The sequence below is a fragment of the Xenopus tropicalis genome, chromosome 2, assembly GCF_000004195.4.
Source record: "Xenopus tropicalis strain Nigerian chromosome 2, UCB_Xtro_10.0, whole genome shotgun sequence".
NCBI classification, from domain to species: domain Eukaryota; kingdom Metazoa; phylum Chordata; class Amphibia; order Anura; family Pipidae; genus Xenopus; species Xenopus tropicalis.
The window spans coordinates 9,403,912-9,548,090 of NC_030678.2; the positions used below are offsets into that span (position 1 = coordinate 9,403,912).

The 144,179-nt window shown below is 46.2% G+C and overlaps 4 protein-coding genes across 5 annotated transcripts in view; all 4 read right to left on the bottom strand.

The window, feature by feature from the left end:
• Positions 1 to 11,045: 11,045 nt before the first annotated feature.
• LOC116408576 (cell wall protein DAN4-like) lies at positions 11,046 to 28,792 on the bottom strand. Its single transcript, XM_031896173.1, has 10 exons — positions 28,471 to 28,792; positions 28,135 to 28,389; positions 27,792 to 27,904; positions 26,643 to 26,862; positions 26,090 to 26,224; positions 18,100 to 18,237; positions 16,389 to 16,469; positions 13,696 to 13,808; positions 13,133 to 13,322; positions 11,046 to 11,854 (listed from the first exon to the last, which is right to left on the bottom strand). Exons 1-10 carry the CDS (start codon positions 28,790 to 28,792, stop codon positions 11,649 to 11,651), a joined length of 1,773 nt encoding a protein of 590 aa, XP_031752033.1. The 3' UTR covers positions 11,046 to 11,648.
• A 6,031-nt stretch (positions 28,793 to 34,823) lies between these two features.
• On the bottom strand, positions 34,824 to 41,169 carry LOC116408577 (cell wall protein DAN4-like). The gene is made up of 6 exons (XM_031896174.1): positions 41,093 to 41,169; positions 36,984 to 37,307; positions 36,642 to 36,899; positions 36,372 to 36,484; positions 36,059 to 36,278; positions 34,824 to 34,972 (listed from the first exon to the last, which is right to left on the bottom strand). The coding sequence occupies exons 1-6, from the start codon at positions 41,139 to 41,141 to the stop codon at positions 34,824 to 34,826; spliced, it is 1,113 nt and encodes a 370-aa protein (XP_031752034.1). The 5' UTR covers positions 41,142 to 41,169.
• A 29,772-nt stretch (positions 41,170 to 70,941) lies between these two features.
• On the bottom strand, positions 70,942 to 83,265 carry LOC100490910 (serine-rich adhesin for platelets-like). Its single transcript, XM_031896528.1, has 11 exons — positions 83,159 to 83,265; positions 77,171 to 80,185; positions 76,833 to 77,087; positions 76,359 to 76,471; positions 75,896 to 76,115; positions 75,648 to 75,785; positions 74,746 to 74,883; positions 73,951 to 74,031; positions 73,724 to 73,836; positions 73,063 to 73,255; positions 70,942 to 72,200 (listed from the first exon to the last, which is right to left on the bottom strand). The coding sequence occupies exons 1-11, from the start codon at positions 83,199 to 83,201 to the stop codon at positions 71,941 to 71,943; spliced, it is 4,569 nt and encodes a 1,522-aa protein (XP_031752388.1). The 5' UTR covers positions 83,202 to 83,265; the 3' UTR covers positions 70,942 to 71,940.
• A 60,285-nt stretch (positions 83,266 to 143,550) lies between these two features.
• The window catches only part of umodl1 (uromodulin like 1), a 42,836-nt gene continuing 42,207 nt past the window's right edge, over positions 143,551 to 144,179 (bottom strand). For both annotated transcript variants that reach the window (XM_031896530.1, XM_031896529.1), the window contains one exon: positions 143,551 to 144,179. This exon is cut by the window's right edge and continues 1,576 nt beyond it. The gene's annotated coding sequence lies outside the window, so the exon portion shown is untranslated.

The following is a 144,179-nucleotide window of genomic DNA, read 5'->3' on the forward strand; positions in this document are numbered from 1 at the left end:
AAAGTCACGATAATATCGTAATGGCGTTCCGAAAGTCACGATACTATCGTTATAGCGTTCCCGAAAGTCACAATAATATCGGAATGACATTTCCGAAAGTCACGATAATATCGTAATAGCATTTCCGAAAGTCACAATAATATTATAATGGAATTCCAAAAGTCATGATAATATCGTAATAGTGTTCCTGAAAGTCACGATAATATCGTAATGGCGTTCCGAAAGTCACAATATTTTCGTACCACAAACTTCATAAACGCCACAAAAATATTGGGCTACTCTGCACGAAAAACACAATAAATTTGAGCTTTGGGGAATTTAAACGGCTATGCATTTCTATGAAGTCCTCCCGCGAATATTTTACAAGAATTTGGCGCCAATTTCTCATTTGGGTTAATAGGAAGTCCTCCAGTGGCCATTTTAAATGCATTGGCACCATTTTATTCTCTTCACTTGATTTTGGAAAGCAAAGGAAAAGGAGGTAATTTCCAAGTGCTGTTGCTGCTGGACTGCTACTGCCACTACCATGGCCAAACACAGTAGGGGTAGGGAGGAGGAGGAGGACCCCACAGGCCCACAGTGAAGGAGAGACGAGAGACCCAGCAGCAGACACCAGCAGAGAGCAGCCCCAGGATGTCAGTGGGGCCATTTGGGATTTTTACCTTTCTGGGCTCTCTGCCAAAAGCCACTTATTTAATTAAATGTGAGAAACACTGTATCTAAGTGCAGGTGATGCTCGTTAAGATTTCTGGGCTCTCTGCCAAAAGCCACTTATTTAATTAAATGTGAGAAACACTGTATCTAAGTGCAGGTGATGCTCGTTAAGATTTCTGGGCTCTCTGCCAAAAGCTACTTTTTAATGAAATGTGTATCTTTTTTAGCTTCAGTGCAAGAGATCAAAGGGAAATGAGGGACTTTCAGTAAGAATCCGGAACTGCGGCTTGACCTGTCAAAAGAGGGACTGTCCCGTGAAAATTGGGACAGTTGGGAGGTATGCCGTTTAGTTTCCATATAAATATTATTTGTCTAGTTTAACAAAGCTGAGTGCTTAGTGCCATTGCTAGCAGTGGCAGCTGTGAGGGCTGATTAAGTGAAGATTTGCATTAGCAGAGAGTAATTGGGTGTGTTATGGCTCTGACAAGCCCAGGGCCTTGGTTTGTGTTGCCCCCAGTTTGTGCTTCTTCATACCTCCCAACATTTGAAAAATGAAAAGAGGGACAAAAAGATTTGGCGCACGCAGTGAGGCAAATTTATTTGGCCAAGCCCCAATTACCACAACCCATTTTTTAAATTCATTTTTTATATAGTTGAAATAATGCCCCTAATGGCCCAATAAACAGTACCCTCCATACAAAGTACCCTCATAGACAGTGCCCCCCATATACAGTGCCCCCATTTGCCCTCATAGACAGTGCCCCCCATAGAAAGTACCCCTAATTGACCCCATAGACAGTGCCCTCAATTGCCCCACAGACAGTAGCCCCCATACACAGTGCCCACATAGAAAGTACCCCCATACACAATGCCCCCATAGAAAGTGCCCCCAATTGCCCCATAGACAGTACCCCCATACACAGTGCCCCCATACACAGTACCCCCCATACACAGTAGCCCCCAACTGCCCCCATACACAGTGCCCCCATACACAGTAGCCCCCAATTTCCCCCATAGACAGTACCTCCAATAGACAGTGCCCCCCCATAGATGCTGCTTCTTCTTCTGCTGCTCTGCTCCTTATGCGGCACCTTGTAAGGAGGCGACAGGCCCTTTTATAAGGTTGTGCCCCGTGCGTATTGACGTCACACGTACACATGGGCACAACCTTATTAAAGGGCCTGTCGCCGCCATACTAGGAGCCTCATAAGAAGCAGGAGCCACAGAACAAGCCGGAGCTGGAGCGCTCGGCTCCAGCCAGTGCATCCCGCTGTCCCGGATAGTTCAATGAATGCCCAGCATTTCCGTAATGCAGGACATTCATTGAACTATCCGGGACAGTGGGATGCGCTGTAAAAACTGCGACAGTCCTGCGAAAAGCAGGACAGTTGGGGCGTATGCTTCTTATATATTAAAGGCATGTATCCCCCCTATATTGTTTCCCCCACCAGAGGTGTGGGCTAGTGATGGGCGAAAAGTTTCGCCAGGCATGGATTCGTAGCGAATTTCCACGTTTCGCCATTGGCGGATTGTTTCGCGAAATGGATAAAAAATTTCGCCACGGAAAAAATTCGCCGCACGTCCAAAAATTGTCACTGGCATTAAAAAAGAATAGTCGCGGGCGACAAAATAATAGCCACACAACAAAATAATAGCCGCGGGCGACGAAACAATAGCAACGCGACAAAATAATAGCCGCGCGACAAAATAATAGCCACGGGCGACGAAACAATAGCCGTGCAACAAAATAATAGCCGCAGGCGACAAAATAATAGCCGCGGGCGACGGAACAATAGCCGTGCGACAAAATAATAGCCGCGGGCGACGAAATAATAGCCGTGCGACAAAACAATAGCCGCGGGCGACGGAACAATAGCCACGCGACAAAATAATAGCCGCGGGCGACAAAATAATAGCCGCGGGCGACGAAACAATAGCCGCACGACAAAATAATAGCTGCGGGCGACAATTTTTTTTGTCGCACGACATTTTCGCTGTTTCGCGAATTTTTCACCGTTTTGCGGATCTTTTGAAAGATTCGCAAATTATTTGGCGAAGCAAAATGGAACAGATTCGCTCATCACTAGTGTGGGCCAGTAGAGCTAATAGAGCCCGCACTCTGGTTGTGTAAAAAAAATATTTTGAACCAAAAAAAAAAAAGGGTGACAGGTGCCCCTTAAAGGGGAACTGTCATCAAAAATAACCTCTTATGTTTCTGTTTCTAGTGCGTAAAGAAAATGAGCACTGGGAAAATGATTGCCTTTTTAAAAAGAAAACATTTAAAAAAGACAACAAAAAAAATTGCGTGACAGATTAGCATTCGGAGGGGGGGGAATTTGCCGCGTGTGGCAATTTTTAACCCTTCCCAATCCTAATTAGCATATGCTTATTAGGATTCAGATTCAGTTCGGGATTTGGAAGAATCCATCAGGGTGGGTTCGGGGGTTCGGCCAAACCCAAAAAAGTGGGTTCTGTGCATCCCTACTAAACATGATCATTTTCTAGATCAATTTAGTTGTGAAAGGCAAGAAGGTGTAAAGGTAAAGTTATTGCTCCAGTCAGTAAGGGGCCATTGATTGGAGGGAACACAGGCAATGGGATTTCACACAAGCTGGGCAAGAGTCCCATCCTTCTGAGTCTCAGCAGCAAACAGCAGTCTCAGCAGCGTGCAGTCTCAGCAGCAAACAGCAGTCTCAGCAGCAAACAGCAGTCTCAGCAGCGAGCAGTCTTAAAAATATTTCTCACTAACATCAGTAATCTATAATCCATTGCCGCATTGTGCAACATGGCACAGACATCGATGATCTCTGAAACCTTAATGGGGGAATAAAGAAGAGCTCCCCCAGTGATTGAGAGGCATCGGAAGCGCAGCTTGAGCACCCCAAACAGGCGCTCAATCACATTGCGCATCTTCCGATGGGCCCTGTTGTACCTACGTTGGGCAGGTGTGCGGGGCAACCGGACAGGGGTCATCAGCCAAGGCACAACCCCATATCCTACGTCTCCTAGAACAAAGGAAAAAAACTGAGTGGAATCACATCCACCCCTTGATTCTAAAGCAACAAGGCTGCCTCCCATTCACCAAAATCCCATCTATTACACATGCTCAGGCGCGAGGAGTTAATTGGTCCATTAATAAGAAAGAGACAAGTTCAAACAAACGCTTTACAAAATGACCGTTCCCAAGATGCTTAGTCAAACAAGGGTAAGTAAAGTGGCACATACTTTGCATGGAAATGTTGTTACTATTAAGAACTGACATTATATAGTGAAATTCACATTCAAATAATAGTAGGCCAGGTGCATGCAAATATGAGTAACAGGTGGGTATCACCATGACCGATAAACTGTCACTAGCAGTCACATACATTGCCTTCAAGGCAGTCCCTTTAACCTCCCATTCTCCAACATCCCACCTATTACACATGCTCAGTAGAGATGTAGCGAACTGTTCGCCGGAGAACTAATTCGCACGAAAATCGGGTGTTCGCAAGCTCACGAACTTTTAGCGATGTTCGCAATTTTGGGTTCGCCTTAGCTGGAGCCAAATTTTGACCTCTCACCCCAGAGCCAGCAGATACATGGCAGCCAATCAGGCAGCTCTCCCTCCTGGACCACCCCCCCTGGACCATTCCCTTCCATATATAAACTGAAGCCCAGCAGCCATTTTACATTCTGCCTGTGTGTGCTTGATGAGTTAGTATAGGGAGAGAGCTGTGCAGGGGTTTGAGGGACAGTTTAGGTAGCTTTGCTGACTAGTAATCTACTTTCTACTGCTCTGTATGTAGCTGCTGGGGACAGCTGTCCTGCTGATCTCATCTGCTGTAACCCAATAGTCCTTGTAAAAGCAGTTTATTACACAAGTTTAGAAATGTAGTGTGATTTCTGCCCTTTACAGCACAAAACGCAACGCTGTGTCAACAACGTATTTTTCAGATACATTTTTGCCCTTGATCCCCCTCCTGCATGCCACTGTCCAGGTCGTGGCACCCTTTAAACAACTTTAAAATCAGTTTTCTGGACAGAAATGGCTTTTCTAGCTTTTAAAGTTCGCCTTCCCATTGAAGTCTATGGGGTTCGCAAAGTTTGCAAAAGTTCGCACTTTTTGGCAGAAGTTCGCAAACTTTTTTTCTGAGGTTCGCTACATCTCTAATGCTCAGGTGTGAGAAGTTAATTGGTCCATTAATTAGAAAGAGACACATTCAAACAAACGCTTTACAAAACGACCGTTCCCAAGATGCTTAGTCAAACAAGGGTAAGTAAAGTGGCACATAATTTGCATGGAAATGTTGTTACTATTAAGAACTGACATGATTATATTGTGAAATTCAAACTCAACTAATAGTAGGCCAGTTGCATCAGGTGGGTATCACCATGACCAATAAACTGTCACTTAGCAGTCACATACATTGCCTTCAAGACAGTCCCTTTAATGGGAGTTGTGGAAGTAAAAAAATGGTTAAAAAGTACTTACCCACCAGCCAGCCCCGTGGCATTTCTCCTTGAGTGAAGCGCTCGTAAAGGGCTGACTGATGCAGCATATGGGCATCGTGGACACTTCCAGGAACACCAGATCTTGTAAAGATTAGTGATGGGTGAAATAATTTGCCAACACTTGAAAGTAAATGTAGGGAGCACTCACCGGATAGATTCCGCGTCCCCAGTGTCCCGTGCTAGCACGTCCAGATACACCCCCGATCCAGGCAAGAAAACAGCAAAAGGAAAAATGTAGTAGGACGGAGCAAGCTAGGACTACTGAGTTTAAAAAAATATATCAATCTTTATTAGTAGCTTCCATTAAAAACATAGTGCAGAGTTAACAAAACTAGAACTCCCTAGCTTGACGCGTTTCGTGGCTCAAGGCCACTTCATCAGAAGATTTTTGAAATAATTTGCCAAGCATGGATTCACGGCAAATTTCCGCATTTTGCCATTGCAATTTTTTTGCGAAATGGGCAAAAAAATTTGGCGCGGGAAACAAATTGCCGCCTATGTCAAAAAATAGTCGCCTAGTAAAGAGTGATCATGTTGCCTCACAAGCACCCTTTTCCAGAGAATCCAACCTCAACCTTGATATTCTTTTCTATTCCTATTGCCAGTTTAGCTGTACATCCCTGCACTATTTCCAGCTCATTAATATCCTTCTGGACTGGATCCCAAAACTGCCCTGAATTCCCAAGGTAAGGGATCTATAAAAAGGCAAAATTAATTTTTTGCCCCTTGAGTTACTCTTCTTTTTTTATACAACATCACTTTATTTGCTTTAGTAGCCACTGAGAGACACTGCCTAGCGTGGCACAGTTTATTATCCTCAAAATCCCCAAATCCTTCTTTATAATAGATGCCCTCAACACACTACCATCTAGTTTATAATTCATAGAAAGGAGTTAAATATGAACTCAGGCCCTTTGGTGTCCAAATATATGTAAAAAATATGTTGTTTTTTTAACCCATTGATTGCTGCAATAGCTGTGCTCTACTTTTCACTCAACTAAATATGGCAGGGGGTGCCCAAACTTTTGCATTCAGCTGTACAACTGAGCATAAATGTTCCATTCTGGTTGTATTTTATATATTTTTTTTCAATAGTATTATTTTGAAAATATATTATTTTGTTGCGTGGCTATTGTTTCGTCGCCCGCGGCTATTGTTTTGTCGCCCGCGGCTATTATTTTGTCGCACGCGGCTATTATTTCGTCGCCTGCGGCTATTGTTTTGTCGCGCGGCTATTGTTTCGTCGCCCGCGGCTATTGTTTCGTCGCACGCGGCTATTATTTAGTCGCGCGGCTATTCTTTTGACGCCCGCGACAATTCTTTTTTTACGCCGGCGCCAATTTTTGGACATGCGGCAAATTTTTCTGCAGCAAATTTTTTCATCCGTTTCGCGAAACAATCCGCCAATGACGAAACGTGGAAATTCACCGCGAATCCATGCCTGGCGAAACATTTCGCCCATCACTACATACAATTCTAGAATTGCATAGAACTTACCCATTGCTATCATTACTATTAATGCTTTACAAGAGCAAGGCCCCTTATTGGGGGCAGAACAGCCCTATTGGGTTTATTTCATGGTTAAATGATTCCCTTTTCTCTGTAATAATAAAACAGTACCTGTACTTGATCCCAACTAAGATATAATTACCCCTTATTGGGGGCAGAACAGCCCTATTGGGTTTATTTCATGGTTAAATGATTCCCTTTTCTCTGTAATAATAAAACAGTACCTGTACTTGATCCCAACTAAGATATAATTACCCCTTATTGGGGGCAGAACAGCCCTATTGGGTTTATTTAATGGTTAAATGATTCCCTTTTCTCTGTAATAATAAAACAGTACCTGTACTTGATCCCAACTAAGATATAATTACCCCTTATTGGGGGCAGAACAGCCCTATTGGGTTTATTTAATGTTTAAATGATTCCCTTTTCTCTGTAATAATAAAACAGTACCTGTACTTGATCCCAACTAAGATATAATTACCCCTTATTGGGGGCAGAACAGCCCTATTGGGTTTATTTAATGGTTAAATGATTCCCTTTTCTCTGTAATAATAAAACAGTACCTGTACTTGATCCCAACTAAGATATAATTACCCCTTATTGGGGGCAGAACAGCCCTATTGGGTTTATTTAATGGTTAAATGATTCCCTTTTCTCTGTAATAATAAAACAGTACCTGTACTTGATCCCAACTAAGATATAATTACCCCTTATTGGGGCAGAACAGCCCTATTGGGTTTATTTAATGGTTAAATGATTCCCTTTTCTCTGTAATAATAAAACAGTACCTGTACTTGATCCCAACTAAGATATAATTACCCCTTATTGGGGCAGAACAGCCCTATTGGGTTTATTTCATGGTTAAATGATTCCCTTTTCTCTGTAATAATAAAACAGTACCTGTACTTGATCCCAACTAAGATATAATTACCCCTTATTGGGGCAGAACAGCCCTATTGGGTTTATTTAATGGTTAAATGATTCCCTTTTCTCTGTAATAATAAAACAGTACCTGTACTTGATCCCAACTAACATATAATGAATCCTTAATGGAGCCAAAACAATCTTATTGGGTTTAATCACTGTTTAAATAAACAGTAGAATTAAGGTAGGAGATCCGAATTACCCCTTATCCAGAAAACCCCGAGTCCCGAGCATTCTGGATAATTGGTCCCTGTACCTGTACTTGACCTTTCTGATATTGCTTTTCGAAAAATATGAATTTTTCAGAAATTGTACCTGAAAAATTCGAGTTTTTTCGAAAATAACTCCCATAATGGTTTTAGACAATTTTTTTTTTGTGATTTCAAAAACCTCTAAAACTATATAATTGAGAATGTTAATAAATGGGCCTGTCACAGTCATGGACAATACTTAACCCCCATAGGGTACTTGGTCTGTTTAGTAAATAAAGAGCAGTATGGAGACAGCACAGATCAGACACATATAGGTTGTTATGGTGGTTTCCTCGTGTTCTGATGGTTTCCTCGTCACCTCTGCTCCAACATTTTAATAGGATGTTAGCCACTTCTAGCAACCTATAGCAACTGCAGCCGGTGGGAATTATTTATTAGTCTGATCATAACCTGCTGGTTGCCATGGGTTACTAGAGCCAGAGCCATGTTATTAAATTGACCCTTTGGTGGTCCAACAAAATTTTTTATTACTGTATATACTCGTGTATAAGCCTAGTTTTTCAGCACCCAAAATGTGCTGAAAAAGTCACCCTCGGCTTATACTCGAGTCGGGTGCCATGGGTCCCTCCAGACTAGCACCCTCTGTCCTTTGTGTGCAAATTAGGCCCCCCCTAACCAGACCCTCCAGTGCCCTGGCTCCCAAATTCATCTTTATCTACCATCCTCCCCTGTCCCATTCTGCACTAGACATTGCACTTTATATTCTTTATAATCTATATATAGTTTTGAAGGATTTTAACTCTTTGGGGCACATTTACTAACCCACGAACGGGCCGAATGCGTCCGATTGCGTTTTTTTCGTAATGATCGGTATTTTGCGATTTTTTCGGAAAATTGTCGCGTCTTTTTCATTACCAATACGATTTGCGCGAAAAAACACGAGTTTTTCGTAGCCATTCCGAAAGTTGCGCAAAATCTGGCGATTTTTTCGTAGCGTTAAAACTTCCGCGAAAAGTTGCGATTTTTTCGTAGCGCTAAAACTTGCGCCTTTTAAGTTTTAACGCTACGAAAAAGGCGCGACTTTTCGCGCAAGAACGCTACGAAAAAATCGCAACTTTTCGCGCAAGTTTTAACGCTACGAAAAAATCGCCAGATTTTGCACAACTTTCGGAATGGCTACGAAAAACTCGCGTTTTTTCGCGCAAATCGTAAAGGCAACGAAAAATTTTGCAAAAAATACGAAAAAGTCGCAAAAAGTTCGTTTACCAGTCGGAATGTTTCCAATTCAGATTCGAATTCGTGTCTTAGTAAATCAGCCCCTTTGTGTTTTAGCTTGGTTGCTGATTGTGCTTAGGGGGTAGTACTCTTAAGGTATCATTGTTGATACAATATTGTTTTTGTTGACCTTCTTCTCCACTTACAGAGCTAATTTACTGTTTTTCTTTGAAATAAATATTTAGAAACATATACCCCACTGATGCCTCAATTAATGTAATTTCATTGGTATTTATTTTGATTATTGAAACTTAGCAGTAGCTGCTGCATTTCCCACCCTAGGCTTATACTCGAGTCAATAGGTTTTTCCAGTTTTCTTAGGTAAAATTAGGTACCTCGGCTTATATTCGGATCGGCTTATACTCGAGTATATACGGGTATTTATAAAATGCAGTGAAATAAACAAGGCAACTTAGCAAAATATCATTTATTACCGCTGCTCAAAAACATATTCAATACAATAAATTATTCAGAAATTCGTTTATAATATTTTAATATGTTAAAAATACAATGATATATTTTAGGATTATGTTTATTAAGCAGTCTGTGCAAGATTACAAAGTATCATTCTTTATAATTGGTAAATGGCAAGAGAAAAAACTGTGCTACGGAGCCACCAATGCCTTCTATAGGCTGCTCTGCTATGGCCCTCTCTCTGCAGAGGTTCCATTAGAGCGAGACATCCCTCACATCAGAAAACTACACCTTCCAGCAGGTTTTGTTGGCTGAGGACCACTGGGTGAGTAGTTTGACCACAGGTTTGACACCGCCATTTTGGAAAAGTAACATTTATGCTTGAAAAAAAGGCATAAGAACCCCAGAAATAAAATGCATTTGTATGGGAGATATTGGCAGGCAAAGTCTGAGCTTAAACCAACCCTGATAGTTACAGCCTAGTATTACTTTACAAACCAATGGCATCAACAAGTTGACTGTTGTACTGATATGCTTAAGGTGGCCATACACAGGCCAATTGTAGCTGCTGATATGGGTCCCTTAGACCAATTCACCAGCTTGTGTAGGGGCACTACCGATGGGCCTGTCTGACCAACATCTGGCCTGAAATCGACCAGATATCGATTGGGCAGGTTAAAAAATTTACTGTGCCCATTACCATCGTTTTACTACGACCGTTGGCCCCAGGGCCAAACGCCAAAATTAGCCTAAATTCACCCTGTAGGTGGGAATATCAGGAGAAGATCTGCTCGCTTGTCAAAGTCTTAACCTGTATGGCCACCTTTAGTGTTATACCAGCAAATCTGTAATGCAAATAATGGGGATAAAGGAAATATCTTAAACTATATGTTGGTCCCATAATCGGCCTACTTGATCCATCTAGGTCTCTAGGGATGCCAGCGAACCCCGAGTTATGAGGGTGATAATGATCCAAGCCTGGATTAAACCTGATTTCTCTTTAGGCCAAATGATAATTTGAAAGAGGCTCTTAGAACTGTCCATCGTGGATCATTGTCGCCCTTATGACGTAGGGTTAGTAGATATCTCATTGCTAATAACCTTCTTGAGACTAAAATGGTTAATACACACGGATATTCTAATGCTACCCAAGTGTTTATTGAGAACAAGAATACCTTATGTATGTGTACAGCCTGTGCGCGACATTCAGTATTGACTTTCCCTTAAGGGGGGACATGATAACTATGTATAAATATATAAGGGGATATATATAGGCATTATGGTTGAACGTGATGGACGTCTTTTTTCAACCTAACTTACTATGTTACTATGTGTGTATACACCTCCATAGGGATTAATAATTCCTATTTTTTTCTATGTTAAGCTTTAAGGTCCCCATACACGGGCCGACTATAGCTGCCGATATGGGTCCCTTGGACCGATTCGGCAGCTAATCGGCCCGTGTATGGGGAGAGCAGAGCGGCCTGGGAGCGGACCCAGGGCCCCAGGGCCAAACGATCGGATTTTTTTTTTTACCTAAATGCTCCCCGATATCGCCCACCCGTAGGAGGAGATATCGGGGGAAGATCTGCTCATGTATGGCCACCTTTAGTCTTTAAACCCCCTTTGCTTAATCAGCCTGACAATGGCTTTGCGTGTAAAACAATTATGGTGATTGTAACAGAAGTTAGTTTGCATAGAGGGTTAAGGTAGGGCATAAAGGGCATTGGATTGGGGCCCTCAGCAGGGGCCCTTGATTGGAATAATATGCCTATGTAATGCCAGCCTATGGAAAACTACTTTTTCTAATGTCCCCTGAAAGAAGAAAGATGTTCAGGATGGACTATGGAATTTGTCAGGCCACAAGTTCAATACCCCTGGTTTATTTTTTAGCCACAAGGGGCCTTAAGTCCTTTTTTAGCCACCCTGGGCCTTATCCTGATAGCTTTGAGCCTTGCCAAACAACCTCCAGCACTGTGAGCAAGGAACATTTTTCATTTGTCTGTAATACATTGACTGCTTATCGAGCGCAGAGCAGAAATGAGCAAATATATAAAGAAAAAAATTAAATTAAATATAGGTCATATTTATATCACATTGACTATAATTCAAACCAGTGATACAGAATAAATACATTTAGTAAGAACAAAGAGAATCCCTTATACATTATTTATAGGAGCCTCTTTGGATGATGTCGTCACTGTTAACACTGGGTTTGTAACTGCCAAATTTACGCCTGGAGCGATAACATACTGCGGCAATTACTGCGGCGAGGAGCGCGGCGACTCCCAAAAACACGCCGACGACAATAATGGCCGTTCTCCAGCCGTAGTATGGGTCCGGACTGCTTGATATGCTAGTGTTTACAATCACTGAAAGGGAAAGAAAATCAAATAAATATATATATATATGCTTAAAAAATGTAGAAGTGAAAGGTGTTGGGATCAGGGCCAACCTTAGGCCAGTTGGACCTATTAGGCCCAATAGGGCACTGCACCAATGGGAATAAGCACATGAAGCTGTCCAGTCCACCCCCGACAATGATTGTCTGATAATGCTGCTATGGGTTCTGGGACATTGAACACAAAGTGGGCACTGCATTCATACTGCTACCCCAGGGTACCCACTGTCTGTCACTGTGTATAGTGTGCCGGGGGGGCAATAGTCTCACACTGTATATAGTATGCTTAGTGTGTCAGTGCCCAGTGCTTGGGGGCCACATTGTGCCATGAAATGTTGGGGGCCAATAGAACAAGAGAAAGAGAGGGGAAAAGGCGGGGTTACACCATCAGTTACTTGGAGAGCAAGAGGCAGGGACTATTTGCCCCCCAGCCCTGGAACCCTGTGCCAGCTGCCAACACTTTGTGTAGGGGACAAAATGGTCCCAATTAGGCCCGTAGTTTATAAGACTGGCCCTGGTTGGGATTTATGAAGTATCATAAGCAAAACTGGGCCTCACAACAACCAACCTGCTGCTTCATTTAGGTACTTTTTTCATTACATTCTAAGGGGTAATTTTATAAAAGACACATCAGATCTAATACAAGTTTCTAGATCTGTTTTTCCAGGGACAGGCCCCATTTGAGGACCTGGGTCCATCGTAAATTGTCACCCCCCCCCCCTCTAAAAAAGCAGCCATGGGGCTTTCTTGTCTTTTCTGTCCAGCTATCAACAACGTTGTGTTACCATGGGATCTGAAGCTAGGTGGAATTTGGGCTTTCAGGAAAAGAAGTTGACAATGGGAGCTGGCCTCTCAATATTACATTCATTCTAAAATGGAAGGAGTAGTGCGGTGGTCCCCAACCAGTGGCTCGGGGGCAACATGTTGCTCCCCAACCCCTTGGATGTTGCTCTCAGTGCCCCCAAACCAGGCAGTTATTTTTGAATTCCTGACTTGGGGGCAAGTTTTGGTTGAATAAAAACAAGATTTCCTACCAAATAAAGCCCCTGTAAGCTGATAGGGTGCATAGAGGCTGCCTAATAGCCAATCACAGCCCTTATTTGGCTCCTCCATGAACTTTTATGGTGCTTGTGTTGCTCCCCAAGTCTTTTTACATTTGACTGTGGCTCACAAGTAAGAAAGGTGGAGTAGTGGATTGGGAATGGGACCAGAAGAATTAGGTTGAGTTAGAAAATTAGGTAGAACTTACCCAAGTTTGTAATGTTACTGGATACCAAGAGCGACACTACACTGGTAAGAGCGGCCTGGATTGTGTTGGCATCAAGGGTGGATGATTGCGTCGTGGACATAAAGTAGCCGATGACACTTCCCGGCCTGAAGCCAACCACGATCATGTTGAAGGTGCTGTCACTTAGCTTCACTCTCATGGCACTTACCACCTGCCCAATGAGAAACACTCATGTACCCAGGGATCATACATATTTAATTTTTACTCTGTTCAGCCTCTCTTCAACCTTCTAATGCTGCTCTCAGGGCAAGTCAGTAGCAGATTGAAGATTGTCTTCTATTATACCAAGGGCTGTGGCATCAAAATCCAATCCTGTGGGACATATTTATCCACCTCAGTTTGCTCGAGAGAAACTTTTACAGCTCTCCATTCAGGATTTTTAGGGGCTTATTTAACATGGTGGACTCTTTGGTAAAAACTGTATTGTAATCAATTAAAAAAGAGCTGGAGTGGGAACTCTATAAATCTACATTTCATATATAATATTTGAGTTCCAATAAGATAGGGATAAATGATTTTCTTACCCCCCCTGTGAACTGTGCTGATAGGTTGGCGTAGGCGGCGCTGGATCGGTTGTACAGGTCTGTAGTGAAGGTCCAACTGTTGAACTTGATGCCAGAAGGAACTGCTAATTTATCTGTAACATTTAATATGATATTTTCAGTTATTTAACTTTTTGTTTAGCAGCTCTCCGGTTTGGAATTTCAGTAGCTGTCTGGTTGCTAGGGTCTTGTTTACCTTAGCAACCAGGCAGCGGGTTGAATGAAAGACTGAAATTAGAATAAGAGAGGGGCTGAATAGTAAGATAAGTTATAAAGGAGTAACAACAGTAATACATTTGAATTAGTAAGATCCCAGAGCAATCGTTTTCGGCTGTCGGGGTCAGCGACCCTATTTGAAAGTTGGAAAAATGTAGAAGTGGAAATTTGAAAACTATAAAAGATAAATAATGAAGACCAGTTGCGAAGTTGCTAGGAATAGGGCATTCTGTAATATACTATATATATATGTATATTAATGGCATTATGAAGCAGAGAGATTATACATCATTCCCATCAGTCCCTGCCCCAGTGGAGCTTACAATCTAAGGTCCCTATCCCATTCCCATCAGTCCCTGCCCCAGTGAGCTTACAATCTAAGGTCCCTATCACATTTCCATTAGTCCCTGCCCCAGTGAGCTTACAATCTAAGGTCCCTATCACATTCCCATCAGTCCCTGACCCAGTGAGCTTACAATCTAAGGTCCCTATCACATTCCCATCAGTCCCTGCCCCAGTGGAGCTTACAATCTAAGGTCCCTATCACATTCCCATCAGTCCCTGCCCCAGTGAGCTTACAATCTAAGGTCCCTATCACATTCCCATCAGTCCCTGCCCCAGTGAGCTTACAATCTAAGGTCCCTATCCCATTCCCATCAGTCCCTGCCCCAGTGAGCTTACAATCTAAGGTCCCTATCACATTCCCATCAGTGCCTGTCCCAGTGAGCTTACAATCTAAGGTCCCTATCCCATTCCCATCAGCCCCTGCCCCAGTGAGCTTACAATCTAAGGTCCCTATCACATTCCCATCAGTCCCTGCCCCAGTGAGCTTACAATCTAAGGTCCCTATCACATTCCCATCAGTCCCTGCCCCAGTGATCTTACAATCTAAGGTCCCTATCACATTCCCATCAGCCCCTGCCCCAGTGAGCTTACAATCTAAGGTCCCTATCCCATTCCCATCAGCCCCTGCCCCAGTGGAGCTTACAATCTAAGGTCCCTATCACATTCCCATCAGTCCCTGCCCCAGTGAGCTTACAATCTAAGGTCCCTATCACATTCCCATCAGTCCCTGCCCCAGTGAGCTTACAATCTAAGGTCCCTATCACATTCCCATCAGTCCCTGCCCCAGTGAGCTTACAATCGAAGGTCCCTATCACATTCCCATCAGTGCCTGTCCCAGTGAGCTTACAATCTAAGGTCCCTATCCCATTTCCATCAGCCCCTGCCCCAGTGAGCTTACAATCTAAGGTCCCTATCACATTCCCATCAGTCCCTGCCCCAGTGAGCTTACAATCTAAGGTCCCTATCACATTCCCATCAGTCCCTGCCCCAGTGATCTTACAATCTAAGGTCCCTATCACATTCCCATCAGCCCCTGCCCCAGTGAGCTTACAATCTAAGGTCCCTATCACATTCCCATCAGCCCCTGCCCCAGTGGAGCTTACAATCTAAGGTCCCTATCACATTCCCATCAGTCCCTGCCCCAGTGAGCTTACAATCTAAGGTCCCTATCACATTCCCATCAGTCCCTGCCCCAGTGAGCTTACAATCTAAGGCCCCTATCACATTCCCATCAGTCCCTGCCCCAGTGAGCTTACAATCTAAGGCCCCTATCACATTCCCATCAGCCCCTGCCCCAGTGGAGCTTACAATCTAAGGCCCCTATCACATTCCCATCAGCCCCTGTCCCATTGGAGCTTACAATCTAAGGCCCCTATCACATTCCCATCAGTCCCTGCCCCAGTGAGCTTACAGTCTAAGGTCCCTATCACATTCCCATCAGTCCCTGCCCCAGTGAGCTTACAATCTAAGGCCCCTATCACATTCCCATCAGCCCCTGCCCCAGTGGAGCTTACAATCTAAGGCCCCTATCACATTCCCATCAGTCCCTGCCCCAGTGAGCTTACAGTCTAAGGTCCCTATCACATTCCCATCAGTCCCTGCCCCAGTGAGCTTACAATCTAAGGTCCCTATCCCATTCCCATCAGTCCCTGCCCCAGTGATCTTACAATCTAAGGTCCCTATCCCATTCCCATCAGTCCCTGCCCCAGTGAGCTTACAATCTAAGGTCCCTATCACATTCCCATCAGTCCCTGCCCCAGTGAGTTTGCAATCTAAGGTCCCTATCACATTCCCATCACTCCCTGCCCCAGTGAGCTTACAGTTCATTTGTTTATTTATCATTGAGAGAAGCAACCTTGCGCTGCTTCCCTGCCAATCAGAATGCAGAATTTCTGTAGGCGGCTTCAAAGACGAACAATGAAGTCAGCTGAACATAATCAGTTAATTTAAAGGAACGGTACAACATTTCTAATTGAAGTACCCTGCAAATATGCTTCTTTTTTGGGTTACAACCAGTACATGCAATATTGTTTTTTTGCTTTTGCATCCCCTTTAATGTTAATAATACATAGAATAGTTTGCCTTAGCATACACATATTTCTAAACATACTCACTTGCGCAAATGGTTGCTTTGGAGTCGAGGCAGGTGGTATTTTGGGAGCAGAGCGTGGTGCTGTTAAAGCATACGGCTGGGTCTGCAAGGCAAATGTTAAAGGTATACGGAGGAATAGATAATAACAACATTACATGGTTATTTAAAAGGATATTGTCATGATGTTTATGGGGCACTTTTTATTTCTTAATGACACTGTTACACAGCAAATAATTCCCTCTGCCATTTAACCTTTTATTCTTGTACCAACAAATGTATTTGTAGCTGTAATATTGGTGTGTAGGCGCCATCTCAGTGCCTTGTGCCTGAGTCTGAGCTTTCAGCCAGCGCTACACATTAGAACTGCTTTCAGCTAACCTATTGTTTCTCCTACTCCCATGTAACTGGAGGAGTCCCAAGCCGGACTTGGATTTCTTACTATTGAGTGCTATTCTAATACCTACTGGGAGCTGCTATCTTGCTCCCTTCCCATTGTTCTGCTGATCGGCTGCTGGGGGTGAGGGGGGGGGATATCACTCCAACTTGTAGCGCAGCAGTAAAGTGTGCCTGAGTCTGAGCTTTCAGAAGGAGCTGGCGCTACACATTAGAACTGCTTTCAGCTAACCTATTGTTTCTCCTACTCCCATGTAACTGGAGGAGTCCCAAGCCGGACTTGGATTTCTTATTATTGAGTGCTATTCTGATACCTACTGGGAGGTGCTATCTTGCTCCCTTCCCATTGTTCTGCTGATCGGCTGCTGGGGGTGAGGGGGGGGGATATCACTCCGACTTGCAGCGCAGCAGTAAAGTGAGTGAAGTTTATCAGAGCACAGGTCACATGGCTGTGGCACCCTGGGAAATGAATATGCCTAGCCCCATGGGAAAAACAGATTACAATGCAGGATTCTGCTGGAGAAGCTCTATTAACTGATGGGTTTTGACAAAATGGCCTGATATTGCATGACGATTCTTGCCACTGTTGACCAAAAAATAAGTCTCCCTGATTGATATCTGGCTGGGAAAAGGGCTGAAAAGTCCCATCAGGTGAGGGATGTATGAGGCCGTAGCTGCAACCCTCTTACCATTGGTCTACACAGGCCTACTGATGTGGTACAACCCCTGCCCTAACATTTAGATCCACCTGATTTGCCTCAGCAGCTTAATTCTTTTGTTGTTTTATTAAATATGAATGCACCAAAACCAGAATATGGCACTCCTTTGCAGGGTTCGGCTTTATCTTATTGTCTAGTCAAATCCAATGTGAACCCCTAATGCCTTGGGAGTTTTAAGCCCTGGACAACAGAAGACTTTGTTCACAGATTATGCTTTGTTCAACTTTGAGTTGACTTGAAAGGGCTGAACTTGATGGACTTGATGGTCTTGTTTTCAACCCTATGTAACTATGGAAGCTTTGAGTGCAAATTGCGGTATGGACTTGGTACACTATTTGGCCAGAGGACCTCTTGTGTTTGTCAATATGAGTTTTGTGGTCACAGCCTCCTTTTACCCTTCTCCCCCCCAATGGTTTAAAATTTTGTAGTTACAACTTTCCTTTCCTTCTACTTTTTTCTATCAGTATTTCATTGAATCATTTGTGGTGGATTCCGATTCAGCGAAGACTAAAAATAATCGACTTGTGGTTTACCACAATATTTACTGTGCATAATTCTTAACAATAGCTTGGAAGTCAGTCTCTATATGGTTTATCTTAATGTAATGGCATATTTACTCACCGATACATTGTTGGCCGGGGTTAGAAGGGTTTCCATCTTGTATCCCGGGGTAGCACTGGCACTGATAACTCCCTATGGTGTTGGTGCAGTTGGCTAGGGATGCGCAAGGGCTGGTACTGGCGGCACACTCATTTATATCTGCAAATGGAAAGAGCAAAAAGGTTGTGCTCTAATCTTTATGGGACCATAGGAACATGTATTAACCCTATAAGGTCCTTTCAACAACCAATCATTTCCTCTCACCTACGCAGGTTCTTCCTGGAACACTGGGATTGGTGTCAGTAAACCCAGACAGGCACTGGCAGCTGGCAGTTCCATTGATGGAAGTACAGGAGGCATATACAGAACATGGATTTACTGAAGGATCACAAGCATTTTGGACTGGAGGGAGAGCATTGGTAACAATATTAGAACTGGTAAGATAGTCAGAAATGGCAGTAATAACCTCTGTCTATAATAAAGATATCTAATTCTTAATTGCTCCTGTGTATTAAAGACACAACAGGGGGCAGAAATGGTCTTTGGAGAACGTGGTTGAGGTATTGAAAAGATCAAGAATGTGAACCAGTAAGAACTGGTGGGAAGAGAACAGAGTAGGGTTGTCACCTAATATATCACAATTATCCAATGGGATATGTTGGGAAAGCATTATTAAGATGGTAGAGTGGGGAGATTGGGGGCAGACGTCATTTTTTTTTTTAAAAAGCCCACTTGGTAACGTTAAGATAAGAATTTCTATTTAAGAGTAAGGGCACTAAGGCCCTTAAGATTAAGGGGAGACTTACATAGAGTCAAAAATGAAAGTTTATCTTATAATGTTGCATTCACTGTAATGGAAGAAGGACCAATGGGTGGGAGCAGCAGAAAAGTAGATCAGGTTGAGATATGGCATGAATGCTTATTTGCCCTAAGACCTGCCTGGCAGCAATTTAAAGTGGCATTTAGGGCAAATAATTATTTGTCATTCCAAAAACACTGGGGTCCCTGCCAATGGGGAAACAAAGATATATTTTCCCCTTAGGAATGTTTAAGCTTGCATCAGAGAAGAACCCAACACAGGCTGATGGGACTTGGGTCTTTGTCTACTCTCTCCCCTTAGCATATCCATATTTCTCTTAAAGCAGCCATGAGTAGTAAAGCTGATGGGTGGAACTTACACGGGTTTGTAATGTTACTGGATAGCAGGGCCTTTGTTACATTGGTGAGAGCGGCCTGGATCATGCTGGCATTAAGGGTGGATGATTGCGTTGTGGACATAAAGTAGGCGATGACGCTTCCCGGCCTGAAGCCAACCACGGTGATATTGAAGGTGCTGTCACTCAGCTGCACTCTCATTGCACTTACCACCTGTACAATGATAAACACACATGTACCCAGGGATCATACAGGGATAACACATGGCATTTCTTTCTACTCTATCATGGTCTCCCAGCATCCACTAATAATGATCTGATCTTCTATCCAGCCTCTCCTCAACTTGGCATTTAATCTCTGATAATGGGGGCAAACACAGCAGGCTGAGGTTACACATGTTGTTAGTGTTATTTTATATTACTTGTTTATTGTTCACTCCCATTCCTGTTCATCCTTCATTCTGTCATTCTAATCACTGCTTTGTTGCTATGGTCAGTGAATCTGATGGAGATCTGGAGAACATGTTACACTATTGCAAACTGCCTTACACTGGTATTGTTTGACATTACACTACAGATGACTTAGCACTGACTGAGATGGGAAGTGGTACAAGTCACAATTATTGACCAAAAATGTGTATCGCTTTTAATACCCATGTAGAGCGACGTGCAACCCTTCCCTTTTCCAATAGAAATCAATCCATTGGGGGTAGGCATCCCACTAAACAGTCAATCCAATATCTACACCCGCACATTACTGAAGTATAAATACAAATCTATTGCAGTGTATTTGATTCCAATGAACTAGGGATAAATGATTTTCTTACCCCCCCTGTGAACTGTGCTGATAGGTTGGCGTAGGCGGCGCTGGATCGGTTGTACAGGTCTGTAGTGAAGGTCCAACTGTTGAACTTGATGGCGGAAGGAACTGCTAATTTATCTGAAAAAGGGAATTTTATTTGAGTCATTATTTTTAATCGAAAGAGCTGTGGCTTTAGGCCATGTCTGTAAGGGGTTACTTATGTTTTTAATGGATTGAAAGAAAATTGTTATACTCTTTAGTGGCTATTTTGACACTTTTTTCTCAGTTGTTATATCCCTCAGTGGTCACTAGAGGGTGCTCTCTTTATGCCACACTTATAGAGATTACTTCTCAAAGTACTGTTTCCTCACCAAATTCCTTCTTTTGAAGTTTATAATGTACTGTTGCACTGCTCTGGTAAAAGTTGTGTGTTTACTTAAGAAATCCTACTATAGTTTATATAAATACCCCGCTGGGTAGCCCCGGGGGCAGCCATTCCTGCACTGGTACAGCTGGGGTGTTTGCTACAGAAACCCTACTATAGTTTATATAAATACCCCGCTGTGTAGCCCCGGGGGCAGCCATTCCTGCACTGGTACAGCTGGGGTGTTTGCTACAGAAACCCTACTATAGTTTATATAAATACCCCGCTGTGTAGCCCCGGGGGCAGCCATTCCTGCACCGGTACAGCTGGGGTGTTTGCTACAGAAACCCTACTATAGTTTATATAAATACCCCGCTGTGTAGCCCCGGGGGCAGCCATTCCTGCACTGGTACAGCTGGGGTGTTTGTTACAGAAACCCTACTATAGTTTATATAAATACCCCGCTGTGTAGCCCCGGGGGCAGCCATTCCTGCACTGGTACAGCTGGGGTGTTTGCTACAGAAACCCTACTATAGTTTATATAAATACCCCGCTGTGTAGCCCCGGGGGCAGCCATTCCTGCACCGGTACAGCTGGGGTGTTTGCTACAGAAACCCTACTATAGTTTATATAAATACCCCGCTGTGTAGCCCCGGGGGCAGCCATTCCTGCACTGGTACAGCTGGGGTGTTTGTTACAGAAACCCTACTATAGTTTATATAAATACCCCGCTGTGTAGCCCCGGGGGCAGCCATTCCTGCACTGGTACAGCTGGGGTGTTTGCTACAGAAACCCTACTATAGTTTATATAAATACCCCGCTGTGTAGCCCCGGGGGCAGCCATTCCTGCACTGGTACAGCTGGGGTGTTTGCTACAGAAACCCTACTATAGTTTATATAAATACCCCGCTGTATAGCCCCGGGGGCAGCCGTTCCTGCACTGGTACAGCCGGGGTGTTTGCTACAGAAACCCTACTATAGTTTATATAAATACCCCGCTGTGTAGCCCCGGGGGCAGCCATTCCTGCACCGGTACAGCTGGGGTGTTTGCTACAGAAACCCTACTATAGTTTATATAAATACCCCGCTGTGTAGCCCCGGGGGCAGCCATTCCTGCACTGGTACAGCTGGGGTGTTTGCTACAGAAACCCTACTATAGTTTATATAAATACCCCGCTGTGTAGCCCCGGGGGCAGCCGTTCCTGCACCGGTACAGCTGGGGTGTTTGCTACAGAAACCCTACTATAGTTTATATAAATACCCCGCTGTGTAGCCCCGGGGGCAGCCATTCCTGCACTGGTACAGCTGGGGTGTTTGCTACAGAAACCCTACTATAGTTTATATAAATACCCCGCTGTGTAGCCCCGGGGGCAGCCATTCCTGCACTGGTACAGCTGGGGTGTTTGCTACAGAAACCCTACTATAGTTTATATAAATACCCCGCTGTATGTAACCTGGACCGTTATCCTTTTTCATACTCTAATGGCTGCCCCCGGGGCTACACAGCGGGAACCCTGCTGAAAAAGGCCAAATCCTGGCCGAATACAGAACCGAATCCTGGATTCAGAAAAACCACTAAAGCCATGAAGCAAAGAAAGATAATCCAGTTGTAAAAAAAAACACCTCTCATTGAGTTCTTCACAACAAAGTCCTATTTTTTGGCAAAAAATATGAATCGTAGAAAAAACCCACAACCTTAAGTAAATGCCCCCCTAATAGTACAATGATATATAGGCTATTTTGCCTTACACATACACACGTTTATTAATACTCACTTGCACATATGGCGGCTTTGGAGTCGAGGCAGGTGGTATTCTGGGAGCAGAATGTGGCGCTGTTAAAGCATACGGCTGGGTCTGCAAATGAAACATTTCAGGTTTAGGAGGAACCGACACCCTGATTTCAGGATTTACAGAACCTTTAGGGACTGATTAAGCTCTACTTAACAGCAATAACTGCATTCTTACACTAAGCCCTCGCCTGGCTACAGATCCGGCCGTCACAATGCACCGTGATTGGGCCATTGTGTTTTAAAGATCAGTCACAGATTATGTATCATTGCAGTAGGTTCACTATTTCCTTTGGGGCTTTTAGTTCTGCACTGAGGGTAAGCTGCACCTCTGTTCATTCCTATACAGTATGTTGTTTTCTACAGTGTTATATCCAGCTAAAGTTGGCCATAAATGGTTCAGTTTTGCCTGTTGATTCTGCCACAGTTGACAAAAATACAGCCTCCCTGACCAATATCTGGTTGGTGTTTGGACCAAAAATCATCATTGGGTGAGGGCTGCAGTAAACCATAGAAGCGGCCCTCTCCAAATTGATCTACACAGGCCTGCTCATGTGATACAATCGCTAGCCCAGAGGCCAAATGATTAGACTCAGGCTTGCCACCTGAGTGCCCAAATAGGAATACTTAACAAGAGCTTGGATGGCAGTCTCCACATGTTGGGCTGCACAGATACATTTATGTTAAGGCATTAGTACTCACCGATACATTGTTGGCCGGGGTTAGAAGAGTTTCCATCTTGTATCCCGGGGTAGCACTGGCACTGATAACTCCCTATGGTGTTGGTGCAGTTGGCTAGGGATGAGCAAGGGCTGGTACTGGCGACACACTCATTTATATCTGCAAAGCAAGGGATCAGTGGCCATCAAGAGGTTGTGCTATATTTCCTTAGGGTCACCATTGTCTTTAACACTACAGACCCAAACCAATTGGTTTTAAATGAATTATAACTGTATATGCTAGGCAAGCACATTCTGTCTGTGGCTACATCTACCAGCATGCTTCTACAACAATTAACAGCTGGGGTTAGTAGCTCTGCGTCAACAGGTAGTGGGGTTTCACGAGTGCTCACCACTGTCTCCAATCACAAATCCAGGATAAAGCTGAATATTAGAACTTGTATATACAATGCAAGGCTTCTTATAACAGAAGATATTCCTGTGCCCCATGCTAAACTCATAAGGAGATGTTTATAGTGAGCAGAGTGCAATTTCGAGAGCAGCACCCATGTTTTTTCCCCATAATTCAAGCGCCATTGCACTCCCATGGGGATGCAATTACAGATACTGGTCCGGAGGTGGCAGTATCTCCCATAAAAACAATCAACGCACCAGAGGTCACCTCTTTAGATTAGAGCAGGGCTGTCCAACTGGCGGCCCGCAACCCCCCTCTGTGTGGCCCCCCACCTGTCTGGTTGCTTTGATGGTTTACCTTTGTGTATTACCTTTAAATGGTATCAGTACTGAGATTAACTGCCCCCCTGCATGGCTCACACCTCAGATTCAGGCTGTAATCCCCCTGTATTGTTTAATCATGTAATCCCCTGTACTGTTTAATCATGTAATCCCCTGTACTGTTCACACCTTTTAATCTCTGGATTGTTTTCCCCCTGCAGTGTTCACACCTCAGGCTCTGGCTGTAATCACCCCCATTGTTCACTTCTTCACACCTCAGACTTTCCCTCTGACACATCCAGCATTGTGTCACTGTATGCTGCCTGTGTGTGCAATAGGGCAGGCATAGTATGGTACACATAGGCAGGGGAGGGCAAGCATAGTATGGCACACATAGGCAGGGGAGGGCAAGCATAGTATGGCACACATAGGCAGGGTAGGGCAAGCATAGTATGGCACACATAGGCAGAGGAGGGCAGGAATAGTATGGCATACATAGGCAGGGGAGGGCAAGCATAGTATGGCACTCATAGGCAGGGGAGGGCAAGCATAGTATGGCACACATAGGCAGGGGTGGGCAGGAATAGTATGGCACACATAGGCAGGGGGGGCAGGAATAGTATGGCACACATAGGCAGGGGGGGCAGGCATATTATGGCACACATAGGCAGGGGAGGGCAAGCATAGTATGGCACACATAGGAAGGGGAGGGCAAGCATATTATGGCACACATAGGCAGGGGAGGGCAAGCATAGTATGGCACACATAGGAAGGGGAGGGCAAGCATAGTATGGCACACATAGGCAGGGGAGGGCAGGCAGAGTATGGCACACACAGGAGGGGTAGGGCAAGCAGTACTCTGCCTGCTCTATGCCTCCCCTATGCTGCCTGTGTGTGCCATACTCTGCCTTCCCTATGCTGCCTGTGTGTGCCATACTCTGCCTTTCCTATGCTGCCTGTGTGTGCCATACTCTGCCTTCCCTATGCTGCCTGTGTGTGCCATACTCTGCCTTTCCTATGCTGCCTGTGTGTGCCATACTCTGCCTGCCCTGTGCTGCCTGTGGAAGGTGAACCTGGCAGGGGTTTGTTCCTGGAGTTTGGCATTTGGAAATAGTCATTATATGGTCCCCAAGGGGTGTAATTATATGCTGGGGGGGTTGCTGTGCTATCCACAGAAGAGGAGGAGGCATATTGATTTAAGTGTATGACATAATATAATTCTTTCATATATAAATGAAGGGTGATATCCCTTCAGTGAGCACCAACCACTGGGTTTTTGCTGTGTTGCCACCATTAATGTGGGATGGTCTTAAAAGCTCTTGTGATAGCATGGGTGTAGTTTGAAGTGGGTGTGGTTTAAAAAAAGGGGAGTGGTCAAAACTGGCTTCCATTATCGGCCCTCCACCATGTAGGCAAGGAAAATTCCGGCCCTCGGTACCACAGAAGTTGGACAGCACTGGATTAGAGGAACGGAGCATCCATCTGAAGCAGCGTAGGTGGTTCCTCACGGTGAGGGCAGTGAGGGGGTTGGGGAATGCCCTGCCGGGGGATGTTGGGTAGGGGGTTCCTCACGGTGAGGGCAGTGAGGGGGTTGGGGAATGCTCTGCCGGGGGATGTTGGGTAGGGGGTTCCTCACGGTGAGGGCAGTGAGGGGGTTGGGGAATGCCCTGCCGGGGGATGTTGGGTAGGGGGTTCCTCACGGTGAGGGCAGTGAGGGGGTTGGGGAATGCCCTGCCGGGGGATGTTGGGTAGGGGGTTCCTCACGGTGAGGGCAGTGAGGGGGTTGGGGAATGCCCTGCCGGGGGATGTTGGGTAGGGGGTTCCTCACGGTGAGGGCAGTGAGGGGGTTGGGAATGCCCTGCCGGGGGATGTTGGGTAGGGGGTTCCTCACGGTGAGGGCAGTGAGGGGGTGGGGGAATGCCCTGCCGGGGGATGTTGGGTAGGGGGTTCCTCACGGTGAGGGCAGTGAGGTTGGGGAATGCCCTGCCGGGGGATGGGGTAATGGCGGACTCTGTTAATGCCTATAAGAGGGGCCTGGATGAGTTCTTGAACAAGCATAGTACCCAAGGCTATTGTGATACTAATATCTACAGTTAGTATTAGTGGTTGTATATATAGTTTATATATGTGAGTGTATAGATAGGTAAGTATAGGGTGTGGGTGCTGGGTTTACTTGGAAGGGTTGAACTTGATGGACTTTGGTCTTTTCTCAACCCAATGTAACTATGTAACTATGAGTTTTTCTGCGTCAGTAGCTCATTTGAAACAGAAGGCAGTAGGAAGGCGGCAGATGCAAGGACAAAAATATGGAGCACATTTTGACACAAGTACCTTTAATGATTGGGGTTTTACATGCAACTGTCTGTGGGGAAGTCTCAGGATTGTATTATCACTCATGACATATAAATAGTAACATCTCTATAAAGTGAGAGGAAGATGTAAGGTACCATACAAAATAATTAGCGCCTGAATACCCCTCCCTTTCAACAACCAATCATCTCCTCTTACCTACGCAGGTTCTTCCTGGAACACTCGGACTGGTGTCATTAAACCCAGACAGGCACTGGCAGGTGGCTTCTCCATTGATGGAAATACAGGAGGCATATACAGAACATGGGTTTGCTGGAGCACACGCGTTTAGGACTGTAGGGAGAGAGTAAGGAAAAGTCAGAAATATATTAAATAACTTCTGTTTTCTTCTGCAGATGCCTAGCTCTTTGTGTATTGCAGACACAATTGGGGAGCAATGATGGACTTGGCAGAGAGTGGTTGGGTTTTTGGGAAGATCAGGAATGTAAACCAGTATACATAGGCGGAATGGTGACAAAGTAAGGCTATAGCAAAAAAGGGAAAGTTGTACTCAGCACTCAACTAATTATTATCCATTAGGCGAGGATGCAATGAGGGTGTGAGCAAAAATCTAGAAAGACAAATACACTTTCTCTGGTCAAAATAGGGGGGGGGGTCCTATAATATAACAATTTTCTAATGGGAATAATATTTTTTCCCAGTCCTTAAGATCTGGGTTATACGGTGAGCCAAGTAGTAGAACCGCCAGTACCTGCATACTTGTAAGACGTCGGGTCCACGGTAAAAGTGGAGCTGCTATTGAGTGCGCTGCTGAATGCCTGTTGCACGTTGCTCACTGTCAGATTATCAGCCGTGTTTGTGGCTATGGAATAGTCGGTGATGATGCTTCCGCTCCTCAGACTGTTTACCTTAATAAGCATTCTCCCAGCATTAACCAAGGCCTTGGAGGCAGCCGGCAAGTTATTTGTCATCTGTCAATCACAGAAAAGAGGGAGGTACTTTACATCATTTCCTTAACTTCACAATAGAATGGGTCTATTATTTGTGTCAATACAAATATACAGAGAAGAAATGTTCTGGGCACATATTAAGCTGTACCCTCATACTTACATAGTAACATGGTAACATAGTAAGTTAGGTTGAAAAAAGACACATATCCATCACGTTCAACCATAATGCCTATATATAACCTGCCTAACTACTAGTTGATCCAGAGGAAGGCAAAAAACGCATCTGAAGCCTCTCTAATTTGCCCCAGAGGGGAAAAAATTCCTTCCTGACTCCAAGATGGCAATCGGACCGGTGCCTGGGGCAACTGGTACTAAGAGCTATCTCCCATAACCCTGTATTCCCTCACTTGTACTGAGAGCTATCTCCCATAACCCTGTATTCCCTCACTTGCTAAATACCCACCCAGCCCCTTCTTGTACCTATATAATGTATCAGCCAGTACCACTGATTCGGGGAGGGAATTCCACAACTTCACAGCTCTCACTGTAACAAATCTTTTCCAAATATTTAAACAGAACCTCCCTTCTTCTAAACGGAGTGGGTGCCCTCGTGTCCGTTGGAAGGACCTACTTTAATGTCTACCCATATGCCTACTCATATGCCTACCCATATGATTTATATTAAAAAGCTTGGCACAACACAACCCTGAACTCTAAACCCAGACAAAGGCTCACAAGTTGGTGCCAAAACGTTGGTTCTTGTGTTGTGCCAAACATATGTAGGCACCCAAGGGCAGTTTTTCTGGGATGGGGCAGCTTCAGGTAGTGGCCCTTAAGTGCCTATATAGAAATACAATCCGTACTGATTTACTGTTATGAATTATTGGCACAAACTATGACAATGTTACAATGGCAGCCCAGTGGGCTCGGTAGCAGTATCTTCTACTCACATCTGCTGTGAAGTTAGTTGCAAAATCTGTGAAGGCTTTGCTGGTTGTATTGCTCATCTCAGCAGTATATTGAGTGTTTGTTATTCGGACTTCGCCAGAAAATAGTCTTCCAACTGTAAGCAGACAAGGAGAGATGGGTGGGTGAGATTTAGCATTTGAAGGCAAAACAACACACAATGCACTGGGGTATTGTCCTAACATTAGTAAAGCTCCACTTTACTAACAACATGAACGGCCTTGTACCCTCATTGACATCACAATGTAAGTTTATGTACTCTTATGATTTGTTATTTGCCAAAGTTGTCATTTAGTACCATTAAATCTGATTCCAGAAGACCCATACCTGTGGTCACGTTGTTGGTGGTATCAGCATTGCTCGGACAAGACAGTTGCTTTACAATGATGTTATACTGAGTGGAGGGAGACAGCTTGGAAAATGAGACCGTGGAACCAGTCGTTGTTTGTGTAAATAAAACTGAGTTGCTCTGTGAGAGTATCACGTTGAACTGAGCTCCAGTTGGTCCATTTTGACCAATAGGCATGACCTGGATTTGGTCGCTAGACAGTTGGACCAGCTGAATAGATACAGTTGCTTGTGCTGCAAATAAAAAAACACATTAGAATTTGAGCAGTAGTAACAAATGACATTTTGGAATGATTAAATATGTTTGTGACTCACCACATGCAGCATTTATTGTGGTGGTTGCAGCAGTGGTAGTGGACGCAGTTGTTGACGTGCTGGTTGCAATTGTTGATGACGTTGTGGTCTGTGTTGAGGCTGCAGTGGTTGAGGATATTGCACTTGTAGATGTGAGGACAGAAGTAGTGGTGTTTGTAGGTTGAGTTGTTTTAGTCAATGCTGTAGTTGTAGCATTGCTTGCAGGTGACGTTGTAGCATTCAGTGCTGCAGTAGTTGCATTGGATGAGGTAGTGGTAGATGTTGCAGAAGATGTATTTTTGACTGTAGTAGTGTTGCTTGGAGGTAGAGTTGTAGTATTCATTGCTACTGTAGTTGCATTGGATGAGGGAGTGGTTGAGATATTTGCAACTGTAGTAGTGTTGCTTGGAGGTAGAGTTGTGGTATTCATTGCTACTGTAGTTGCATTGGATGAGGGAGTGGTTGAGATATTTGCAATTTTAGTAGTGTTGCTTGGAGGTAGAGTTGTAGTATTCATTACTACTGTAGTTGCGTTGGATGAGGGAGTGGTTGAGATATTTGCAACTGTAGTAGTGTTGCTTGGAGGTAGAGTTGTGGTATTCATTGCTACTGTAGTTGCGTTGGATGACGGAGTGGTTGAGATATTTGCAATTTTAGTAGTGTTGCTTGGAGGTAGAGTTGTGGTATTCATTCCTACTGTAGTTGCGTTGGATGAGGGAGTGGTCGAGATATTTGCAAGTGTAGTAGTGTTGCTTGGAGGTAGAGTTGTGGTATTCATTGCTACTGTAGTTGCGTTGGATGAGGGAGTGGTCGAGATATTTGCAACTGTAGTAGTGTTGCTTGGAGGTAGAGTTGTGGCATTCATTGCTACTGTAGTTGCATTAGATGGGGGAGTGGTCGAGATATTTGCAACTGTAGTAGTGTTGCTTGGAGGTAGAGTTGTGGTATTCATTGCTACTGTAGTTGCGTTGGATGAGGGAGTGGTCGAGATATTTGCAAGTGTAGTAGTGTTGCTTGGAGGTAGAGTTGTGGTATTCATTGCTATTGTAGTTGCGTTGGATGAAGGAGTGGTCGAGATATTTGCAACTGTAGTAGTGTTGCTTGGAGGTAGAGTTGTGGTATTCATTGCTACTGTAGTTGCATTGGATGGGGGAGTGGTCGAGATATTTGCAATTGTAGTAGTGTTGCTTGGAGGTAGAGTTGTGGTATTCATTGCTATTGTAGTTGCGTTGGATGAAGGAGTGGTCGAGATATTTGCAATTGTAGTAGTGTTGCTTGGAGGTAGAGTTGTGGTATTCATTGCTATTGTAGTTGCGTTGGATGAAGGAGTGGTCGAGATATTTGCAATTGTAGTAGTGTTGCTTGGAGGTAGAGTTGTGGTATTCATTGCTATTGTAGTTGCATTGGATGGGGGAGTGGTCGAGATATTTGCAATTGTAGTAGTGTTGCTTGGAGGTAGAGTTGTGGCATTCATTGCTACTGTAGTTGCGTTGGATGGGGGAGTGGTCGAGATATTTGCAATTGTAGTAGTGTTGCTTGGAGGTAGAGTTGTGGTATTCATTGCTACTGTAGTTGCATTGGATGGAGGAGTGGTTGAGATATTTGCAATTGTAGTAGTGTTGCTTGGAGGTAGAGTTGTGGTATTCATTGCTACTGTAGTTGCGTTGGATGGGGGAGTGGTCGAGATATTTGCAATTGTAGTAGTGTTGCTTGGAGGTAGAGTTGTGGTATTCATTCCTACTGTAGTTGCATTGGATGCGGGAGTGGCTGTAGTAAGATTACTTGGAGGTAGCGTTGTAGTATTCATTGATACAATAGATTCTGTGGATAATGGACCAGAGTCAGAGGAAGGTGTAATGTAGGTAGCACTGAACAAATGCAAAAAAATATAAGTTGATCCTAAATACCCCTCCCTTTCAACAACCAATCATTTCCTCTTACCTACGCAGGTTATCCCAGGAACACTGGGACTGGTGTCATTGAACCCAGACAGGCACTGGCAGCTGGCAATTCCATTTAGGGAGGTACAGGAGGCATTTACAGAACATGGATTGGCTGTAGCACACGCATTTTGAGCTGTAGGGAGAGAGTAAGGAAAGTCAAAAACATAATACAGATGCATAGTTAGCAATGGACCCTGAGCATTCAGCACCCAGTTAGGGACATGGATGGTCTGAACAGAAAGGGTTCTACGGAGTCTGGAATTGGGTGGTATTGGGGGTGAAGAAGACTATATTATCAGTTTCCAATGGGTCATGTTGGGAAATACAATATGGAGATACAAAATGGAGACTAAAATCTGGGAAGGAAGATAGGCTTTCGGTCCTTTCAAACTCAAAAAGATAGATGGCAACTGCTCTAAGGTCTTCTTCTCTGTTCTTCATACGATCAAAACACATAAGGACTTCATTATCCCATGAACCAAGTTGGCGAATTGTCTGTACCTGTAACACTGAGGGATGCTGGGTCGACAGTATAGTTGGTGCTGCTGTTGAGGGCGGCGGTGAATGACTGCGACACGTTGCTCACTGTCAGATTAGCCGACGGGCTAGTGACTATGGTGAAGCTGACGATGATGCTTCCGTTAGTGAGACTGTTTATGTTGATGCGCATTTGCCCCAAAGCAATAAGGGCCTGCAAGGCAGCCTGCAAGTTTTTTATCAGCTGAACAAAAAAGAGGGAGAGATTATAGACCTGACGCAAACTACACCCATGTGACTTACTTAGTCCAATAGAAGTCTCTTCTACTCACATCTGCAATGAAGCTAGTTGCAAAATTTATGTACGCCGGGCTGCTTGTATTGCTCATATCAGAAGTATATGGAGTATTCAGTATCCTGACTGCCGCAGCAAATACTTGTCCGGCTGTAGGTAGACAAACAGGAGCCTGATGGGTGACTTTTATCATTTGTAAGAGAAAAGTGTTCTATGCAGCCTCTATATGCCTGTTTCACCTGCTATGGTGAGTTTGGCACCAATGCCAAGTATAGTCCCTAATGGTCATAAAGGGCTTATTAGCCTTGAGCTGCTGTTACTAGTGCTGCTTTAAAACAGACCAGTTGTAGTCAGCCCCGAATTTGTGGGCAGGCCCCAAAGGTCTGGGCCGAGGGTGGCAAAGATGGGGGGGCGGCATGATGCACTGGGGACTGGACAGGAGATTTTGACTATTTAAATCTCTCGGTCTATGTAACTAAAGCCATAAGCACTGACAGAGTCCTCTATCAAAAGAAACACAGGATTCCTTTTTGTCTTTTTTGTACACATGTTTTTCAGTGTCAGACTTCCTTGTCTTCCTTTCTTCAGGGCATGGGCAGGAGTCTGCTCAGTTTGGTCCTCTCTCTCCTACTCTCTTCTGCTCCCCCTCCCATTAGAATTTGCTCCCCCTCCCTGCTACCAGCAGCTAGAGCTGCAGCACAGAAGCTACTGAGACCAAGCTAAAATGGCAGTTGCTATCTTAAACAAACAGAGGGAGTTTCTAGGGTTGTTTACTCAGGAATGGTAAAGCTTTCTTGCACTAATATGACTAATCTATTGGCTGTAAAATGCCATAATGCATTTCCTTCTCCTTTAAAATCTGGCCCTGGTTGTAGCACCACTCACCCTTCATTATATGTTACATTATTCTGGGATTTGTAGTCCAGCAACAGCTGTAACGTTTGATTGAGCCGTGCAGTGCAGCAGGCTTTACATCACCTTTAATTAAAGGGGATGTACCTAAATTGGTGAAATTAGGTGCACACATCATGATATTTAGCTGGCACACACACAGCACTGGAATTCTACTCAATAACATTTGTAACTTTAGAGGCAGGAAAGTGACAACTTAATATTGTGATACACCTTAAATTAAGGTACGTCAATGTAGTTTTTGAGTAGAACCCATTTCAATTGATTATTTGTTATTAAATACCATAAGAACCATACCTGTGGTAACACTGTAGGTGGTATCAGCTCTGTTCGGACAAGACAGTTGCTTCACAGTGATGGTATATTGAGTGGAAGGGAGCAGGCTGGGAAATGTGACCACGGAACCTGACGAAGCGCTAAAATTTACAACTGAGTTGCCCTGTAACAGTGTCACGTTGAACTGAGCTCCTGAGGGTCCATTTTTACCAATAGGCATGACCTGGATTTGACCGCTAGACACTTGGACCAACTGAATAGATACAGTTGCTTGTGCTGCAAATAAGAAAGTGACACATTAGAGCTCTATGGCAAGTAGTATTACAACAGACAACATATATTAGTTACTCACCACATGCAGCTATTGTTGTTGTAGCACTACTTATAGTTGTGGTAGTTGTTGTGGATGAGGCTGCAGTAGATGAGGTAGTTGTTGGAGGAGCAGAAGTGGTGCTTGTAGGCTGAGCTGTGGTAGTTGGTGTTGTAGTAGTTGTTGAGGCTGAGGAGGTAGTAGTTGTTGGAACAGCAGAAGTGGTGCTTGTAGGCTTAGCTGTGGTAGTTGGTGTTGTAGTAGTTGTTGAGGCTGAGGAGGCAGTAGTTGTTGGAACAGAAGTGGTGCTTGTAGGCTGAGCTGTAGTAGTTGTTGAGGCTGAGGAGGCAGTAGTTGTCGGAGCAGAAGTGGTGCTTGTAGGCTGAACTGTAGTAGTTGGTGTTGTAGTAGTTGTTGAGGCTGAGGAGGCAGTAGTTGTTGGAAGAGAAGTGGTGCTTGTAGGCTGAGCTGTAGTAGTTGTTGAGGCTGAGGAGGCAGTAGTTGTCGGAGCAGAAGTGGTGCTTGTAGGCTGAGCTGTAGTAGTTGGTGTTGTAGTAGTTGTTGAGGCTGAGGAGGCAGTAGTTGTCGGAGCAGAAGTGGTGCTTGTAGGCTGAGCTGTAGTAGTTGTTGAGGCTGAGGAGGCAGTAGTTGTCGGAGCAGAAGTGGTGCTTGTAGGCTGAGCTGTAGTAGTTGGTGTTGTAGTAGTTGTTGAGGCTGAGGAGGCAGTAGTTGTTGGAAGAGAAGTGGTGCTTGTAGGCTGAGCTGTAGTAGTTGTTGAGGCTGAGGAGGCAGTAGTTGTCGGAGCAGAAGTGGTGCTTGTAGGCTGAGCTGTAGTAGTTGGTGTTGTAGTAGTTGTTGAGGCTGAGGAGGCAGTAGTTGTCGGAGCAGAAGTGGTGCTTGTAGGCTGAACTGTGGTCGTTGGTGTTGTTGTAGTAGTTGTTGTGGCTAAGGAGACAGTAGTTGTTGGAGCAGAAGAAGTGGTGCTTGTAGGCTGAACTGTAGTAGTTGGTGTTGTAGTAGTTGTTGAGGCTGAAGAGGCAGTAGTTGTTGGAGCAGAAGAAGTGGTGCTTGTAGGCTGAGCTGTAGTAGTTGTCGAGGCTGAGGAGGCAGTAGTTGTTGGAGCAGAAGTGGTGCTTGTAGGCTGAACTGTAGTAGTTGGTGTTGTAGTAGTTGTTGAGGCTGAAGAGGCAGTAGTTGTTGGAGCAGAAGAAGTGGTGCTTGTAGGCTGAGCTGTAGTAGTTGGTGTTGTAGTAGTTGTCGAGGCTGAAGAGGCAGTAGTTGTTGGAGCAGAAGTGGTGCTTGTAGGCTGAGCTGTAGTAGTTGTTGAGGCTGAGGAGGCAGTAGTTGTTGGAGCTGAAGTGGTGCTTGTAGGCTGAGCTGTAGTAGTTGGTGTTGTAATAGTTGTTGAGGCTGAGGAGGCAGTAGTTGTTGGAGCAGAAGTGGTGCTTGTAGGCTGAGCTGTAGTAGTTGGTGTTGTAGTAGTTGTTGAGGCTGAGGAGGCAGTAGTTGTTGGAGCAGAAGTGGTGCTTGTAGGCTGAGCTGTAGTAGTTGGTGTTGTAGTAGTTGTCGAGGCTGAGAAGGCAGTAGTTGTTGGAACAGAAGAAGTGGTGCTTGTAGGCTGAGCTGTAGTAGTTGGTGTTGTAGTAGTTGTCGAGGCTGAGGAGGCAGTAGTTGTTGGAACAGAAGAAGTGGTGCTTGTAGGCTGAGCTGTAGTAGCCGGTGTAGTAGTAGTAGTAGTTATGGCTGCCAGTAAAAAAGTTGCAACAAGGTAGGGATGAATGATTGCAAGAGAGTTTGTATGTTAATCCTTTCTTATCATTCTCAATAAACATTACCTGCCAAGCTAAAATACAAATGCTGAGCTGCCCCACCCAGCCTGTGGCTACAACCGCCAACATTTACTCCAACTGGGTGGAGTATCTCAGCATCCATGGCTTACAGAGATGTCAACTACCTTCATTTCATCAGGTAAAGATCCAGTTCTGGCATTTGAAGGCTTTTTGCCATTCTACCATTCTAGTATCCCAAGACTGGAATATCATGACTGATCACATGGAGATAGTAACATCTCTGCATTATCCTTGTGAAACTGGAGGAAGGTGTAGTAGCACTGTACCAATATAAAAAATATAAGTTGGTCACTCTTACTGTCAACAACCCATCATTTCCTCTTACCTACGCAGGTGATCCCGGGAACACTGGGACTGGTGTCATTGAACCCAGACAGGCACTGGCAGCTGGCTACTCCATTGATGGAAGTGCAGTTGGCATTTACAGAACATGGGTTTGCTGTAGCACACAAGTTTTGGGCTGTAGGGAGAGAGTAAGGAACAGTCAGAATATAATAAAGACGTATAGTTATCTACTGACCCCGAGTATTCAGCACCCAGTTAGGCACAGGGATGGTCTGAACAGAAAGGGTTCTACAGAGATCTGGAAACTAGTAAAAATGGGTGGGATTGGGGGTGAAGAAGACTATATTATCATTTTCCAATGGGTAATTTTGGGAATAGGACTGTTCTGCCCCCAATAAGGGGTAATTATATCTTAGTTGGGATCAAGTACAGGTACTGTTTTATTATTACAGAGAAAATGGAATCATTTAACCATGAAATAAACCCAATAGGGCTGTTCTGCCCCCAATAAGGGGTAATTATATCTTAGTTGGGATCAAGTACAGGTACTGTTTTATTATTACAGAGAAAAGGGAATCATTTAACCATTAAATAAACCCAATAGGGCTGTTCTGCCCCCAATAAGGGGTAATTATATCTTAGTTGGGATCAAGTACAGGTACTGTTTTATTATTACAGAGAAAAGGGAATCATTTAACCATTAAATAATCCCAATAGGGCTGTTCTGCCCCCAATAAGGGGTAATTATATCTTAGTTGGGATCAAGTACAGGTACTGTTTTATTATTACAGAGAAAAGGGAATCATTTAACCATTAAATAAACCCAATAGGGCTGTTCTGCCCCAATAAGGGGTAATTATATCTTAGTTGGGATCAAGTACAGGTACTGTTTTATTATTACAGAGAAAAGGGAATCATTTAACCATGAAATAAACCCAATAGGGCTGTTCTGCCCCCAATAAGGGGTAATTATATCTTAGTTGGGATCAAGTACAGGTACTGTTTTATTATTACAGAGAAAAAGGAAATCATTTTTAAAAATGTGAATTATTTGAATAAAATGAAGTCTATGGGAGATAGCCTTTCTGTAATTTGGGACTTTCTGGATAATGGGTTTCTGGATAAGGGGTCCAATACCTGTATTATAATTTTCTAAAGGTCATTGTTAGGAAGTACAATATGGAGATGGGGAGTGACTTACTAAAATCTGGCATGGAAGATAGAATTTTGGTCTTTGGCCAAGTTGGCGAATTGTCTGTACCTGTAAAATTGAGGGATGCTGGGTCGACAGTATAGTTGGTGTTGTTGGTGAGGGCGGTGGTGAATGACTGCGACACGTTGCTCACTGTCAGATTCGCCGACGGGCTAGCGACTATGGTAAAGCTGACGATGATGCTTCCGTTAGTGAGACTGTTTATGTTGATAACCAATTGTCCCGAAGCAATCAAGGCTTGGATGTCAGCCGGCAAGCTCTGTATTAGCTGAAAGTCGCAGAAAAGAGGGAGGGATTATTGACCTGGTGCAAACTACACCCATGTGACTACCTTAGCCCAATAGCAGTCTCTTCTACTCACACTTGCAATGAAGCTAGTTGCAAAACTTGTGTACGCCGGGCTGCTTGTATTGCTCATATCAGCCGTAAATGGAATATTCTGTATCTTGACTGCCGCTGCAATTACTTGTCCGGCTGTAGGTAGACAAACAGGAGCCTGATGGGTGACTTTGATCATTTTTTTTTCAATTGCAATTTTTACATGCTATGTGGCATTTACAGTCTCTTATGGACTTAATAATGGATAAATTGATTTTTTTTTTTTTTTTTTTTTAAACCATAAGACCCATACCTGTGGTAACATTGTTGGAGGTATCAGCATTGTTGGGACAAGACAGTTGCTTCACCGTGATGGTATACTGAGTGGCAGGGAGCAGGCTGGGAAATGTGACCGTGGAGCCCGATGTTGTGGCGCTAGAATTTACAACTGAATTGCCCTGTGACAGTGTCACGTTGAACTGAGCTCCAGTTGGTCCATTTTGTGCAACAGGAATGACCTGGATTTGGTCGCTAGACACTTGGACCAGCTGAATAGACACAGTTGCTTGTGCTGCAAATAAACAAAGGACACATTAGAACTCTATGACCAGCAGTGGTACCAACTTGCCACATGTAACATATACTAGTAACTCACCACATGCAGATATTGTTGTTGCAATACTACTTGTAGCTGCGGTTGTTGTTGCAGCACTACTTGTAGTTGTTGTGGATGAGGCTGCAGTAGATGTTGGGGCAGTTGTAGTTGTTGGGACTGTACTGCTAGTGCTTGTAACTTGAGTTGTAGTAGTCGAAGTTGTAGGTAGTGTTGTGGGTGAGAGAGAAGTAGATGTGGGATTAGTTGTGGTCGTTGCCAGACTAGTCATGGTGCTTGTAGATGAAGTCGTAGTCGTGAAAGCTGTGGTGATTGAGGTTACCGGAGACGAACATATGCATTGAGTGCTTTGTGCCTTGCAAATATCTGGAATATAAAAAAACAAGTCAGAAACTCTGAGGTCTTGCATGTAGGGCCTGCTGCTTATACCTGGGCAACACTAAACTCAACGTTCTGACTTGCTACGTTATAGAACCAGTCCTGGGTGACAACCTACTCAAAGTCTATCACAAATAAAATGTGCTGAATTCTAGGTTAAGAAAATCAAGGTCATCATCAGTAATCATAGGGTGCCATATGTAACTTAGCACGGCCCTTTTCTAAAACAGTACCTGTACTTGATCCCAACTAAGATATAATTACCCCTTATTGGGGGCAGAACAGCCCTATTGGGTTTATTTAATGGTTAAATGATTCCCCTTTTCTCTGTAATAATAAAACAGTACCTGTACTTGATCCCAACTAAGATATAATTACCCCTTATTGGGGCAGAACAGCCCTATTGGGTTTATTTAATGGTTAAATGATTCCCTTTTCTCTGTAATAATAAAACAGTACCTGTACTTGATCCCAACTAAGATATAATTACCCCTTATTGGAGGCAGAACAGCCCTATTGGGTTTATTTAATGGTTAAATGATTCCCTTTTCTCTGTAATAATAAAACAGTACCTGTACTTGATCCCAACTAAGATATAATTACCCCTTATTGGGGGCAGAACAGCCCTATTGGGTTTATTTCATGGTCATTCCCTATCTTCCCTATCTTTCCCCATCTTTCCCTATCTTCCTTATCTTCCTTTTCTTCCTAATCTTCCTTATCTTCCCTATCATTCCCTATCTTCTCTATCTTCTCTTATCTTCCCTATCTTTCCCTATCTGTCCTTATCTTCCCTATCTTCCTTATCTTCCCTATCTTCCTTATCTTTCCCTATCTTTCCATATCTTCCCTTATCTTCCCAATCTTTCCCTATCTTTCCTATCTTTCCTTATCTTCCCTATCTTTCCCTATCTTCCCTATATTCCCCATGTTTCCTTATCTTTCCCTATCTTCCCTATCTTTCCTATCTTTCCTTATCTTCCCAATCTTTCCCTATCTTCCCTTATCTTCCCAATCTTTCCCTATCTTTCCTATCTTTCCCAATCTTTCCTTATCTTCCCAATCTTTCCCTATCTTTCCTATCTTCCCTTATCTTCCCAATCTTTCCCTATCTTTCCTTATCTTCCCAATCTTTCCCTATCTTTCCCTATCTTTCCTATCTTCCCTTATCTCCCCAATCTTTCCCTATCTTTCCTTATCTTCCCAATCTTTCCCTACCTTCCCAATCTTTCCCTATCTTTCCTTATCTTCCCAATCTTTCCCTATCTTTTCTGTCTTTCCCTATCTCCCCTTATCTTCCCAATCTTTCCCTATCTTTCCCTATCTTTCCTTATCTTCCCAATCTTTCCCTATCTTCCCTATCTTTCCTTATCTTCCCAATCTTCCCTATCTTTCCTTATCTTCCCAATCTTTCCCTATCTTTCCTATCTTTCCCTATCTTCCCTTATCTTCCCAATCTTTCCTTTCTTTCCTTATCTTGCCAATCTCCCCTTATCTTCCCTATCTTTCCTATCTTTCCTTATCTTCCCAATCTTTCCCTATCTTTCCCTATCTTCCCTTATCTTCCCAATCTTTCCCTATCTTTCCTTATCTTCCCAATTTTTCCCTATCTGTCCTATTTTTTCTTATCTTCCCAATCTTCCCTTATCTTCCCTATCTTTCCTATCTTTCCTATCTTTCCCTATCTTCCCTATCTTTCATTATCTTCCCTATCTTCCTTATCTTCCCTATCTTCCTTATCTTTCCGTATCTTTCCTTATCTTCCCTTATCTTCCCTTATCTTCCCAATCTTTCCCTATCTTTCCCTATCTTCCCTTATCTTCCCAATCTTTCCCTATCTTTCCTATCTTTCCCTATCTTTCCTTATCTTCCCAATCTTTCCCTATCTTTCCTTATCTTCCCAATCTTTCCCTATCTTCCCTTATCTTCCCAATCTTCCCCTATCTTTCCTTATCTTCCCAATCTTTCCCTACCTTCCCAATCTTTCCCTATCTTTCCTTATCTTCCCAATCTTTCCCTATCTTTCCCTATCTTTCCTATCTTCCCTTATCTTCCCAATCTTTCCCTACCTTCCCAATCTTTCCCTATCTTTCCTTATCTTCCCAATCTTTCCCTATCTTTCCTATCTTCCCTATCTTACCTATCTTTCCCTATCTTTCCTTATCTTCCCAATCTTTCCCTATCTTTCCTTATCTTCCCTAACTTTCCCTATCTTCCCTTATCTTCCCAATCTTTCCCTATCTTTCCTTATCTTCCCAATCTTTCTCTACCTTCCCAATCTTTCCATATCTTTCCTTATCTTCCCAATCTTTCCCTCTCTTTCCCTATCTTCCCTTATCTTCCCAACCTTTCCCTTTTTTTCCTTATCTTCCCAATCTTTCCCTATCTTCCCGATCTTCCCCTATCGTTCCTATCTTCCCTATCTTTCCTTATCTTCCCTATCTTTACTTATCTTCCCAATCTTTCCCTATCTTCCCAATTTTTCCCTATCTTTCCTTATCTTCCCAATCTTCCCTATCTTCCCTATCTTTCCTAACTTTCCCTATCTTTAAACAAACAGAACTCTCCTTTATCTAAGCAGCAGCCTTTTTGAGCAGCTCATTATTGGGGGCTTCACTGTGGACTGGTAATTTGTTTTAGCAGCACCTTTAAAGTTCTTTGGGACTAGACACGACAAGAAGTGCTAAAGTGAAACTGGCTGATATATCTATAGATACAGGTATTTCTTAGTTAAAACAATAAGCAAAATGTATGTTCAGCACAAGCCCTATTCATTGAGCTCATGTTGAAAAGGGGCGTATACTGTTCCTTTAACTGTACAAAACTGTAAATATTCAACAATTTACCTATAGCACAAGAATTCATTTTGACAAAGAATAATTGCTGGCGAACTGCCATTATAAAGAGAAGCCACTTTGCATCTCATGATCTACATCATCTGCTCCGTGCTAATATTCCATATCCATCATTTCTTTGTGACATAAAATCTTTAAAAAACCTTCCCCACTATAACCAGATTCATATATCAGCAACATCATTTTAACTGGGTGGCAGAATTATTCAAATTCAAATATTTTCAGGGTTTTTTTTCACAAACAAATGCATAGAAACTCAATATCATCAAAATCTCAATTCCGAGCTTTATTCTGAAACAACTTGAAGTACAAACCCAATCATGTGACATCAAGAAAAAGAACTCAAATGCACCAAAAATCACATTATTCCATTCATTTCAACAAATTGGTACTGTTTAAAAAAACTCAAAAAATGAAATGAAATTTTTTTTTGACCGACAAATTTCAACAACTCAAACTTGAATAAGCAATTTTAGCTTTGATTTTTATTCCACTGAAGTTTCCCCGTTATTATTTTAGATATTACTGAGAAGCAACGGCATCTCACAATATTCCACTATTCTTTCTCAGCATTTTTTTTGTAATGGTTATACTAATAACATGTCTAGTAGATATAACAAACCTACTGATCTATTACATATTTCCTGATAATAAATAATGTGCAAATTGAAAAAAAATAACACAACTTCAATTTGTATCTGATTTTTCAAAGAATAAAACTTGTAAACCAGCCCTTAACTGACTAAATGATGAAGTTCATTCTGAAGGAGCTCTACCCGTATTATGCTTCTTATATATACAGAGGTTCTGCTCCGGTTAAAGAAAAACAAATCATCCAAAAATGTAGAGATTTATCATGCCCTAAGATAGTACTTTTGCCTTTGGTTGGGTTATGAAATGAAATGAATATACACTTACCACAGATGGCAAGCAAAGTGAATAAATAGATCCATCTCCATCGTGCCATGGTTGGTTCTGCTCCTCACACCTTCAGCAGCACCTAACGTTCCTCTGGCATGCCGTTCTGCTATCCACGAGCTTAAAAAGCTGTGAAATAAAGGGGAGAGGCTCCTGGGCCAATCAGCATCCCTTGAATGGGAAACTTTGGCTGAACAGACAAACCTGTTTTGCACTTCGGTTAATTTTGTGAATCATTGACACGAACAAAAAGGCAGTAGAAAGCCCTATAACAACTATCCACCTGCACCTTATGCCCATGTGATCTGCAGTTGGGTTTATGTAAGTGTTTTCTTGTTTATTGTTTTTTTTTTCTAACAGTCAACGTCAATCCACCCAACCTAGAGAAGTCATGGTATTTCTCTCTTTATTGTTTCATTCTGAAGTCTTAAATGTAAAGGGATAATATTGGAACCAAATGATTCGTCACTCAGCTCGGAGGCAAGGACAATCCTACCTTAGTCTTATATTGACTATGGGCATTAATATTCATTTTGTGGGGGTGCCAAAGTGTCTGCATTTGTATCAATATATTCATTTAACTTAATGTGCCGCTGTATTTCATATTACACTTGTAAATCCCTGGTCCAAATCTAGGCAAGATGTTATGGGGCACAAGTAGGAGTCCTGCCAAAGGGGCCCTGTCAAAGAAATGGGCCTAGATAGTCATGAAATAGGCACAGCTTCCAGCAAAATGGGGTTTGGGTGGACTAGACTTGGGATGTAGTGAACCTCCAAAAAAAAGTTTGCGAACCCGTTCGCGAACTTACGCCAAAAAGTGCGAAAGTTCGCGAAATTTGCGAACCCCCATAGACTTCAATGGGAAGGCGAACTTTAAAACCTAGAAAAGCCATTTCTGGCCAGAAATTTTTTAAAGTTGTTGAAAGGGTGCCACGACCTGGACAGTGACATGCAGGAGGGGGATCAAGGGCAAAAATTTCTCTGAAAAATACTTTGTTGACACAGCGTTGCGTAAAAACACAAGCTATTCCTATGTATACGCAAAGGCAGCTGACAGACCTAGCGGAAATACGCAGCGTTTTTTGCTATTTCGCACTATTAGCACCATGGAAACGGGATTTGCTTACGTCACCAGTACTAGGCTGAAAAACGCCATGTGTGGCTTGTGCGGCATTTTTAGGCCGAGAAAAAATGCAGCGGAAAAACGCCTAAGGCGAACCCAAATCGCGAACATCGCGAAAAGTTCGCAAACTTGCGAACACCCGATGTTCGTGCGAATTAGTTCGCCGGCAAACAGTTCACTACATCTCTAGACTAGACACGTAGTGAGGTGGAAGCATGCAACAATTTTTTTTGATGAGCTTCACTTTACGTGTTTTGCAACTTTTTCTGCAAATCTTTGCCCGGTTTCGCAAACAAATCCGACAATGACAAAACGTGGAAATTCGCTGCGAATCCAAGCCTAGCAAAAGATTTTGCTCATCACTAGTGATGAAAAATGAACAGAAACAGATCCGACAGTGGCCTTTCCAATGCTTTCTCATTGTCGCTATACAGCTATACATTGGGCATTTATGTATTTCTAGCAATATCTATTTATATCATTGAAATTAGGGATGCACCGAATTCAGGATTCGGTGCGGTATTCGGCCAGGATTCGGCCTTTTTCGGCAGGGTTCGGATTCAGCTGAATCTGAAGAGTTAAATTTCCACATGGACGGAAGTGAAAACAATTTCGGCAACGTTTACGTCTTCTGGATCCTAATTAGTATATGCTTACTAAGATTCGGATCCAGTATGGTATTTGGCCAAATCCCTTGGGATGGATTTGGGGATTCGGCTGAACCCAAAAAACTGGGTTTGGTGCATCCCTAATTGCAATAAAAGCAGAGCAGGCAGTTTGGATGCACTGAATCAACTATTTCCGGATTCGGCCGAACCCCAAATCCTTCGTAAAAGATTCACCCGAATACTGAACCAAATCCTAATTTGCTTTTGTAAATTAGGATATGGAAGGTTCAAGAGTCCAACGCACGTAACGCCCAGCAAAAAATTTTCAACTTCTGTGTTTATGTGACAAAAAGTCGTGTGATTTTAGGGATTCGGATTCGATTCGGACAAGAGCGTGGATTCGGCCAAATCTGAATCTTGTTGATGAAGGCTGAATCCTGGATTTGGTGCATCCCTTCCAACACTGTCTCTGTCTTTTACCCTTATTTCTCCTTTTCACCTGTCGCCCTACTGTAAGTTCTTGTGAGCAGGGCCCTCCCACACGATTTTTACTCTGTAATCCTTGTTTGTTAAATTATTGTAACACCCCTGTTTGCCATAATATATGATAAAGCAATGTGTAACTTTCTGGGCTATGTAAATAAATGATAGTGACCATTTGGGTTGGGGTGGCAAACTCCCTTGTTGGTTGGTGTCATATAATAGCAAATGGCGCAAAAAGCAAGAAATATCTAATATAATATGAGTCCATAGGATGTATTAATCTTGTTTTTCAAAACAATCTCATCATAAACATTATTTTTGTTTGTTTCAGCCGGGTACTTGCATATTGTTTTGGCAAAACACAGATATGGTCCAGGTGATGCCATAGAGGTGTTATAATCAACAAGTAAAAATAAACACAAGGGGGCTGATTTACTAAGACACGAATTCCGACCGAATTGGAAGAATTCCGATTGGAAAACGAACATGTTGCGACTTTTTCGTATTTTTTGCGATTTTTTTCGGCGCCTTTACGACTTTTCGGAAATTATCGCGATTTTTTCGTTACCAATACGATTTGCGCGAAAAAACGCGAGTTTTTCGTAGCCATTCCGAAAGTTGCGATTTTTTCGTAGCGTTAAAACTTGCGCGAAAAGTTGCGCTTTTTTCGTAGCGTTAAAACTTAAAAGGCGCAACGTTTTGCGCAAGTTTTAACGCTACGAAAAATCGCAACTTTCGGAATGGCTACGAAAAACTCGCGTTTTTCCGCAAAAATCGTATTGGTAACGAAAAAGTCGCGATAATTTTCCGAAAAAATCGCAAAATACCGATCATTACGAAAAAAAACGCAATCGGCCGCATTCGGCCCGTTCGTGAGTAAGTAAATGGGCCCCAAGGTCTGTAAAAAAGCCAGCTGACTCTTATTCCATAGAAAAGCGCACGTGATGAGAAATCTTGGTTTCAGCAAGCAATGTTTTATTATACGGTAAGATTATGGGAAAAGATTTTTTTTTAGTGGTTTTGCTTAGTTTTCGGCGAATCTGCACAGATTCGCTCATTACTAATTGGATGCAGGGAGTGATCTAGACATTCTAAATACCTTCAGTTCCTGCTTATAGTCTCTAGAAACTTGTTATCCAGAAAGCTCCAAATTTTGGGAAGGCCATCTCCCATAGACTCCATTTAAATCGAAAAATTTTAATTTTTAAAAATGACTTCCTTTCTCTCTTTAATAATAACACAGTACCTTGTACTTGATCCCAACTAAGATATAATTACCCCTTATTGGGGCAGAACAGTCCTATTGGGTTTATTTCATGGTTAAATGATTCCCTTTTCTCTGTAATAATAAAACAGTACCTGTACTTGATCCCAACTAAGATATAATTACCCCTTATTGGGGGCAGAACAGCCCTATTGGGTTTATTTCATGGTTAAATGATTCCCTTTTCTTTGTAATAATAAAACAGTACCTGTACTTGATCCCAACTAAGATATAATTACCCCTTATTGGGGGCAGAACAGCCCTATTGGGTTTATTTCATGGTTAAATGATTCCCTTTTCTCTGTAATAATAAAACAGTACCTGTACTTGATCCCAACTAAGATATAATTACCCCTTATTGGGGGCAGAACAGTCCTATTGGGTTTATTTAATGGTTAAATGATTCCCTTTTCTCTGTAATAATAAAACAGTACCTGTACTTGATCCCAACTAAGATATAATTACCCCTTATTGGGGGCAGAACAGCCCTATTGGGTTTATTTAATGGTTAAATGATTCCCTTTTCTCTGTAATAATAAAACAGTACCTGTACTTGATCCCAACTAGGCTCCATGAATCCACATTGGTTGCAAAACAATTAATTAGTTGATGTTTATATAACTTTTAGCAGAGTCTGGTGATTCAAATTACGGAAAGACCCTTTATCCAGAAAAGCCCAGGTCCTGAGCATTGTGGATAATAAATTCTATAGCTGTACTATGTAGTTGTCAAATGTGTGGTAAGGAGCAATTATAGAAATATTGGTAGGTATAGTTGCTCGGCTTGTTTCTACTATTAGACTATAACAATACCTTTGTTAGAGAGGGGAGAGAAAACTTACCTACAGTAGGTAGGGCAGAAGGTTTCTAACTTTAAAAGCAGATGAAATTGTAACAGAGCCGCACACACTAGGTATATGCAGTTTGGGAACGTAACTCATTTATTGTGACCATCTTTGATCAATGATTCGTAGGGGCACACCCTTCGTCAGGAGGTTGTCCCGGCCAGTCTATCCCAGGCCAGTCTATCCCAGTCCAGTCTATCCCAGTCCAGTCTGTCCCAGTCCTGTCTATCCCAGTCCAGTCTGTCCCAGTCCTGTCTATCCCAGTCCTGTCTATCCCAGTCCTGTCTATCCCAGTCCTGTCTATCCCAGTCCTGTCTATCCCAGTCCTGTCTGTCCCAGTCCAGTCTGTCCCAGTCCAGTCTATCCCAGTCCAGTCTGTCCCAGTCCTGTCTATCCCAGTCCTGTCTGTCCCAGTCCTGTCTATCCCAGTCCTGTCTATCCCAGTCCAGTCTATCCCAGTCCAGTCTATCCCAGTCCAGTCTGTCCCAGTCCTGTCTATCCCAGTCCTGTCTATCCCAGTCCTGTCTGTCCCAGTCCAGTCTGTCCCAGTCCTGTCTATCCCAGTCCTGTCTGTCCCAGTCCTGTCTATCCCAGTCCTGTCTATCCCAGTCCAGTCTATCCCAGTCCTGTCTATCCCAGTCCTGTCTATCCCAGTCCTGTCTGTCCCAGTCCTCTCTGTCCCAGTCCTGTCTATCCCAGTCCTGTCTGTCCCAGTCCTGTCTGTCCCAGTCCTGTCTGTCCCAGTCCTCTCTGTCCCAGTCCTGTCTATCCCAGTCCTGTCTGTCCCAGTCCTGTCTGTCCCAGTCCAGTCTATCCCAGTCCTGTCTGTCCCAGTCCTGTCTGTCCCAGTCCTGTCTATCCCAGTCCTGTCTGTCCCAGTCCTGTCTGTCCCAGTCCTGTCTATCCCAGTCCTGTCTGTCCCAGTCCTGTCTGTCCCAGTCCTGTCTATCCCAGTCCTGTCTGTCCCAGTCCTGTCTATCCCAGTCCAGTCTGTCCCAGTCCTGTCTATCCCAGTCCTGTCTGTCCCAGTCCTCTCTGTCCCAGTCCTCTCTGTCCCAGTCCTCTCTGTCCCAGTCCTCTCTGTCCCAGTCCTGTCTATCCCAGTCCTGTCTATCCCAGTCCTGTCTGTCCCAGTCCTGTCTGTCCCAGTCCTGTCTATCCCAGTCCTGTCTGTCCCAGTCCTGTCTATCCCAGTCCAGTCTATCCCAGTCCAGTCTATCCCAGTCCAGTCTATCCCAGTCCTGTCTGTCCCAGTCCTGTCTGTCCCAGTCCAGTCTATCCCAGTCCAGTCTGTCCCAGTCCTGTCTGTCCCTGTCCTGTCTGTCCCAGTCCAGTCTGTCCCAGTCCTGTCTGTCCCAGTCCAGTCTGTCCCAGTCCTGTCTGTCCCAGTCCTGTCTGTCCCAGTCCAGTCTATCCCAGTCCTGTCTATCCCAGTCCTGTCTGTCCCAGTCCAGTCTATCCCAGTCCAGTCTATCCCAGTCCTGCCTGTCCCAGTCCTGTCTGTCCCAGTCCAGTCTATTCCAGTCCTGTATGTCCCAGTCCTGTCTGTCCCAGTCCTGTCTGTCCCAGTCCTCTCTGTCCCAGTCCTGTCTGTCCCAGTCCTGTCTGTCCCAGTCCTGTCTGTCCCAGTCCTGTCTATCCCAGTCCTGTCTGTCCCAGTCCTGTCTGTCCCAGTCCAGTCTATCTCAGTCCTGTCTATCCCAGTCCTGTCTGTCCCAGTCCTGTCTATCCCAGTCCTGTCTGTCCCAGTCCTGTCTGTCCCAGTCCTGTCTATCCCAGTCCTGTCTGTCCCAGTCCTGTCTGTCCCAGTCCAGTCTATCTCAGTCCTGTCTATCCCAGTCCTGTCTGTCCCAGTCCTGTCTGTCCCAGTCCTGTCTATCCCAGTCCTGTCTGTCCCAGTCCTGTCTGTCCCAGTCCTGTCTGTCCCGGTCCTGTCTGTCCCAGTCCTGTCTATCCCAGTCCTGTCTGTCCCAGTCCTGTCTGTCCCGGCCCTGTCTATCCCAGTCCTGTCTGTCCCAGTCCTGTCTATCCCAGTCCTGTCTGATCAGAGGCTGTCAAGGACAGGTTTGCTTGCACGTCCCTACTACATGACAAGGGTGACACATTCTTTGTGCTATTATAAAGAATTTCTCATAATGTATAATAACATAATTGCTCTCTAAACAATGCATAATGTAGATTTTTCACATTTTGGAATAAATGCTAATCGAGCCTCTAGGGCTGATGTAGGTAATAGTCTGAGCGACATGGGGGCTTAAGCTGTTACAAATATAACAATGTACAATGCATGTGTGTCTCTAGAATGTAGGTGCATTTAATGGTGAGTGCCAGCTGTCAGCTTGTCTTCTTCATGTATTCTGCAAATAAGCTTTGCTTGGCTCAGAGCAGTAGTAACTTGCCAAGTAGAAAGGACAAGCCCAAGGAAACGCTTTAGGGCTCTACTGGTTATTATACAGTCCAGCAGGTAACCCAACATAAATATTATTCTGAGGGCTTTTGGCTCATTGGCCCATTGGCCAATCACTATATAATTACTGATGGGCAGGATAAAGTTTTTATAGCGGGGGTGATAAAATACTGCCAGGAATTTTGACCAGGGAAAGGCAAATCATTTAGACTTATTTTATTGTTGGTGTGTTATGTAGGTGTGGATGGATCCATATTAACCAGGAATAAGAGATATATCAGTACAGACCTCAGGAGTACTATTATTATTATTTCTATAATTATGTCTCCGTTGATGATGGATATAAATAAAGATCCAGTTATCATTTTTGTTCCTCAGTAAACTTCCCAAGTGTATTTTATTCCTCTTCAAAAATTATATAATAAATATACATTTTAACTTATAGGGTTATACAAGATATGGCCACCATTATTTTTCTATGGGTGAGAAGTTGCAAACACACCTAAGCCTAACATCACCTTGCAACATGTCAAGTTTCTTTTGGAGTTGCTTAAAGCGCACTGATATAAGTCTTTTATAGGACACTGATATAGGACTCGTATAGGGCACTGATATAGGACTCGTATAGGGCACTGATATAGGACTCGTATAGGGCACTGATATAGGACTCGTATAGGGCACTGATATAGGACTCGTATAGGGCACTGATATAGGACTCGTATAGGGCACTGATATAGGACTCGTATAGGGCACTGATATAGGACTCGTGGAGGGAACTGATATAGGACTCGTATAGGGCACTGATATAGGACTCGTATAGGGCACTGATATAGGACTCGTATAGGACACTGATATAGGACTCGTATAGGACACTGATATAGGACTCGTATAGGGCACTGATATAGGACTCGTATAGGGCACTGATATAGGACTCGTATAGGGCACTGATATAGGACTCGTATAGGGCACTGATGTAGGACTCGTGGAGGGAACTGATGAAGGTTACTGATGTAGGACTTGTGCAGGGAACTGATGAAGGTCACTGATGTAGGACTTGTGCAGGGAACTGATGAAGGTCACTGATGTAGGACTTGTGCAGGGAACTGATGAAGGTCACTGATGTAGGACTTGTGCAGGGAACTGATGTAGGACACTGATGAAAGACTTGTGGAGGGAACTGATGAAGGTCACTGATGTAGGACTTGTGTGTAGGACACTGATGAAGGACTCGTGGAGGGAACTGATGAAGGTCACTGATATAGGACTTGTGCAGGGAACTGATGTAGGACACTGATGAAGGACTCGTGGAGGGAACTGATGAAGGTCACTGATGTAGGACTTGTGCAGGGAACTGATGTAGGACACTGATGAAAGACTCGTGGAGGGAACTGATGAAGGTCACTGATGTAGGACTTGTGCAGGGAACTGATGTAGGACACTGATGAAAGACTCGTGGAGGGAACTGATGAAGGTCACTGATGTAGGACTTGTGCAGGGGACTGATGTAGGTCACTGATGAAGGATTCGTGGAGGTAACTGATGAAGGTCACTGATGTAGGACTTGTGTAGAGAACTGATGTAGGACTTCTGGGTCATCTGGGCTTGATTTTTGGACTTTCTTATATTGTCGAAGGATTCCTGGGTTACGTTTCTGCGTTTCCTGACTAGCATACTCAACAAACCACAGTATTCCTCATCTTGAACCTACCGTAGTCACTTACCTGCCTGGTCCAACTCCTGCTTGTATGGAAATAATTACTTCCAAACTTTCCAGAGACCCCCCTTTCCTAATACAGTTTTGCTCTTTTGTGAATCTCCAGTTCAGCAATGATCTTTTGCCTAATTTCTGTAATTTCCATGGTCACTTCCTGCAATAGAGACACTGTATTAGATCCATAAGAAGCATCCATCAGTGAGTGCTCTGAGTCTTTGTTCCAAGCTGGTATCTAAAAGGGAAAGTGGACCTGTCACTCAGAGAGCTGTCACAAGTCCAGGGGTGGAGAACCAGAGAGGGACCCGTGTCTGATGTTGCAACTCTTCCAATGCTGCCAACCCCCCTCTACTCACGGTGCTTTCTTCTTCTCTGTACCCAACTTTTGGGCATTCAGCTTTCAGCTTTCCCATTCCCTATAACCAAGTAGTAGTCAACTTTGATACCATTTGACGAACCCTTACGTCTCATCACTTGACACCAAGAACATAAACATCTTTTTTTCTGAGCAAAAAAAATGTTTTCCGGCCTTCAAAATGCCAAGTTCAACTCCAAAACATGACAAATTATTTCAGTCAACTTTGTGAATGTCACTGACCTCGCAAAGGCTCTAAATAAACCAATGGGCATCTTGTTGCCTTCATAAACCATATACTCATAAACTATACAAGAACAATTCCCTTACCATGAAAGAGGCCAATATATTTGCTATTATATAAGACCTAACAATGGGGCGCTCTCTGCCTACATTTATATGCATATAATATACAGTTGGGTCATTTCCCTATGGGAACTGTAAATTATATCCTTATAAACGGTGCTTAGTGATGTCATCAGTTATAATTGGAACTTAGTGATGTCATTTCTGTCACATGGCTCACTAAAACTTGTATATTATAATAAATACAGTCCCCCTGTTGTAAAATATGAGTACATTAGAAGTCACCTCTGAGTTCGACCTTGTGCTTTTATATGGTCATGGAACTCCTCAGGGACTTATAATATCCCTATATGTTACAATAGGGGCACTTTATTCACTATATATTATAAGGAACTCCTCGGGGGCTTATAATATCCCTATATGTTACAATAGGGGTACTTTATTCACTATATATTATAAGGAACTCCTCGGGGACTTATAATATCCCTATATGTTACAATAGGGGGTACTTTATTCACTATATATTATAAGGAACTCCTCGGGGACTTATAATATCCCTATATGTTACAATAGGGGGCACTTTATTCACTATATATTATAAGGAACTCCTCGGGGGCTTATAATATCCCTATATGTTACAATAGGGGGTACATTATTCACTATATATTATAAGGAACTCCTCGGGGGCTTATAATATCCCTATATGTTACAATAGGGGGCACTTTATTCACTATATATTATAAGGAACTCCTCGGGGGCTTATAATATCCCTATATGTTACAATAGGGGGTACTTTATTCACTATATATTATAAGGAACTCCTCAGGGCTTATAATATCCCTATATGTTACAATAGGGGGCACTTTATTCACTATATATTATAAGGAACCCCTCGGGGACTTATAATATCCCTATATTTTACAATAGGGGGCACTTTATTCACTATATATTATAAGGAACTCCTCGGGGCTTATAATATCCCTATATGTTACAATAGGGGGTACTTGATTCACTATATATTATAAGGAACCCCTCTGGGACTTATAATATCCCTATATGTTACAATAGGGGGCACTTTATTCACTATATATTATAAGGAACTCCTCAGGGCTTATAATATCCCTATATGTTACAATAGGGGGCACTTTATTCACTATATATGACAATGGACTCGCCAACGCCCCTGTATAGGGGTGGGAAAAGGATCTTGCCACTTCTCCGATGGGAATCATAGTGGATTCAGTATCTTGATACAGTTGTACCACTCTGCCTCAATGAGCCATTGCCTTTGTGCTGCTTCATTTCCCGTTGCCTTATGTTCAGGCACATTTCTGCACCCCAAAAATAAAGGGGGGGGCTCTATGTGGTTACTCTATAAGCTGAATTGCACATTTTGCCTGATGTGCTCTTCCTGTGTTACTTTATTCATATTGCAACTTATGGTAACTTTTATTATTAACTTTTCATCTGTTAATTCACGTTAACTTTTAATATGGCCAATTCTTAGCAACTTTTCAATTGGCTTTCATTTTTTTTCATAGTTTTTGAATTATTTGCCTTCTTCTTCTGACTTTTTCAAGCTTCCAAATGGGGGTCACTGACCCCGCCAGCCCATAAATTTTTGCTCTGTGAGGCCGCAGTCTTGTTGTTATTGTTACTTTTTATTACTTATTTTTGTATTCAGGTCCTCGTCGATAAATATATCAGTCTCTCATTCAAACCGCTCCCTGGTTGCTACGGTAATTTGGACCCTAGCAACCAGATAGCTGCAGAAATTCCAAACTGGAGAGCTGCTGAACAAAGAGCTAAAAAATTCAAAAAGGGAATCATGTTGTTTACACTATCAACTAACTCGGTGCCGAAATACTGTCTCGCTCTGTGGATCTGTTTGTCCTGATGAAGGGCCACATGTGCGCCATCTCTCTTACCTTGGCTTATGCCATTATATGAATGGACTCTTGCAAGGGCGCTGCCTGTAAGTTATCAGCACCAACATGTTTATAAATATTCCTCAAAAGCAATTTGCTTTATGTTCTTACTAAATGCTCTTACAGCCCTCGGGGCATTAGTACATTGTTGGTGAGCAGTGGGTGTCAGCCAGCCTGCTATTTCTGGGTTGCGCTATACTTCACTTGTAATGTAAAGCTTTCAGTGTCGTCAATGACTTTGTTTATTCTGCATTAATTTTCGAGTAAGCATGTTATATTTGTTTGCTCTGCTTATACTGGAATGGTCTGGACTGATAGGAGAAGTAAATGAGCATCATAGGCTAAATAAGGATTTTATAGGCATAGCTAGAGCGGGTGTAGGCACCGGGACTGGAGGGGACCCTGTAGACCAGTGATCCCCAACCAGTGGCTCGGGGGGAACATGTTGCTCCCCAACCCCTTGGGTGTTGCTCTCAGTGCCCCCAAACCAGGGAGTTATTTTTGAATTCCTGACTTGGGGGCAAGTTTTGGTTGAATAAAAACAAGATTTCCTACCAAATAAAGCCCCTGTAAGCTGATAGGGTGCATAGAGGCCCCTAATAGCCAATCACAGCCCTTATTTGGCTCCTTCATGAACTTTTATGGTGCTTGTGTTGCTCCCCAAGTCTTTTTATATTTGACTGTGGCTCACGAGTAAGAAAGGTTGGGGATCCTGCTGTAGGCAAAAGCAATAGCCTCTATATCCTCAGAATAAAGTAGGAAATGGGCAGTACACAAGTAGCCTCTATTTATACAGCACCAGCACCTTGCAGTGATAATATCTGGGTTGATAGGGTTCAATTAAGAAAATTTTATACTACAATGTGTTCTGGGGTATCGTACATGAAGCTGACCCTGCATTTATACTACAATGTGTTCTGGGGTATCATACATGAAGCTGACCCTGCATTTATACTACAATGTGTTCTGGGGTATCATACATGAAGCTGACCCTGTATTTAATGCCTGTTTCATTAAATAATCCACCAATGGCGAAACTTGGAAATTCGCTGCAAAGAATCCGTGCCTGGCGAATTATTTTGCCCATCACTATTATACTGCCATATCTTCAGGGGTATCATACATGAAGCTGACCCTGCATTTATACTACGTGTTGCACTTGGCACTCACCGGTCCCTTCTACCTTCTGTTCCAAACTGAGTGCATCTCCCTTGAGCTACTGCCACCTCCAATCCAGACAGGAGCTCCAAGTTCCCCACAGCCCCCTGCATCGTGGAAATGACGCCAACTGAACTTCAAAAAGTTTCAGCATAATTGCATCTGATTCACATGAAAGTGTGAGCGAACTTGCAATAATCTTAATGCGTCGGCTGCAACAACAAGGGGAATAGGAATTTGTATGAAGATTGATAAGTGTGCATCTTTTTTCTCTCTATTTTTCTCCTTTGTTCTTCCATGGCCGGTCTATATACTCATTCCCATGTGACTTGCAGTGGCATGTGTGCTATTATAAGCTCATTTAGTGCTCTGTTTCCCTTGGCACCAAAGCTGCTCATAATATTGTTTTACACAACACACATTGGCCACAAATAAACATGTTTGGTAAGTACCCGCAACTCCTCATACTACCGGCTGTTTAACTGCCCAACCCTTTCTTTAAAAACGTGATTCTTTATTGATTATAGACTGAGGAGCAGAACTGAAGTCTTTAAGAGAAGAGCTATGGGCACCAGATGGAGAGAAGAAAGGCAGAATGGACTGACTGAAGAAGAGAGAATGGATACGGAGGTGGTGGTGACCAAAACAGATGATGCAGGGCCCACTTTAATCCCATCAGTCTGACTTCATGGTTTTGAAGTGTGGAAGGAAACCTAAGAAAAACATACAAACACCTTGCAACAAGAGTTGCCTTGAGCAGATATAACGGTTATTAATACTAAATCACATGAAGGGACTATGTTGGCAAACAAAATGAGTGATATCTGAACAAGTATCGATTAGGGAGGCAATTGTCTTAGGTCACAATCACAAGTCAGCAGCCACAAAGGGTCATAATGACTGCAAGTGCATTATTCAAGGTGCAATTTGGAACACAATTCACCATGTTTTTACCCAGAACATTGTACATTTACAGTATGTCTAAGGTTTCTGTAACCTGAACCCTGGAATTACCTCCTAATATCCTATGGAGAGATCAGATAGATCTCAACGATGTGCCTTTCCCCTGGCAATAAAGGGAAATGTCGGTGGAAAGGCTTACTCTTTGGTTTTCTGAAGTCGTGCAAAGTTTCCTCCTTCAGGCAACTTTGGGCAACGTCAGAGATGCGTAGACCTTTCCACCGGCGATTCCCTTTGTTGCCATTGGAAAGGCACATCGGAAAGATTAGTCCTCCACGATAGCAGAGATCTATCATTGGCGACTAATCTCTCTGTTGATAGGGTTCAATTAAGAAAATTTTATACTACAATGTGTTCTGGGGTATCATACATGAAGCTGACCCTGTATTTATACTACAATGTGTTCCGGGGTATCATACATGAAGCTGACCCTGTATTTAATGCCTGTTTCATTAAATAATCCACCAATGGCGAAACTTGGAAATTCGCTGCAAAGAATCCGTGCCTGGCGAATTATTTTGCCCATCACTATTATACTGCCATATCTTCAGGGGTATCATATATGAAGCTGACCCTGCATTTATACTACGTGTTGCACTTGGCACTCACCGGTCCCTTCTACCTTCTGTTCCAAACTGAGTGCATCTCCCTTGAGCTACTGCCACCTCCAATCCAGACAGGAGCTCCAAGTTCCCCACAGCCCCCTGCATCGTGGAAATGACGCCAACTGAACTTCAAAAAGTTTCAGCATAATTGCATCTGATTCACATGAAAGTGTGAGCGAACTTGCAATAATCTTAATGCGTCGGCTGCAACAACATGGGGAATAGGAATTTGTATGAAGATTGATAAGTGTGCATCTTTTTTCTCTCTATTTTTCTCCTTTGTTCTTCCATGGCCGGTCTATATACTCATTCCCATGTGACTTGCAGTGGCATGTGTGCTATTATAAGCTCATTTAGTGCTCTGTTTCCCTTGGCACCAAAGCTGCTCATAATATTGTTTTACACAACACACATTGGCCACAAATAAACATGTTTGGTAAGTACCCGCAACTCCTCATACTACCGGCTGTTTAACTGCCCAACCCTTTCTTTAAAAACGTGATTCTTTATTGATTATAGACTGAGGAGCAGAACTGAAGTCTTTAAGAGAAGAGCTATGGGCACCAGATGGAGAGAAGAAAGGCAGAATGGACTGACTTAGAAGAAGAGAGAATGGATACGGAGGTGGTGGTGACCAAAACAGATGATGCAGGGCCCACTTTAATCCCATCAATCTGACTTCATGGTTTTGAAGTGTGGAAGGAAACCTAAGAAAAACATACAAACACCTTGCAACAAGAGTTGCCTTGAGCAGATATAAGGGTTATTAATACTAAATCACATGAAGGGACTATGTTGGCAAACAAAATGAGTGATATCTGAACAAGTACCGATTAGAAAGACAATTGTCTTAGGTCACAATCACAAGTCAGCAGCCACAAAGGGTCATAATGACTGCAAGTGCATTATTCAAGGTGCAATTTGGAACACAATTCACCATGTTTTTACCCAGAACATTGTACATTTACAGTATGTCTAAGGTTTCTGTAACCTGAACCCTGGAATTAGCTCCTAATGTCGTATGGAGAGATCAGTCACCAATGATAGATCTCTGCTACCGCGGGCGTCTAATCTCTCCGATGTGCTTTTCCACTGGCAATAAAGGGAAATGCCGGTGGAAGGTGCAAAGTTTTCTCCTTCAGGCAACTTTGCGCAACTTCAGAAAACCAAAGAGATGCGTAGACCTTTCCACCGCTGATCAGAAAACCTTGCACTACACTGATGAGCCCCAAGAAGGGGGAAACCGGTCTGTAGTTGGGAATCAGCTGATCAGCTATTATCTTGGCTTCTGCTTTAAACCCAGTGGGTGAGCTTTAGCCTATAGGATAAACCCATGTAAATGGGATTTTTCTAAGAGCCTTAAGGAATTTGTTCCCAGAATCCCTTTTGACCTTTCCACCGGCGATTCCCTTTAAAGCCATTGGAAAGGCACATCGGAAAGATTAGTCCCCCACGATAGCAGAGATCTATCATTGGCGACTAATCTCTCTGTGGGACATTACCCTAGATGTTTCCAAGGTCCCATTCATGAACAGATGTACTTGCACATGATTTGATTAGGTGGCAGAATGAACTCCCTGGCGCCAAGCACAACTATACGGAAGTGCAAGAAGCAGCCTTGGATACAAGGACCTAATGAATGGTCAAATTGATCATTTATAAATACAAATTCAGTTTGCAATGGGCAGTTTCATGTTACCATGTTTTTTACCCGTAGTGGAGATTGTTTCTTAGTCATTCCAGTGTTATTGTAGCCTCTGGGGGAATTGTGTCTAATTCAGGTGCCAAAATTGGCCATCGGGCCAATTGTGCCGAAGCCCTTTTCAGTATAAGAACTGCATCATTTCTGGCGCTCGGCTTTCAAAATGCTTTCTGTGGGGGTTTTGCACTTCTGCTGTATCTGTTGGCACAACCCGCGGTGGGAACCCTGGAGCTACCAACACCTTTGAGGTAACAAACTGGCGCCAAACACAACTATATTAAACTGCAGACGGCACCTTTGGAAACCTTTAATGAACAGCATCAATTTGCGTCCATTATTCTGTGACTGCAGTTATGGTCATCAATGAGCCCTGCTGTCTCCCTTTATATTGCTAGCATGCTAGCCTCAATAAGCATTGTACTGGCCACGGCTGCTGCGGGTGTGGCCGGTGGGCTAAGTATAACCATTGCCATTGTTCATTTTCCAGAAACTCTGTTGCATGACAATGTACTGGGCATGACGCTGCACCTCTAAACCATTAGTCCTGCTTTTGTGTTCCTCGTATTCTCTGCAGAGAAATGACTTATTCAGATTGGGTTCTGAACTGTAAATAGATATCCACCCAAAGCTGAGACACAACTGCGCTTTTCTTTACATTACCCTGCCTGGACTGGGATCCAAAATAGGCACTGGCATTCTCAGTACACAAAGGCCCAAGCAGTCCCACACAGGCCTAATATAAAGCACTAACCTTATAGCAGCCCCTCTGGTATTTGCTGTTGAACTACAAACCCCAGAATAATGTAACATATAATGAAGGGTGAGGCATGCTGGGAGCTGTAGTCCAGCAACATCAGGGTTGTATTCTTAAAGCAATATTGCAAAATGAAACCGTTCTAAAATGTTTCCCCAAACCGCCCCAGCCAGTAAATTATTTAAAATGCAAGAAATCCCCCAATGAGAATCCCAGCTGATGTGAGTAAATCCGGCTCCCTGTTCTCTGTTCCTGCAATTGGAGTTGGGAGCAATAAGCACAGTTTCCCAGCACTGAACAAGTCTGTCCCTTTATCCCCATGTCTGATTCCTGTGCCATATAATGACGGGAAAATGCCATCATTATCTCTATATGTAAGGTACCAGCAAGGGGCCTGACACTTATTTGTCAATTCTCTTCCATCTTTTATTAGGTTTTCTATCAGTAGAACCTTCTCGCTAATTGTTCTGAAGCGGAAGCTTGATGAAAGCGGAGGAGCTGTTGGCTTATTTTTAGTCGGAGGCTTTGCACATGACTCCTCCTGCCTAATTTTGCTTCACTTCTTTGCCCCAGCCATTAGGGGGGCAGCAGGTATTTTTCTTTTTTCTTTCAAACTGCCAGCTGGAGCCTTACCAAGGCAATAGATGGCATTGCACCCATACAGTTCTGCACCCTTTTTGTTTGATTTGTGCACCCTGGATAGGTGTCATAGTCCTCTGGGCTTGACCCTAAGCCAAGACTTGGTGGGTCTCACCCTAGCTTCAGCGAAGGTGGATCTGCCCACACATGCTGTTCATTGGCGAAAGCCTTGGACACATGAGCATCGGAGCCCATGCCTTCAAGTAGGACTCCCAGGTGATGATTCAATATCATTAGTAGAACCTTCTTGGCCTTTTGGCTAAAGGTGCCCATAAAGAACCTTCTCGGCCTTTTGGCTAAAGGTGCCCCCTACAGGTGGGTGATGTCGGAGGAATTCAGGCTAATTCGGTCATTTGCCCTGGGGCCAAATGATCGAATTAGAATGATGGTAATAGGCACAGTCGGTTCAGTGACCGCATCAATTAGCCCTTTTTTGTTTGATTTGTGCACCCTGGATGGGTGTCACAGTCCTTTGGGCTTGACCCCAGGCCAAGACTTGGTGGGTCTCACCCTAGCTTTGGCAAAGGTGAGACCCACACATGCTTTTAAATGGTGAAAGCCTTGGACACATGAGCATCGGAGCCCATGCCTTCGGGTAGAACTCACAGGCAATGATTCAATATCATCAGTAGAACCTTCTCGGCCTTTTGGCTAAAGGTGCCCATACATGTTAAGATCAGCTCACTTGGCGAGATCACCAAGCAAGCGGATCTTCTCCCGATATCCCCACCTACAGGTGGGTGATATTGGGGGACTTCAGGCTAATTCGGTAATAGGCACAGTCAGTTCGGGGATCGCATCAATGAGCCCTTTTTGGTTTGATTTGAGCACCCTGGATGGGCGTCATAGTCCTTTGGGCTTGACCCCAGGCCAAGACATGCAGACCCCCCCCAGCTGCAAGGTGAAGGGGAGTCCAACGACCTGGTGGGTCTCACCCTAGCTTCGGCGACGGTGGACCTACCCGCACATGCTGTTCGTTGGCGGATGCCTTGGACACATGAGCATCGGAGCCCATGCCTCACACGCGATGGTTCAATATCATCAGCAGAATTCTTATTGGTGAATTGGTTTCCACGTGTTATTATGTTTTTCCTCCGCTGCGCTGTGGCGAACTCTAATTTCACTCATTTTATAAATATGCTCCTTAGCTGGGAATGTACGGACTTTCTGGGCTTTGATAACAGTGAGAACGGAGGAATTTTTATTTTCGTTTTGCGGTCACAGAGAAGACGAGTAATTAGCCGGGCAGCGCTACCAATACAATGCGGAAAATGAAGAAATGCTTAAAAATGTGGTTTTTCTGGTTAATGAGTGTGTGATATGTATATATAGATATATAGAGAGATAAAGATATTCACAGACAGACAAAAGGAGTCCGATCCCGGGCTTTACTGAACAGAACCGCTCAGGAATCCCATTGCCTTCCTATTCAGTCTGTGAGACAATTCAGCTGATGAGACATAAAGGCCACCATCCCCCGCTGTATCTCATTGGCCACATTCCAGACCCGTTGGTCACCGACACTTCCGTGCTGGGACACAATTGCCGTTTCTCACAGCTATTTCTTTATAGAGGCCTAAGGCTTAGAGGCGGGGCAGGCAATATATGATTGACAGCTGCTTTTATAATGGGTATGAATGTGTTATAAAAAAAAGAAATATGGATTTCATGTTTAACTTGAAAAGGACTTTTATTCTACAGCTTTCTATGGCTGGGTGACAAGGCCCCTTTAAGCCCCCCTCAACAGGTCAAACGTAACAGGTCCGTCACCCACTGTCAGTAGTTTGCACCTATAACCTCTCTTACTCTTGCACAGAATTGTCACCCAAAGTCCTCCGATGTCCATCCAAAGCAGTGGAGTAAGGAGCATAGCAAGGGGGGGTGGACCACGGTTGAACTAAATGGTGATTGGGCTGACATGGCCAATAGTGATGTGTAGGGCGGTTTGGCCGCCATCAGGGGGCCACAGGGGGGACAGTTGTCCCAGGCCCAGACGATCCTCGCTATTTAAAGGGGACCTGGCCGTGATGCAGTTTTTTTAGCTCTGGCCCCCTTTAAAGAATTACGGGCCCTGATTGGTTGCGCCCCGTGGGCGCGCATGACATCAGTACGCATGGGGCACAACCGTATAAAAGTGTGCGGATGCAGCGGGGAGCTGGGGGACAGACGCAGTCGAAGGACAGAGGAAGCAGGAGGTCACTGGAGGATGGAGCTGGGGGGAGTCGCAGGAAACTATAGGTCGCTGGGGGGAGCTGGAGGGAGGATGCTGGGGGGAGCTAGACGGAGGATGCTGGGGAGAATGCTAGGAAGGATGCTGGGGAGAATGCTATGAAGGATGCTGGGGGGAGCTGGAGGATGCTGTGGGGGAGCTGCAGGATGCTGGGGAGGATGCTGGGGGGAGCTGGAGGATGCTGGGGAGAATGCTAGGAAGGATGCTGGGGGAGCTGGAGGGAGGATGCTGGGGGGAGCTGGAGGATGCTGGGGAGGATGCTGGGGGGAGCTGGAGGATGCTGGGGAGAATGCTAGGAAGGATGCTGGGGGGAGCTGGAGGATGCTATGGGGGAGCTGCAGGATGCTGGGGAGGATGCTGGGGGGAGCGGGAGTATGTTGGGGAGGATGCTGGGGGGAGCGGGAGTATGTTGGGGAGGATGCTGGGGGGAGCTGGAGGATATTGGGGAGGATGCTGGGGGGGAGCTTTCCACTCTCCATCCCCGCCTGTGACCTAACACTGCCGTTTTCCTCTTACGGCTTGTGAATTTATAGTCTTGTGCCCGACATGCCCCTCCCCTTTTCTGATGTCATTTCTGGTCGGAGTGGGGCAGGTCTATAAATAGAGGGGGGAAGCCAGGTGGGGTAGAGTTAAGGTGGGGTGTGAGTTGAGGTTTTCCCGCACATCACTAATGGCCAAAGGTCGGCACCTCGGTTCAGGGAAGAGCACCAAAGTGCATTGTGTCTCCCCCTTTAGTGCATCCGCTCTGCTGGCTACCTGGCTACCTGGCTACCTGGCCACAAATGGGAAACCTCAGCAGCCCATTCCATGCCCCAAACGATTATACACGTTTTCTGACCAAACTGTCATATTTTCCAATAAACAGCCACACGCTCATCAATATAAAGAATGAAAAAGTTGTGAAATTTGCTGAGAAATTCCACATTTCACCATTGGCGAATGTTTTCACGAAACGGGCGCAAACATTCGGTAACTGCATCTCGCACATTTCTCGCCGAGGGAAACGAGACAGATCACTAATTCACAATAAATAAATTTGCATGTCTAATAGACTGTATCTCCTCCCTTTTCACTTGGGGCGAGGCCTGAAAACCAATCACTTTGCTTCAATATGGCGATTATTTGTGTCTTTTTGCTACAATGTACAGCGTCTGATTCAAGCTTAGAAGCAGCAATAATTCATTCTAACAAACTTCATGGTTATATAAAGGCTCAAACTGCTGCGAGAAACCTCTGAACATTGTGGGTGATTGTGCAGTAAAGGTCAGGGCAGGATGTACATTGTCTCACTGCACTTCCAGGTGGCTTTGTGGCATTTGGTTTCTGTCATGTATTGTCCTGCTTTACTGCTCTGTCCCAGGTTAATGAGTTCTACTGAGTATATATATATATATATAACTATAGCAGGGTGACTGTTACCCCAATGTTTCTATATATCTGTAACCTTGTTATGGGCTAAGGGGGCCCAGCCTGAAGGCCAGTTAGGGGGGGATTTGGGGTGAGTGCTTATTTGTGCCCTGGGTACCCCTGGAACTATAGCGGGGTGACTGTTACCCCAATGTGTCTATATATCTGTAACCTTGTTATGGGCTAAGGGGGCCCAGCCTGAAGGCCAGTTAGGGGGGGATTTGGGGTGAGTGCTTATTTGTGCCCTGGGTACCCCTGGAACTATAGCAGGGTGTCTGTTACCCCAATGTTTCTATATATCTGTAACCTTGTTATGGGCTAAGGGGGCCCAGCCTGAAGGCCAGTTAGGGGGGGATTTGGGGTGAGTGCTTATTTGTGCCCTGGGCACCCCTGGAACTATAGCAGGGTGACTGTTACCCCAATGTTTCTATATATCTGTAGCCTTGTTATGGGCTAAGGGGGCCCAGCCTGAAGGCCAGTTAGGGGGGGATTTGGGGTGAGTGCTTATTTGTGCCCTGGGCACCCCTGGAACTATAGCAGGGTGACTGTTACCCCAATGTTTCTATATATCTGTAACCTTGTTATGGGCTAAGGGGGCCCAGCCTGAAGGCCAGTTAGGGGGGGATTTGGGGTGAGTGCTTATTTGTGCCCTGGGTACCCCTGGAACTATAGCGGGGTGACTGTTACCCCAATGTGTCTATATATCTGTAACCTTGTTATGGGCTAAGGGGGCCCAGCCTGAAGGCCAGTTAGGGGGGGATTTGGGGTGAGTGCTTATTTGTGCCCTGGGTACCCCTGGAACTATAGCGGGGTGACTGTTACCCCAATGTTTCTATATATCTGTAACCTTGTTATGGGCTAAGGGGGCCCAGCCTGAAGGCCAGTTAGGGGGGATTTGGGGTGAGTGCTTATTTGTGCCCTGGGTACCCCTGGAACTATAGCGGGGTGACTGTTACCCCAATGTTTCTATATATCTGTAACCTTGTTATGGGCTAAGGGGGCCCAGCCTGAAGGCCAGTTAGGGGGGGATTTAGGGTGAGTGCTTATTTGTGCCCTGGGTACCCCTGGAACTATAGCGGGGTGACTGTTACCCCAATGTTTCTATATATCTGTAACCTTGTTATGGGCTAAGGGGGCCCAGCCTGAAGGCCAGTTAGGGGGGGATTTAGGGTGAGTGCTTATTTGTGCCCTGGGTACCCCTGGAACTATAGCGGGGTGACTGTTACCCCAATGTTTCTAGATATCTGTAACCTTTTATAAATGACCCCAGTGACATCAGTCAACATAATTACTGGCGTCATGGCAACCCTAAATGGCACCGGCTCTCATATACATATAAGTGTGAAGCACAATACTGAGGGTTACAATCAATCTATACTCAAGTTACTGGGGGTCATTTATAAAATTTGCACAGCGCAGAATTATTCGCACAGTGAACATATTTGCCCTGCCTGTATTTATATTTATAAGCTGGACAGGCAAATCTCATATTCGAATTTCACTGCTATTCGCAAAAAATAGTACAGACGGGCACAGCAGTGCAAACTGCAAGCATTTAGGGAAAAACATGCGCAAAACAATCATTTGCGGAAAATTGTCTCTGTGCCAACTTTATGGTTGATCCCCACTGTCTATTTGTAACTGTAACTGCTACAGTCGGTACCAGGGATAATGTTTCATTCTGTGGTTACACCTTAAGGTCCCCATACATTGGCAGAGCCGATCTTCTCCCGATATCCCCACCTACGGGAGGGCGATATCGGGAGAATCCAGGATAATTCGATCGTTTGGCCCTGGGGCCAAACCTGCCCGATCAAGATCTGCCGGATTTCAGGCCAGATATCAGTCAGGCAGGCCCGTTGGTAGTGCCCATACACGGGCTGATAAGCTGCCGAATCCGTCTAAGGGACGCATATCGGGAGCTAGAATCGGCCCGTGTATGGGGGCCTTAATACCTGCAGAGAAGAACTACAGTTCATTTGCAGCAACTTCCATTGGCCGTATGAGAAAACGAGAGTGGGAATTCTGTGATACAATTCAGTCTCCAAAGAATTAAATATGGGTCTGGTGGAGGCCCCATTGCTGACTGACGCCTTAGGCATATTAAGTATGTATAAATACTGACCCCTACTGGCCACTGTGATAATTGTTGTATTCAGTGCACAAATTTACCACTATTATGGTTTGAAACTGCACCCACTTCAACTCTCTGGCCTTAGTTCTGTGGTCCCTGGGTGTGGGGCCCGAAGATGCTGGAGGAGCCCGAAGCCACTGAGGCCGACGGAGAAGCCAAAGAAGACCCTGGAGCAGAAGGGAGAAGACTACAAAGAAGGACAAAGTTTAACGGTCCACCATTGTATTAGGGGGCACACTGATGGGAGGGGACATTGGAGGAGTAGCGCCGGGGAAGGGGGGCCCAGAAAATGTTGTTGCGAGGGGCCCAGTGATTTCTGATGGTGGCCCTGAAGGAGGGTTTTGGCAGAACCCAGAATACTCAGCCCCTGCACTGAGATACAATTGTAACTAATAAGCCAAACAGGTCTCTTGGGGGAACTGAAACTCACAGCTTAAAGGGCAAGTTCACCTTCAGATCCCAAAACCCCCAGAAATTTGTTCACACTTTACATAACCTGCCAAATTGTGGAAAAGGGAGCAACTTTTCAGTTGATCTTCATTATTTATTTGTTAGTGTTTTTAAATTATTTGCCTTCTTCTCCCAACTCTTTGATTGGGGTCACTGACCCCGGCAGCAAAAAAAACGATTGCTCTGTGAGGCTCCAGTTTTATTGTTACTTTTTGTAACTTTCTTTTCTATTCATTCCCTCTCCTATCCATATACCAGCCTCTCAACCGAACCATGAACCACTCCCCAATTGCTAAGGTAATTTGGAGCCTAGCAACCAAAAAACTGCTGAAACTCCTGAACTAAAAATTAAATAACTAAACTTCAAATTATAAAAAATGAAGACCAATTGTAAATTGTAAGTTTTTCTTTTATGAAATGATCTTAGCATTAACCTCTGTTTGTCAAACCGTGAGGCAGATACAGTAATGTAATCCCTTGCTTGTCATATTAGAAATGCTCGACACCTACTGGCCACATCAGAGTATTACACTTTGTACAAGTGCAAGTTCATTTGTGCTTATTTGTGGGTATCTCTCACTTGCTAGAATTATAAACAGTTGTTTTTTCTAGCAAAGAGATATACTGTCGAGTTTATTTTAGCTAACTAAACCATTGGGCTTGTTATATCTCAGAGATACCGTAGAAATGCTGGGTAGAAACTAGGGCAGAATGATCAAAATGTGAGTTTGGAGCTTAATACATAAAAACTCACCCATGTTCTATTCATTCCTATGGGATTTTTAGAGTTGTATTTATCAAATGGTGAGTTCTAATGTTCACACATTGATATATATATATACGCTTCTAAAAATCCCATAGGAATAAATAGAACATGGGTGAGTTTTTATGTATTAAGCTCCAAACTCACATTTTGATCATTTGATCATTACTGGCCTGGCTTGTGATTTACTGGCCCGAGCTGGTGATTTACTGGCCCTAGCTGGTGATTTACTGGCCCTAGCTGGTGATTTACTGGCCCTAGCTGGTGATTTACTGGCCCTAGCTGGTGATTTACTGGCCTGGCTTGTGATTTACTGGCCCTAGCTGGTGATTTACTGGCCCTAGCTGGTTATTTACTGGCCCTAGCTGGTTATTTACTGGCCCTAGCTGGTGATTTACAGGCCTGGCTGGTGATTTACTGACCCTAGCTGGTGATTTACTGGCCCTAGCTGGTGATTTACTGGCCCTAGCTGGTGATTTACTGGCCTGGCTTGTGATTTACAGGCCCTAGCTGGTGATTTACTGGCCTGACTGGTGATTTACTGGCCCTAGCTGGTGATTTACTGGCCCTAGCTGGTGATTTACTGGCCCTAGCTGGTGATTTACAGGCCTGGCTAGTGATTTACTGACCCTAGCTGGTGATTTACTGGCCTGGCTTGTGATTTACAGGCCTGGCTGGTGATTTACTGGCCCTAGCTGGTGATTTACTGGCCTGGCTGGTGATTTACTGGCCTGGCTGTTGATTTACTGGCCTGGCTGGTGATTTACTGGCCTGGTTGGTGATTTACAGGCCTGGCTGGTGATTTACTGACCCTAGCTGTTGATTTACTGGCCTGGCTTGTGATTTACTGGCCTGGCTTGTGATTTACTGGCCCTGGCTGGTGATTTACTGGCACTAGCTGTTGATTTACTGGCCTGGCTTGTGATTTACTGGCCTGGCTGGTGATTTACTGGCCCTAACTGGTGATTTACTGGCCTGGCTGGTGATTTACTGGCCTGGCTTGTGATATACTGGCCTGGCTGGTGATTTACTGGCCTTAACTGGTGATTTACTGGCCTGGCTGGTGATTTACTGGCCTGGCTGGTGATTTACTGGCCTGGCTTGTGATATACTGGCCTGGCTGGTGATTTACTGGCCTTAACTGGTGATTTACTGGCCTAGCTGGTGATTTACTGGCCCTAGCTGGTGATTTACTGGCCTGGCTTGTGATTTACTGGCTTGACTGGTGATTTACTGGCCCTAGCTGTTGATTTACTGGCCTGACTGGTGATTTACTGGCCTGGCTTGTGATTTACTGGCTTGACTGGTGATTTACTGGCCCTAGCTGGTGATTTACTGGCCTGACTGGTGATTTACTGTCCCTAGCTGGTGATTTACTGGCCCTAGCTGGTGATTTACTGGCCTGACTGGTGATTTACTGGCCTGGCTGGTGATTTACTGGCCCTAGCTGGTGATTTACTGGCCCTAGCTGGTGATTTACTGGCCTGGCTGGTGATTTACTGGCCCTAGCTGGTGATTTACTGGCCCTAGCTGGTGATTTACTGGCCTGGCTGGTGATTTACTGGCCTGGCTGGTGATTTACTGGCCCTAGCTGGTGATTTACTGGCCCTAGCTGGTGATTTACTGGCCTGGCTGGTGATTTACTGGCCCTAGCTGGTGATTTACTGGCCTGACTGGTGATTTACTGGCCCTAGCTGGTGATTTACTGGCCCTAGCTGGTGATTTACTGGCCTGACTGGTGATTTACTGGCCCTAGCTGGTGATTTACTGGCCTGACTGGTGATTTACTGGCCTGACTGGTGATTTACTGGCCCTAGCTGGTGATTTACTGGCCCTAGCTGGTGATTTACTGGCCTGGCTGGTGAGATAGCGGTCGATGGTAACCCTACCAATAACCACATGCCACTATTATCAGGACTAACAAAGAGAAAGTAGCCCAGGTAGCAGTGAATGGGTTAAAACCTGACATGACACGGGGCAGGCTTCTCACTAATCCTGTCAGAGACACGTTTGGGAGTAGGATAGAAGGTGAATAAACCAAATCATTTTGGATTAATTTTCTCTGTTATTATGAGAGCTGCAGCGGTGTAACTAGTAATGTGACTGAGGGGACTACAGATCCCAGAAGGCCCTGCTCTACATAGGAAGTGAGAGAAAGGAAGTCTAGAGAGAGAGAGGAGAGAACAGGGTCTGACCACGGCCTGCCCTGTGTGTGGGGTGCTGTAAGGGGAACATAGAGACCCCCCTGCTCAGTTTGGGGAGCAGAATGAAAGCCGCTCGCTCCGTTACTGAGTCTGTAAGGGAGACCTGCGGCCTTCTGGCAAGCTGCAAAGTATCCGACTTTCCTGCCTCACCTCAGTAGTAAGTGTGCAACAGTCCTGAGGTAATATTTATATATATATATATACAGCTTGGTCATTTCCCTATGGAACCAAACTGTAAATTATATCCCTATAAATGCTGCTTAGTGATGTCATCAGTTATAATCAGAGCTTAGTGATGTCATTTCTGTCACATGACTCACTAAAACTTGTATACTATAATAAATTATGTACCCCCCTGTTGTAAAATATAGGGATATTAGAAGTTACCTTGGCCTTTGGCCTCTTTTTTTATGGTCATGGAACTCTTCAGTGACTTATAATATCCCTATATGTTACAATAGGGGGTACTTTATTCACTATATATTATAAGGAACTCCTCGGGGCTTATAATATCCCTATATGTTACAATAGGGGGTACTTTATTCACTATATATTATAAGGAACTCCTCGGGGACTTATAATATCCCTATATGTTACAATAGGGGGTACTTTATTCACTATATATTATAAGGAACCCCTCGGGGGCTTATAATATCCCTATATGTTACAATAGGGGGTACTTTATTCACTATATATTATAAGGAACCCCTCGGGGGCTTATAATATCCCTATATGTTACAATAGGGGGTACTTTATTCACTATATATTATAAGGAACTCCTCGGGGACTTATAATATCCCTATATGTTACAATAGGGGGCACTTTATTCACTATAATAAGGAACTCCTCGGGGGCTTATAATATCCCTATATGTTACAATAGGGGGTACTTTATTCACTATATATTATAAGGAACTCCTCGGGGACTTATAATATCCCTATATGTTACAATAGGGGGCACTTTATTCACTATAATAAGGAACTCCTCGGGGGCTTATAATATCCCTATATGTTACAATAGGGGGCACTTTATTCACTATATATTATAAGGAACTCCTCGGGGGCTTATAATATCCCTATATGTTACAATAGGGGGCACTTTATTCACTATATATTATAAGGAACTCCTCGGGGGCTTATAATATCCCTATATGTTACAATAGGGGGCACTTTATTCACTATATATTATAAGGAACTCTTCAGTGACTTATAATATCCCTATATGTTACAATAGGGGGCACTTTATTCACTATATATTATAAGGAACTCCTCGGGGGCTTATAATATCCCTATATGTTACAATAGGGGGCACTTTATTCACTATATATTATAAGGAACTCCTCGGGGGCTTATAATATCCCTATATGTTACAATAGGGGGTACTTTATTCACTATATATTATAAGGAACTCCTCGGGGGCTTATAATATCCCTATATGTTACAATAGGGGGCACTTTATTCACTATATATTATAAGGAATTATAAGAATTATAAGGAGTGACTTCTGTTGGGGAGCTCATAGCCTCAGCATAATAGACAGGTTTAGCATTATGTCTGTTTTTAATATGACGCTCAACAAGAAAGATGAAGATGGTAAAGAAGGTGAGTTGTCTTGGCAGTAGCCCTGGTACAATGTATAACCTTGTATAGGCACCTAATTGCAGCACAGCAGCTATTACATAGGTACTGTAGGTGTATGCCATTGAGCAGATTTATGTCTTATCCACCTAAGCTTCTGTGGCCTATGGAAGCACAGGGCCAAGAAGTAACAGGTTACCCCAATGTTTCTATATATCTGTAACCTTGTTATGGGCTAAGGGGGCCCAGCCTGAAGGCCAGTTAGGGGGGGATTTGGGGTGAGTGCTTATTTGTGCCCTGGGTACCCCTGGAACTATAGCGGGGTGACTGTTACCCCAATGTTTCTATATATCTGTAACCTTGTTATGGGCTAAGGGGGCCCAGCCTGAAGGCCAGTTAGGGGGGGATTTGGGGTGAGTGCTTATTTGTGCCCTGGGTACCCCTGGAACTATAGCGGGGTGACTGTTACCCCAATGTGTCTATATATCTGTAACCTTGTTATGGGCTAAGGGGGCCCAGCCCGAAGGCCAGTTAGGGGGGGGGATTTGGGGTGAGTGCTTATTTGTGCCCTAGGTACCCCTGGAACTATAGCGGGGTGACTGTTACCCCAATGTTTCTATATATCTGTAACCTTGTTATGGGCTAAGGGGGCCCAGCCTGAAGGCCAGTTAGGGGGGGATTTGGGGTGAGTGCTTATTTGTGCCCTGGGTACCCCTGGAACTATAGCGGGGTGACTGTTACCCCAATGTTTCTATATATCTGTAACCTTGTTATGGGCTAAGGGGGCCCAGCCTGAAGGCCAGTTAGGGGGGGATTTGGGGTGAGTGCTTATTTGTGCCCTGGGTACCCCTGGAACTATAGCAGGGTGACTGTTACCCCAATGTTTCTATATATCTGTAACCTTGTTATGGGCTAAGGGGGCCCAGCCTGAAGGCCAGTTAGGGGGGGATTTGGGGTGAGTGCTTATTTGTGCCCTGGGTACCCCTGGAACTATAGTGGGGTGACTGTTACCCCAATGTTTCTATATATCTGTAACCTTGTTATGGGCTAAGGGGGCCCAGCCTGAAGGCCAGTTAGGGGGGGATTTGGGGTGAGTGCTTATTTGTGACCTGGGTACCCCTGGAACTATAGCAGGGTGACTGTTACCCCAATGTTTCTATATATCTGTAACCTTGTTATGGGCTAAGGGGGCCCAGCCCGAAGGCCAGTTAGGGGGGGGGATTTGGGGTGAGTGCTTATTTGTGCCCTAGGTACCCCTGGAACTATAGCGGGGTGACTGTTACCCCAATGTTTCTATATATCTGTAACCTTGTTATGGGCTAAGGGGGCCCAGCCCGAAGGCCAGTTAGGGGGGGGGATTTGGGGTGAGTGCTTATTTGTGCCCTGGGTACCCCTGGAACTATAGCAGGGTGACTGTTACCCCAATGTTTCTATATATCTGTAACCTTGTTATGGGCTAAGGGGGCCAGCCTGAAGGCCAGTTAGGGGGGGATTTGGGGTGAGTGCTTATTTGTGCCCTGGGTACCCCTGGAACTATAGCAGGGTGACTGTTACCCCAATGTTTCTATATATCTGTAACCTTGTTATGGGCTAAGGGGGCCCAGCCTGAAGGCCAGTTAGGGGGGGATTTGGGGTGAGTGCTTATTTGTGCCCTGGGTACCCCTGGAACTATAGCGGGGTGACTGTTACCCCAATGTTTCTATATATCTGTAACCTTGTTATGGGCTAAGGGGGCCCAGCCTGAAGGCCAGTTAGGGGGGGATTTGGGGTGAGTGCTTATTTGTGCCCTGGGTACCCCTGGAACTATAGCAGGGTGACTGTTACCCCAATGTTTCTATATATCTGTAACCTTGTTATGGGCTAAGGGGGCCCAGCCTGAAGGCCAGTTAGGGGGGGATTATAGTAATGTAGTTGTAGAAAGGTAATAATAAAATTTCTAATCATTTCGACTTCTTCCAGATGATCCAAGCAAAGTTTTTAAAAGGTTCTGAAGCTGCCTTGAGTTTGTATCAAAAGAATTTCCAACAAGTCAATCAGACCAGCCTCTGGATCAACACTGTGCTGAGAGTAATAATACCAATAGTCTTTTAATTGCTCACTCCAGGCAGAGCATTTCACATATTATTTTCTTTACCTTCTGCAAAAAAATTCAGTGCAATTAACAACCAGTATTACTAAAAATAAGATTTATTCAGTGCATGTTAAATAACAAAATAATAAATAACTTATTTGGAGCATTTGTACATAATAAATAGTTTAATACTTCCTATAAATTAATACAAGATAACATACATTGTTCAGGATCATGTGGATTAAACAGAATGTGATCACAATTAAATCTATATGAGAGGAAGGTAACATATACATGATATTATATGATATAAGGGTTTGGTATGACTTCTCTTCAAGACCATCAACAGGAAAATGAGGTGGAAAACACAAGCAACCAATACAAATAGAGCTTTACTTCAGTGTATTTGGATTGAAATCCCACCCTTTACTATGCTATTACTATGAATTAAAGTGCAAAGAATACGGACGAGAGGATTTTCAGATTTTATACGATCAAATATAATATCAAAGAACAACTCAAGAGCCAGAAAGGATCATCTGACCACGAAGAGCGTTGGCGTCTGGCCAATGCAATAGGCAAGAAGACTCATCTCTAACCAAGATGGCGATGAAGTCCAAAGTGCATTTTTATAATTTATTGGAGAACTTTGGTGGGTTACCCTGGTAACTCGTTCGTGGCAAGAAATGCACCATATGACTGTTCCACAATTACGTGGTCCCTCTATGGGTGGTTGAGGCCAAGGAAGAAAATGCAGTGTATTTAGAGGTAAAGAAGAGTCATACAAATAAAATATAAGAGCTTTGGGTTAAAGTGCAAAATAAAGGAAATTACAATAGCTTTATTGCTACGTTTGTGGTGTCCTTGCCACTGGGGCTGTACTTAGCCACCACCGTGTATCCCTCTTGTGCATATATAGGTATCCGTGCCAAGGAAGACTTGGTGTTTCTTCGAGCTGCATTGAGTTGCCAGCACTCAAGCCTGTGTTCTGCAAGGTTACAACAACCCAAGCGGGCAGAAACCACTGCACATCAAAACGTATTTGGAAAAGAGAAATGACTCTCTTTCTCGTTTTCGACATTAATTTCATATTAGATATATATATATTATATATTTGATTAGAGATACGTAATAAATACATTTATGGCTGCGGTAGCATCGGCACTTAGATGTGATTATAAGTAAAGCTTCTGATCGCCTCGCCGATGCTGGGTTTGTAGCTACCGATCCTATTCTTTGAGTAAAGACATACAGCCACAGCCACCACGCCCAGGAGCAAAGCAACCCCCAGAAGCACACCAATCACAATAGTAGCCGTTCGCCACGAATAGTCCACGATCACGTTGCTTCCGGCAACTGTGGTTGTTGCTGATGTAGATGTTGTGGTTGTTGTTGATGTAGATGTTGTTGTACTGCTTGCCACCACTGTAAACATAATGAACAAATATTAATGCATAGCAAAGCAGCCTGTATATCCAGAATATTCTTTATCCATGTATTTGTTTTTTATACATATTAGTGGAAGCTGCCATATTGTTTCCCCTAGACAGTACAGGATGAGGACATACTGTATATTTTTACATTTCTTCTCTATATATTTGTATTTTAAAATATGGGTGCCATATTTATTCCCTTAGACCAGTGATCCACAACCAGTGGTTCGTGAGCAACATGGTGCTCCCAGGGGCCTCAAAGTAGGTGCTTATTTTTGAATTTCTGGCTTGGAGGCAAGTGTTGGTTGCATAAAACCCAGTGTAAAGCCAAACAGAGCCTTCTATAGGCTGCCAGTCAACAAAGTGGCTACCAAATAGCCTATTATAGCTCTCATTTGCACCCCCAGGAACTACTTCCATGCCTTAGACCAGTGGTTCTCAACCTACCGAATGCCGTGACCCGTTAATATAGTTCCTCATGTTGTGGTGACCCTCAACCATAAAATTATTCCTAAGACCATCGGAAATATGTGTTTTCCGATGGTCTTAGGCAACCCCTGTGAAAGGGTTGTTCGATCCCCAAGGGGGTCCCGACCCACAGGTTGAGAACCGATGCCTTAGACAGTACAGTATGAAGGTATAGCTTGTTGTGTGGCCAGAACATTCCTGTTTGACATAACACTTGAGTGAGGTCTACTATGTTGGTTGACTAGCTAGAGGCTTTCAAGATACCTCAGTAGCACAATATTTTTAAGACTTTTGATGCTGTTACTGAGTTTTTGGGGCCCAGCCAAGGCAAGTAATATGAATCAATGCAAGCATGCAGAGTCAACCAGACCATTAGTGCTACTTACCCAAGTTTGTAATGTTAGAGGATATCCTGTACCTTACTGCTGCAATGAGAATATCCTGGAATGTGTTGGGATCCAAGGTAGTTCCTGACTGGGTCGTAGACATAAAGTAGGCAATGACACTCCCTGGCCTAAAGCCAACCATGGTGATATTAAAGGTTTGGTCATTTAGTTCTGATCTCAATGTAGTTACCAGCTGCAAAACAAAAGAAATCAGCACATTATTCAGTAGAACGTACAAGTAGGGCTGTGATTTGTCAGTCTCATTGCTCAGGAGCACCACAAACGGAAACTAATCGAGTTGGATAGTAGGCTGTTGTAGCAAAGGCTTGGGGGATGTTGGTCGTTTCAGGCTGATTTATACAACCACCGGACCCTATGTGCAGCATCATTGTAATAGTTGTATAGATGCAATGTACAGAGCTGTCAACCAACCCCACGTTATAAGGGAGGTAATGATCCTCTCCAGGTCTTTTTGAGACCTTATTTCTTGGTATCATTTAGTGTGGAGAGGAATTCAGGCCTACAGAATACGGGACTGGCTCATTATCTCCCTCATGACATGGGGTTGGCTGACAGATGAGATCAAATGGGAAAGTCACATGATCAGTCATAGCTGCACATTTCTGTCTGGACATAGATGGCATCTGCTGTATTTACTTACAGTAGTAGTGATGTTTTGTGCTTTAGTTGCATAGGCACTGCTGGATGAGTTGTAAAGGTCTGTTGTAAAAGTCCAGTCGTTGATCTTCACTGCACAAGGAATTGCCTGATTATCTGAAAAACAGAATTTGGTTGATCATTTTGTTCAGTACTATATATTAATGTGTGTGGGGCGCATCTTTCCTTCAATTAAGATAGTTTTATATAATACATAAGGTGCATACTTACTGGCACAGATTGTAGCTTTGGTTTCAAGGCAAGCAGAAGTCTGAGAGCAGAATACGGTGCTGTTGAAGCATAAGACTGGGTCTATAAAACAAATATTACAAGTTTATTGATGGACACATGACCTATGCTGTGCCAGCATGAAACACTAGAAGAGGGAACAAAAAATATTCTTTAATTGTTTGGAAATCTCTACCTAGAACATAAAAATCACATGATAATGTGAATGGTGTAGAGCAGGGATCCCCAACCAGTGGCTCAGGGGCAACATGTTGCTCCCCAACCCCTTGGATGTTGCTCTCAGTGCCCCCAAACCAGGGAGTTATTTTTGAATTCCTGACTTGGGGGCAAGTTTTGGTTGCATAAAAACAAGATTTACTACCAAATAAAGCCCCCTGTAAGCTGATAGTGTGCATAGAGGCCCCTAATAGCCAATCATGAACTTTTATGATGCTTGTGTTGCTCCCCAAGTCTTTTTACATTTGACTGTGGCTCCCGAGTAAGAAAGGTTGGGGACCCCTGGTGTAGAACCTCCATTTCATCCTTATTATCTGCAGTATCAATATTTCATCTATGTGACATTTCCCTGAGTAATTTGCTCTACATGTGACTTCTTATATGATATTATATGTTAATAATTATATTATATTTGCCTTGCACTGAAGTAAAGTGGCCTTTATGTTTTAACCCCACCTGCTAAATTTTCCCTAATGTCAATATTTTATCCGTTAAATTGTAGAGCCAGTGTTTGATTCCTATCTCACTGCCTCTGTCTAGGTGATTGGTCTTCATACTCACCAACACATTGGTGTCCAGGATTGGAGGAGTTCCCATCTGTTATGCCTGGGTAGCATTGGCATTGGTAACTACCTATGGTATTAGTGCATGATGCCAATGCTGAACAAGGGCTGGAACTAGCAGCACACTCATTTATATCTGCAAAAGGGAAACAAAGAACGTCTCAGAAGCAAAGATTTATCAACGTTCGAATTTGATTTTTTTTGCACACTTCCAATTTTCTTCCCAATATTTAAATGGCTCAAAAACACGAATGTTCGATATTTATTAAGTGCGAAAAAGTTGAATGTTGAACTTCGGCATCTAAAAGCTTGCGAGTTCAGTCGAGGTACTGGAGTTCTTTTACATGATCTTATTCAATCAAGTTTTTCATGGTTTCTTAATAAATAAGTAGGCATTCATGTTTTTTTAATTGTGAGATTATCGGAAGTAGAAAAAAACTCGAAGGGGACGATTTATCAAAATTCGAGTTTGTGTGTTTTCATGATTCGAGAAAATCGCATTAAAAAAAAAGCAAAAAGGCAGAATATACTCGCGAAAAGTCACCAGAAGAAAAGTAAGTTAGTAAAAGTTCAATAAAAGTCAATGAAAATTGTCTCTAATAACTTTTTTTTTATTCATTTATTTTCCCAGTTTATTTTTTTTTCCTCATTGAAAATGAAAGGAACAATATGATTCTCGGCAGAATGCAACGCGTGGGAATATTCCGTTGCGTTTTTTTTCTTAAATAAAATAGCATTCGAGAGGAAAAGTCACACACGTTTTGTTGCGGTTCTTTTTTTCTCACGTCTGCAGGTTTTTGTTTACGAACTCGAATTTTGATAAATCTGCCCCTAAATTTCACAAACCTGAAAATTGCTAAATAAGCCCATAAGTGACCGTATCGTAAGTTGTTTTCTTACCTACGCAGATTTGTCCAGGAACGGCCGGGCTGGTGTCATTAAACCCTGCATTGCAACTGCAAGAAGCGACCCCATTTATAGAAATGCAGGTTGCATACTGAGAACAGGGATTTACTCCAGCGTCGCAGGCATTTTGAACTGTAAGAAAAAAATTTGTAAATAATCCTAAAGATAATACATGTTCCTGAAAAGTTTTCATATGAGAGAACAAATGGAAATTTCCAGTGAGGCCAACGCAGGGTCTGTACCTTTAAAACTGTAAGACTTTGGGTCTACGGTCAGCGTGGTGCTGTTACTGAGCGCGTCGGTGAAGATCTGGGACACGCCGCTCGCCGTCAGATTTTCTGCCACGTCTGTGACTATGTTAAAGTCAACCACGACGCTCCCGTTCCTGAGACTTGTTACAGTCAATCGCATCTTCCCAGCCTTATACATGGCCTTGCTAACAGGATCGAAATTCTTCGACACCTGAAAAGAAGATACATTCAGTTGTTTCAAGGGATGGCTGTGGGCCGCCAGACAGGGGCAGTTCAAGGAAGACTATATCTAAAATATAAGTGGAGGAAATCATCATTTTTCTTCTCAAGTGTATTATGCAGTATGGCAACATTATCCTATGGAGTAATAAAGGGGCTGAAAGCTCTTGATATTACCAAATAAAAGCAAAGAGAATGGGGTATGTAACACAGCAGCTGGGTATATACAACTTACATCATCCGTGAAGTTCTTTGCAAATTCTTGGAACTTTGCACTAGTTTTATCTTCAAAATCCTTCTCGTATACGGTGTTAGTTATTCGGCATTCTGCAGCGAAGATTCGGCCCACTGTAAAGCAAAGGGTAAATTAGTTGTGTTGTGAATTGCTGGTGCCTCAAGCAGAGCCAACATCAAACCCATATATAACCAGATTTGTGCCTACTTCTCCCTCATACCTAGTTAAAAATTCTGGAGGGAGGTGGGCAAAAATGATAATCGTTATGTACCAAAAAGCAGCTCCCATGCTGGGAATTGTAAATGATGTTTGTGGGGTATTAAATGTCTGCAGGAGTATCACGGGGTAGGGTAGAGTGAATATGGGGAGGAATTGTGTTTTTGTGAGTTAAAACAAAGGGATAGGTTTAGGGCTTGTCTGGAACAGTTACTAATTCTCTTGTTACTCTTGTTATAAAAAGTATACAATACTTACCAGTGGTAACACTGGTGATAGAGTCGGCATTCGTTGGGCAAGACAGTTGCTGAACAGTCACATTATATTGAGTCGATGGAAGAAGGCTGGAGAATGTAAGGATCGAATTAGAAGTTGTTGTCTGCTGGGCAACCGAACTGCTAGATGATACAATCACATTGAACTGAGCTCCACTTGGACCTCCTTGACCATTTGCCATGAGCTGGATTTCATCACTCGCCACTTTAGCCAGGGTCACAGAAACGGTTGCTTGTGCTGTAGATGTAAATTACATATTAGTACATATAATTATAGAACACTAAACAAAAGGGGCATCATTAAATCTATTAGCGACTCACCACAAATGGAAGGTGCTGCAGTGGTTGTAGTCGTTGTGGTTGTCGAGGTAGTAGTGGATGATTCAGTCGTTGTAGATGCCACAGTTGTGGTAGTTGTTGATGCAGTGGTAGTTGGGGCTGACTGAGTCATTGTTGATGTTGATGGTGCCAGAGCTGTGGTAGTTGTTGATGCAGTGGTAGTTGGGGCTGACTGAGTCATTGTTGATGTTGATGGTGCCAGAGCTGTGGTAGTTGTTGATGCAGTGCTAGTGGTGCTTGCTGAAGATATTTCAGTTGTTGATGGTGCCACAGTGGTAGTGGATATTGTGGTTGTAGATGTGGTTATTCCTGGTGTGCTGGCTGTACTCAAACTTGTTGTCACATCTGAGGTAATTTGGGATGCTGCAACTGTTGTTGTTGCAGAAGTAGTAGTGCTTGTTATTATGGTAGTAGTTGTGTCAGTTAGCGTAGAGGATGTGGCCGCAGCACTGGACAGAGGGTTGGAGGAACTGGCAGTCGGTGTGTCAGTAAGGGAAGAGGATGTGGCCGCAGCACTGGACAAAGGGTTGGAGGAACTGGCAGTCGGTGTGTCAGTAAGGGAAGAGGATGTGGCCGCAGCACTGGACAGAGGGTTGGAGGAACTTCCAGTGGGTGTGTCAGTAAGGGAAGAGGATGTGGCCGCTGCACTGGACAGAGGGTTGGAGGAACTGGCAGTCGGTGTGTCAGTAAGGGAAGAGGATGTGGCCACAGCACTGGACAGAGGGTTGGAGGAACTTCCAGTGGGTGTGTCAGTAAGGGAAGAGGATGTGGCCGCAGCACTGGACAGCGGGTTGGAGGAACTGGCAGTGGGTGTGTCAGTAAGGGAAGAGGATGTGGCCGCAGCACTGGGCAGCGGGTTGGAGGAACTGCCAGTGGGTGTGTCAGTAAGGGAAGAGGATGTGGCCGCAGCACTGGACAGAGGGTTGGAGGAACTGGCAGTCGGTGTGTCAGTAAGGGAAGAGGATGTGACCGCAGCACTGGACAGAGGGTTGGAGGAACTGGCAGTCGGTGTGTCAGTAAGGGAAGAGGATGTGGCCGCAGCACTGGACAGAGGGTTGGAGGAACTGGCAGTGGGTGTGTCAGTAAGGGAAGAGGATGTGGCCGCTGCACTGGACAGAGGGTTGGAGGAACTGGCAGTGGGTGTGTCAGTAAGGGAAGAGGATGTGACCGCAGCACTGGACAGAGGGTTGGAGGAACTGGCAGTCGGTGTGTCAGTAAGGGAAGAGGATGTGGCCGCAGCACTGGACAGAGGGTTGGAGGAACTGGCAGTGGGTGTGTCAGTAAGGGAAGAGGATGTGGCCGCTGCACTGGACAGAGGGTTGGAGGAACTGGCAGTGGGTGTGTCAGTAAGGGAAGAAGATGTCGCCGCTGCACTGGACAGCGGGTTGGAGGAACTGGCAGTGGGTGTGTCAGTAAGGGAAGAGGATGTCGCCGCTGCACTGGACAGAGGGTTGGAGGAACTGGCAGTCGGTGTGTCAGTAAGGGAAGAAGATGTCGCCGCTGCACTGGACAGCGGGTTGGAGGAACTGGCAGTGGGTGTGTCAGTAAGGGAAGAGGATGTCGCCGCTGCACTGGACAGAGGGTTGGAGGAACTGGCAGTCGGTGTGTCAGTAAGGGAAGAAGATGTCGCCACTGCACTGGACAGAGGGTTGGAGGAACTGGCAGTCGGTGTGTCAGTAAGGGAAGAGGATGTCGCCGCTGCACTGGACAGCGGGTTGGAGGAACTACCAGTGGGTGTGTCAGTAAGGGAAGAGGATGTGGCCGCTGCACTGGACAGAGGGTTGGAGGAACTGCCAGTGGGTGTGTCAGTAAGGGAAGAGGATGTGGCCGCAGCACTGGACAAAGGGTTGGAGGAACTTCCAGTGGGTGTGTCAGTAAGGGAAGAGGATGTGGCCGCAGCACTGGACAGCGGGTTGGAGGAACTGGCAGTGGGTGTGTCAGTAAGGGAAGAGGATGTGGCCGCAGCACTGGACAGAGGGTTGGAGGAACTTCCAGTGGGTGTGTCAGTAAGGGAAGAGGATGTGGCCGCAGCACTGGACAAAGGGTTGGAGGAACTTCCAGTGGGTGTGTCAGTAAGGGAAGAGGATGTGGCCACAGCACTGGACAGCGGGTTGGAGGAACTGGCAGTGGGTGTGTCAGTAAGGGAAGAGGATGTGGCCGCAGCACTGGACAGCGGGTTGGAGGAACTGGCAGTGGGTGTGTCAGTAAGGGAAGAGGATGTGGCCGCAGCACTGGACAGCGGGTTGGAGGAACTGGCAGTGGGTGTGTCAGTAAGGGAAGAGGATGTGGCCGTAGCACTGGACAGCGGGTTGGAGGAACTGGCAGTGGGTGTGTCAGTAAGGGAAGAGGATGTGGCCGCAGCACTGGACAGAGGGTTGGAGGAACTGCCAGTGGGTGTGTCAGTAAGGGAAGAGGATGTGGCCGCTGCACTGGACAGAGGGTTGGAGGAACTGGCAGTGGGTGTGTCAGTAAGGGAAGAGGATGTGGCCGCAGCACTGGACAGTGGGTTGGAGGTACTGGCAGTGGGTGTGTCAGTAGAGACAGAAGATGTGACCGCAGCACTGGAAGTAACTTCCGAGGATGATGTTGTAACTGCAGTTGTGCTCAATGATTGTGAGGGTGTGGTAGTTGTCACCGAGTCACTTACTGTGGATAAAGGGTTGGAAGAACTGGCAGTGGGTGTTTCAGAAGAGACAGAAGATGTTACTGCACCACTGGTAGTAACTGCCAAGGACAATGTTGTCACTTCAACTGTACTCAATGATTGTGAGGATGTGGTTTTTGAAGTACTGGCTGTGGGTGTGTCAGTAATGGAAGAAGAATCAACAGTAGAACTGGAGGTCACTGCCGAAGTCAATGTTGTAGTCTCAGTTGCATTTGATGATTGTGAGGCTGTGGTCACTGTGTCACTTACTGTGGATAAAGTGCTTAAAGAACTGGCTGTGGAGGTGTAGTCGGTAGTGCTTGTCTGAGCAAGGGTTGGGGCTATAAATAAATCTGTTGAGAGAGATTTAGAAGACACAGTCAGTCTGGTAGACTATTAATCTGTATTTCAACCAAAAAAGGTGGCCATACATTAAAAAAATCCGCTCATTTGAGGTGGGCGATATTGGATTGATCCGAACATCAGGCCGAGGGCTTAATGATCAGATCACGTTCATGGTATGCAGGCCATTGGGGTGAGGACCACATCAACAAGTTAATGCACTCCTTGACCTGGCAAGATTTATATGTCTGCCCGATTTTCAGACCATCGGCAGCTTTTATCGGCCCATGTATGGCCACCTTCCTCCACTGCAAGAAGAAGCTTCCTATTATAAGCACAGATAATCACACATTTCATTCCCCCTGGAGACCATGAAGATATATGTTTTGTATGAAAAGCTGCAATCCTTCTCTGGATACTGAAAACTATTCTTATACATGGCGGATACCTTCCACGACATGAGTAGAACAGCACCTACAATTGGCTGTATAAATAACTATGTTAAGCTGGGGGTTTTTTTTATGTTCACATGCAATTCGTATATGGAACTTCCCATGCAACAAATCTTCGTTGTCGCGGGCGGCTAATCTTCCCGCAATGCCATCCCACCGGCATACGTGGCGCCGCGATTTGCCTAAGTCGCACAAAGTTTCCTTTCAAGGCAACAGAGATTTGTTGCGGCGTGACTAATCTCCCCGTGTACCCCTGCCCTCAGAGTCGATGTTTGTCTATTGCTTAATATATGTTTATGTTTTAGGATGAGAAGTAGATGTTCCTGATTTGTAATGACTCTCGTGCAGCTGCAGGAACCCTTCTGCGGAGCAAAGCAAACAGACACACAATAGGGCATCCTTTGATCTTTACCTAGTCCTCCTTTGTACCCAAGTGTTTACTTGGCTCGAGGGTGTTTGTATTACTAGGCTCAAGTACAAAGCAATGTAAATAATCTATGCTGTAAGCTTCTAACTGAGAATGTACAGAGTCGAGCGCAGCGGGCTGCGTGTGGGATGGAAAGGTGCGCTACAAACTATTTTGGATTTGGAAAGAAATGATCATTTTCTAGTTTAAGCAGTAACGGCCGGACAGTCACTGCACCACTCATCTCCAGGAAAAGGCACTTGACCAAAAAGGTTTAACCTTCTACTTGCAAAGATTACGTGGAGCTTCTCGGAGCCGGCACTTAACAACATTTAAACCCTCACTAATCCTTTTTCCAGGACTTGGACCTGATTGTTCTAAAGAACAGTACAACTACTGTATATATATATAGAGAGAGAGAGATAGATGATAGATAGACAGACATTCAGATAGATACATACATACATACATACACAGATAGATAGATAGATAGATAGATAGATAGATAGATAGATAGATAGATAGATACATGAATAGATAGATAACAGCCCCTTAAAAAAACAGTTACACAATTTAACCTTAGCACAGTGTTTTTCAATCTTTTTTGGGCAAAGGCACACTTGTTTCATGAAAAAAATCACGAGGCACACCACCATTAGAAAATGTTAAAAAATTTAACTCTGTGCCCAGCAGCAGTGCCCCCCTAGTACATTGGTGCCCAGCAGCAGTGCCCCCTAGTACATTGGTGCCAAGAGCAGTGCCCCCCTAGTACATTGGTGCCCAGCAGCAGTGCCCCCCTAGTACATTGGTGCCAAGAGCAGTGCCCCCCTAGTACATTGGTGCCCAGCAGCAGTGCCCCCCTAGTACATTGGTGCCCAGCAGCAGTGCCCCCCTAGTACATTGGTGCCAAGAGCAGTGCCCCCCTAGTACATTGGTGCCAAGAGCAGTGCCCCCCTAGTACATTGGTGCCAAGAGCAGTGCCCCCCTAGTACATTGGTGCCCTGCCTACGGCACACCAGGCAACAGTGGTTGAAAAACACTGCCTTAGCAAATTGTTTCCTAATTTCAGATATATTAGGAAACAATTTTATTATGTTACAATATTAAAAATATATTTTAAAACATAGAAATATATGTAGACAGATACTGTAATTAGTTCTATACATACCAGAAAAATGTCATTGTAATACTAATAAAATAAAAAATTCTATTACAAAAATAAAATAAAATTCCTTTTATAATTGTATACGAAATAACAGTATGAAAAAAATATGATATATCATTTCAACTTGTAAAATTGTATAGTCATTTAGTAACAAAATCAATTTAATATATATTTATATAGACAAATACTGTAATTAGCTGTATAAATTTGTATTTTTATAAATACTAGGAAAAATAATCATTCTAATACCTATAAGTAAAATAGAATATTGCGGCAAAACAGATGAATTTTTTTTTATTTTTATAAAAAAGATAAAAATTGGTTTTCAAAATCGAAATTTCACCTTGTTAAATATGAATTCTATCTATATATCTAATAGATATTATTGCCGAAACGAAATAGAAATATAATATCAATTTATCGACAGATACCGTAATGAGTCCTAGAAATTCGCCTTCGTACAAATACCAGAAAAAAAAAAAGATTTGATCCTAAAAGAATATTACAAAATCCGACGACTTGTTATTTAGTCGAAGCCTCAACACGATTAAGCAGAGGGCAACCAAGTCCCAAACCAAGTCTTAAACCAAAGCAAGTCCTAAACCAAGTCCTAAACCAAAGCAAGTCCCAAACCAAGTCCTAAACCAAAGCAAGTCCCAAACCAAGTCCTAAACCAAAGCAAGTCCCAAACCAAGTCCTAAACCACTACCCACAATAAATGTTTTGCAGTAAATCTGCTGAAGCTTTTTTTTTTTTCCTAGTTTTTGGATTTTTGCAGTTGTATTTGGTTGCAGCACAGAGCAACAACTAGGAGCTAAAGCTTTTTTGTAAGTATTTTATACAAAGTTCGCCAATAATTTTCTATTTCTAAACCAAAGCAAGTCCCAAACCAAGTGCTAAACCAAAGCAAACCAAGTCCCAAACTTGCACCCAGTAAAAGCCCAGTGGGGAAGGCACTTACCGCAGACGGCGATAATAGTGAATAAATATATCCATGGCGCCATGGCGAGTCCTCCTCCCGTAGCTCCAGTAACAGTACTGACATTCGGCTCCGTTGCCTCCAATTTAAGGAGCTGTGAGGTAAGAGGGCGAGGCCGCTGCGCTAATCACCATCACTGAATTGGAATCTTTCTTTAAGAGGAAGACAAACCTGTTTTGTCTCTCCGTGACTTCAAACTTTACCTAAATCGTGGAAAGACTTGTGTAAAATATGCACCTGGGCTGAATGGGTACATTTTGTGTTTAGTCACTTTGTTTATTTAATTTTTTTTTCCTTTTTTTGCTCTACCAGTGACGACAAAGGATGAGCCATCCTAGTTCCTACACAGGGTCTGCTATTCATTTGCTATTGTTTCACTTACATTTAAAACTGAATGGATAATGCTGGGGCTGGAACATCTACTGCTTCAATAGCCCGGCTGTGGTGATGCAGAACTTGAGTGGTGCCATGAAGCCCCATTAACTGTCAGTAAACTTATATTCTATCTTTGGTGGGAAAGGGTTCTTGGTCAAGAACACCCAAGGTCAGCAAGGTGACGACTTGGGACAGTGGGCATTAGCTTGAAGGCCATTTTCTCTCCTAAAATGCATCTTACTTGAGGGTCAGCAAGGTGACGACTTGGGAGAGTGGGCATTTGCTTGAAGGCCATTTTCTCTCCTAAAATGCATCTTACTTGAGGGTCAGTCAGGGTGAAACATTGGGAGAATGGCCATTTGCTTGAAGGCCATTTTCTCTCCTAAAATTCATCTTACTTGAGGGTCAGTAATGGCAACAACTTGGGAGAGTGACCATTTTCTCTCCTAAAATTCATCTTACTTGAAGGTCAGTAAGGGCAACAACTTGGGAGAGTGGGCATTTGCTTGAAGGCCATTTTCTCTCCTAAAATGCATCTTACTTGAGGGTCAGTAAGGGCAACAAGTTGGGAGAGTGGCCATTTGCTTGAAGGCCATTTTCTCTCCTAAAATTCATCTTACTTGAGGGTCAGTAATGGCAACAACTTGGGATAATGACCATTTTCTCTCCTAAAATTCATGTTACTTGAGGGTCAGTAAGGGCAACAAGTTGGGAGAATGGGTATTTGCTTGAAGGCTATTTTCTCTCCTAAAATTCATCTTACTTGAGGGTCAGTAAGGGCAACAAGTTGGGAGAGTGGGCATTTGCTTGAAGGCCATTTTCTCTCCTAAAATTCATCTTACTTGAGGGTCAGTAAGGGCATCAGTTGGGAGAATGGCTATTTTCTCTCCTAAAATTCATCTTACTTGAGGGTCAGTAAGGGCAACAAGTTGGGAGAGTGGGCATTTGCTTGAAGGCCATTTTCTCTCCTAAAATTCATCTTACTTGAGGGTCAGTAAGGGCATCAGTTGGGAGAATGGCTATTTTCTCTCCTAAAATTCATCTTACTTGAGGGTCAGTAAGGGCAACAAGTTGGGAGAGTGGGCATTTGCTTGAAGGCCATTTTCTCTCCTAAAATTCATCTTACTTGAGGGTCAGTAAGGGCAACAAGTTGGGAGAATGGCCATTTTCTTGAAGGCCATTTTCTCTCCTAAAATTCATTTTACTTGAGGGTCAGTCAGGGCAACAAGTTGTGAGAATGGCCATTTGCTTGAAGGCCATTTTCTCTCCTAAAATTTATCTTACCTCAGGGTCAGTCAGGGTAAAACATTGGGAGAATGGCCATTTGCTTAAAGGCCATGTTCTCTCCTAAAATGTATCTTACCTCAGGGTCAGTCAGGGTAAAACATTGGGAGAATGGCCATTTGCTTAAAGGCCATGTTCTCTCCTAAAATTCATCTTATTGAGGATCTGTCAGGGTAAAGCAATCTTAGTTGAAGGTCAGTCAGGGTTAAACATTGGGAGAATGGCCATTTGCTATTCTCCTAAAATTCATCTTACTTGAGGGTCAGTCAGGGTCAAACGTTGGGAGAATGGCCATTTGCTTGAAGGCCATTTTCTCCCCTAAAATTAATCTTACGTGAGGGTCAGTAAGGGCAACAAGTTGGGAGAATGGCCATTTGCTTGAAGGCCATTTTCTCTTCTATAATTTATCTTACTTGAGGGTCAGTAAGGGTAAAACATTAGAAGAATGGCCATTTGCTTGAAGGTAAGTTGGGGTGAATATTTATTGGCTTCCTAGATATTCGCAAAAACTATGAATGAATGATTGATACACCAATATTTTCCAACATCTGTACTTATTTCATAAACTACATAGGACCTGACCAAAGGTTGGACCTTCAATATCTGTTTTATTAACATATTGGTTTGGGTCCAAGGGAAACTAAGAGAGCAAATTGTCTTTCACCCTAAATCTTACTATAACTGGCATTTAGTCTAACCGCCAGCTGCTGCTTCTCAAATGTGAAGTTGCCTTGTTTGAATAGCCGTTGCTTTTAGTTGAGAATCTGAGATAATAGGGAAGAATGGGTTGAAGGCATGGGAGACTGCACAAGAGTATATTTTTCAGCAGAATGAAAAGACCGGTTTCATTTTTCCCTATTCATCAAGCAGCATTGTACCTTCTGGGCAGCAAAGCATTTGCAGAGGAATCGATGGTCCCCTAGTTCTCTAAAGAACCTGACCAAAAATAAATGCAAGGGAATTGACCAATGAGAACACTGATTCCCAGCACTGTGTCAGGCCCCTTGCTGGTACCTTACATATAGAGATAATTATGGCATTTTCCCGTCATTATATGGCACAGGAATCAGACATGGGGATAAAGGGACAGACTTGTTCAGTGCTGGGAAACTGTGCTTATTGCTCCCAACTCCAATTGTAATATGCCCTATAGGTATAGTACCTCAATGTGGTAAATAGGAACCAGGGTACATTTCCTTCAGATGACTGGGAAGGGGCTACCAATGGACAGGGGCATTTATTGGAAAGGTCCCCTATGTAGCATTACAGTCTTAGTAACTGAATATTGGGGTGCAGTCATTGAGCTCCAGTAGAAGTATATGGGCTAGAGATTTACTGTGGGTGCATTTTTTAGTATTTCTACTGAAAGTCTGGCTTGTACAGTAGGAAGAATTAAACTCTGAATGTCATCAGTATATATGTTTTGTTTTATGTTTTGTTTATAGGGACACTATAAATAAACCAGCAAAGCATTTTATGTTTATGGGCAAAGGGCAATAAGCTTTACCGATGTCATAAACAAAGCAAGAAAGCATTGTGACAGCCTTATGTTTAGATTGTTTAGCCGGAACAACAGGTCATTCTGCAAGTAAATAGGTATAAATGTAGGCAATAGATTTAAAGGTCACCTTAACCACGTGAAGTACATGCACAGTGCTGCCCCAGAGGGAATGTTACATAGTTACATAAGTTTGAAAAAAGACCAAAGTCCATCAAATTCAACCCTACCAAGTATCTATACACTCACAAACATAAACTATATAAACCAGCATTAATACTAACTGTAGATATTAGTATCACAATAGCCTTGGATATTCTGCTTGTTCAAAAACTCATCCAGGCCCCTCTTAAAGGCACTAACAGAATCTGCCATTACCCCATCACTAGGAAGGGCATTCCCCAACCTCACTGCCCTCACCGTGAGGAACCCCCTACCCAACATCCCCCGGCAGGGCATTCCCCAACCCCCTCACTGCCCTCACCGTGAGGAACCCCCTACCCAACATCCCCCGGCAGGGCATTCCCCAACCCCCTCACTGCCCTCACTGTGAGGAACCCCCTACCCAACATCCCCCGGCAGGGCATTCCCCAACCCCCTCACTGCCCTCACCGTGAGGAACCCCCTAACCAACATCCCCCGGCGGGACATTCCCCAACCCCCTCACTGCCCTCACCGTGAGGAACCCCCTACCCAACATCCCCCGGCAGGGCATTCCCCAACCCCTCACTGCCCTCACCGTGAGGAACCCCCTACCCAACATCCCCCGGCAGGGCATTCCCCAACCCCCTCACTGCCCTCACCGTGAGGAACCCCCTACCCAACATCCCCCGGCAGGGCATTCCCCAACCTCACTGCCCTCACCGTGAGGAACCCCCTACCCAACATCCCCCGGCAGGGCATTCCCCAACCCCCTCACTGCCCTCACCGTGAGGAACCCCCTAACCAACATCCCCTGGCAGGGCATTCCCCAACCCCCTCACTGCCCTCACTGTGAGGAACCCCCTACCCAACATCCCCCGGCAGGGCATTCCCCAACCCCCTCACTGCCCTCACCGTGAGGAACCCCCTAACCAACATCCCCCGGCGGGACATTCCCCAACCCCCTCACTGCCCTCACCGTGAGGAACCCCCTACCCAACATCCCCCGGCAGGGCATTCCCCAACCCCCTCACTGCCCTCACCGTGAGGAACCCCCTACCCAACATCCCCCGGCAGGGCATTCCCCAAACCCCCTCACCGTGAGGAACCCCCTACCCAACATCCCCCGGCAGGGCATTCCCCAACCCCCTCACTGCCCTCACCGTGAGGAACCCCCTAACCAACATCCCCTGGCAGGGCATTCCCCAACCCCCTCACTGCCCTCACTGTGAGGAACCCCCTACCCAACATCCCCCGGCAGGGCATTCCCCAACCCCCTCACTGCCCTCACCGTGAGGAACCCCCTAACCAACATCCCCGGCAGGGCATTCCCCAACCCCCTCACTGCCCTCACCGTGAGGAACCCCCTACCCAACATCCCCCGGCAGGGCATTCCCCAACCTCACTGCCCTCACCGTGAGGAACCCCCTACCCAACATCCCCCGGCAGGGCATTCCCCAACCCCCTCACTGCCCTCACCGTGAGGAACCCCCTACCCAACATCCCCCGGCAGGGCATTCCCCAACCCCCTCACTGCCCTCACCGTGAGGAACCCCCTACCCAACATCCCCCGGCAGGGCATTCCCCAACCCCCTCACTGCCCTCCCCGTGAGGAACCCCCTACCCAACATCCCCCGGCAGGGCATTCCCCAACCCCCTCACTGCCCTCACCATGAGGAACCCCCTAACCAACATCCCCCGGCAGGGCATTCCCCAACCCCCTCACTGCCCTCACTGTGAGGAACCCCCTACCCAACATCCCCCGGCAGGGCATTCCCCAACCCCCTCACTGCCCTCACCGTGAGGAACCCCCTACCCAACATCCCCCGGCAGGGCATTCCCCAACCTCACAGCCCTCACCGTGAGGAACCCCCTAACCAACATCCCCCGGCAGGGCATTCCCCAACCCCCTCACTGCCCTCACCGTGAGGAACCCCCTAACCAACATCCCCCGGCAGGACATTCCCCAACCCCCTCACTGCCCTCACCGTGAGGAACCCCCTACCCAACATCCCCCGGCAGGGCATTCCCCAACCTCACTGCCCTCACCGTGAGGAACCCCCTACCCAACATCCCCCGGCAGGGCATTCCCCAACCTCACTGCCCTCACCGTGAGGAACCCCCTACTCAACATCCCCCAGCAGGGCATTCCCCAACCTCACTGCCCTCACCGTGAGGAACCCCCTACCCAACATCCCCCGGCAGGGCATTCCCCAACCTCACTGCCCTCACCGTGAGGAACACCCTACCCAACATCCCCCGGCAGGGCATTCCCCAACCCCCTCACTGCCGTCACTGTGAGGAACCCCCTACCCAACATCCCCCGGCAGGGCATTCCCCAACCCCCTCACTGCCCTCACCGTGAGGAACCCCCTACCCAACATCCCCCGGCAGGGCATTCCCCAACCCCCTCACTGCCCTCACCGTGAGGAACCCCCTAACCAACATCCCCCGGCAGGGCATTCCCCAACCCCCTCACTGCCCTCACCGTGAGGAACCCCCTAACCAACATCCCCCGGCAGGGCATTCCCCAACCCCCTCACTGCCCTCACCGTGAGGAACCCCCTACCCAACATCCCCCGGCAGGGCATTCCCCAACCCCCTCACTGCCCTCACCGTGAGGAACCCCCTAACCAACATCCCCCGGCAGGGCATTCCCCAACCCCCTCACTGCCCTCACCGTGAGGAACCCCCTAACCAACATCCCCCGGCAGGGCATTCCCCAACCCCCTCACTGCCTTTACCGTGAGGAACCCCCTACCCAACATCCCCCGGCAGGGCATTCCCCAACCTCACTGCCCTCACCGTGAGGAACCCCCTACCCAACATCCCCCGGCAGGGCATTCCCCAACCCCCTCACTGCTCTCACCGTGAGGAACCCCCTACCCAACATCCCCCGGCAGGGCATTCCCCAACCCCCTCACTGCCCTCACCATGAGGAACCCCTACCCAACATCCCCCAGCAGGGCATTCCCCAACCTCACTGCCCTCACCGTGAGGAACGCCCTACCCAACATCCCCCGGCAGGGCATTCCCCAACCTCACTGCCCTCACCGTGAGGAACCCCCTACCCAACATCCCCCGGCAGGGCATTCCCCAACCCCCTCACTGCCCTCACCGTGAGGAACCCCCTACCCAACATCCCCCGGCAGGGCATTCCCCAACCCCCTCACCGCCCTCACCGTGAGGAACCCCTACCCAACATCCCCCAGCAGGGCATTCCCCAACCCCCTCACTGCCCTCACCGTGAGGGACCCCCTACCCAACATCCCCCGGCAGGGCATTCCCCAACCTCACTGCTCTCACTGTGAGGAACACCCTACCCAACATCCCCCGGCAGGGCATTCCCCAACCCCCTCACTGCCCTCACCGTGAGGAACCACCTACGCTGCTTCAAATGGAAGCTCCGTTCCTCTAATCTAAAGGGGGGGCCACTGGTGCACTGATCCTTTATATGGGAAAAAAGGAACCCCCCCTATCTGCCTATAATCCCCTCTAATGGACTCACAAGCGCCTTTTATCCAGAGAAAACAACCTAACCAGTCATACCAGTCTTACCAGTTTTAGTACTCTTTCCAGCTCATTAATATCCTTCTTAAGGACTAGAGCCCAAAACTGCCCCCCATACTCACGGTGACTAATGAGTCAATGCCTTTTTTATACAAGACAGCACTTTATTTGCTTTAGTAGCCACAGAATGACACTGCCTGGAATTAGACAACTTGTTATCAACAAAAACCCCTAGATCCTTCTCCATTAAGGATGCCCCCAACACACTACCATTCAGTAGATAGTTTGCGTTTATATTATTCCTACCAAAGGGCATAACTTTCCGCTTTTCAACATTGAACCTCATTTTCCATTTTGCTGCCCAGTTTTCCAATTTTGTCAAATCGCTCTGCAAAGTGTCAGCATGCTTGTTTGTAGCTACCCCAAGAGATGTTACCTACCCTCCCACAGACTACATGCTTTCTCATTGGCTGAACCCCCTACCACACACACATAAAGCTTAGCTCAAGAGCAACAGTAGAGGTAGGTGGGGGTATCTGGTAGATAAGCCAGACAATCTTTGCTGCCTCAGGTGGTAGAATGACCAGAGACACCTTTTGTGTTTGTTCCAGGCCTTCAGTTGCCCTTTAAACTGAATGTTTTAGCAGGGTGGGGAAACAATATTATTATCTTATTGGAGCTCAATATATAGACCCATAAAGGTGAAGTGCGCAGAACACCATTGTGTGCAGAATATTATGAACATTATTCTTTCTTTGTTTAAAAAATTCCTGGAAAGTTACCTTAGTAACCCCCAAACTCTAGAGTGGTTTTTCCTGTTTCAGCAGCTTTCCAAAATACACAAATCTGTATATTTAGCAGCGTAAGGGAGAATATATTTGTGTTGGATAAGGTGACATGGTCCCTTTTCTATTCCGACCCTCGTTTTAAACATAGTCTTCTATATCTTACATCAAGGGTGTCCAGTGAGGCAAAGATGGTGACAGTTATGCCCCAAAGGCCTTGCAGCCCTCATCCCTGGGATGGAGAAGAGAAGGTACTTGGAAATAGAGATGAGATCAATACGAGTAGGGAGAAGAGAATGGAAAAGTCCATATGTGCGTTGGGTGGAGAGAGAAGGACGTCCGGCAGATGTTGGAAAGAGAAGGGGATTGCGTATGATTGGTTGAGAATAGCTTACTTAATATATGGAAAACAACAACTTTATATTGGATGGGGGGGCATGATAGCACTTGCAATTCTCTTTTCCTTTCTCTTTTTTTATTCACTCATTCTCATATTTTTCCTCCCTTTTTCATCTATTCATTAATCTTTTCTTTCCATCCTTTTTCCTCTTTATTCTAGAGAAGAGTGGCAATAGGGGAATTACATTGTACAAAATGCCAGTATTTCTGTGGCCATAAAAAGCAATTTACAACTGTTAGTAAGCCATGAGAACCGGATACATGGGGTGCTAGAGAGGCTGTTGGGTTCCTGATGGAATATACAATGGCCTAGGCATGTGTCCTTCTGCACTGAAAGTCTTATATATCTGCTTCGATTTTATTTCCAAAAGGGTACGCCATACTGTTCCTCAATAGAACATCCATAATTTTGCCCCTTTATAGGTCCCTGGTAAGGCCTCACCTTGAGTATGGGGGTCAGTTTTGGGCTCCAGTCCTTAAGAAGGATATTAATGAGCTGGAGAGAGTGCAGAGACTGCAACTAAACTGGTAAAGGGGATGGAAGGGTTAAACTATGAGGTGAGACTGTCGAGGTTGGGGTTGTTTTCTCTGGAAAAGAGGCGCTTGCGAGGGGACATGATTACTCTGTACAAGTACATTAGAGGGGATTATAGGCAGATGGGGGATGTTGGGTAGGGGGTTCCTCACGGTGAGGGCAGTGAGGGGGTTGGGGAATGCCCTGCCGGGGGATGTTGGGTAGGGGGTTTCTCACGGTGAGGGCAGTGAGGGGGTTGGGGAATGCCCTGCCGGGGGATGTTGGGTAGGGGGTTTCTCACGGTGAGGGCAGTGAGGGGGTTGGGGAATGCCCTGCCGGGGGATGTTGGGTAGGGGGTTCCTCACGGTGAGGGCAGTGAGGGGGTTGGGGAATGCCCTGCCGGGGGATGTTGGGTAGGGGGTTCCTCACGGTGAGGGCAGTGAGGGGGTTGGGGAATGCCCTGCCGGGGGATGTTGGGTAGGGGGTTCCTCATGGTGAGGGCAGTGAGGGGGTTGGGGAATGCCCTGCCGGGGGATGTTGGGTAGGGGGTTCCTCACGGTGAGGGCAGTGAGGGGGTTGGGGAATGCCCTGCCGGGGGATGTTGGGTAGGGGGTTCCTCACAGTGAGGGCAGTGAGGGGGTTGGGGAATGCCCTGCCGGGGGATGTTGGGTAGGGGGTTCCTCACGGTGAGGGCAGTGAGGGGGTTGGGGAATGCCCTGCCGGGGGATGTTGGGTAGGGGGTTCCTCACGGTGAGGGAAGTGAGGGGGTTAGGGAATGCCCTGCCGGGGGATGTTGGGTAGGGGGTTCCTCACGGTGAGGGCAGTGAGGGGGTTGGGGAATGCCCTGCCGGGGGATGTTGGGTAGGGGGTTCCTCACGGTGAGGGCAGTGAGGGGGTTGGGGAATGCCCTGCCGGGGGATGTTGGGTAGGTGGTTCCTCACGGTGAGGGCAGTGAGGGGGTTAGGGAATGCCCTGCCGGGGGATGTTGGGTAGGGGGTTCCTCACGGTGAGGGCAGTGAGGGGGTTGGGGAATGCCCTGCCGGGGGATGTTGGGTAGGGGGTTCCTCACGGTGAGGGCAGTGAGGGGGTTGGGGAATGCCCTGCCGGGGGATGTTGGGTAGGGGGTTCCTCACGGTGAGGGCAGTGAGGGGGTTGGGGAATGCCCTGCCGGGGGATGTTGGGTAGGGGGTTCCTCACGGTGAGGGCAGTGAGGGAGTTGGGGAATGCCCTGCCGGGGGATGTTGGGTAGGGGGTTCCTCACGGTGAGGGCAGTGAGGTTGGGGAATGCCCTTCCTAGTGATGGGGTAATGGCAGATTCTGTTAATGCCTATAAGAGGGGCCTGGATGAGTTCTTGAACAAGCAGAATATCCAAGGCTATTGTGATACTAATATCTACAGTTAGTACTAGTGGGTGTATTTATAGTTTATGTATGTGAGTGTATAGATTGGTAAGTATAGGTTGTGGGTGCTGGGTTTACTTGGAAGGGTTGAACTTGGTGGTCTTTTTTCAACTTAAATCACATCCATAGACCTCAGTGTGGCTGCTACTGGTACCAAAGCTGGGTTTGACCACCCTAATTATACTGCCTTCTTATTTCCTCAGTAATCAAACTAGCTTCCCCCAAACATACAAAGCACAGTTGTAAAATTATATTGTTCCTTTTGGTCTGTTGTACTAAAAACAAAAGGAATACAAAATAAAGAAGTAAATGGAGCCTGTTTGGTTTATTACGAACTAATGGTGGGAGGCCAGACACAGCTTGTTAACTCCCACTGAACTGATATATAGCTAAATGTATCCAGGGTTAGGATTTAGCCTTCCACCGAATTACAGATACCCACTATGATTTCTGGACTCCCTATATGGCCAGAAAAACCTGTTGGCATCCTATAGGACCCGGTATCCAGAATGCTTGGGACCAAGGGTATTCCTTTCTGTAATTTGGATCTCCATACCTTAAGTCTACTAAAAAAAACCATAAAACATTAAATAAACCCAATAGGGCTGTTCTGCCCCCAATAAGGGGTAATTATATCTTAGTTGGGATCAAGTACAGGTACTGTTTTATTATTGCAGAGAAAGGGGAATCATTTAACCATGAAATAAACCCAATAGGGCTGTTCTGCCCCCAATAAGGGGTAATTATATCTTAGTTGGGATCAAGTACAGGTACTGTTTTATTATTACAGAGAAAAGGGAATCATTTAACCATTAAATAAACCCAATAGGGCTGTTCTGCCCCAATAAGGGGTAATTATATCTTAGTTGGGATCAAGTACAGGTACTGTTTTATTATTACAGAGAAAAGGGAATCATTTAACCATTAAATAAACCCAATAGGGCTGTTCTGCCCCAATAAGGGGTAATTATATCTTAGTTGGGATCAAGTACAGGTACTGTTTTATTATTACAGAGAAAAGGGAATCCGCTCCATCCATCTTCCCATCAACTCTGATCAGCTTCCCTGTCCCTGCTGAAGAGAAGCCCCCCCAGAGCATGATGCTGCCCCCCCATATGTGACAGTGGGGATGGTGGGTTCAGAGTGATGTGCAGTGTTAGTTTTCCGCCACACATAGCGTTTTGCATTTTGGCCAAAAAGTTCCATTTTGGTCTCAACTGACCAGAGCCCCTTCTTCCACATGTTTGCTGCCCCCCCCACATGGCTTGTGGCAAACTGCAAACAAGACTTCTTATGGTTTTCTGTTAACAATGGCTTTCTTCTTGCCACTCTTCCATAAAGGCCAACTTTGTGCAGTGCACGACTAATTGTTGCCTATGGACAGATTCCCCCACCTGAGCTGTAGATCTCTGCAGCCCCCCCAGAGTCACCATGGGCCTCTTGGCTGCATTTCTGATCAGCGCTCTCCTTGTTCGGCCTGTGAGTTTAGGGGGACGGCCTTGCCTTGGTAGGTTACAGTTGTGCCATACTCCTTCCATTTCTGAATGATCGGTGGAACAGGGCTCCGTGGGATGTTCAAGGCTTTGGAAATCTTTTTGTAGCCTAAGCCTGCTTTAAATTTCTCAATAACTTTATCCCTGACCTGTCTGGTGTGTTCTTTGGACTTCATGGTGTTGTCGCTACCAATATTCTCTTAGCAACCTCTGAGGCCGTCACAGAGCAGCTGTATTTGTACTGACATTAGATTACACACAGGTGCACTCTATTTAGTCATTAGCACTCATCAGGCAATGTCTATGGGCAACTGACTGCACTCAGACCAAAGGGGGCTGAATAATTACGCACACCCCACTTTGCAGTTATTTATTTGTAAAAAATGTTTGGAATCATGTATGATTTTCCTTCCACTTCTCACGTGTACGCCACTTTGTATTGGTCTTTCACGTGGAATTCCAATAAAATTGATTCATGTTTGTGGCTGTAATGTGACAAAATGTGGAAAAGTTCAAGGGGGGCGAATACTTTTGCAAGCCACTGTAAATGACCCCTACGAACTGAAGGATTCTGGTAACAAATGTACATTTGAGAATAGAAGAGCAATAGATTTCCTACCCACCTCATCTAGGAACCGATAGATTTTTTTCGAAATTGAAATTGCTAAGGCAAAATTAAAAAAACAAAAAATAGAGAAAAGGGGAATTTACGAGAGTTCCAGACGTTAAACCTGAACACAAGCATTACGGTCACAATCACGGGAGCTCACAATCTGATCATCCGCATGGGTGAGGCTCTAATACCCATTCAGTAGTCCTAAAGCCGCAATCATTTATCCCACAACTTGACCTGTGCAGGGTCAGCGTCACTCCATGCACCGATGCATGCAACTCCTGCAGCCACAGGGAAAGAAATACAATCAAAAGGGCAGGGAGGACTTTCCATCTTTGGTTTTTCTTTTTAAAAAAATCACACGCTACTAGGTTTGTGCACAAGCAAGCTGGCAGGGAGGGGGGCATGGTGGTTGTGTGTGTCGGGCCCCTCCAAAGATTTTTTGTGGAGGGGCCCAGCAACGGCTATTTACTGTACTGGCGTCAATACAACGTAAGCAATGGAAGGCAACCTTCCCTACCTAGGGTTCTTCCCCTCATCTCTTTATAGAGAGTATGGGGGTAGGACCCTATCCCAGTGTGCCAGCTGCCCGCCATGTTAGATATCAGTGCTTTGCCATTTACATTACAGTCCTGAAGCGCCGCCAAAGGCCCTTTCAGTGGTTTAATCCCAGTGCAAACATTTGCCTTGTCACGTGACCCTTTCTCTATATAGCGACTAAATCCCTTGTATAAACACTGATTGGTAATTCTTCATCCCGCGAGGCGGCTCAACCTCACCCAGAATGTAACCTGCAGAGACAGACAAACGAGATCCTATCAAGAAATATCAAAGGGACATTAAGGATTTGTTTTTTCTGTTTGCACAAATATATACAGTGTGCACTGATATGAAATAATCACAATATACAAACAACATACACGTTTCTATGGGGCAAATTGGAAAGAAGAAATGATGATGATCCTGTGCCGGCAGCTCTTTCCTATTCATTCCATGTGAAACGCGTTGTCTGTGGGAGACACGTGCAGGAAAGTGTATTAAGCCCTGATATTCATGTATTAGTAAGATACCTACTATAGGCAAAACGTAGGAACACCGGCCAGCAGAGAAACTTACCAATTACAACAGCCTTCTCAATACTTCTCAAAGCAAAGTGATGTCCTGCCCACCTATATTTACTAATGGGATAGCAATACCATTACTTGGGAACAGAAGTACAGGTATAGGACCCGTTATCCAGAATGCTCGGGACCAAGGGTATTCCGGATAAGGGGTCTTTCTGTAATTTGGATCTCCATACCTTGAGTCTACTAAAAAATCTATAAAACATTAATTAAACCCAATAGGGCTGTTCTGCCCCCAATAAGGGGTAATTATATCTTAGTTGGGATCAAGTACAGGTACTGTTTTATTATTACAGAGAAAAGGGAATCATTTAACCATGAAATAAACCCAATAGGGCTGTTCTGCCCCAATAAGGGGTAATTATATCTTAGTTGGGATCAAGTACAGGTACTGTTTTATTATTACAGAGAAAAGGGAATCATTTAACCATGAAATAAACCCAATAGGGCTGTTCTGCCCCCAATAAGGGGTAATTATATCTTAGTTGGGATCAAGTACAGGTACTGTTTTATTATTACAGAGAAAAGGGAATCATTTAACCATTAAATAAACCCAATAGGGCTGTTCTGCCCCCAATAAGGGGTAATTATATGTTAGTTGGGATCAAGTACAGGTACTGTTTTATTATTACAGAGAAAAGGGAATCATTTAACCATTAAATAAACCCAATAGGGTTGTTCTGCCCCCAATAAGGGGTAATTATATCTTAGTTGGGATCAAGTACAGGTACTGTTTTATTATTACAGAGAAAAGGGAATCATTTAACCATGAAATAAACCCAATAGGGTTGTTCTGCCCCCAATAAGGGGTAATTATATCTTAGTTGGGATCAAGTACAGGTACTGTTTTATTATTACAGAGAAAAGGGAATCATTTAACCATGAAATAAACCCAATAGGGCTGTTCTGCCCCCAATAAGGGGTAATTATATCTTAGTTGGGATCAAGTACAGGTACTGTTTTATTATTACAGAGAAAAGGGAATCATTTAACCATGAAATAAACCCAATAGGACTGTTCTGCCCCCAATAAGGGGTAATTATATGTTAGTTGGGATCAAGTACAGGTACTGTTTTATTATTACAGAGAAAAGGGAATCATTTAACCATTAAATAAACCAGAGATCCCCAACCTTTCTAAAGGTCCCCATACACGGGCCGATTCTAGCTGCCGATATTGGTCCCTTGGACAGATTCGGCAGCTTATCAGCCCGTGTAGGGGCAGAAACGACAGCCATACCCGACCGATATCTAGCCTGAAATTGGCCAGATATAGATCGAGCAGGTTAAAAGATTCAGTCGGATCGGGGGCTGCATCGGCTGGTTGATACGGTACCCAAACCAACTGCCCCATTGCCGCCATTATAATTCGATCGTTTGGCCCTAGGGTGAAGATCCGCTCGCTCGAAGATCGACCTTGCCAAGCGAGCAAATCTTCACGTGTATGGGCACCTTTACCCATGAGCAACACAGGCATGAAAAAAAAAGTCCATCAGGGATACTAATAAAGGTTATTTAGTAGTCCAATGTGAACTGGCAGTACCCATGGTCTTTATGCCTCCAAAACTTGCCCCCAAGTCAGGAATTCAAAAATAACTCCCTGGTTTGGGGGCACTGAGAGCAACATCCAAGGGGTTGGGGAGCAACATGTTACCCCCGAGCCACTGGTTGGGGATCACTGGTATAAACCATCAGGCCAACTCCTTCCTACAAAGTGTATGAAGCCAGTTGCACGGGGGTTTGTGTGCATTACACACGGGGAGAGGCCAAACTGTGCCATTAGGTGTATAGGCAGAACAATATGATATGTACAGGGGAGCGCTATAACTCTCAGCTTAAACGTTAAAATGAGTTTTTTCCAGAATAATAAAATCCCTAAACTGTTTTGTTTATAAAACGCATCAGTAGTTTTCTGATTTCTTCAGTGATCAAAGTGCTTAATGCACAGCTGGGATTCTCATTGGAGGATTTGTTGCATTTTAATGCAGCTGTTGGACATGGGGATTTGGAAAAGGTTTATTGTGCAATATTGCTTTAAGAATACAACCCTGATGTTGCTGGACTACAGCTCCCAGCATGCCTCACCCTTCATTATATGTTACATTATTCTGGGGTTTGTAGTTCAGCAACAACTGAGTAAAGTTTGGTTGAGCAGCACTGTGCAGCAGGGTTTATATCCCCTTTTAAACATTCTATAAACTCAGATTTATCTGAGGGGAGGAAAAGAAAAACCTCAGAATTTTGCACAAAATAAACGGTTGAATTTCTGGTTCATTCGCAATGTCAAGAATGTCTCTGACCAACACCTTAGTTTTTGTAAGCATTATATTATTTATTGCATTCGGGCACAGACGTCACAAAGCTGTTTAGATTTAGGGACAAAAGAGATCGGTTTTACTGACGCAACAAGAAGAAGCCACGGTTTTGTTAATGTTTGGGATTGTTTGTGTATAGAATCAACTGAAGCACATTGCTGGGTGCCAAAGGCCACTAGTGGGGAGCTCCTAACAATCCTTACTGTAATGTTTGTGTAAGTCCTAGTACTATAGCATTGCTTTAAAGCAGTCCAAGTGGCGGCCCACAGGCTTCATCCTGCCCATGGGTCTACTTACCCAGTGTTTATAAATGACACCCCTCCCCCTGTTTCCTGCCCTGCTCTGCCTTTGCCTGCCCTACCCTGCCTGTGTGTGCCATACTCTGCCTGCCCTACCCTTCCTGTGTGTGCCATACTCTGCCTGCCCTACACTGCCTGTCTGTGCCATACTCTGCCTGCCCTATGCTGCCTGTGTGTGCTATACTCTGCCTGCCCTATGCTGCCTGTGTGTGCCCTACTCTGCTTGCCCTATGCTGCCTGCGTGTGCCATAATCTGCCTGCCCTACCCTGCCTGTGTGTGCCATACTCTGCCTTCCCTATGCTGCCTGTGTGTGCCATACTCTGCCTGCCCTATGCTGCCTGTGTGTGCTATACTCTGCCTGCCCTATGCTGCCTGTGTGTGCCATACTCTGCTTGCCCTATGCTGCCTGTGTGTGCCATACTCTGCTTGCCCTATGCTGTCTGTGTGTGCCATACTCTGCCTGCCCTACCCTGCCTGTGTGTGCCATAATCTGCCTGCCCTATGCTGCCTGTGTGTGCTATACTCTGCCTGCCCTATGCTGCCTGTGTGTGCCATACTCTGCTTGCCCTATGCTGCCTGTGTGTGCCATAATCTGCCTGCCCTATGCAGCCTGTGTGTGCTATACTCTGCCTGCCCTATACTGCCTGTGTGTGCCATACTCTGCCTGCCCTATGCTGCCTGTGTGTGCCATACTCTGCTTGCCCTATGCTGCCTGTGTGTGCCATAATCTGCCTGCCCTATGCAGCCTGTGTGTGCTATACTCTGCCTGCCCTATGCTGCCTGTGTGTGCCATACTCTGCCTGCCCTACCCTGCCTGTGTGTGCCATAATCTGCCTGACCTACCCTGCCTGTGTGCCATACTCTGCCTGCCCTATGCTGCCTGTGTGTGCCATACTCTGCTTGCCCTATGCTGCCTGTGTGTGCCATACTCTGCTTGCCCTATGCTGCCTGTGTGTGCTATACTCTGCCTGCCCTATGCTGCCTGTGTGTACCATATTCTGCTTGCCCTATGCTGCCTGTGTGTGCTATACTCTGCCTGCCCTATGCTGCCTGTGTGTGCCATACTCTGCTTGCCCTATGCTGCCTGTGTGTGCCATACTCTGCCTGCCCTACCCTGCCTGTGTGTGCCATACTCTGCCTGCCCTATGCTGCCTGTGTGTGCCATACTCTGCCTGCCCTATGCTGCCTGTGTGTGCCATATTCTGCCTGCCCTACCCTGCCTGTGTGTGCCATACTCTGCCTGCCCTATGCCGCCTGTGTGTGCCATACTCTGCCTGCCCTATGCTGCCTGTGTGTGCCATACTCTGCCAGCCCTACCCTGCCTGTGTGTGTCATATTCTGCCTGCCCTATGCAGCCTGTGTGTCCCATACTCTGCCTGTCCTATGCAGCCTGTGTGCGCCATACTCTGCCTGCCCTATGCTGCCTGTGTGTGCCATACTCTGCCAGCCCTACCCTGCCTGTGTGTGTCATATTCTGCCTGCCCTATGCAGCCTGTGTGTCCCATACTCTGCCTGCCCTATGCTGCCTGTGTGCGCTATACTCTGCCTGCCCTACCCTGCCTGTGTGTGCCATATTCTGCCTGCCCTATGCTGCCTGTGTGTGCCATACTCTGCCCGCCCTATGCAGCCTGTGTGTGCCTTACTCTACTTGCACTACCCAGCCTCGGATATACGCATAGCAAGATGCCTGCAGTTTCTGTGCTAGGGCTTTGGATGCAGGTAATGAATATATATTGTCCACGTAACATAATGGGCCGGGTTGGGCTGTGTTTGGAGACAAGATAAAAGCTGGCGGAACACAACAGGCCCGTACAATAAAGAGCAGGGTTCTGCTTGAGAGGAAAGCTTATTACACGCACAGGATAGAAATAAACAGCAGGACAGGCTCTTCCAGCCACCGTGAAATCGTTATTTGGCTCTTGCACTTTCAGTAAATAAGGGGAGAAGGCAGTTTCCAAAGCACAAAAACAGGCAGTTTGGCACGCTTTCTGCATTTTGCAGCGCTTGCATTTAAAAAAAAAACTGCCGCGGGTCTTTGGGCTCCCAAACTGAGAACTGTGTTCCCCCCAATGAATACAGTGTTTCCTGTGACTGGCAGCTCTGTATTCCTGAGGGCTGGATGGGGAGAGAGCGATATGGGCCCTATCCTGCACCCTAACCTGTGCATCATCCATGCGTAGCAGCCAGACCCCAGAATCAGGCTTTTGTGCCCCTTAGTGCCCTTGCATTTGGGTTCTCTATAAATGACCCCCCAATAGAGTTGGAAAAAGCCCCGAGTCAGTGCCAGATCTCAACCTACACAGGGCAATTTGTATCCCACTCCATGGCACAGTGTGCTGACATCCGGGCATAATTCCTTGGTGTCTAGTGTGGCGCCAAGGCCAGTCGCCCCTTGTCAATGCCGCAACCTCACTGGGTCACTAATTGGCAGCACCCATATTTGATACCTACATCTACTTACCCTTCTGCTTCTTGGGCAATTGGGCACACGTTCTCTTGGGGGTACATGTCACTAATCTAAGGTGCCATTTCGAGGGATTGGCATTGTGGCTAAATAAAGGTGCCCATATACGTGAAGATCTACTCGCTTGGCGAGGTCTCCAAGCGAGCGGATCTTCTCCCGATATCCCCACCTACGGGTGGGCGATATCGGGGAACATGTAGGCAATTCGATCGTTTGGCCCTGGGGCCAAACAATTGAATTATAGTGGTGGCAATGGGGCAGTCAGTTCGGGGACCGTATCAACGAGCCGATACGGTCCCCGATCCAACTAAATCTTTTAACCTGCCCGATCGATATCTGGCCAATTTCAGGCCAGATATTGGTCGGGCATGCCCATCGTTCCTGCCCCTACACGGGCCTAAGGAACTGATATCGGCAGCTACAATCGGCCCGTGTATGGCCGCCTTAAGTCTAGACAAAGCCCCCGGCCCACAAAGGCAACCGGGTAGCCAGGTGACCAGGAACACTGAGCCACAGAGTAAAGAAAAACAACCTGCTTTATTTTTAAATGACAGCTGCCATATTTCTTTCTAAAGATATCGACATTTAGCCGTAAGCACAATAGTCCCTCCACCTCTTCTTCTAAAGGTCAGAAATGCACTGCACGCCAGCGCTGACAGAATGAAAACCACTAACATGGCATTTAGGAGGCGCCCATATTTACTCAGCAATACAAACCTTCAATATAACTAATTCTGATGACCTTTCCCCAAAGACAATAGTTCCCAAGGGGTCGTTTATGATGGCCTGGGGCAGAAGCACCACAGCACTAAGGGACCCAAGAACATAAATGTCCGGGGTCTGTCTGCGCTCTGCACCTTTTTCATTTTGACAAGAATGAGGCATAATTTGGGGGACGGGGCAGGGGATGGGGGGAATGTCTACATTCTCTCCCAGAAATGCCAATCTCAGCTGGCGCCTGTATTTGTGGGGTGAATGTAGGTGTCTAAGCTCCAAAATAGAGAATTGTGACAATTCTGGTTGGGAGTAAAGGCTGAATAACTACCCTGCCCCACATGTAGTAAATTACGTCCTAGGGTTTGCGCAGCTCAGTATATTCACCAGCTGTCCCTGAATTCCGGGGACACCCTATGGTTTGGACCGTCTGCCCCTAAAAGGGCTTATTCTTTGCAATGTCCCTGCTTTACTAAGCCAATCAGGGTGGGACCCAGTGCTCCGAGGGTGGGACCCAGTGTTCCTGAGGGTGGGACCCAGTGTTCCTGAGGGTGGGACCCAGTGCTCCAAGGGTGGGACCCAGTGCTCTGAGGATAGGTCCCAGTGCTCCAAGGGTGGGTCCCAGCGATCCAAGGGTGGGACCCAGTGTTCCTGAGGGTGGGACCCAGTGCTCCGAGGGTGGGACCCAGTGCTCCGAGGGTGGGAACCAATGCTCCGAGGGTGGGTCCCAGTGCTCCGAAAGTGGGAACCATTGCACTGAGGGTGGGACCCAGTGCAGACGTCCGGATCCCTCCTGTAGCAAATCTTAATATAATGCACCAGTTCAGCGCACAGTTACCTGCAAGGTACGCAGTACAGGGACTCCCAATTCTGGTTGGGAGTAAAGGGCAAATAAGTACCCTACCACATGTAGTAAATTACCTCCTACGGTTTGCGCAGCTCAGTATATTCACCATCTGTCCCTGAATTCCGGGGACACCCTATGATTTGGTCTGTCTGCCCCTAAAAGGGCTTATTCTTTGCAATGTCCCTGCTTTACTAAGCCAATCAGCTGAGCGGAACCTATAAATATTGAGAATGAGTGAATGGATCCCAAGCTATGGGGCCACACCCCTACCCCTTGGGGGTTTTACAGCAGCAGCAAAGGGGGCTCAGCTAAAAGCCCAGTAATAAAGGCAGCCATATACAGGGCAATCATTCCAACAGGTGCAGTTCATCTTCATCTTCTTATGTGCCAATGTACAATGAACTGCCCAACATGGCGAATCGGCCGATGAAATTTTCCGACCTACCCTATACCTGAACAGACTGATATTCACTGTACATGGATACAGGTCAGGATGGGTAGGACACCATTTACTCACAGATAGGGGCATATTTATTATAATGTGTGAGCCAACATCAGCGGTGATATTGCCCATATATATATATACACACAAGAGATCATTTACCATGACCCCGATGCATATATGATTACGGCCATATCTTGCACTTTGCACACAGAGTTCTCTTACGTAAATGACCCCTCGAGAGTTCTCTTCTCCTCAACGAACCCGGCCCTTTCTGTTCTCCTGAGACTGGATAATGCCCCATACAGAGGCAATGTTCCAGCTATTACCTTGGTTCTAATAATAACCCCTGAACCTTCGGCATTGTATAAGGGAAATAAAGGCACTGAATAGAAGTGCTAGCTACGAAAGGGCATAGTTATCATAGAGTAAATGGCCAGTTCACAGCAATCCGGAGTATTTTTTAGCATTGAACTCAGCCCAATTGTCCTATCCCTCCATCAGTAGATGCTGAATGGCGTGACCCAATGACACTACAGGGGTTACTAAGCCATAAAGCGAAACGTTGAGAGCAGGTTGTGTATAAAGTGCAAAGTGTCTCCAAGGAGCTAGGGGGCGTCCTTCTTTAGTGCCCAGGATTGGGAAGCTTAACATTATGGATAGGGATGAGCAAAACGTTTCTCCAGACATGGATTGGCTGCGAAATTACGCATTTGGCCATTGGTGAATGTTTGACAAAACTGTCGCAAAAATTTGCAGCGACAAAAATTTTGTAAGTGAGGAAAAAGTCACGGGCGCGTCAAAAAAAAGCTGTGCATTTAAAAAAAAGTTGTGTAGTCAAAAAATTCACGCGGAAGGCACATTTTACGAATTTCGGCATAAAATTTGCGAAACGGCAAGAAGATTTGCGAAACGGTGGAATGTTTGCGACAAAATGATAGCCATGGGCGACAAAATAATAGCCACGGGTGACAAAAGAATAGCCACGCGACAAAAGAATAGCTGCGGGCGACAAAATAATAGCCACACGACAAAAGAATAGCTGTGGGCGACAAAATAATAGCCGCGGGTGACAAAAGAATAGCCTCGCGACAAAAGAATAGCTGCTGGCGACAAAATAATAGCCACGGGCGACAAAAGAATAGCTGCGAGCGACAAAATAATAGCCGCGGGTGACAAAAGAATAGCCACGCAACAAAAGAATAGCTGCGAGTGACAAAAATAATAGCCGCGGGTGACAAAAGAATAGTCACGCGACAAAAGAATAGCTGTGGGCGACAAAATAATAGCCGCGGGTGACAAAAGAATAGTCACGCGACAAAAGAATAGCTGCGGGCGACAAAATAAAAGCCACGGGCGACAAAAGAATAGCTGCGAGCGACAAAAGAATAGTCGCGGGCGACAATTTTTTTCAAGCGCAACATTTTCGCTGCTTCGCGATTTTTCCACCGAATTTTTTGGCGAAACTGGACAGATTCGCTCATCACTACTCATCACTAGTTGCCACGGGCCACAAGACTCGGCATTGCCCAGTACGTACTGCCTGCCCAGGGAATACGAAAGGAACAACTGGTCTGGCCAATTTGGATCAATGGAGAAACTGAGCCGGTGCTTTCAGCAGCCGCGTAACCGTAACGGTATGTAAGGAATGTACATTACATTGGGCAATAGTTTCCTTTTGGGTTTGTGATGTATTTCCTTATAGTCGGCGGGTTATTATGTAAGCGCCAGGGAAGAATTTACTGTATCCGCTAAAAATAACCGCCATTGTGCGTACGGCACATTGTGATGCCTGACGGCAGGTTATTCTGGGCCCAAGCGACACGCAGGGGACACGGTTACTGACATAGGAAATGCAGATATGGATCTGGGTTCTGCAGAGGTCACATAGGATGAGAGAGTGCAAGAGACAGCCTGGGGATATTTATGTTCTCGGGGAATGAGAGGCTAACGCTACTGTCTGAGGCTCTTTAACGTCACAGGCTGATATGGAACATTGGACCTGGGACTTTTCCAGTTGCCTTGACTTGTACCCTAAGCAAACAGTGCTCCGAGGGTGGGACCCAGTGCTCCGAGGGTGGGACCCAGTGCTCCGAGGGTGGGACCCAGTGCTCCGAGGGTGGGACCCAGTGCTCCGAGGGTGGGACCCAGTGCTCCGAAGGTGGGACCCAGTGCTCCGAGGGTGGGATCCAGTGCTCCAAGGGTGGGAGCCAGTGTTCTGAGAGTGGGACCCAGTGCTCTGAGAGTGGTACCCAGTGCTCCGAGAGTGGGACCCAGTGCTCCGAGAGTGGTACCCAGTGCTCTGAGAGTGGGACCCAGTGCTCTGAGAGTGGTACCCAGTGCTCCGAGAGTGGGACCCAGTGCTCCGAGAGTGGTACCCAGTGCTCCGAGAGTGGTACCCAGTGATCTGAGGGTGGGATCCAGTGCTCTGAGGGTGGGATCCAGTGCTCTGAGGGTGGGATCCAGTGCTCTGAGGGTGGGACCCAGTGCTCAGAGGGTGGGATCCAGTGTTCTGAGAGTGGGACCCAGTGCTCTGAGGGTGGGATCCAGTGTTCTGAGAGTGGGACCCAGTGCTCCGAGAGTGGGACCCAGTGCTCTAAGGGTGGGACCCAGTGCTCTGAGGGTGGGATCCAGTGCTCTGAGGGTGGGATCCAGTCCTCCGAGAGTGGGACCCAGTGCTCTGAGGGTGGGATCCAGTGCTCCGAGGGTGGGACCCAGTGCTCTGAGGGTGGGAGCCAGTGTTCTGAGAGTGGGACCCAGTGCTCCGAGAGTGGGACCCAGTGCTCTAAGGGTTGGATCCAGTGTTCTGAGAGTGGGACCCAGTGCTCCAAGAGTGGGACCCAGTGCTCTGAGGGTGGGACCCAGTGCTCTGAGGGTGGGACCCAGTGTGCTGAGGGTGGGATCCAGTGCTCTGAGGGTGGGATCCAGTGCTCTGAGGGTGGGATCCAGTGCTCAGAGAGTGGGACCCAGTGCTCCGAGGGTGGGATCCAGTGCTCCGAGGGTGGGAGCCAGTGTTCTGAGGGTGGGATCCAGTGCTCCGAGGGTGGGATCCAGTGCTCCGAGAGTGGGACCCAGTGCTCCGAGGGTGGGATCCAGTGCTCCGAGGGTGGGAGCCAGTGTTCTGAGGGTGGAATCCAGTGCTCCGAGGGTGGGATCCAGTATTCTGAGGGTGGGATCCAGTGCTCCGAGAGTGGGACCCAGTGCTCCGAGGGTGGGATCCAGTGCTCCGAGGGTGGGAGCCAGTGTTCTGAGAGTGGGACCCAGTGCTCCGAGAGTGGGACCCAGTGCTCTGAGAGTGGGACCCAGTGCTCTGAGGGTGGGACCCAGTGCTCCGAGGGTGGGATCCAGTCCTCCGAGGGTGGGATCCAGTGCTCCGAGGTTGGGATCCAGTGCTCCAAAGGTGGGATCCAGTGCTCCGAGGGTGGGATCCAGTGCTCCGAGGGTGGGACCAGGCGCTCCGAGGGTGGGACCCAGCGCTCTGAGGGTGGGACCCAGTGCTCCAGTTGGGATCCAGTGCTCCAAAGGTGGGATCCAGTGGTTCAAGGGTGGGACCCAGTGCTCCGAGGGTGGGACCCAGTGCTCTGAGGGTGGGATCCAGTGCTCTGAGGGTGGGACCCAGTGCTCTGAGGGTGGGATCCAGTGCTCTGAGGGTGGGACCCAGTGCTCTGAGGGTGGGACCCAGTGCTCCGAGGGTGGAATCCAGTCCTCCGAGGGTGGGATCCAGTGCTCCGAGGTTGGGATCCAGTGCTCCAAAGGTGGGATCCAGTGCTCCGAGGGTGGGATCCAGCGCTCCGAGGGTGGGACCCAGCGCTCCGAGGGTGGGACCCAGTGCTCCGAGGGTGGGATTCAGTCCTCCGAGGGTGGGATCCAGTGCTCCGAGGTTGGGATCCAGTGCTCCAAAGGTGGGATCCAGTGGTTCAAGGGTGGGACCCAGTGCTCTGAGGGTGGGATCCAGTGCTCTGAGGGTGGGATCCAGGGCTCTGAGGGTGGGACCCAGTGCTCTGAGGGTGGGACCCAGTGCTCTGAGGGTGGGATCCAGTGTTCTGAGAGTGGGACCCAGTGCTCTGAGGGTGGGATCCAGTGTTCTGAGAGTGGGACCCAGTGCTCCGAGAGTGGGACCCAGTGCTCTGAGGGTGGGATCCAGTGCTCCGAGGGTGGGACCCAGTGCTCTGAGGGTGGGAGCCAGTGTTCTGAGAGTGGGACCCAGTGCTCCGAGAGTGGGACCCAGTGCTCTAAGGGTTGGATCCAGTGTTCTGAGAGTGGGACCCAGTGTTCCGAGAGTGGGACCCAGTGCTCTGAGGGTGGGACCCAGTGCTCTGAGGGTGGGACCCAGTGCTCTGAGGGTGGGATCCAGTGCTCTGAGGGTAGGATCCAGTGCTCCGAGAGTGGGACCCAGTGCTCCGAGGGTGGGATCCAGTGCTCCGAGGGTGGGATCCAGTGTTCTGAGGGTGGGATCCAGTGCTCCGTGGACGGGATCCAGTGCTCTGAGGGTGGGATCCAGTGCTCTGAGGGTGGGATCCAGTGCTCCGAGGGTGGGATCCAGTGCTCCGAGGGTGGGAGCCAGTGTTCTGAGAGTGGGACCCAGTGCTCCGAGAGTGGGACCCAGTGCTCAGAGGGTGGGACCCAGTGCTCCGAGGGTGGGATCCAGTCCTCCGAGGGTGGGATCCAGTGCTCCGAGGGTGGGATCCAGTGCTCCAAGGGTGGGATCCAGTGCTCCGAGGGTGGGACCCAGTGCTCCGAGGGTGGGACCCAGTGCTCCGAGGGTGGGACCCAGTGCTCCGAGGGTGGGACCCAGTGCTCCAAGGGTGGGACCCAGTGCTCCGAGGGTGGGACCCAGTGCTCCGAGGGTGGGATCCAGTGCTCCAAGGGTGGGAGCCAGTGTTCTGAGAGTGGGACCCAGTGCTCTGAGAGTGGTACCCAGTGCTCCGAGAGTGGGACCCAGTGCTCCGAGAGTGGTACCCAGTGCTCTGAGAGTGGGACCCAGTGCTCTGAGAGTGGTACCCAGTGCTCCGAGAGTGGGACCCAGTGCTCCGAGAGTGGTACCCAGTGCTCCGAGAGTGGTACCCAGTGCTCTGAGGGTGGGATCCAGTGCTCTGAGGGTGGGATCCAGTGCTCTGAGGGTGGGATCCAGTGCTCTGAGGGTGGGACCCAGTGCTCAGAGGGTGGGATCCAGTGTTCTGAGAGTGGGACCCAGTGCTCTGAGGGTGGGATCCAGTGTTCTGAGAGTGGGACCCAGTGCTCCGAGAGTGGGACCCAGTGCTCTAAGGGTGGGACCCAGTGCTCTGAGGGTGGGATCCAGTGCTCTGAGGGTGGGATCCAGTCCTCCGAGAGTGGGACCCAGTGCTCTGAGGGTGGGATCCAGTGCTCCGAGGGTGGGACCCAGTGCTCTGAGGGTGGGAGCCAGTGTTCTGAGAGTGGGACCCAGTGCTCCGAGAGTGGGACCCAGTGCTCTAAGGGTTGGATCCAGTGTTCTGAGAGTGGGACCCAGTGCTCCAAGAGTGGGACCCAGTGCTCTGAGGGTGGGACCCAGTGCTCTGAGGGTGGGACCCAGTGTGCTGAGGGTGGGATCCAGTGCTCTGAGGGTGGGATCCAGTGCTCTGAGGGTGGGATCCAGTGCTCAGAGAGTGGGACCCAGTGCTCCGAGGGTGGGATCCAGTGCTCCGAGGGTGGGAGCCAGTGTTCTGAGGGTGGGATCCAGTGCTCCGAGGGTGGGATCCAGTGCTCCGAGAGTGGGACCCAGTGCTCCGAGGGTGGGATCCAGTGCTCCGAGGGTGGGAGCCAGTGTTCTGAGGGTGGAATCCAGTGCTCCGAGGGTGGGATCCAGTATTCTGAGGGTGGGATCCAGTGCTCCGAGAGTGGGACCCAGTGCTCCGAGGGTGGGATCCAGTGCTCCGAGGGTGGGAGCCAGTGTTCTGAGAGTGGGACCCAGTGCTCCGAGAGTGGGACCCAGTGCTCTGAGAGTGGGACCCAGTGCTCTGAGGGTGGGATCCAGTCCTCCGAGGGTGGGATCCAGTGCTCCGAGGTTGGGATCCAGTGCTCCAAAGGTGGGATCCAGTGCTCCGAGGGTGGGACCAGGCGCTCCGAGGGTGGGACCCAGCGCTCTGAGGGTGGGACCCAGTGCTCCAGTTGGGATCCAGTGCTCCAAAGGTGGGATCCAGTGGTTCAAGGGTGGGACCCAGTGCTCCGAGGGTGGGACCCAGTGCTCTGAGGGTGGGATCCAGTGCTCTGAGGGTGGGACCCAGTGCTCTGAGGGTGGGATCCAGTGCTCTGAGGGTGGGACCCAGTGCTCTGAGGGTGGGACCCAGTGCTCCGAGGGTGGAATCCAGTCCTCCGAGGGTGGGATCCAGTGCTCCGAGGTTGGGATCCAGTGCTCCAAAGGTGGGATCCAGTGCTCCGAGGGTGGGATCCAGCGCTCCGAGGGTGGGACCCAGCGCTCCGAGGGTGGGACCCAGTGCTCCGAGGGTGGGATTCAGTCCTCCGAGGGTGGGATCCAGTGCTCCGAGGTTGGGATCCAGTGCTCCAAAGGTGGGATCCAGTGGTTCAAGGGTGGGACCCAGTGCTCTGAGGGTGGGATCCAGTGCTCTGAGGGTGGGATCCAGGGCTCTGAGGGTGGGACCCAGTGCTCTGAGGGTGGGACCCAGTGCTCTGAGGGTGGGATCCAGTGTTCTGAGAGTGGGACCCAGTGCTCTGAGGGTGGGATCCAGTGTTCTGAGAGTGGGACCCAGTGCTCCGAGAGTGGGACCCAGTGCTCTGAGGGTGGGATCCAGTGCTCCGAGGGTGGGACCCAGTGCTCTGAGGGTGGGAGCCAGTGTTCTGAGAGTGGGACCCAGTGCTCCGAGAGTGGGACCCAGTGCTCTAAGGGTTGGATCCAGTGTTCTGAGAGTGGGACCCAGTGTTCCGAGAGTGGGACCCAGTGCTCTGAGGGTGGGACCCAGTGCTCTGAGGGTGGGACCCAGTGCTCTGAGGGTGGGATCCAGTGCTCTGAGGGTGGGATCCAGTGCTCCGAGAGTGGGACCCAGTGCTCCGAGGGTGGGATCCAGTGCTCCGAGGGTGGGATCCAGTGTTCTGAGGGTGGGATCCAGTGCTCCGTGGACGGGATCCAGTGCTCTGAGGGTGGGATCCAGTGCTCTGAGGGTGGGATCCAGTGCTCCGAGGGTGGGATCCAGTGCTCCGAGGGTGGGAGCCAGTGTTCTGAGAGTGGGACCCAGTGCTCCGAGAGTGGGACCCAGTGCTCAGAGGGTGGGACCCAGTGCTCCGAGGGTGGGATCCAGTCCTCCGAGGGTGGGATCCAGTGCTCCGAGGTTGGGATCCAGTGCTCCAAAGGTGGGATCCAGTGCTCCGAGGGTGGGATCCAGTGCTCCGAGGGTGGGACCCAGCGCTCTGAGGGTGGGACCCAGTGCTCCGAGGGTGGGATCCAGTCCTCCGAGGGTGGGATCCAGTGCTCCGAGGGTGGGATCCAGTGCTCTGAGGGTGGGATCCAGTGCTCCGAGGGTGGGATCCAGTCCTCCGAGGGTGGGACCCAGTGCTCCGAGGTTGGGATCCAGTGCTCCAAAGGTGGGATCCAGTGCTCCGAGGGTGGGAACCAGTGCTCCGAGGGTGGGACCCAGTGCTCCGAGGGTGGGACCCAGCGCTCTGAGGGTGGGACCCAGTGCTCCAAAGGTGGGATACAGTGCTCCGAGGGTGGGATCCAGTGCTCCGAGGGTGGGATCCAGCGCTCCGAGGGTGGGACCCAGCGCTCCAAGGGTGGGACCCAGTGCTCCGAGGGTGGGATCCAGTCCTCCGAGGGTGGGATCCAGTGCTCCGAGGTTGGGATCCAGTGCTCCAAAGGTGGGATCCAGTGGTTCAAGGGTGGGACCCAGTGCTCCGAGGGTGGGACCCAGTGCTCTGAGGGTGGGATCCAGTGCTCTGAGGGTGGGATCCAGTGCTCTGAGGGTGGGATCCAGTGCTCTGAGGGTGGGACCCAGTGCTCTGAGGGTGGGACCCAGTGCTCCGAGGGTGGGATCCAGTCCTCCAAGGGTGGGATCCAGTGCTCCGAGGTTGGGATCCAGTGCTCCAAAGGTGGGATCCAGTGCTCCGAGGGTGGGATCCAGTGCTCTGAGGGTGGGACCCAGCGCTCTGAGGGTGGGACCCAGTGCTCCGAGGGTGGGATCCAGTCCTCCGAGGGTGGGATCCAGTGCTCCAAAGGTGGGATCCAGTGGTTCAAGGGTGGGACCCAGTGCTCTGAGGGTGGGATCCAGTGCTCTGAGGGTGGGACCCAGTGCTCTGAGGGTGGGATCCAGTGCTCTGAGGGTGGGACCCAGTGCTCTGAGGGTGGGATCCAGTGTTCTGAGAGTGGGACCCAGTGCTCGGAGGGTGGGATCCAGTGTTCTGAGAGTGGGACCCAGTGCTCCGAGAGTGGGACCCAGTGCTCTGAGGGTGGGATCCAGTGCTCCGAGGGTGGGACCCAGTGCTCTGAGGGTGGGAGCCAGTGTTCTGAGAGTGGGACCCAGTGCTCCGAGAGTGGGACCCAGTGCTCTAAGGGTTGGATCCAGTGTTCTGAGAGTGGGACCCAGTGCTCCGAGAGTGGGACCCAGTGCTCTGAGGGTGGGATCCAGTCCTCCGAGGGTTGGATCCAGTGCTCCGAGGTTGGGATCCAGTGCTTCAAAGGTGGGATCCAGTGGTTCAAGGGTGGGACCCAGTGCTCCGAGGGTGGGACCCAGTGCTCTGAGGGTGGGATCCAGTGCTCCAAGAGTGGGATCCAGTGGTTCAAGGGTGGGACCCAGTGCTCTGAGGGTGGGATCCAGTGCTCTGAGGGTGGGACCCAGTGCTCTGAGGGTGGGATCCAGTGCTCTGAGGGTGGGACCCAGTGCTCTGAGGGTGGGATCCAGTGTTCTGAGAGTGGGACCCAGTGCTCGGAGGGTGGGATCCAGTGTTCTGAGAGTGGGACCCAGTGCTCCGAGAGTGGGACCCAGTGCTCTGAGGGTGGGATCCAGTGCTCCGAGGGTGGGACCCAGTGCTCTGAGGGTGGGAGCCAGTGTTCTGAGAGTGGGACCCAGTGCTCCGAGAGTGGGACCCAGTGCTCTAAGGGTTGGATCCAGTGTTCTGAGAGTGGGACCCAGTGCTCCGAGAGTGGGACCCAGTGCTCTGAGGGTGGGATCCAGTCCTCCGAGGGTTGGATCCAGTGCTCCGAGGTTGGGATCCAGTGCTTCAAAGGTGGGATCCAGTGGTTCAAGGGTGGGACCCAGTGCTCCGAGGGTGGGACCCAGTGCTCTGAGGGTGGGATCCAGTGCTCCAAGGGTGGGATCCAGTGCTCGGAGGGTTGGTCCCAGTGCTCCGAGGGTGGGACCCAGTGCTCCGAGGGCGGGACCCAGTGCTCCGAGGGCGGGACCCAGTGCTCCGAGGGTGGGATCCAGTGCTCGGAGGGTGGGTCCCAGTGCTCCGAGGGTGGGACCCAGTGCTCCGAGGGTGGGATCCAGTGCTCGGAGGGTGGGTCCCAGTGCTCCGAGGGTGGGACCCAGTGCTCCGAGGGTGGGACCCAGTGCTCGGAGGGTGGGTCCCAGTGCTCCGAGGGTGGGACCCAGTGCTCCGAGGGTGGGACCCAGTGCTCCGAGGGTGGGATCCAGTGCTCGGAGGGTGGGTCCCAGTGCTCCGAGGGTGGGACCCAGTGCTCCGAGGGCGGGACCCAGTGCTCCGAGGGCGGGACCCAGTGCTCCGAGGGCGGGACCCAGTGCTCCGAGGGGGGACCCAGTGCTCCGAGGGCGGGACCCAGTGCTCCAAGGGTGGGACCCAGTGCTCCGAGGGTGGGACCCAGTGCTCTGAGGGCGGGACCCAGTGCTCCGAGGGTGGGACCCAGTGCTCCGAGGGCAGGACCCAGTGCTCCGAGGCCTATCAGAGAGCCCCATACACAGATAAACTGCCCAAACAGCCTGAAGGACTCAAATCAGCAGCTAAAATCTTACAGTGTATTTTATTACACTGTTACACCGCAAAAAATTCCCTCTACCATTTCACCTTTTATTCTTTTCTTTTTTTTTTTTTCAATTAACTTTTTATTAGTTTTCAGATTTTTGGGGTACAGAATAGAGAAGGGGAAGGGAGATAGGGTAAAGGTAAGTAAAAAAAACAGGTTACAAGTAACATGACAAGGCATTATTGTTTTACATTCTTTTGTTAGTATGTTATTCCAACTCGATCTAGAGACAGTTTTCAATAAATGACAATATATTGTTCCAATTTAGACAAGATGTTCTTTATGTAATACATTGTGATTCTTTTATAATATTTACATCATTGGAGTTGCAACTCATATAAAAAGATATTTTATATTCCCTATTTAGATTCTGTGTATTCAGGCCACAATCTCCAATTTTGAAAGTGTTTAAGTACATTTCCACGTTTGTATGCTATAGATTCTTCCATTCACCTTTTATTCTTGTACCAACAAATGTATTTGTAGCTGTAATATTGGTGTGTAGGCGCCATCTCAGTGCATTGTGCCTGAGTCTGAGCTTTCAGCCAGCGCTACACATTAGAACTGCTTTCAGCTAACCTATTGTTTCTCCTACTCCCATGTAACTGGAGGAGTCCCAAGCCGGACTTGGATTTCTTACTATTGAGTGCTATTCTGATACCTACTGGGAGCTGCTATCTTGCTCCCTTCCCATTGTTCTGCTGATCGGCTGCTGGGGGTGAGGGGGGGGGGGGATATCACTCCAACTTTTTATTTCAGGCAGTTCAAGAACCCACTAGGAATGACGCTATTTTGGACCTGGTGATTTCTAATAATAATGAACTCATCTCTAACATTTGTGTGGGTGAGCATTTGGGGAACAGTGATCACAACATGGTCTCCTTTGAGATAATGCTGCAGAGACAGCTCTATAAGGGAGTAACTAATACGCTCAATTTTAGACGTGCAGACTTTGCCAGTATAAGGGCATCTCTGCAATGTGTCAACTGGGAAAGGCTTTTCATGGGGTTAGACACAGAAGGAAAATGGAACATCTTTAAAACATTGCTTTGTAGGTATACACAACAGTATATCCCCCTTGTAAGCAAGGAGAGGCAGCGCAAAGCAAAACCTTTATGGCTGAATAAAAGTGTTAGTGTCGAGGTTGGTAAGAAAAAACGTGCTTTTAGGGCATTCAAGTTAGCTGGGACAGCAGAAACTTTCATCAGGTACAAGGGGGCAAATAAAGCAGCAAAAAAGCTATCAAGCAAGCTAAAATAGAAATGGAAAGGGATTTTGCAGCTAGGAGTAAAAAGAATCCTAAATTATTTTTTAATTATGTGAATAGTAAAAAAATGAAGCAAGAAGGGGTGGGAACTTTATTATCACGGGGGGGTAAGTTGGTTGATGAGAATGGGGAAAAAGCTGAAATTTTGAACTCTTATTTTTCATCTGTCTATACATCTGAGGAGCCAGATAATGAAGGCTTCCCTTGTAATATGCCCAGTTCTAGTAATTTAGCTACTGACGCATGGGTCACTCGGAGGGGAATTCAAAAGAGACTTGAACATGTAAAGGTAAACAAAGGTCCAGGACCGGATGGGATTCATCCCAGGGTATTAAATGAGCTGAGCGCTGTGATTGCCAAACCTCTTCACTTAATTTTTCAGGATTCATTGAGGTCTGGCATGGTGCCGAGAGACTGGCGGATTGCTAATGTGGTGCCGTTATTTAAAAAGGGATCTCGTTCTCAGCCTGAAAACTATAGGCCTGTTAGTCTGACCTCAGTAGTAGGAAAGCTTCTGGAAGGGGTAATAAGGGATAGGGTACTTGAATACATTGCAGTTCACAATACTATTAGTTTGTGCCACATGGTTTTATGCGTAACAGATCTTGCCAGACTAATTTAGTTGGAGGTGAGCAGGAACCTTGATGCTGGAATGGCAGTTGATGTCATGTACTTGGACTTTGCTAAAGCGTTTGATACAGTACCTCACAGAAGGTTAATGATCAAATTGAGGAATATTGGCCTAGAACATAATATCTGTAATTGGATAGAGAACTGGCTGAAGGATAGAGTACAAAGAGTGGTGGTAAATGGAACATTTTCTAATTGGGCCAGTGTGGTTAGTGGAGTACCGCAGGGGTCAGTCCTTGGGCCTTTGCTGTTTAACTTGTTTATTAATGACCTGGAGGTGGGCATAGACAGTACTGTTTCTATTTTTGCTGATGACACTAAATTGTGCAAAACTATAAGTTCCATGCAGGATGTGCCGCTTTGCAGAGCGATTTGACAAAATTGGAAAACTGGGCAGCAAACTGGAAAATGAGGTTCAATGTTGACAAGTGCAAAGTTATGCACTTTGGTAGGAATAATATAAACGCAAACTATCTACTGAATGGTAGTGTGTTGGGGGCATCCTTAATGGAGAAGGATCTGGGGGTTTTTGTTGATAACAAGTTGTCTAATTCCAGGCAGTGTCATTCTGTGGCTACTAAAGCAAATAAAGTGCTGTCTTGTATAAAAAAGGGCATTGACTCAAGGGATGAGAACATAATTTTGCCCCTTTATAGGTCCCTGGTAAGGCCTCACCTTGAGTATGGGGGGCAGTTTTGGGCTCCAGTCCTTAAGAAGGATATTAATGAGCTGGAGAGAGTGCAGAGACGTGCAACTAAACTGGTAAAGGGGATGGAAGATTTTAACTATGAGGTGAGACTGTCGAGGTTGGGGTTGTTTTCTCTGGAAAAGAGGCGCTTGCGAGGGGACATGATTACTCTGTACAAGTACATTAGAGGGGATTATAGGCAGTTGGGGGATGTTCTTTTTTCCCATAAAAACAATCAGCGCACCAGAGGTCACCCCTATAGATTAGAGGAACGGAGCTTCCATTTGAAGCAGCGTAGGTGGTTTTTCACGGTGAGGGCAGTGAGGGGGTTGGGGAATGCCCTGCCGGGGGATGTTGGGTAGGGGGTTCCTCACGGTGAGGGCAGTGAGGTTGTGGAATGCCCTTCCTAGTGATGGGGTAATGGCAGATTCTGTTAATGCCTATAAGAGGGGCCTGGATGAGTTCTTGAACAAGCAGAATATCCAAGGCTATTGTGATACTAATATCTACAGTTAGTACTAGTGGTTGTATATATAGTTTATGTATGTGAGTGTATAGATTGGTAGGTGTGGGTTAGGTGTGCTGGGTTTACTTGGATGGGTTGAACTTGATGGACACTGGTCTTTTTTCAACCCTATGTAACTATGTAACTATGTAACTATGTAACTTGCAGCGCAGCAGTAAAGTGTGCCTGAGTCTGAGCTTTCAGAAGGAGCCGGCGCTACACATGTGTTTGTTCTGGTCACACAGAGTAGGTGCCGGCAGTTGGATTCCAACCATCGGGGCAATACAGTGACACAGGGGTGTTGGTAAGGAAGGACTTGTGCAACACTGACACAGCTTTGTGCACTATTACTCGTGAAAGGGACACGCTTGGACAAGGAAGTAGTTGTGTCACATGATGTTCCAGTTGTGACTCGTTGCCTGGGAATTTTCCTAGACAGACAATATCATGTTCAAAATATGTCGCACTATTGCCCCCCTGCCCTGACTGTGACATCATAGGTGCAACAAAGTGCAACCAATGTTCTTTTATTGTAGTTCCTGAAGGGTTATGAGTCAGGGGCCAAGGGGCCCTGGGGGGGGCGGCTGATTTGTAGCCATACACAGTCCAATACTAACATGGTCTGAAGGGGCCAAGATCTCAGCAAAATCTTTTTTAGGGAACACTGTCATGGGAAAACATGTTACACACCCCATCAGTTAATAGAGCTTCTCCAGCAGAATCCTGCATTGTAATCTGTTTGTCCCATGGGGCTAGCCATATTCTTCATTTCCCAGGGTGCCACAGCCATGTGACCTGTGCTCTGATAAACTTCACTCACACTTTACTGCTGCACTGCAAGTTGGAGTGATATCCCCCCCCCTCACCCCCAGCAGCCGATCAGCAGAACAATGGGAAGGGAGCAAGATAGCAGCTCCCAGTAGGTATCAGAATAGCACTCAATAGTAAGAAATCCAAGTCCGGCTTGGGACTCCTCCAGTTACATGGGAGTAGGAGAAACAATAGGTTAGCTGAAAGCAGTTCTAATGTGTAGCGCTGGCTGAAAGCTCAGACTCAGGCACAATGCACTGAGATGGCGCCTACACACCAATATTACAGCTACAAATACATTTGTTGGTACAAGAATAAAATGTTAAATGGCAGAGGGAACTATTTGCTGTGTAACAGTGTCATTTAGAAATAAAAAGTGCCCCATAAATATCATCCCAGGCCCACAAACACCCCCCACATCAGGCTCGCGCTGCAGTCAGATCTGTACAAATCCCAGTTCATTCCGTTTGCACCTCCCTTGTTTGCCAGAGTCACAGTCAGTCCCTGACAGGTAAGCGGATCCGGACTGCAGTCGTCCCACCCTTGTTCTGTTTAATTCCCGCACTGTGCTGTGATTGGCTGACTCACTTTCAACTGCAATCTCCCATAGACTCCATTTTAATCAAATAATTCAGATTTTAAAATTGATTCCCTTTTCTCTGTAATAATAAAACAGTACCTGTACTTGATCCCAACTAAGATATAATTACCCCTTATTGGGGGCAGAACAGTCCTATTGGGTTTATTTAATGGTTAAATGATTCCCTTTTCTCTGTAATAATAAAACAGTACCTGTACTTGATCCCAACCAAGATATAATTACCCCTTATTGGGGCAGAACAGCCCTATTGGGTTTATTTAATGGTTAAATGATTCCCTTTTCTCTGTAATAATAAAACAGTACCTGTACTTGATCCCAACTAAGATATAATTACCCCTTATTGGGGCAGAACAGCCCTATTGGGTTTATTTCATGGTTAAATGATTCCCTTTTCTCTGTAATAATAAAACAGTACCTGTACTTGATCCCAACTAAGATATAATTACCCCTTATTGGGGCAGAACAGCCCTATTGGGTTTATTTAATGGTTAAATGATTCCCTTTTCTCTGTAATAATAAAACAGTACCTGTACTTGATCCCAACTAAGATATAATTACCCCTTATTGGGGCAGAACAGTCCTATTGGGTTTATTTAATGGTTAAATGATTCCCTTTTCTCTGTAATAATAAAACAGTACCTGTACTTGATCCCAACTAAGATATAATTACCCCTTATTGGGGCAGAACAGCCCTATTGGGTTTATTTCATGGTTAAATGATTCCCTTTTCTCTGTAATAATAAAACAGTACCTGTACTTGATCCCAACTAAGATATAATTACCCCTTATTGGGGGCAGAACAGCCCTAATTTTTTAGTAGACTTAAGGCATGGAGATCCAAATTACGGAAAGACCCCTTATCCAGAATACCCTTGGTCCTGAGGATTCTGGATAACAGGCCCTATACCTGTACAACAAAATGCCCTAATCTGACGCACAATAACGCTGCATTTATCCATACAATTAACACTTTCTCTGTTTCCTTCACCCCCCTTTTTAGTCTATAAGAATTCAATCATACGTTAGACAGACAGACTGGAGATACTGGTCATTCCCTGACTTCATGGTTTCGGGCTCAGGATATTTGTGTTTCTACTAAACAAAGAACGGGTTTTTTTGGTTTTTTTTTTTTGCTTAATTTTAACTGAACCGCAAGAATGTGCCGACAAAAGCCGTGTTTGCTCCTCTGCGGAGTGACAGCTGCTTTTATTGGCCTTTCCCATAACTGAGCAAATGGCAGACGTGACACCGGGCCGTGACTAATGGAGGCTTCTCTGGCTGCTCTTCTTCCCAGTTTCAGGTTCTTCCAGATTTAGCGGCTGAATTCCCAGCGCTACATTTGATTGGTGCAAATCCGGGGCCAGTTGTGGTGTTTATGGGAAAAGAACGGCTCCACGGGGCATTATGGCAACGTTCCACTGAGCCTGGTGTATTAAGGTCCCCACACACGGGGCAATTCTAGCTGCCAATATCGCTCCCTTAGACTGATTCAGGAGCTAATCGGCCCGTGTATGGGCACTACCGACGGGCCTGCCCGACTGATAACTGGCCTGAAATCAGGCAGATCTCGCTCGGGCAGGTTAGAAAATCTAGTTGGATTGGGAACCTCATCAGCTCGTTGATGCGGACCCTGGATCGACTTTGCCTATACCCGTTGTTATAATTCGATCGTTTGGCCCCAGGGCCTACACATTCCCCGATATCACCCACCTGTAGGTTGGGGTATATCAGGAGAAGATCCGCTCGCTTGGCGACATCGACCTGTATGGGGACCTTTAGATTTATGGCTGTAATTGAACTTTTCCAGGCATCTGGCACCAGGGTTGCATTAGGGCAGGGATCCCCAACCTTTTATACCTGTGAGCCACATTCAAGTGGAAAAAGTGTTGGGGAGCAACACAAGCATGAAAAAGGTTCCTGGAGGTGCCAATGAGAGCTATCATTGGCTATTTGATAGCCCCTATGTGGACTGGCAGTCTATAGAAGGTTCTGTTTGGCATTATACTTGGTTTTTATGGCTGCAAAACGTGCCTCCTTTACCAGAAATTCAAAAATGAGCACCTGGTTTGAGGCCACTGGGAGCAACATCCAAGGGGTTGGGGAGCAACATGTTGCTCACGAGCTACTGGTTGGGGAACACTGCATTAGGGGGTGCAGGGCCCACTGCCGGCCATATCCCCCACACCCCCCCACTGGGCCCCCACCCAACATGCTCCCCTGAGTGCACCACGGAAGGAACACTGGGGGCCGGCAAGGGTCAGGACTGGGCCACAGGGGCTCACTAGGGCCGGGTTTTTTCCCAGTTGGCCCAGTCCGACCCTGCCTGACACACAAGGCTGAGGGGAATTGCTCCAATACAGTTGATTACCCCAGGAGAGGCTCAGCGCTTATTTGTTTGTACTTGTCCCGAGCCCAACACTCCAAGCAAAATCCCACAACCGAAACCCTTCTTCCCCTTGGAATATACTGTATATATAAATATATATAATATAACACACAACATAACTAGTGATGAGCGAATCTGTCCCATTTCGCTTCGCCATAAAATTTGTGAAACGACAAGAAAATTTGCGAAATGCATTTGTCGTGCAACTGTCACTTTGCCCGATGTTGCCGTGACCGCGCCCAATTTGACGCAACCACAGCTTTTTTTGACGCGCAACAAATTTTTTCACTGCAAATTTTCTCGGAAGTTCCGCAAAACAATTCGCCAATGGGGAAATACGGAAATTCGCTGCGAATCCATGCCTGTTCGGTTCGGGGTTTCGTCAGACTCCGTCAGGGTGGGTATGGGGGTTCGGCGCCCCCCTACTAAACATAACGGAACTTACACTGAGCTCCCAGACTTCTCTGCGCTTGTAATGAGCACAAAATCCTCCTCTGATATTTATTTATGGATTCACCGAGGGGCGGAATTAGCAAAATGGCCAAATTCAAACTTTTATTAACTACAACCTCCCGCCGATTCATTAACCCCAAAAAAAGAAGATGTAACCTAATGGGGGGAGTAGGGGTTTGGAAAAGCTGTGGAACTAATTGCTGTGTTAGCGCTCAGTGCAAAGTACTTTTGTATATTAAATTGGCCCCCGGTTGTACCATTGTAGCGCAGCCTGATATGGGAATCTGACAGATTAAAGGCCAAATAAAACCCAGCCACAATATTGTATATGAGCAGCATTAGTAGTTCACAGTTTTGATTAAGTTTGATTAAGCACTTTCTAATGATCCTGATTTCCACAGGAATGCCCCCAGAATGAGGACCACCCAAAGGGGAGGAGCTTACTAGAAAGTGGGTGGGGCTTGGAGAAGGCCAGGCAATGCCAGACATGCCAGGTTGGACCTAATGGGATCCATGGTCATCATGGCCATGCCTGCTTCACCCTAGGTCCTGCCCCCCATTCTGGGAGGGAGGTATTGGGGGGGCCGGGATTGCAAAGATGGGCAAGGTTTGGATGGATCATGGGGGCAATTTGACATAATACGGCATGACTGGGGTGAATCAAGGCCTTGACCAGGCTTTTATTTCCAATGGACCCTATTCTATTTGCCCACCTAACCCAAAACCCAGGGGACCAGTGGAATAATATTTGGGGTCCCCTGGGGGAGGGTCCTGCTGGCTTAGTATTATGGGGAAGTCATATTAAGCAGAATAAAGATATTGGGGCTCATTTATCAACACTGGGCAAATATGCCCATGGGCAGTAACCCATAGCAACCAATCAGTGATTGGCTTTTTTCAGCCAGCTGCAGCTAGAACAATCAATGCAACAATTGGATTGGTTGCCATGGGTTACTGCCCATGGGCAAATTTGCCCGGTGTTGATAAATGACCCCCATTGTTTATTGTATGGAGTGCACAATTGGCGCAATGTTTGGTGTCTGTTCTGGCAGTAGAGGTGGGGGCCCTACATATATATATATATATATAACACAAAATTAGTGCCCTTACCCACAATTCCCAGTATAAGGCAGAGTGAAGGGGAACCCCCCTAGATATGGGGAGCACCTCTCGGGAACCTTATTGCTTTGGTTTGTTTAGAAGAGAAAAACAAAGTCCTCTTTGTTATGTCTGTCAGCGGCGGAACCTGCGCCCGGCGTTCGGCCATGTTGGGCAGCTCCCTGACATTCTGCGTCACTGATGAAGAATTTACTGCTTCAGGAAGAATTTTCATGACTTGTTTACTCTTCAAAATGTTGGCAGTTTCCCACAATAATATTCGTGAAAATGTGAGCTGACAGCTTCCAGTCTCTTTACTGATCAACAATCACCTCTGGTAGTTATGGCTACAGTCTGTAGGGGAAACCTTCCGGAAAGTTCCACTAGATGTTTCATGGGGGCAGAAAAACATATAGGCAGATGATTTGGCTTCTGAAAAATTGTCCCCTCTGTGTGTGAATGGGATAGGGACCTTAGATTGTAAGCTCACTGGGACAGGGACTGATGGGAATGTGATAGGGACCTTAGATTGTAAGCTCACTGGGGCAGGGACTGATGGGAATGTGATAGGGGCCTTAGATTGTAAGCTCACTGGGGCAGGGACTGATGGGAATGTGATAGGGACCTTAGATTGTAAGCTCACTGGGGCAGGGACTGATGGGAATGTGATAGGGACCTTAGATTGTAAGCTCACTGGGGCAGGGGCTGATGGGAATGGGATAGGGACCTTAGATTGTAAGCTCACTGGGGCAGGGACTAATGGGAATGTGATAGGGACCTTAGATTGTAAGCTCACTGGGGCAGGGGCTGATGGGAATGGGATAGGGACCTTAGATTGTAAGCTCACTGGGGCAGGGACTGATGGAATGGGATAGGGACCTTAGATTGTAAGCTCACTGGGCAGGGGCTGATGGGAATGGGATAGGGACCTTAGATTGTAAGCTCACTGGGGCAGGGGCTGATGGGAATGGGATAGGGACCTTAGATTGTAAGCTCACTGGGGCAGGGACGGATGGGAATGTGATAGGGACCTTAGATTGTAAGCTCACTGGGGCAGGGACTGATGGGAATGGGATAGGGACCTTAGATTGTAAGCCTCACTGGGGCAGGGACTGATGGGAATGTGATAGGGACCTTAGATTGTAAGCTCACTGGGGCAGGGGCTGATGGGAATGTGATAGGGACCTTAGAGTGTAAGCTCCACTGGGGCAGGGACTGATGGGAATGTGATAGGGACCTTAGATTGTAAGCTCACTGGGGCAGGGACTGATGGGAATGTGATAGGGACCTTAGATTGTAAGCTCACTGGGGCAGGGACTGATGGGAATGGGATAGGGACGCTTAGATTGTAAGCTCACTGGGGCAGGACTGATGGGAATGGGATAGGGACCTTATTGTAAGCTCCACTGGGGCAGGGACTGATGGGATGTGATAGGGGCCTAGATTGTAAGCTCACTGGGGCAGGGACTGATGGGAATGGGATGGGACCTTAGAGTGTAAGCTCCACTGGGGCAGGGACTGATGGGAATGGGATAGGGACCTTAGATTGTAAGCTCACTGGGGCAGGGACTGATGGGAATGTGATAGGGACCTTAGATTGTAAGCTCACTGGGGCAGGGACTGATGGGAATGGGATAGGGACCTTAGATTGTAAGCTCACTGGGGCAGGGACTGATGGGAATGTGATAGGGACCTTAGATTGTAAGCTCACTGGGCCAGGGACTGATGGTAATGTGATAGGGACCTTAGATTGTAAGCTCACTGGGGCGGGACTGATGGGAATGTGATAGGGACCTTAGAATTGTAAGCTCACTGGGGCAGGGACTGATGGAATGGGATAGGGACCTTAGATTGTAAGCTCACTGGGGCAGGGACTGATGGGAATGGGATAGGGACCTTAGATTGTAAGCTCACTGGGGCAGGGACTGATGGGAATGTGATAGGGACCTTAGATTTTAAGCTCCACTGGGGCAGGGACTGATGGGAATGGGATAGGGACCTTGATGTAAGCTCACTGGGCAGGGACTGATGGGAATGGATAGGGACCTTAGATTGTAAGCTCACTGGGGCAGGGAACTGATGGGAATGTGATAGGGACTTTAGATTGTAAGCTCACTGGGGCAGGGACTGATGGGAATGTGATAGGGACCTTAAGATTGTAAGCTCACTGGGACAGGGACTGATGGGAATGTGATAGGACCTTAGATTGTAAGCTCACTGGGGCAGGGACTGATGGGAATGGGATAGGGACCTTAGATTGTAAGCTCACTGGGGCAGGGACTGATGGGAATGGGATAGGGACCTTATTGTAAGCTCCACTGGGGCAGGGACTGATGGGAATGTGATAGGGGCCTTAGATTGTAAGCTCACTGGGACAGGGACTGATGGGAATGGGATAGGGGCCTTAGATTGTAAGCTCCCACTGGGGCAGGGACTGATGGGAATGGGATAGGGACCTTAGATTGTAAGCTCCACTGGGGCAGGGACTGATGGGAATGTGATAGGGACCTTAGATTGTAAGCTCACTGGGGCAGGGACTGATGGGAATGTGATAGGGACCTTAGAGTGTAAGCTCCACTGGGGCAGGGACTGATGGGAATGGGATAGGGACCTTAGATTGTAAGCTCCACTGGGGCAGGGACTGATGGGATGTGATAGGGACCTTAGAGTGTAAGCTCCACTGGGGCAGGGACTGATGGGAATGGGATAGGGACCTTAGATTGTAAGCTCACTGGGGCAGGGACTGATGGGAATGTGATAGGGACCTTAGATTGTAAGCTCACTGGGGCAGGGACTGATGGTAATGTGATAGGGACCTTAGATTGTAAGCTCACTGGGGCAGGGACTGATGGGAATGGGATAGGGACCTTAGATTGTAAGCTCACTGGGGCAGGGGCTGATGGGAATGTGATAGGGACCTTAGATTGTAAGCTCCACTGGGACAGGACTGATGGGAATGGGAAGGGACCTTAGATTGTAAGCTCACTGGGGCAGGACTGATGGGAATGTGATAGGGACCTTAGATTGTAAGCTCACTGGGGCAGGGACTGATGGGAATGGGATAGGACCTTAGATTGTAAGCTCACTGGGGCAGGGACTGATGGGAATGGGATAGGGACCTTAGATTGTAAGCTCACTGGGGCAGGGACTGATGGGAATGTGATAGGACCTTAGATTGTAAGCTCCACTGGGCAGGGACTGATGGGAATGGGATAGGGACCTTAGATTGTAAGCTCACTGGGGCAGGGACTGATGGGAATGGGATAGGGACCTTAGATTGTAAGCTCACTGGGGCAGGGACTGATGGGAATGGGATAGGGACCTTAGATTGTAAGCTCACTGGGGCAGGGACTGATGGGAATGGGATAGGGACTTAGATTGTAAGCTCACTGGGGCAGGACTGATGGGAATGTGATAGGGACCTTAGATTTTAAGCTCACTGGGGCAGGGACTGATGGGAATGTGATAGGGACCTTAGATTGTAAGCTCATGGGGCAGGGACTGATGGGAATGGGATAGGGACCTTAGATTGTAAGCTCACTGGGGCAGGGACTGATGGGAATGTGATAGGGACTTTAGATTGTAAGCTCACTGGGGCAGGGACTGATGGGAATGTGATAGGGACCTTAGATTGTAAGCTCACTGGGACAGGGACTGATGGGAATGTGGTAGGGACCTTAGATTGTAAGCTACTCTTAGATTGTAAGCTCACTGGGGCAGGGACTGATGGGAATGGGATAGGGACCTTATTGTAAGCTCCACTGGGGCAGGGACTGATGGGAATGTGATAGGGGCCTTAGATTGTAAGCTCACTGGGACAGGGACTGATGGGAATGGGATAGGGGCCTTAGATTGTAAGCTCCACTGGGGCAGGGACTGATGGGAATGGGATAGGACCTTAGATTGTAAGCTCCACTGGGGCAGGGACTGATGGGAATGGGATAGGGACCTTAGATTGTAAGCTCCACTGGGGCAGGGACTGATGGGAATGTGATAGGGACCTTAGAGTGTAAGCTCCACTGGGGCAGGGACTGATGGGAATGGGATAGGGACCTTAGATTGTAAGCTCCACTGGGGCAGGGACTGATGGGAATGTGATAGGGACCTTAGAGTGTAAGCTCCACTGGGGCAGGGACTGATGGGAATGGGATAGGGACCTTAGATTGTAAGCTCACTGGGGCAGGGACTGATGGGAATGTGATAGGGACCTTAGATTGTAAGCTCACTGGGGCAGGGACTGATGGTAATGTGATAGGGACCTTAGATTGTAAGCTCACTGGGGCAGGGACTGATGGGAATGGGATAGGGACCTTAGATTGTAAGCTCACTGGGGCAGGGGCTGATGGGAATGTGATAGGGACCTTAGATTGTAAGCTCCACTGGGACAGGGACTGATGGGAATGGGATAGGGACCTTAGATTGTAAGCTCACTGGGGCAGGGACTGATGGGAATGTGATAGGGACCTTAGATTGTAAGCTCACTGGGGCAGGGACTGATGGGAATGGGATAGGGACCTTAGATTGTAAGCTCACTGGGGCAGGGACTGATGGGAATGGGATAGGGACCTTAGATTGTAAGCTCACTGGGGCAGGGACTGATGGGAATGTGATAGGGACCTTAGATTGTAAGCTCACTGGGGCAGGGACTGATGGGAATGGGATAGGGACCTTAGATTGTAAGCTCACTGGGGCAGGGACTGATGGGAATGGGATAGGGACCTTAGATTGTAAGCTCACTGGGGCAGGGACTGATGGGAATGTGATAGGGACTTTAGATTGTAAGCTCACTGGGGCAGGGACTGATGGGAATGTGATAGGGACCTTAGATTGTAAGCTCACTGGGACAGGGACTGATGGGAATGTGATAGGGACCTTAGATTGTAAGCTCACTGGGGCAGGGACTGATGGGAATGGGATAGGGACTTTAGATTGTAAGCTCACTGGGGCAGGGACTGATGGGAATGTGATAGGGACCTTAGATTGTAAGCTCACTGGGGCAGGGACTGATGGGAATGTGATAGGGACTTTAGATTGTAAGCTCCACTGGGGCAGGGACTGATGGGAATGTGATAGGGACCTTAGATTGTAAGCTCCACTGGGGCAGGGACTGATGGGAATGTGATAGGGACTTTAGATTGTAAGCTCTCTGGGGCAGGGACTGATGGGAATGGGATAGGGACCTTAGATTGTAAGCTCACTCGGGCAGGGACTGATGGGAATATGATAGGGACCTTAGATTGTAAGTTCACTGGGGCAGGGACTGATGGGAATGGGATAGGGACCTTAGATTGTAAGCTCCACTGGGGCAGGGACTGATGGGAATATGATAGGGACCTTAGATTGTAAGTTCACTGGGGCAGGGACTGATGGGAATGGGATAGAGACCTTAGATTGTAAGCTCCACTGGGGCAGGGGCTGATGGGAATGTGATAGGGACCTTAGATTGTAAGCTCACTGGGGCAGGGACTGATGGGAATGTGATAGGGACCTTAGACTGTAAGCTCACTGGGGCAGGGACTGATGGGAATGTGATAGGGACCTTAGAGTGTAAGCTCACTGGGGCAGGGACTGATGGGAATGGGATAGGGACCTTAGATTGTAAGCTCACTGGGGCAGGGGCTGATGGGAATGTGATAGGGACCTTAGATTGTAAGCTCACTGGGGCAGGGACTGATGGGAATGTGATAGGGACCTTAGATTGTAAGCTCACTGGGGCAGGGACTGATGGGAATGGGATAGGGACCTTAGATTGTAAGCTCACTGGGGCAGGGACTGTTCCATTGGTGAGTGTCCAATGGAATATATGAGGGGTTTTTCATCTCTAGGTGAGTTTAGCCATGATTCAGTCATACCATGAAGGATGGGTAGGTGAATGGAACTAGTGACAGCAGGTCAAAATCTTTTCACCCACACCTGATATTAACCTGCAACCTACTAACCCAGTCTGTAACCCTCTTCTACTTTATGACCCGCACCAGACCCAACTCCCCTCTGCTGACTCCTGGGTGGGATCAACCATGATAAAGGGGAGTATCAGGGGCCTTACCCTGCCCAACGTACTTATAAGTAAGGGATTAGGTTCAACCCGCTGATCACCAGATGGAAGCTGAAGCAGGTCCCTCACAGCCCTTTGTACCCTAAGGCCCCTTTATCCTGCTTGTATATATATATAACATATACCAACTCGGTGTGGCTTTGTGTCTCTTCTAACCGCTCCTGAACTGTAAACATGTGGTCAGGGTGACATGGGTTCCATACAGTCTCAGTCTGTCATTGCAGCTTAGTCACCATCGAGTACAACGTACTGTTTTATTATCAGGAATAAGGAAAGGCTTATTATTGGCTCTATGGGCGAGGGCCTTTCTGTAATTCGGCTCGTTGATGTGGTCCCCGAACCGACTCCCCCATTGACACCAATATAATTAGATCGTTTGGCCCCAGGGCCAAACCATCCAATTAGCCTACACACTCCCCGATATCGCCCACCCGTAGGTGGGGATATCGGGTGAAGATCCGCTCGCTTGGCGACATCGCGAATCTTAACGTGTATGGGGACCTTTACTTGTGAGCCACAGTCAAATGTAAAGCAACACAAGCACCGTAAAAGTTCATGGAAATAAGGGCTGTGATTGGCTATCAGGCAGCCTCTATGCACACACGATACCGTGGCAAAAATTTGATGCAAAAAAAAAAGTTGCAAAGAACAGAAAAGTCACCAAGATAAATGTGGCACCACAAAAAAAACCTTATTGACAAAAAAGTCACAGCAAAAAAAAACGCCCATTGATGCATTTAGAAAAAAATGTCAAAAATGTTGCCCCGTATAAATTTGTCTCGGTGAATTTTTCAGCAATTGCGCAATTTTTTTTCCCCAAAGCCAAACAGGACGATTCACTCATCGCTATTTATAATACAAGCGACTGTTTATCCCCCGCTTTGCCCTGATAGTAACGTCTGCACAGAATGTTCCTCCGTCTTCTTCTCAGCCCTTTGTACCCTAAGGCCCCTTTATCCTGCTTGTATATATAACACATACCAACTCCGTGTACCTTTTGCGTGTCTTCTAACCGCTCCTGAATTGTAAACACGTGGTCAGGGTGTCCTTCCCCCGCGGGTTCCATATCGACTCTGTCTGTCATTGCTGTCAGCGCTAATAAAGAGGCCCTGGGCTGGGAAACCATAAGAATGTGAAGGGACATTGTCGACGTTGAAGGGACAAAGTATTTTCTTTTACCTGAAATCAAGGTGGAATATAGTTGTAAGATGGCCCAGGCTGTTTCAGTTTATTGCTGGAATGGTTATTGGCACTTGTTATGCTTGCATGGGGGGCAGCCATTTCCCTGTAGTCGAATAACTGGTTCTGTTTCAGCAGAAGTCCTCTTTATGGTAGGGCGTCTACAACATATATCGCCGATCGCTTATGTGAACGGCTCATTCATGCTACTGTCGCAATATGGCAAACTTTGTCGTTGTTTTAAAGATTGGATTGTCACAATGAGTCCCTGAAAGAGCATTAGGGATAGCGGGGCAGCAGGAAGAAGATGGGAGAGCTGCGGTTCAGCATTGACACCTTCTCAAGATGGTGTAGGATCTACATAAGAAATGTAACCAAAAGAAAGAACAAGAAAAAAGACAAATAGAACTTTGACCCCTAATTATTTTATTCTCATTGGTCCTATTAAGCCCCTTTCTTGTGTGGGTGGGGGCGAGAGTAATGGATGGAGTAGTGGATATACAGATGGAGAAGACTTTGACATCACATGGTGCTCCTCAGCACAACCCGCCCCACATTAAATAAAGGCCCAATGTCCATAGGTCTTCACCATCTTGCAGTTGAAGGGATATAATGGTCATGGCTACATTGGTGTGTGGGTTACATGTTCCCAAATGCAGGACACGCGCCCCCTGGTGTCTTGTATCAGTATCACAACCAGAAGTTCTAATACAGTTGTATGTCCTTCATCACTAAAGGTCCCCATACACTTTCAGATCCGCTCGCTTGGCGATGTCGCCAAGCAAGCGGGTCTTCTCCAGATATCCCCCACCTACGGGTGGGCGATATTGGGAGAATCCAGGCTAATTCAATCATTTGGCCCTGGGGCATATAGCACTTAGAATTACAGCAGCTTGAATAAATAATTGTAGAGCTCTAGAGAGTTTAAGGTGCTTCACAATTCGCTCCCCGTTGTTCTAAATACACAAGAGACGTTGCACCGCCTCAAGGCTCAGCTCCAAGTGCAGAGAGGAAAGTGCAGTTTTCGGCACAATCCCAATATTTTTTTCCCCACAATAAATCGTTTTTTACCCAGAATTCCAGTGTCACAGTGGTTGCAAGGGGGATATGCACTTGGCGCAACTGTGCTGTGTCTACTACAATTGTGTCTGATTTACCGAAATAAATGTTTTATGTACAAACTCCCTATATCAGTGGGTTTCCAAACCGTAAGACTGGAGAGATGGCAGAAGATTAATGGGTGGGATTTAGGGGAAGGGCCTATCTGCTCCCCAGCTTGAAGTTCCGTTAGGGGGTAACTTGGGATGAAGGTTTATTTTCTGCCCTAGATCTATATTGTTATAGGTCTCATACACTGAGGTTTACCATCGCTGGCCTTTCTTCTATAAACTCCAGAGTGACAGAAGGGCATTTGGGCATTAAATGGTGTAGAACATCATTTTGGTCTGTTTCACCTAAGGCAGGAATCCCCACCCTTTCTAAAGGTCCCCATACACGGGCCGATTCTAGCTGCCGATATGGGTCCCTTAGACTGATTCAGCAGCTAATCAGCCCGTGTATGGGCACTACCGATGGGCCTGCCCGACCGACATCTGGCCTGAAATCGTCCAGATCTCGATCGGGCAGGTTAGAAAATCTAGTCGGATCAGGGACCGCATCAGCTCGTTGATGCGGTCCCCAAACGGACTTTGCCTATACCCGTCGTTATAATTCGATCGGTTTGCCCCAGGGCCAAACGACCGAATTAGCCTGGATTCTGCAAATATTGCCCACCCGTAGGTGGGGGATATCGGGAGAAGATCCGCTCGCTTGCCGACATCGCCAAGCAAGCGGATCTTAAGGTGTATGGGGACCTTAAGGCAGGAATCCCCAACCTTTCTTACTCATGAGCCACAGTCAAATGTAAAAAGACTTGGGGAGCAACACAAGCACCATAAAAGTTCATGGAGGAGCCAAATAAGGGCTGTGATTGGCTATTAGGCAGCCTCTATGCACCCTATCAGCTTACAGGGGGCTTTATTTGGTAGGAAATCTTGGTTTTATTCAACCAAAACTTGCCCCCAAGTCAGGAATTCAAAAATAACTCCCTGGTTTGGGGGCACTGAGAGCAACATCCAAGGGGTTGGGGAGCAACATGTTGCCCCGAGTCACTGGTTGGGGATCACTGCCCTAAGGATACACATTTACACATTCTGCATCACATTGACAAGATAAATAACTACAGATAATATATATATTGGGCTGTACACTTACATGATACACATAATACATCTCTGTGGGCAAAATAACCCACATTATAAACATTGCTGTGTGGTTTTATTCGACATTGCTTTGTTATACAATAACGGCTTCATTCCAATGTCAGTGTCTTCCCGTACAGCCCCGGTATATAATTGCCTACAATGGAAGGTGGGGACAACCCATTGTGACGTCACTGTGTGCCTTTATTCGGTGCTTTTGTGACATTGTTGTAATGAACAAACACAAATCAAGAGAGAATACAGCAGGCAAATAACTTAAGAATGGGATATTTATTTAGATATATCATTAGCCTGTTCCGTTGGAGCATGGGAAATGTGTTGTGATGATAAATGAACAGCTTCCTATATAGCTTTCTTGATGTGTGATCATATACAGGTGTGGGGTCTGTTATCTGGAAACCCGTTATCCAGAAAGCTCTGAATTATAGAAAGGCCATCTTCCATAGACTCCATTTTAATCAGATAATGACATTTTTAAAAGTTGATTACTTTTTTCTCTGTAATAATAAAAGAGTACCTGTACTTGATCCCAACTAAGATATAATTACCCCTTATTGGGGCAGAACAGCCCTATTGGGTTTATTTAATGGTTAAATGATTCCCTTTTCTCTGTAATAATAAAACAGTACCTGTACTTGATCCCAACTAAGATATAATTACCCCTTATTGGGGGCAGAACAGTCCTATTGGGTTTATTTAATGGTTAAATGATTCCCTTTTCTCTGTAATAATAAAACAGTACCTGTACTTGATCCCAACTAAGATATAATTACCCCTTATTGGGGGCAGAACAGTCCTATTGGGTTTATTTAATGGTTAAATGATTCCCTTTTCTCTGTAATAATAAAACAGTACCTGTACTTGATCCCAACTAAGATATAATTACCCCTTATTGGGGGCAGAACAGCCCTATTGGGTTTATTTAATGGTTAAATGATTCCCTTTTCTCTGTAATAATAAAACAATACCTGTACTTGATCCCAACTAAGATATAATTACCCCTTATTGGGGGCAGAACAGCCCTATTGGGTTTATTTAATGGTTAAATGATTCCCTTTTCTCTGTAATAATAAAACAGTACCTGTACTTGATCCCAACTAAGATATAATTACCCCTTATTGGGGGCAGAACAGCCCTATTGGGTTTATTTAATGGTTAAATGATTCCCTTTTCTCTGTAATAATAAAACAGTACCTGTACTTGATCCCAACTAAGATATAATTACCCCTTATTGGGGGCAGAACAGCCCTATTGGGTTTATTTAATGGTTAAATGATTTCCTTTTCTCTGTAATAATAAAACAGTACCTGTACTTGATCCCAACTAAGATATAATTACCCCTTTTTGGGGCAGAACAGCCCTATTGGGTTTATTTAATGGTTAAATGATTCCTTTTTCTTGGTGTCAGAATGGCTGGTTGGACTGTCAATACGGAGTCAATGTGCTGTGTAACTACTTACTCATGAACTCAGGGTTTCAGAACTCAAACTAGGCACAGAAACACATTGCTTGGACAAGGCAGAATGTTCAATGATCCAGCAACTGGGTATTGCAGCACAAAGACTTAATTGGACTATTGCCTGCAGCTGGATTAGGGGCGATGACCAAGGACTGGAAGGGGAACAGTCACTGATCCTATAAGCCAGTTTCCAACCACAGTGCCTCCTGTGGCTCAACCTGGAGGAACTACTACCAGTAAACACCAGGTCCCTGGCTCAAAACCTGGAGGTTCCTTACAGACGGCTTATTTGTCATTTTCCAATGGCTTGTTTGTTTTTCTCAACAGCTTCTTCGTTCTTCTCTGGTGGCTTCTTCGTTCTTCTCCGGCAGCTTCTTCGTTCTTCTCTGGCGGCTTCTTCGTTCTTCTCCGGCAGCTTCTTCGTTCTTCTCCGGTGGCTTCTTCTCCGGTGGCTTCTTCATTCTTCTCCAGCAGCTTCTTCGTTCTTCTCTGGTGGCTTCTTCGTTCTTCTCCGGCAGCTTCTTCGTTCTTCTCTGGCGGCTTCTTCGTTCTTCTCCAGCAGCTTCTTCGTTCTTCTCCGGTGGCTTCTTCATTCTTCTCCAGCAGCTTCTTCGTTCTTCTCCGGTGGCTTCTTAGTTCTTTTCTGGTGGCTTCTTCGTTCTTCTCCGGTGGCTTCTTCGTTCTTTTCCGGTGGCTTCTTCGTTCTTCTCCGGCAGCTTCTTCATTCTTTTCCGGTGGCTTCTTCGTTCTTCTCCGGTGGCTTCTTTGTTCTTCTCCGGTGACTTCTTCGTTCTTCTCCGGTGACTTCTTTGCTTTTCTCTGGCAGCTTCTTCATTCTTTCCTGGTGACTTCTTCATTCTTCTCTAGCAGCTACTTTAACTTTTCTTGTCCCTCTCCAGCAGCAGATTTTTCTTTTTCCAGTCAGATTAGCCACTAGCTACCAATTAAATGAATGAAAGGTGAATAGCAGTACGGCTGGGCCCCCCTTGTAGATAGAACTGTCTCCCCATGCCTCCCTGATGGCGGCTCTGTGTAGCACACTTATGGGGATGACAGACAAGGAGATCTGGTTCAGTCTGTGCTACCGCAGGCTACAAACCTCCTGAAGATGCTTTCCCACCGGCAATAATGTAAATCGCTAGTGAGAAACTACAAAAGTCGCTGTGAATTTCTGAAGTTGCCCAAAGTTGCCTAGCAAGGAAACTTCAGCCAGCTTTGGAAAGTGAAAGATCATGTATGTTTTCCCACCGGCGATTTATATCATTGCCGGTGGGAAAGCAGTTTCGGGAGATTTGTGGCCTGCTGTAGGACAGATTTAACTAGTGGTGGCAAATATCCCCTTCTGCTGAACCAGTCTCTATGGCTGTAGTTCAAGTTGGGATTTATTCACCAAAGAAGGAGGGCAGTCTAGGTCAGAGGATGAATAATACTGTAAGGGATTCTACATTCATCCTTTGTATCTCTGGGATAGGATTGAATGTGAGGGGGAACTAAGGGAACTAAGGAGCCCAACAGAACCCCCAGTAGTTCTCATCAGGTGCTAAGTTCTGAATGCCAGGCAAGTTAGTGGACAACAACAATAGCCTGTCTCTCATCTTCTCATGCAGAAAACAGGGTCTATTAATGAGAAAGAAATGAATAAAAGATGGTAAAGCCGCAGTCCTAACTACGTACATCTCCAGCCACAGGAACCAGTTACACATCTATAGTTTAATTCAGCTCCGGAAACTCTAAATTAGCCGAGCTTCTCCCGGCGTTGGTTGATGTACCCTGGAGAATGGAGAGCGTAACGCTTGCATTGCTGCCCTTGTGTGGTTATTCATAGAAGCCGATACCCAGAAGATGAAGCGTGACCGCCGTGCGTCATGCAGAGACAAGGCTGTTTGTAGGGAGGCACGGAGCGTATCATGACTGCAGAGAATACAGAGACGAGGCGAGTCTCAGGGATAAACTGGGGAAGGTGGGGGAGAAGCGCCCAGCAATAGGGAGGTCTATAATCACTTCTGGATCGGAGTAGCGTTTTCTCGATTGTTCTGTTTAGTTAAGGGTTGGAGCCAATCATAAGCTCTGCCCCGGAGTTGTCATGGCTCCTGCAGAACTGTGGGTATTGACGAGTGGATTTATCAACAGCCGTATGACTTACTGTGTGTCACATATTCATCACAAATTCCGTGGCTATTTCAGGCCTAATATAGTGACACCTTAGTGGCTCCAACTGTAAGTCTCTACTTGTTGGGGCAAATTCAGGTTTATGATTAGTGTAGTTATGTAGCTAAGGGGTCTGATTTACTAATACTTTACTCTGTTACAGACAGGTATTTGCACCCAAACATGGTTCTTGCACTTCCGTATAGCAGCTTTCAGTATCAATGTATCCCTCCTGCCCAGCACTCATTGGGTGGGTTGCCCATAGCCTAGCATATATCAGGCCAGTAGAATTATGCCCATAGCCTACTATACCCCACACCAGTAGATCTCATTGCCCATAGCCTACTATATCTCAGGCCAGTAGACCTTATTGTACAAAGCCTGCTACACCTCAGACCAGTAGATCACTTGCCCATAGACTACTACACTTCAGACCAGTAGATTACTTGCCCATAGACTACTACACTTCAGACCAGTAGAATACTTGCCCATAGCCTACTACACCTCAGACCAGTAGATGCTTTGCCCATAGACTGCTACACCTCAGACTAGTAGATTACTTGCCCATAGCCTACTACACCTCAGACCAGTAGATGCTTTGCCCATAGACTGCTATACCTCAGACCAGTAGATCACTTGCCCATAGACTCCTACACTTCAGACCAGTAGATTACTTGCCCATAGACTACTACACCTCAGACCAGTAGATGCTTTGCCCATAGACTGCTACACCTCAGACTAGTAGATTACTTGACCATAGACTACTATACCTCAGACCAGTAGATCACTTGCCCATAGACTACTACACCTCAGACCAGTAGATCACTTGCCCATAGACTACTATACCTCAGACCAGTAGATGCTTTGCCCATAGACTGCTACACCTCAGACCAGTAGATGCTTTGCCCATAGCCTGTTGAACGTCAGGCCAGTAGATCTTATTTCTCATAGCCTACTATACCTCAGGCAAGTAGATCTTTTGCCCATACCCTAAAATACTTTAAAGTAGCATATTCTTTTGCCTTACTATAACTCAGACCAGTTAATCATATTGCCCATAGCCTACTATACCGGAGACCAGTACATTTTATTGCCATGAGTGTACTATACCTCAGCCCAAAGGTTCTCATTGACTGTAGCCTACTATACCTCAGCCCAAAGGTTCTCATTGACTGTAGCCTACTATACCTCAGCCCAAAGGTTCTCATTGACTGTAGCCTACTATACCTCAGCCCAAAGGTTCTCATTGACTGTAGCCTACTATACCTCAGCCCAAAGGTTCTCATTGACTGTAGCCTACTATACCTCAGCCCAAAGGTTCTCATTGACTGTAGCCTACTATACCTCAGCCCAAAGGTTCTCATTGACTGTAGCCTACTATACCTCAGCCCAAAGGTTCTCATTGACTGTAGCCTACTATACCTCAGCCCAAAGGTTCTCATTGACTGTAGCCTACTATACCTCAGACCTGCGCTGTCCAACTTCTGTGACACCGAGGGCTGGAATTTTTCTGGCCTGTGTGGTGAAGGGCCAATAATAGGAGGCAGTTTTGACCACCCAAGATAATGATTTTCATAATGGAATGACTGCTTGGAACCCTCCTTTATAATGGAACTGGCCCTTCTTCTGTGATGGAACAATGGTGTAGGACAACCTCGAGAGCTTCTATAATAATGTTGGTTAGCTTCGAACACGAAAATACATTGTACTTATAACTGTAGCTATAACTGTACTTATATCTTATGGTTCTCGAATATTAGAACACTTTGTAAAAACAAGATTATAAAACATGTCCAACAACTCAGCACAGGGAGAAAGAGGGTCAGGGGCACCCCCCTAAACCTTCAGTTAGGAGAGCCGATATCACCGATTTTTTAGAAGAGCAGACGCTCACTGAGCAAATCTTCAGGCAGAATTCTCTGGTCAAATCTCTCCTTTGGGCCCCGCAACCTAGGAAACTCAAGAAATGTTTTCTCACTCTTCTAACATAGGGCGACACAGTGAGGAACACCATGGACACCACCCATGTTTTTGGCACATAACGTGACAAGGATCAAGGGACAAAGTGTGGGACTAATGCTGTCAGCAAGAAGTGGTTGCAAGACCAAAATACTGGTAGAATATTAGAACACAAATGTATAGAAATCAGCTGATTATTACATGATGGTGACATATGCATATATTATGTAACTCTCTCTCACCGGGGGTATAAGCTCCTGTAACAATGTGACTGCCAAAAATAAAAGAAGCTTTACCTGTCAGAGAGATTCGTTCTCAGGTCAATGCTCTTCTGGAATGTAAAGCTATTAGCATTGTCTTAGGGAGACTTTTGCCAGTGCTGTCACATGGAAGAAGACAATATATGTATATTTATATCATACCTATAATAAACTGCTTTTAGATCATGAGATCACAATAGCTTTGGGTATTCTGCTTGTCCAAGAACTCATCCAGGCCCCTCTTATAGGCATTAAAGAGATACTGACACCAGAAATGAAACCTTTTTTCCATCTATCATAAAATTGTATTTGCGTGCTGGTTTTAATTTTGCTATAAAAGTACTTTGATGCTTTTACATTCCCTATCTGATCCCCCATGTTCCTCTATGAGGGGGCGGCCATATTTGTGCTGCACTAGGCTGTTAGCATTAGAAGCTGTAACTGACAGGTTGATAAGAGACAGTCAGATTGGCAAAACAGTCAGGTTTAGGAACTCCAAGTAACAATTACATACAAAAGCAGCCCTATTAGTGAGAAATTATCAACATGACCTATAGGGAACTTTTAATGTACATTAATATTTTGAAGAGTAGTTTTTTAGTGTCAGTATCACTGGGAAGGGCATTCCCCAATCTCACTGCTCACATATAGAAGGAGTACAGAGCTGTTTATTTTCCTGACATTCAGTCTGTTAAACACTCACATCCACAAGAGCACTCTATTGGCAGCACAACTGTCACCAAAGGTTCTGGGCACCGCTAGGGTATTTAGGGGTGTATAGACTTTGGGTCTTGCATTTTCCTAGCCAGGAACACAATTTCCAGCTTCTTCACACCAAAAGGACCTTAGAGGTCTCAATATTTCCCCCATCCATTTGGCACCAACTAAAGATCCTCATAGTCTAGGTTCCTTCCAAGGCTCCTTCCACCACAGCAAAATGAGGGTCTGCAGATCCTCCACTACCTCCCTTTATTTGTACCGCGCTCGGGTTTTCTTACTGAATCGTGTTGGCTTTTCAGTGGAGGAAACACAAAGAGGAGATAATTATTCTTAAGGTCACAAGTCTACGAGACACGTACATTGCCAATGATCCTCTCAGTCTGCTTCAAAAATATCTTCTTCTACCATAGAAAACTTGGTTATAAATGTTGGCATGAAAGCAGCTTATTGTTTGTCTTTTGACTGAGAGAATGGGAAAGCTTTGAAAAGAGGCAGTTAATTGTCTGAAGCCGTTACATAACAATGATTGGGTTGTACTCAAGTGTACAGTAGGGAATAGTACATTGTTATATAATATATAGGGTTCGGGTAACCCCTATTGTAATAAAGGATATTGTTGGGGAGATACATGGTCTTTTTTATATATAATATCCTCGTATAATACAACAGGAGGTACAAAATTCTGTGCGTGATTCTATTGCCATCTATTACATCTAGTTGGTTGATTATAATCACCTAGAGCCGCCAATGTTGGACTCTTTCCCATCAGGTACACCTTGAAGGTCCAGCCTTTGGTCAGGGTAACCATTGGTTACTGATATAGGAAACCATTGGTGCATCTCTCATTCAGCCACAGTCCAAAGAAAATTTGGACAGCAAATAGATTTTTTTTAAATCTCACCCTAATTAACTTTCAGGCTGGGGTTTTAGGTGTATCTAGAAGAGCAAATGGGCATTTTCCTTAGATCTCATCCTGCTGGGACCTCTGTCCCATCAATCCAAGACCACCCCCATGGGAGCCATCCTGACAATTGGGACCTTTGTGCAATCAGTCCAAGACCACCCCCATGGGAGCCATCCTGACTATTGGGACCTTTGTGCCATCAGTCCAAGACCATCCCCATGGGAGCCACCTTGACAACTGGGACCTTTGTGCCATCAGTCCAAGACCATCCCCATGGGAGCCATCTTGACAACTGGGACCTTTGTGCCATCAGTCCAAGACCACCCCCATGGGAGCCATGCTAACAACTGGGACCTCCATCCCATCAATCCAAGACTACCCCCATGGGAGCCATCCTAACAACTGGGACCTCCGTCCCATCAGTCCATGACTGCCCCCCATGGGAGCCATCCTGACAGTTTGGGAAGCACTGCAGAGGGTCTGGTTGTGAGTTGAAGGGTTGGGCTATAGGCTGGTTCATCAATACGTTTGTCACATGATCTTGAGATGAAATGTCAAATACTCTGCGAGGACCAGTAAGTTGCCTAGAGTCAGGTATCTCATACTCCTCATTATAATACAAGGCAGTTTAATGGCTGGCACAAAGCTATATACTCGCCCAATGGGAATCCCCCCCAAACAATGAACAAACTGAACAAAAGGAAACAATGAACCAGGAACAAGGAAGCCGGTGGTGCCAACTGCAGTCTCTGTCCCACGGTAACAAGTGAAGCAAACGGAGGGGAAGGGGTTGTTTAAACTAAAGCTTTGTGTTTCTTTCCTTTGCTGTATAATAAAAACGGCCATTGCAATTGGATTGTATACAATAATACAACACAAGGGCATTCTGCTCCAATCAGCTTATCATTAACTTCCCATTGCCCCCGTGACAAACAGTATGAACATTTCCCAACTACTCCTGCCAAACGCGTCATGAGAACCCATTATAATCCAGCTTTATACAGGGAACAGCACTTTATGGCTTCCCCTGGGGACATGTGACTTTTATCTGCTCCGACTGCTTTGTTACCGGGTAGGTTCCCTTTCTCGGCGCCTCATAAAGGGAAACTATTGTCTAAAAAAAAGGATATACAGGTATGTCTGATAACAATGTGTCATTTAATTCTATGAGATTGGAGCTGGAATAAAATGAATTATCTTTAAACTTGGAGGGTTGAACTTGATGGACTTTGGTCTTTTTTCAACCCAAAGTAACTATGGAAATGACTTTTCTCTCGAATACAGGAATAGTCCAACCATTAATGCCCCTGTAGTACCGTTAATCATTATATATATATATATATATATATATATATATATATATATAATTACACCAAAATCGAATTCTATACAATAAGCTGTGTGCTCACTGTAAGGGGGGCTACCTGTAAGCCCCCAAGTAGGGAAAATCAAGCAATAAATTGAGGAATGGGGCACACCAGGATATAGAAATATAGAAAAAGTCTTTATTATCTTAGATACAAAAACCCAATGTGTTTCAACCCCACAGAGAGGGGCCTTCGTCAAGGGAACATGCCTGCATCTATTTTTTTAATCTAAGATGTAATAAAGATTTTTTCTATGTTCTGTTGTGCCATGTTTCTCAGTTTATAGTTGACAGATCCCAGAGTAACTGTAGTGCCATACACTGCCCCCTCCTGGTCCTGCCCTGTATTGCAGTTTCCCTTAGTGCCCTGTGTATTAGATTTCCCAGCCTATATGTTGCCTACAGCAGTGGTCCCCAACCTTTTTTGCCATTTTTTGCACCAAGGACCGGTTTGAAGCAGGAAAATTTTTCCAAGGACCGGTGGGGAGGTCGTTCATCCGCGTCTTTATATTCGCGGCGCGTTGATCTGCTCCTTTAAACACGCAGCGCATTTATCTGTGCTGTTATATGAGCGGCGCATTTATTTGCGTCTTTATAAGCGTGCCGCTTCATGTACGCCGCATATTTACCTCGGCCGGGAAAAGAGGCGGCCCACTTGAAAGCAGCCTATGGCCCAGAGGTTGGGGACCCCTGACCTACAGTACAGTATCTGGGCCCAGCGGCCCTGTAAATTGTATTGCAGCAGAAGGTCCATATTGGATTGGATTGGATTGGATTCAGTTGGATTCTTCAATGAGCCCCTGGTGCGACTGGGAAGTGCCAAAGCAATAATACTTATATTGCCCATGATGCACTTTGGAACAATAGAAATGTTTCATCTCAAATAAAAACTCCTGTTCAACCTGTTGTTCAGATGACTTTTCCACAGCTTTTGCTGATCCAGAGATGAAAGTGCTTTGGGAAATTAATATAAAAGGCAATATTCTGACACTAAAGGGCAGATTTATCAAAATGCGAGTTTAGAGCTTATACATAAAAACTCACCCACATTTTATTCCTTCCTATGGGATTTTTAGAAGCGTATTTATCAATGGGTGGCAGTTAGAACTCACCATTTGATAAATACACTTATGAAAATCTCATAAGAATAGAAGGTATTAAGCTCTAAACTCACATCGATCTGCCCCTAACTGAATAAAATGTCTCTGTAAAGCAATTAATCAGAATGGAGCCCTTATGAACCAGTGCCACCTAGTGGACGTGGATGGACTATGATAATTACAATTATTTTCTAAGCAAGTGGAGTTATAGCAACACCTACTGTTATGACCAAGGCATTACAGCTATATTTTCCCATTTGGGGGGGCATTTGTGGCAGTTTTGGTTTTAGTCAGCAGATACTGTAGTTGTTATTGTTACACAGAGCGCTGTGCTTCTGAGCTGCCCGGTTATAGAGAGAGGAGCCGTAAACTAAACGTGTGTATTGAGTGTGAGAAGCAAACAGACCTCTTTACTGTGGCAGCAACGCTGAGGCTAAGCTTGTCTCTACATTAGCAATAATGGCTAGGGCTTAAATAGTCAATTCCAACAATAAAAAGGGGTGTGGCCATATTTATGGATTGGTTTCTATGGATTACTGAATTAGTGAAGGTTGCACCAACAAATCAGTGATGTTGCACCACATACAGTGCCTGCTAGCCTCATACGGTGCCTGCTAGCCTCATACGGTGCCTGTTAGCCTCATACGGTGCCTGCTAGCCTCATGCGGTAGCTGCTAGCCTCATGCGGTGCCTGTTAGCCTCATGCGGTGCCTGTTAGCCTCATGCGGTGCCTGCTAGCCTCATGCGGTGCCTGCTAGCCTCATACGGTAGCTGCTAGCCTCATACGGTGCCTGCTAGCCTCATACGGTGCCTGCTAGCCTCATACGGTGCCTGCTAGCCTCATACGGTGCCTGCTAGCCTCATGCGGTGCCTGCTAGCCTCATACGGTAGCTGCTAGCCTCGTACGGTAGCTGCTAGCCTCGTACGGTGCCTGCTAGCCTCGTACGGTGCCTGCTAGCCTCGTACGGTGCCTGCTAGCCTCGTACGGTGCCTGCTAGCCTCGTACGGTGCCTGCTAGCCTCGTACGGTGCCTGCTAGCCTCGTACGGTGCCTACTAGCCTCATACGGTGCCTACTAGCCTCATACGGTGCCTGCTAGCCTCATACACAGATAGAATAATGATGACTGGCCCCTCGCTAGACATGGAGAAGAGCATGTGCAGCCCCTCTGTATCGAAAGAGAAAAGAAAGACTAAATACAGCAGTAAAAGTAAACTATATATAGGTAATAGTGAAACTATTCAACCCTATAACCATGAATGGAGATGTTATCATTGCAACCAACAGGCATTTCCTCTGCTAAATGGCAGTACGCTGAGAAAGAATGTTCTGTGTACTCAGCCACAGTATGTGCTCTTGTACTTACCTTATACTGTCTATTTAGGGTACTGTAGTGCTTATTCAATAGGCATAATTTTTGAATACACTTAAACAACCAGTTTCTTCGTGACTAGTACTAGAGATCTGCAACTTGCAGCTTTACCTACTTGGACCGAATTGAACCCACAACTCCTTTATCTGCAGCCCAACCTGCTGGCTACCATAAAACTATAAGAGATGCCACCATAGCCTAGGCTAGGAGATTGTTCTGGATCGAGATTGGATCCTTGCTCGGTGGCTCGGGGGCAACATGTTGCTCCCCAACCCCTTGGATGTTGCTCTCAGTGCCCCCAAACCAGGGAGTTATTTTTGAATTCCTGACTTGGGGGCAAGTTTTTGTTGAATAAAAACAAGATTTCCTACCAAATAAAGCCCCTGTAAGCTGATAGGGTGCATAGAGGCTGCCTAATAGCCAATCACAGCCCTTTGGCTCCTCCATGAACTTTTATGGTGCTTGTGTTGCTCCCCAAGTCTTTTTACATTTGACTGTGGCTCAGAATAACCACAACCAGGGCCTTGGAGAGGGATGGGGAAACATCTTGGAATCAAAAGTATACTGCGGGGCTTCCAGAAGGTGAACTGAAATAGGTTTGGCTTAAGTTTTGTACTTTGTAATCAGGGGGGAAGACAATCTGTGCCAGGGGTTTGTTGGCAGGTACACAGCCCACATTCTTACCTACATGGACCTGCTACCTAGTCTGGCTTGGTGGCCACCATAAAAACAGAAGGTTTGTCATCATAGCCCAGCAAGGAAACCTGCTTTGAGAGCCGGCCCACCCTCCTATTCCCCATTCCTACCCACAAGCTGCCAAATTCCTGCCTTTTTACAAATAACCCACAGGTACTTACCCATTGCAGGACTTTGTAATGAAGCTCAGACCTGCTATCTGACATTTTATTGCCGAGTGTTGACTTACAAGTAGATTTCCTAGCATATCAACCTGCATCTAGTATAATAGAAAAATAAGGTTGCTCTTACTAAGTTCCATACGTACATAATTGACTTTTATTATTATGCAGGACAGTAAGTTGACCCAAGGCTACCCCAGTAGGGCAATGCCCAAGCATCAAGCACAGAAGACCGTTCCCTTCATTTATCAGACAGCACAAGGCATTCCGACATCTCAGGTTGTACAAGTCACGAAGCTTTTCTCACAGTTATATGTGAAAGTTACAGAATACTTAAGGCTATAAAAATAATCCTTTATAAATATATTTCTGGGTACATGAGAATATGGGTATAAATATAAAGGTCTGTCTTCACATGTAGGAGTATATAAATTACAATATGCTCTCGGGTGAGTTATCTACATACAATGTGAATGCCAAGTTCTATAGTAATTAAGCCCATAGCTGCTAATAACTAATGAGACCCACCATGTGTTGAGTAATTCACCATTTCAGACTTTTGGATGACTCTTTATGATGGGCCATTTGGATACAAGGAAGAAGACAGGACCAGTCTGATTTCTTTGGACCAGTGTTTGGTGGAAGGGTGAGTTCACATGAAAGGCCAATAAACATTGAGGGTGACTGATTATTTAGTGTTTTGAGTATCCCTGGAACATGGGCCACTATCAGGGGGATACAGGGCCTATTGCAGCCAGG

Bases quoted from the DNA above. Each gene is read 5' to 3' on its own strand.
- LOC116408577 (XM_031896174.1), bottom strand. From the start codon at position 41,141: ATGGCACGATGGAGATGGATCTATTTATTCACTTTGCTTGCCATCTGT. The intron at 36,485-36,641 runs GTATGGGTCTTA...GTCTACCTACAG, and splicing joins CTCCAACAATGTTACCACAG to CCGGACAAGTAATTGCAGCG. The intron at 36,279-36,371 runs GTGAGTAGAAGA...TGCGACTTTCAG, and splicing joins CAACTAGCTTCATTGCAAGT to CTAATACAGAGCTTGCCGGC.
- LOC116408576 (XM_031896173.1), bottom strand. From the start codon at position 28,792: ATGAATACTACAACTCTACCTCCAAGCAACACTACTACAGTCAAAAAT. The intron at 27,905-28,134 runs GTATGGGTCTTC...GTCTGCTTACAG, and splicing joins CACCAACAACGTGACCACAG to TTGGAAGACTATTTTCTGGC. The intron at 18,238-26,089 runs GTAAGAGGAGAT...TTCCATTTGCAG, and splicing joins TCCAGGAAGAACCTGCGTAG to ATATAAATGAGTGTGCCGCC.
- LOC100490910 (XM_031896528.1), bottom strand. From the start codon at position 83,201: ATGGCGCCATGGATATATTTATTCACTATTATCGCCGTCTGCG. The intron at 80,186-83,158 runs GTAAGTGCCTTC...CTCTCTCAACAG, and splicing joins CACTATTATCGCCGTCTGCG to ATTTATTTATAGCCCCAACC. The intron at 73,256-73,723 runs GTAAGTAAATAC...TTTGTTTTGCAG, and splicing joins CACAAAACATCACTACTACT to CTGGTAACTACATTGAGATC.